General features: G+C 50.2%; 2 protein-coding genes and 1 long non-coding RNA gene across 4 annotated transcripts in view; all 3 read left to right on the forward strand.

The window, feature by feature from the left end:
* The first annotated feature begins 17,780 nt into the window (after positions 1-17,780).
* Positions 17,781-40,132, forward strand: LOC138837946 (uncharacterized). Its single transcript, XR_011375519.1, has 5 exons — positions 17,781-17,864; positions 22,518-22,612; positions 26,888-26,996; positions 33,915-34,134; positions 40,050-40,132. It is a non-coding gene; the product is annotated as an uncharacterized lncRNA (long non-coding RNA).
* Positions 40,133-83,829: 43,697 nt separating this feature from the next.
* Slc25a33 (solute carrier family 25 member 33) lies at positions 83,830-116,488 on the forward strand. The gene is made up of 7 exons (XM_070037295.1): positions 83,830-84,076; positions 97,230-97,409; positions 107,139-107,216; positions 107,782-107,882; positions 109,878-109,944; positions 115,216-115,496; positions 116,018-116,488. Exons 1-7 carry the CDS (start codon positions 84,021-84,023, stop codon positions 116,218-116,220), a joined length of 966 nt encoding a protein of 321 aa, XP_069893396.1. The 5' UTR covers positions 83,830-84,020; the 3' UTR covers positions 116,221-116,488.
* A 6,195-nt stretch (positions 116,489-122,683) lies between these two features.
* Tmem201 (transmembrane protein 201) overlaps positions 122,684-141,480 on the forward strand; it is a 21,918-nt gene continuing 3,121 nt past the window's right edge. For both annotated transcript variants that reach the window (XM_070037297.1, XM_070037298.1), the window contains exons 1-9: positions 122,684-122,878; positions 128,898-129,018; positions 129,652-129,846; positions 130,796-130,972; positions 132,570-132,922; positions 133,412-133,615; positions 138,604-138,836; positions 139,739-139,810; positions 140,233-140,529. In XM_070037297.1, the coding sequence (XP_069893398.1) occupies positions 122,766-122,878; positions 128,898-129,018; positions 129,652-129,846; positions 130,796-130,972; positions 132,570-132,922; positions 133,412-133,615; positions 138,604-138,836; positions 139,739-139,810; positions 140,233-140,529 (1,765 nt within the window). In that variant the 5' untranslated portion in view covers positions 122,684-122,765. The remainder of the gene's footprint in view (positions 122,879-128,897; positions 129,019-129,651; positions 129,847-130,795; positions 130,973-132,569; positions 132,923-133,411; positions 133,616-138,603; positions 138,837-139,738; positions 139,811-140,232; positions 140,530-141,480) is intronic.

Consider the following 141,480-nt stretch of genomic DNA (forward strand, 5'->3'; position numbering starts at 1 on the left):
ACCTTAGGGAAAAAAGCTCATAGATGGTGCCCAGGCCCTGAGTTCAAGAGCCATGACTGATGGGGGGAGGGGGGAAGAGGAGGGCTAGTGGCATTCTCCCTGTGACCTCAAATGACACCACCTCCATGACACAAAGATACTTCAACCATCAGGGCCGAGTGGCCCCTCGCTTGCCTAGGGCGGCCCTAGCTAGACTGTGGTCCAGCATTACCCCAGGTGCTTCCCCTGGAGCCACAGCAGCCTGGGAAGCTCGTGAGGCATGGAGCAAAGGAGACCTGAAAACACGCAGGGAAGATCCCTCGTGGTTTTTGCTCACACACCAGACTTGCTGACGGCAGCAGGGAGTCAGGAAGAGACGGTAGGGTGGAGATGGGGCCAGTCAGGGACAAACCGGAGCCACTTACTATGGTAGATGTCATCTTGAGGGGCCCAAGGGACAAGGATGCGCTGGCCGCAGGGGTCAGTGCCCCCCAGATGCAGGGGATCATGGGAAAGGTGGAGGAGATTGCCACTAAGAAGGGACTTTAGATGGGCCCTCTTGTGACAGGTGATTTGTCACGCCCCTGTCCCTCCCAAACACATCAAAGGGACCAAGCAGACACAGAAGAGAAGGGTAAGAAGATGCCAGAAAATTTAAACGCACATTTGTGTTTTTAACACAGGAAATCATCAATGCCTGTGCGTTCAGAGTCAGGAAAGGCTGGTTTGAGCAGCAGCGCTGAGGGTAGGGACTAAGGCAAAAGTTCACTCCAGCTGCGCCCAAGCCTCTATGAGGCAGGGAAATCTCCCTTCCCAGGAAGTCAGAGTCCTGTCTTCACAGAGAGGGAAACTGAGGCACAGAGGAACAAGGCTGGTGATCTACAGCTGGCAGGGGCAGGATAGACTCGCGGACAGAGACGGCTCTGATTCCCAGCCGAGCTCTGTCCCTGCAGCCGCTCCGTGTCCTGCAGCTCCTGGCACTGTTGTCGGGAGGACAGAGCCCTCCCCGCCTCTCCCATGTCCGCTCTAGAACAATCCTCTGTTGAGGAAGCCGAGCAGAACCAGGGCAGCCTCAGAGCAGCTGCCCGGCTGTGGTGGCTTCCACCCTGGCAGGACACAGTGGACCAGCCAGGAGACAGCAGAGGCGTCCAAGGACAGATCCTGCCTCCAGAGCCCCACGGCCATCTTGGAGCTAGGACTCAACAGCCAGGATCGCAAATCCACGGCGAAGGGGCCTTTGCTGGCTGCCTACGGACCCTGGAGAGTTCTCTCGCTTCTGATCCCATCAGAGCTTCCCCTGGAGAGGCCCCTTCTTCCCAGCCGAGGAAGCGGCCCCGAGTGGGGGAAAGAATGTGCTAGAATGGTCTCCACTGCCCTGGCCATCCTGCCAATGACCAGGACCCTTGTCACTTGGTCTCATTTCCTCCAGCCACTTGTGTACATTCACAAGAGTCCTCCAGGCCCGACCCTTGCTGCCTCCCCCTGCCACCTGCCGCCTCCTCTATCATGAAAGAAAACGGCAGAAAAGAGTTCCCCGGCCTCCGGAGGCCGAGCGCCCAGCGCCAAGGGCAAAGCTAAGAAGATGGTTGCGAGATTTCTCTTCCATCCTTTGCCAGCTCCTCCATCAAGTATGAAACACAAAGACGTCCACCCTCCTCCCCTGTCCCGGGAGACCAGGGATAGACTTCATGGCTGCCCACTGTCAGAACTCCAGAATTTTCCAGGCAGTCACATTATAAATAGAAGACATACACAGAGAGAGAGAGAGAGAGAGAGAGAGAGAGAGAGAGAGAGAGAGAGAGAGAGAGAGAGAGAGCAAGAGCGCTAAGATTTTCATGAAAATTCCCAATTAAAACTGTTTAGGGAGCCCTATAATACTTAATAGTCACCCCCAACACACACTGTCATGGCTGTGGTCCAAAGCAGGCCTGGTAATCTGCTTCCTTGATTTTTTGTTCTTTTTAGCTCCAAGAATCCTCCTGTATCCCTGTGCTCGTGGCCTCTTCCTCCATCCTCCAAGCCAGAAGAATGTGACATCTTTAGTCTTTTACAATAAAATAAATGCTCATATCTTTCTCCCCTTCAAATGTCTCTCAGTAAGAAAAGAGAAACATTCTGAAAGTCTATAAGAACCATGCAAACAAAGTAATTATTACTGATTAGTAACAAAGCTAGTGTTGGCTAGGGAGAGGGGACGAATTCATTGCTTTACAAACTAGTAATAGTCTCATCATTTCCAGGGCCAGGAAGGATGTGTTTAAGGATGGAAGCGCCTATGGGCTATGAGCTCTGCTCTCCTTCATGGTAAAGTTAGAACACAGTAGGTTCGCTGAGTATTTTAGATTTGATTAGAATTGGATCATCTGTTTCAAAGACAGAAACATCTTCAAATCTTACTTTCTCTCTCTCCTCTCTCTCCCTTCACCCCTCTCTCTTCTCTCTGCATGTACATTAGCCTGTTCCTCTTTTCTTTCTGTATCTTTCTGACTCCCTATCTTTCTCTGTCTCTCTCTGTCTCTGTGTCCATTGCTAGCATCTTCTGTGTCTCTATCTCTGGCCATCCCTCTCAGGGTCACAGTGAGGGTACAGGGAAAGCCAGGCCTGTCCTTTGTAAAGGTCCTGGATAATTCTACCCATGGTCTCTACTTAATCAAACCTTCAAAACCCCTGTACCATGTAAAGATCCCCCTGTCTCAGAGTCTGTAAATGAAGGGCATGACATTTTGGGTCCCCTATAATTAGTGTCCTTTCCAGCAAACGTGCTTAAGATCCAGCCCTCATGCTTATTGATGACCGACTGCTGCCCTGCCTTGGAGACCCTGGCAAGCTGACAGTGCTTCTTCTGACCTTCGACCTGTGCATGTGGGACCCAGCACCCAATCCAGAGACACACAGAGAACTCTCTCCAAAGGACCACAGAGATCCAGGGGCCAGACAAAGGGACACAATGTCCTTGCAGGTCTCCATCCCAGATCTCCAGGAAGCCAGGGGATGATGCAACCAGGGGAAGAATGGCTGGGAGGGAGGGAGAAGGCCCCCACAGACAAGGGAAGAGTGGCAGATGCTGGACCCCAGGTCACGAGGCTCCTGGCGTCTTTCCTGGGAGGGTGTGGATGCTGACAAGCAGGGGTGAATGTAGACAAAGCGAGCCTTGCCCTGCCCATCCCCTGATGGTCTCACGATGGCTTGAAAAAGACGAGAAAAAAAGAGAAAGCTGTCCCAACAGGCCAGCTGCTGTGTGCCCCCCTCCCAGTACCCCGTAAAAGCCCAGGGCAGATGTCTGCCCTCCTAAGATCCCCCAATCCTGGGAGGATCTCTGAGCCCTGTGGAACTGGACTGCAGTGGACAGAGCCCTCCCCTAAGTTTAGTTAGACCCTGCTGTCCCTTTTGTCCTGGAGGAATCTGGATCTCATGGGCTATGAACTGTACACTGGACCCAGGGATAGATTCCAGAGCCTAGTCGTCCGTCCAGGCCTAGGTGACCCAGGGACAGGAGCGATTTAAAAATACATCTCCGTGAGGCCAGTAAGGGCTCAGAGCGCTGTGTGCGAGTCAGGGCACTGCAGCCACCGCTCAGTGGGAACGGGGCCTGGGCCAAGGCTGCTAGCCACGCCCCTGACAAAGCTAGGGCTTTCCTGAGTGGAATCTACCAGGTTTTTCCTGAATGGAAGCGAGGGGCAGACCCGTGTGCCCTGCAGGCCTGAGGAGGCTGCCAGGCCATCCGGGTCCCATAGAAAAGGTGGGGGAATCTGGCCAGCAGCCAAGGAGGGGACAACAGAGGATGCTGAGAAGCTTCCAGAATGCCTCTCCACCCTCCTGAGTCACATAGGAATGTTGGAGGCTAGGAGGCAGGTGGGGAGAGGGTGTGTGTGGGGGGGAGGGTAGAGACAGGGGCTTTTGCAGAGCCCCTGCCAAGAATCATGGGAAAAGCTGGGCTTGGGAGGGTGAGGGAGGGCAGGGGAGGAGTCCCAGCCCAGACTCTACGTCATCTCCTCAGCCCTCCCTCCTTTACGCGGGGGAGGGAGGTGGAGAGGGGGGTGCAGCTCACCAAAGACCTCATTCTCTGCAAACCCTGGTTGGCCTTACCCACAATGGCAGATTGCCGGCATACAGCTGGGGCTTACTAAAAAGTTTCTTCCTCGCCATGCAGAACACAATGTGGGCCCTCACTTTGCCCAGCCGGCTGCACACAGGACAGCTTGCAAATTAGAATCTAGATCATAGGCAGGCAACCAAAGCACAGCCGCCGTCACATTGTACGGGGGCCCTGTTTAGCTCTGCCCTGGGGAGCCCCTGATAGATTCTGCCTATGCCTGCCTACCTGAGCCCACCCCCACCCCCCAATCCTGGGAGGATCCCAGCTGTTGCTCCCACTGGATCTGTGAGCTGCCTCGGCTTGCAAATCACCCTTGTTTGTTATTTGATGCTTGGAGCAAGCACAGCCCTGTTTTGTCAGCTGCCCACTGGCAGTTGGAGGCCTGAGCAGGGGGGTCCAGGGAGCCCTTTGAAGTCCCTATCTCAGTGGACAGCCCTTGCCTCTGCTTCCCACCAGGGTGTCCCATCCCCTTGGGTGTGGACAATGCCCCAAAGGTCAGTAAAGAAGAACCACCCCTCTCCTGAAAGCACAGAGCCAGGCTGGTCCTGCTGGATGCTGCCACACACTATTTTGGGGATAGCGTCGTGGCTTCCTGCACACTAGTGTGACCTTTAGGATGGAGGAGGGGGACAAGGAGGCATCCAGGTGCCTAGGCCAGAGCTCAGGTCCACCCAGGACCTGAGAAGACACTGGGGCAGGAAGAGCATACCATCTGCTCCTTTCCACCCTGGGTCCTGGAGGTCAATCAGCTGAGAGTCCTCAAAGATTCCATGTGAGTGCTTGACCAGCCCAGCCACGGATACCTTCTCCGGGTAGAAACCCCGCCAGGGCCTGGCCAGAAGTTGGCATGGACCTTGGAACCAGTCTAGGCCACCTAGCCAGAGACCAGAGACGTCACTGGCCCAGACCACACCAGCTTCTGGGGATCCTCAGAGAGGAATTTGAGACCTCAAACCCCCAGAGGCAGAGGGGCTGGTTCCCTCCTACTAATGCCAGATGATGCGAGAGGAGTTTGAGCAAAATAATAAGATACGCGAGCTGCTGCAGCAGGAGCGCAGTGGAGCAGCCCAGGGCCCCCTGGGGATGGCTCCCTGGGGCCAAGCAGGGCAGACTGACTGCAGGAAGTGATGGAGGACTCTGGAGAGTCGGGACAGTGGCCAGATCTCCCGCCCTGGGTTTCCTTCATTCAGCAGTACCCAGGAGAGCCAGCCCTGCAGCAGGGGCCTCGGGCCCTGGCCCCTCATCCCCCTGAAGGCTGCAGCATCACCTGCCCAGCATTGGCTAGGAGAAGTGACTCACCTCTGAGGCTCCTGCAAGGTGCAGCCCTCAGCACTGCCCAGGAAAGACCTTGCAAGTTTTATGGCAGCCAAAACCGGTCTGGGCCAGGGGAAGGAGACTGTGGGCCAGGCCTGATGGGGTTCCTCACAGAGCCAATGGGGCTGGGGGCCAATGGTAGGTTTGCAGAGCAGCCCGCACTGCTTTGTATAGGGCCTGACAGCAACAGAGGCCCCTGAGATGGAGACAGGGGTATTCTGGGACACACACACACACGCACACACACACACACACACGCGCGCGCACACACACACGCGCGCGCACACACACACACACACACACACACACACACACACCCTGCCCTGGGCAGTAGCTAGTCTTGTTGCAAAGCCTAGGCATCCATCCTGGCCTGAAAACTAGGGGCACTCAACCTTGCTGACCCATTCAACGCTGCCTCACTGCCAGGCTGATTTTGGAAGAATGGAACCCTATTGGAGTCTGAGGGCAGACTACTCTCCCTAAACTCCAAGAGAACTGGCTGCAAACCTTACCTTACTGCCTTGGGTACCCAAGAGCGACCATCCCAAAGTCAAAGGACAGAGAGGTCAGGCTGCCATGTAGACAAGGCCTGAGCCTTCGTGCTCAAACAGTGGCAATCCGTGCAGGGTCTGCATATCACACAGAAGCTTGGGCTGCTGTGTCCAGAACACCAGACAGTAAGTGATCGCAGGCACACAGCTTGTCCTGCTCACCTACATGTGTATATGCGTTAATCCACACCCAGTGGCGGGGGGCAGCTACCAGGGGCCAGGGAGGGGCCTCAGGCCTAGGTCAGACAGTGTGCATCTGTCTGGCCTTTGAATGCTTTTCCCGACAGTTCCTCTGATTCACAGCTGTCCCAGGAACAGTCATGGCTGTGTCAATAAATATCAGTGACACCGAGTGACCTCTCCGTCTCGCAGGGCTGTTTGGGCCTTCCTGCCCCTCCAAAACCCTGTCCGGACAGTTGTTATTCCAGCCAGAGTGTCCTTCCCCCACGCCAGGAGAAGGCCTGGGGGAGGGGATGACCCCAGCAAGCCGATAACCCAGAAAGCTGCACTCTGTCCTAGATTTCAGTCCCATTTTAACCAGAGTTCCCCAGCCCTAGGAGAGTCCATGGTGACCAGCACAGAGGGATGGGCCACAAAGGTGTCCAACATTAACCCTGACCTTCCCCCACAGCCCAGGCTGGTGTCTGTCCCGTGTCCCTCCATGTAAGGAAAGTCCAGCGCCTGGCACACGGACGCACAGGACAGGTGAAGACCAGCATTCTTTTCTCCTTCCCTGCTTCATACTTTCCATGACTGGGTATTAAAGTGAGAAGCATTTTCTCAAGCCAGAGATTCACGCCTGTAATTCTAACTGCTCAGAAGGCAGAGATCCGAGGCTCAAAGTACTAAGCCAGCCTGGGCGAAAGGCTGTTAGACTCTTCTCTCCAATTCACCACCAAAAAGTTCACATCTACTCCTAGCTACTCTGGAGGCTGAGATTGGAGGATCATGGTTTGAAGCCAGCCTAAACAGACACATCCATGAAACTCTTATTTCCAATGGACAAGCAAAAAAAACTCAAGTGGAGGTGCAGTTCAAGTGGTAGAGTGTCAGCCAAAAAAAAAAAAGCCAAGCAAGAGTATGAGGTATTGAGTTCAAGTACCAGTACTCGCACAAAACCAAACCAAACCATGATCATCCTTCTGGGCTGTCTCCATGCAGAGTGTCTAGCCTCCAAATGCTACAAAATGCCTCCTGTGTGCTGGGCCTCGTGATGGGCAGACTCAATGGCTGTCCCTCGATGGCCCCATCGATGCCCTCCTGGCCTGGTCCTGAGCCCTGTCCTCCCACTGACCCAGCAAGGAGGTCCTGGCCAGCCCGACCTGTTCTTTACAGAGGAACATCAGCTCCAGGCAGACACGGGTGACTCCTGACTCATGGTCACCTCTGACCAAGGAAGAAACAGCTGTGGTTATCAGTGAGCTGGAGGAGGGTGGGAGAGCCAGTGAGGCTGGATGCTAGGGAACCGGGAGGTTCTGAATCACACTGCGTTGATTGGGGCAGATGCGCCTTGGGGAGGAACTGGTAGGAAGAGACTCAGACTGACAGTCACCAGATACAGAGGCCCCTGGGTCACCTCCCCGACCTGAGGACAAGGCATTTCCTAGGAAAAGCCAAGGCAGACATTCTAAGGCCTGGGGCTAAGCTGACAGACCTACCCAGGGCAAATCAGCCCTGCACGAGTCACTCCAGTTGTACCTGAAGATTCTGGAGAGCAGGGGCAGCACTGCCTTGGCGGAAGCCAACAGCCCTGACTCCACCAGAGCAGGGCAAGGCAGAGCAGTGCCCAGTAGGCTTCAAGGCCCCGCCTGATACTGACTGGCCAATCCAATGGTCCTTGATAGAAAATCCCCTACTAGGACCAACGAGGAGCAAAGCCATTGAATGGGACAGTCTCCTAACAGTCAGACACTCAGGAGTAACCAGCAAATCACTCGCTTGAGGTTGCAGGAGGTGACAGCCTATTCCCAGGCAGCGAGGGTGGGTCTTTTTATTTTTAATTTTGAAAATACTGTACAGAGAGGTTACAATTACATGAGCAAGATAATGAGTACATTTCTTATCAAGCATTGTAGCCTCCTCCTTTGTTTCCCCTTCCCATCCCATCCTACCCCCCCCCAGCCCCTCTCCAACCTTCCTCCCCCGCCCCACCAAAGTTGTAAAGTTCATTTTCGACATAATGACTTGTACGTCTCATTGTTGCAATGGGTCCACCTGTATCCCTATTTAAACGATTTGTTTTTTCCCAACCCCTGCTTTCACTGTATTTGAGGGTGGGTCTTATAATGGCCAACAGCCTTTGTAAGTCTCAGCTCTTGTCCTACGTACGTGGGCGAGAGCCTTGACTCTTCTCAGAGCTGTAGCAGCTTCCCAAGGGCCAGAGTGTCTGAGTCAGGGAGAATACCTCCCAAATTCCTTGGGATTTTTCTTCCCTAGTCAAAACGAGTGTCTATTTATAAATATAGAAATATGCGTGGAGAAAGGACTGGAAGGAAATACATAAAATGTTAACATGTTTATTTTCTTATTCATATTGTTTTACCCAAAACTATGACCTTCAAGATAAGAAAAAAAGAAGATATTTTTAAAACATAATTAATCTTGATATGAATTATTTGTGCTTACTACAGAAAAGTGGAAAGGAAACACGGAACGCATCCACGAACCTGTTAACCATGACCTCGTTGCCCGGTTTTCTTCAGAGTTTCTCGTGGGCCGGCTTCAGAGTGGAGGATTGTTATTTTTAAATACATGATCATCACTTTTTTTAATTTTTTGGTTGATGGAGCTTGAATTCAGGACCTAAGCACCATCTCTGAGCTCTTTTGCTCAAGGCTAGCACTCTACCACATTGAACCTCAGCCCCGCTTCCACTTTCCTGGTGGTTAATTGGAGGTAAGAGTCTCATGGACTTTATTGCCTGGACTGGCTTCAAACCACAATCCTCAGATCTCAGCCTCCTGAATAGCTAGGATTACAAGCCTAAGCGAGGGCTGGGAAGGTGGCTCAGTGGCAGAGCGCTTGCCTTGCATGCATGAGGCCCTGGGTTTGATTCCTCAGCACCACATAAGCAAAAAGAAAAAAGCCAGAAGTGGCGCTGTGGCTCAAGTGGTAGAGCGCTAGCCTTGAGCTGAAGAGCTGAGGGACAGCGCCCAGGCCCAGAGTTTAGGCCCCATGACTGAACCCCCCCCCCAAAAAAAAAAACAAGCCTAAGCGACCAGTGCTCAGCTCATTGTGTTATTTTATATCATTACAAAACTTTTTACATTACAAAAAGTCCTCATACCTGGTTTTGTGTGTGTGTGTATGTGTGTGTGTGTGTGTGTGTGTGTGTGTGTGGTGTGTGTGTGTGTGTGTGTGTGCTGCCAGTCCTGTGGATTGAACTCAGGGCCTGAGCACTGTCCCTGAACTTCTTTTGCTCAAGGCTAGTGCTCTACCACTTGATCCATGCTCTACTTCTGGATTCTGTTTTTGTTGTTGTTTGTCAGCCTTGGGGCCTGAACTCTGGGCCTGGGTGCTGTCCCTCAGCTCTTCAGCTCAGGGCTAGCACTCTACCATTTGAGCAACATCACCACTTCCAGATTTTTCTGCTTGTGTGGTGTGAGGAATCGAACCCAGGGCCTCATGTATGCAAGGCAAGCACTCTACCACTGAGCCACCATCCCATCCCCACTTCTGGATTTTGGAGATAAAGAATCTCATGGACTTTTCTACCCAAGCTAGCTTTAAACAAAGATCCTCAGATCTCAGCTTCCTGAGTAGCTAGGATTACAGGGGTGAGCCATCAGTACCTGGCAAAATTATTCTTCTTTTAATTCAAATTCTCCCTATTTCAATTAAGGGATCACAGCATACAATGATAGGTGAATATCCCTGCAGAACTCTTGACTATTTGTCATTATGACATGAACAAGAGGTGGAGATTTCAACAGGGTGATTTGATCATGACAATAGATCTCTCTTGAATATTTTAAGGGTGAATTCATTACCTCAGAAAGGGCTCTTCGGAAAGGATAAGATCATCCTCTTTGCGAACTTGCTTGCCCCTCGGCCAACTGTCATGGGACACTCAGCGCCCTCTGTAGAATCTCAAAACAAGCCCTTGAGCTCCCTGGCCTCCAGAGCCAGGAGCCAATTAACCTTCTATTTGTTTAGACTCTACCCAGTCTGTGGTATTTGATCACAGCAGCAGAAAACAGACTAAGACATTGAATTAGTCTAAGTCCAAAGTCTTCATCAAGTGTTTTTAAAAAGAAAAATAGAGCTGGGGTAATCCTAGCTACTCAGGAGGTTGAGATCTGAGGATTGTGGTTCAAAGCCAGCTTGGGCAGGAAAGTCTATGAGACTCTTATCTCTAATAAACCACTCCAAAAACCGGAAGTGGTGCTGTGGCTCAAGTGGTAGAGCGCTTGCCTTGAGCTGAAGAGCTGAAGGACAGCGCCCAGGCCCAGAGTTCAAGCCCCACAGCTGACCAAAAAAGAAAAAAAAGTGGAAATAAGGCTTCTTTAGAGAAAGGAAAGTGGGGAGGAGGGGCATCTCCCACCTCTAAGCTGCTGTGCGCACAGAGCACACACACCAGAGGCAGTTTTACCATGCGCTCAGCCCTGGCCACATCAGAGAGGAGAGGGAGAATTCAAAGACATCCCCCAGACAGTTGGGAGCAGGGATGCGCACAAAGGAAGGAGCAACTTGGAAGGATGAGGGAGAAGCCTTCAGGAGCCTACTTTGGGCTACCAATCTCTGGGCCCCACTTCTCACTTTCAAGAAGTCAGTAACCCCCCATTTGTCCTCTTCCTCCTCCTCCTCTTCCTCCTCCTCCACCTCCCCTTCTTCCTCCTCCTCCTCCCTTGGTCAGCTGGTCGACAACATGTCACATGGTATAAGGTGGTCCTTTCAGTCCAGTGTCTGAGTTAGGGGCTTCTAGCAACCTTGCCAACAGCTAAGAGGCTTTCCTCAGTTTCCTCTGGCATCTTACTCTTTATTTCAAATAAATTTTGAGTCTACTCCCACTTCTCCTGCCTCATAATTCTTTATTAGGTGTAGAAAAAGAACTAGACAGTGTAAGCTCCAGTTGGCTTCCAGCAATGCCTGCTTACCGCCTCCCTACGCCCCTCCTGACGTCCTGGAACTACAAGCTAAGTGCTTCTTATTCTTTTTTTTTGTTTTCTTTTCTTTTTTTTTTTTTTTTTCCAGTCTTGGAGCTTGAACTCAGGGCCTGAACACTCTCCCTAAGCTTATTTTTGCTCAAGGCTAGCACTCTACCACTTTAGCCACAGTGCCACTTCTGGCTTTTTCTGTTTATGTAGAGCTGAGGAATCAAACCCAGGGCTTCAAGCATGCAAGGCAAGCACTCTACCACTAAGCCACACTCCCAGCATTGGCTCATTTCTGACAACCCACCTCCCTCCATCCCACTGCCCCCAGCCCAGCCCCAGCCAGACGCCTTCAATGGAAAATGAAAGAACTTCCTGAGCAAGCTTTGCTTGCTGAAAACCCTTTCCAACAACTAAACCAAAGCCTTTTGGCTTATTCAGCTGTTTTTTTTGTTTGTTTGTTTTTTTAACAACTCTTTCCAAACAGCCCTGAAATGGGGGCTGTGGCTTGATTTGAGGTTAAACAAATAAGGGCCTTTTTTTTTTTTTTTCCACCAACACTCTAGGAATGAAAGATTTCTGAAGGCAAAATTCTCAAGCTGCGTGCTCCAGAAAACAATGCTGCTCCCAATGACCAGGTTCCGGTCCAGCCTTCTCCATTTTTGAAGGTATTTGCACAATGTCAGAGGGTGGTGCATTGGCCGCTGTGCAGCCCAACCTGGCCTGTCTTGGCTGTGACACCCTTTTGTCTTGGCCACATGGGTTTTCGGAGCGATGGAGCCCTTCATGGCCTAATGGGAAATGCATCCGCCATCTTGGGGCAGAGAAGGGAGGGAGGCAGGACCAGACAGCTGGCTGTTTGAGACAGATTGCTTTTCTCTCCATGCTTTGAGGGTAACACACACACACACACACACACACACACACACACACACACACACACACACACACACACACACACACACGCACATACACTCAGAAAAATACAATGCCCCTCCACTAGAGACAGGAAAGCTGAGCATCCCAGGATGTAGGATGTAAGAACTCAAGCCAAGAGTTTTTCTTCCTTCTCTTGTGAAATGCCATCAGTCTTTGTGCCCAAGATGGCAATCTAGACCAAGAATTTTCAATTGGATGCTGTACAAGTCAGTAATTCTAGTACTTGGAAGGCAGAGGCAAGAGGGGCATGAGTTCTAGGCCAGTCTGAGCTACAACTAGAACTCTGTCTCAAAAGAAACAAAGTATAAAGAGTTCACAGTCCTCTGCATTTCCCAGCTGTGTCGATGAAAGCCAGCAGAAGGGATGTGGGCTATACAAAGCCCCTAGCCTTCCCCTTTTCCACCCATGGCACCTGCAGAAGTGTGTGTTCTCCAACAAGATGGGGCTCTCTCACAGCCTGGCTTCCTGAGTCTGTGGCAGAGAACTGCCTATAACCCGCTAAGATATCCAATGGGAGCTTTTTGTGTGTGTCCAGCTATCGGAGCTATTTGTTACTGCAGCATTACCTGGTATATCGTGATTGATTCAACTCACGGAAACCTTTGACATGTCATTCACTGGGAGACCAGCAGCCAAGATGACACAGTTAACGAGCATCAAAGCCAGCATTTGAACCTAGTGGTTCATGGGCAAGGACCCCCATGACTAATCTCAGATGTCAAAGGTTCATCTCAGAACGAGGATTGAGACTGGAGGAAGCTGGAGTGGAGCCTCCTGGGAGATGGGACTGTAGGCAGGGGGTCTCTTTTTGCCTAGATCTTAATATAGACTCAACAGTAACCATAATCATTATGATGATCATTAATGGTCATTAAGATCGAAAAGCCACAATCATCACTCTGATGGAGGGAGGGAGTCACCTACCTGTTCTCACCCCCAGTCCCAAACAACTTACTCCACGCACAGGAAAATCCACATTGCTTCCTTCCAGAACCTAGAGAGCAATCTTTTCTCCCAATATCCTCCTAGAACAGACACTACCACCAGTACTAGTATTCTTCCTGGAACTGCTCCACCAGGCACTTACCCAAGGATGGATGTTTTGGTGGTTGTATTTATATTTTGTTTGCTGTTTGCTTGTTTGTGTGCTGTACTAGAGCTTGAATTCAAGGCCTAGGCACTGTCCCTTAGCATTTTCACTCGAGGCTAGTGCTCTACCACTTGAGCTATAGCTCCACTTTCAGTTTTTAGGTGGCTAACTGGAGATAGTCTCAAAGACACCAAGTGCTGGTGGCTTACTCTGTAATCCTGGCTACTCAGGTGGCTGAGATCTGAGGATCATGGTTTGAAGCCAGCCCAGGCAGGAAAGTCTGTGAGAAAAGATTCTTTTCTTTTCTTTTCTTTTTTCCATTCCTGGGGCTTGAACTCAAGGCCTGGGCATTGTCCCTTGGCATTTTCATTCAAGGCTAGTGCTCTACCACTTAATCTGTAGCTCCACTTCAGTCTTTTTCTGTTCATGTACTACTGAGGAATCAAACCTAGGTCTTCATGCATGCTAGGTAAGCACTCTACCACTAAGCCACATTCCCAGCCTTCCATGAGACTCTTATCTCCAATTAATCACCTGAAAATCAGAAGCAGAGCTGTGGCTCAAAGTGGCAGAGTGCTAGCCTTGAGCAAAAAGGCTCAGGGATCAGCACCCAGGCTCTGAATTCAAGGCTCACTACTAACAACAGCAACAAGAGTCTCAACGCCAGGCACCAGTGGCTCACGCCTGTAATCCTAGATACTCAGGAGGCTAAGCTCTGAGGACTGCAGTTCAAAGCCAGCCTGGGCAGGAACATCCATGAGACTCTTATCTCCAATAAACCACCAGAAAACCGGAAGTGGTGCGGTGGCTCAAGTGGTAGAGCACTCACCTTGAGCTGAAGCGCTGAGGGACAGTGCCCAGGCCCAGAGTTCCAGCCCCACAACCAAAAAAAAAAGAGTTTTAAAAACTTTTCTGCCCAGGCTGACTTCAAATCTTGATCCTCAGATGTCAGCCTCCTAAGTAAGTAGAACTACAGATATGAGCCACCAGCTCCCAGCTTATTTTGCTAGCTTATAATGCATCTCCTTAAATAAGCTACGATATTGCAAGAAAGGGAACCAGCATTGGTTGCGCAGTTACTAGGGGCAAGACTCCACTATGTACATCCATGTTTGGGATCCCATCTTGGAGCTGTGGCAACTTTGTAAATGAAGTGGGTATTAACATGTGTTTTACAGACAGAGATACTAGACCCAGGCACCTAGAAACCAGCAGCACAGAATTGCTTCAAAGCCTTCTCTGTTGGAATCCAAAGCCTCCTGTGGAAAGAGAGGCTAAGCTGGAGCTTTGAGACCCAAACCACAGAGACACAGTTTCCCCTTCCTCATCCATTCCTTTATTATGTTGAGTTTATTTTGGAGATTGGGGTGTAAGAAGGGGGTTGGGAGGGTACTCACTATGTTGCCCAGGCTAGCATTAAACTCCTAGGCTCAAGTGATTCATCTGCCTGAGCATCCCAAATGCAGGGACCACAGGTGTGAACCACCACTCCTGGACTCACTGTTTTTGTGTGAGAGCCTGAATATCCAAACTGTGAGATTCTAGAAGGTTTGGAAATTGGAATGCCTTCTCCCAACACACTCTCAGAATGCTGAGAGTTTTCCTGGAAAGGTCGATCAGGTTTGGGCTTAACAGGAACTCAGATTCCACCGTAAACCAAGTGGGAGCCTAAGGATAGATTTAGGTTGATGCATATGAAGGCTGTTTACCATTTAGCAGTCCTTCACAGAATGAGGACACCTACCACTTGTATACAAAATATTGTCACGTGTTGAAGTTTGTACCGTACTTCCAATAAAAACCTTGGTGAATAGAACCTTGGGATCTGTTGCTAGCAGAAGGCTACAGGTCCCCTGGTACCCAAATCTCAGTTGCATGAGTTGCTTCCAGTCGCAGCGGATTAAGGAGCATGGGGCGGGTTGCAACAATTGCTACTGCATCCCAAGCTGTGCATTAAAGTCTGGCTTCTATTTCCTTTGATTCCGAATAGATGAACAGCATATTTGGAGATGTGTCCCTTGTCCCCAGATTCTGTGAGGTCCCTCCACCTGTGGGCTGCTTCTCAGAGATGGGGATTTGTCTCTTCCTAGGAAAATCTAGCTCTGAATGTTTCAGGAAATTTCTGACCTGCCAGATTTCTGTGTAACTGATCTGTCAGAGCTGTGGGGAGGGAGAGGAGGGCGGTGGGGGAGGGGGCAGAGAAGAGGCTTCCCGTCAGCCCAGCTTTTGTCTTTCACATGAGCTTGAGACAGACAAACCACAGCCACAGACTCGACCAGCTGTGGAAGCATCGAACAGGAAACCCAGAACATCTGGTGCTCTACTTCCTGTGAAGGCCTTGCAAGTCTGGGGGCCTGTGTGTGGCTCCCTGGGTTCATGTCTGTTTTCTCTCCTGCTGATGGTTACGGGGACTCAGATTGCAGACAGGGTTGGAAACCACAGACCTCATAGTGACAAGGAAGCCAGACACTGGCTTCCCAATGCTTACGGTGCATGGACGCTGCGTAGACATAACTCAGGCACGGTCTGACCCAGGCTCCAGGCCGCCCTCCCACACCCAACCCATCGCTAGCTGCAAGTCACCATGCAATCGAAGGAAGAGCGTTCTTCTCCTTTTGCACTTAGATGGTTTTGGAGCAGTTGTCTGGGGCTGAGGCGGGAGGACTTGGTTTAAATAGAACTTGGCCGCGGTGTGCAGATGCACAAGACATAGCCGTCTGAGATGAAGCTGCTGTCACATAAATGTGAAGAGAATCTGTGGGTGAGTGCTGAGGCCATGTGTTGGTCAAATGGGGCTGTTTTCCCCCCAGGTCACAGAGGCCTGTATGTAAGGGCTGAGATATATGCCTTGCTGGCGACAAACATCCCCTTCCCTAGGCTTCTGAAGGGAAGAAATACCAGGAAGTGGGAAGAAAAGACGCCTCACACTGCAACATGATGTCGCACTTTCGTGTCACCTTTAGGAGGTAACATTAAGTCCATTTAAACAATTTTTGTGAGCTGGGCACAGGTGGTTCACACTGTAATTCTACTCAGGAGGCTGAGATCTGATCTGAGGATCACAGTTCAAAGCCAGCCTAGGCAAAAAAGTCCCTGTCTCCAATAAATTACTCAAAAAAAGCTGGAAGTGGCACTGTGGCCACTGTGGTAGAGCACTACCCTTGAGTATACAAAAGGCCAGCACCCCCGGGCCCTGCGTTCAAGCCCCAGGACCAGCAAAAAAAAAAAAATGTGTTTTTTATTAAAGCAATGTACAGAAGGGTTAGTATTTCCTAAGTCACGTAATAAGTACATTTCTTTTGGGGCAATGTTACTATTAAGTCTTTTTATTGTTTTTTTGTCAGTCCTCCTGGGGCTCGAACTCAAGGCCTGCGTGCTGTCTCTGGGTTTTTTGTGCTCAAGGCTACTGCTTCACCACAGGATGACTGTTTATTGGAGATGAGAGTCTCACAGGGACTTTTCTGCCTGGGCTGGCTTTGAGCTATTATCCACAGATCTGAGCCTCCTGGATAGCTAGGATTACATGTGTGAGCCACTGGCACCTGGCTAAATCCATTTTTTAAGAATCATGAAATGAATGCAAAACGTTTGTACCTCACTTACTCAGCAAGTAAGTAGTAGGGCTAATAGCACACTGATAGAAGGTAGATTACACTTTACTCTTTTAATGAACTGTAACAGACTGCTATTAAACAGTTTCTTGAATTAGTCCATGCAATGTGACATTATTTATACCAGAATCTATGCCATCCTTCTTGGAGAAACCCCAGGAAGATAGTGTCCAGCACAGAAAGAAAAAAAAAAAGTTGAGTAAAGGAATTCTGAGCATTAGAACAGTGATAATTCGTTTTTCTGGAGGTCATTTACCTAGCAAGATCCTGGCTAAGCATCTAGAAGAAGGTAGAAAGCACCGGTCAGCAGACATTGCAGGTCCTAGCAGGTAAAAGCTCAATTCTTAGCTGTGTTGCTGAAGGCTCACACCTGTATCCTAGCTACTGGGGCTGAGATCTGAGGATCATGGTTTGAAGACAAAAACCCGGTAGTGACATTAGCCTTGAGCAAAAACCTCAGGGAGAGCTCCGGGGCCCTGAGTTCAAGCCTCAGGACCACACGCAGCCCAAGTCCTGCACGCCCAGCTGTGCTCTCTCAGGTCCCGGGTGGGAGTAACCCTTACCCGACAGAGCTAGCAAGCCGGGCTGCGGCTTTCCTCCATGCTCAGCACTGAGGGGTGCCAGCTGAGGAAGGGGGAGACCTGGCAAAGGAAGCTCGTTGGCAACAGCAATTTGTGAGCTCAGCCAACTTGTTCAAACCGGCCGGCTGGCCGCATTAGGGGTGCAGGCCCAGGAGATGGAGGAGACACCGGCATTGTCTGCACGGATATCCGCCTGCGAGGCGGCTCAGAGAAAGCCAGACAGAACCTGCCACAGCTCCGGGGATTCTCTGGCTAAGATTAAAGGCTCAACAGCGAGGGCGGGCCCGACCTGAAACCCAGCTCGGGGGAGCCAGCGCGGCTGCGCCCCAGGAGGAAAAAAAAAAACCCACATGTGCGCAGACTTGGCTGGCGCATGCGCAGTGCCAAAGGCCGCGCTCCAAGTCGTACCTGCCGGGCTGCGGATGGGGGGGGGGCGGCTACTGAGGTAGTTCCTACGTACGTCAGCGCCGCGAGACTGTGACGTCATCCGAGCGCGCCTCCCGCGGTGCCCAGCCCTGAACCCCGGGCTGGCGAACTGTTGCCGTGGAGACGACGCGTCGAGTCCAGCCTCGAGACGTGATTGGAGGAAATTCCTGGTCAGCTGACACTGGTGAGGTTTTTTTCGAAAGCGCGCGGGAGAGCTTGCGACGCCCCTTTCTCCGCTGGTGCCCCGGGCTTCCCGGGCCTCCCGCACCCCCTCAGGCTACCGGTGAGCCCCACGAGCCCCAGAGCCCTCGAAATCAGTGTGACCCTAAGTCTTTTTGGGTCTTCAGATGATTGCATTAAAGTAAAATTCCAGACGTTCCTAGGTGCGAACCACGAAGCACTGGTGGGCCCTGCGAGACTTAGTTTATCACTTAAGCACCTTTGGGGCGGGAAGAGCGGTGGAGGGGTGACTTTACTTTTTTTTGAGCGATAATGTCTTCATCATGATTTTTCCCATCAGCATTGAAGTATATGATTTCTCCCCCAAAATCCTTTTCTTGACTTGACCTCCCCTTTTGTGACTCTCATAACTCCTTCAAAGACGTTTGACTCTCTTCTGGGTTCTTTGCACTCTCAAAGTCTCAGTCTCTCCCCTGCCCTCCTCTTACGTGGGCTACCAGAGACCTCACTCCCAAGAAACTTACTTGGCTTTTGAGGGCCCACACATTTGTCTTCCCCCATCCCTGGCCCCTCTTTCTCCATCTTACTTGTTGGCTCCACCAAGTTCCTCTGCCCTCTAAAGTCCTGGATTCTTGACCTCTCTCTTTTCTCTAATGTCTGGATGACCTTAATCTCCTCTCTAGACTTTGAAGATCCCCTCAGGACTCCATCTGTTTGCCTCCAGTTCTAGAGCCATTCCTCATCTCACAGCAGGGCCTCCAGCCTTCCAGCTTCTCCAAGCCCCAAACCTTGACTACACTTTTATCTCATATCTCATCTGGAAGCAAATCCTATTGGCCTTTTCTTCAAATATATATAGCCACAATTAGGGGTTGAGGTATAGCTCAGTAGTAGAGCAATAGTCACAGACTGATCTCTGTTAGGTTTTAAAAAAGAGGTAGGCCGAGTAAGAACAGTACCACACATGTGGTATTCAGGTAAGGGGTAGGTTTATTCATCGTTCCAGCTGGCACCAGGCCATGTTGGCCCTCCACATGGCTGGGAAAGGCCTGGGAATGAGAGCTGGGAAAGAGAGAGAGCTGAGAAAGAGAAAGAGCTGAGAAAAGAGCTAGAAAAGAGCAGAGAGAGAGCTAGAAAAGAGAAGGGAGCTGGGAAAGAGAAGAGAAGGAAATTGCTGAGAAAGAGCTAGAAAAGAGCAGAGAGAGAGTGTCTGGGAAAGGTGGGAAAGAGAGAGCTAGGAAAGAGAAGAGAGCTGGGAAAGAGAAGAGAAAGAGTGGAGAAAGAGCTAGGAAAGAGCAGAGAGAGAGGGCGTCTGGGCCTGTGCTAGGCCTTATCTAGGGTATGGGCGGAGAAAGGTGTGGCCACATCAAATTCAGATGTGACCTCAGTGGATGCAGATGTGACCTCTTCCAGGTGTGCCAGTTGCCTAGGTAACACAGGTACTGGGTGGAGACTTTGCTGCGAGGAGGGTGGAGTCTGCTAGCCATCCAGGACGTGGACTTTACAATCTCCAGCATATATAATCCAGCCTCTCCTGACAACATCTTACATCAGCCTCTCTCAGCATCTCTTTCCCTTCCTAGGTAATTGTAATTGCTTCCTAACTAGTCCTATCAGCCCATGTTTATAGACCCTAAGTAATTCTGTTAAGATTTATGTCATGGCTGAGTGGGGAGGGGGTACACATCTTTATTTTTTATTTTTTGGTCGGTTGTGGGGCCTGAACTCAGGGCCTGGGTGCTGTCCCTCAGCTCTTCAGCTCAAGGCTAGCACTCTACCACTTGAGCCAAAACATCACTTCCGGCTTTTTCTGTTTATGTGGTGCTGAGGAATCGAACCTAGGGCCTCATGCATGCAAAGCAAGCACTCTACCACTGAGCCACCTTCCCAGCCCCAAAGGGGTACACATCTTTAATACCAGCTACTTGGGATGCATTGATAGGAGGATCACATTTTGAGGCCCTTGTGGACAAAAACAAAAAGACTAGAGAGTGTTTCAAGTGATAGAGCACTTGACCAGCAAGCAGGGTACCCTGAGTTCAATCCCTAGTGTATCCCTAGTATATCATGGTGGGGGGGGGGGAGAAGGGGAAGAAGTCCTGTGTTTCCTCTGTGCAACCTTCTAAAGGCTTCCATCTCAAATGGAATGTTAATGTGACTCTGAGAACCTCATTGAGTCTTTCATTCTCCATTTCCTTGTTCATCTAACTCCTGCCACACTGGCCATTTGCCAGACTGCTTCTGCCCCCTGGGACACTGAACTTACACGTCCTCTGGAAATGATCCTCTGGAATTCCTGAGGCTCCTTCCCTCTCCTCCTTCAAGGCTTGGCTCCAATAGTCCCTATTCAAAAAGGCCTTCTGATTTCAAACTGCAAAGCCGGCTTCCTGAAGTGCACCTTCTCCTTGCCTTCTGCTTCTTTGCGTTTATCACTTTTGTGAGCATGTAATACATACAATACATAGACACAATAATGTCTCACTGGATGAAGCAGATAAATGAATGCATCATTAGGCAATTTTGTCATTACTCGAATCTTAACAAGTCTGTGTATACAACCCAAAAATGGCTGTGACATCACTGGGCACTCTTCTGGAGCCACTGTCATATACACAAAGTTCACTATGCTAGACTTAACTGTAAATTACGTATGTGAAATATGTTACTTTTTTTGGAAACAGCATCTCCCCATATAGCCCAGGTTGGCCTAGAACTCATTACATAGCCCAGGCTGATCTAGAACTTAATATATAGCACAGGGCAGCCTCAAATTCAAGATCCTCCTGCCAGGACTACAGAAGTGAGTCACCATGCCCACCTTTATACTTCTATATCCTGTTTGATACTGCTCTCCACACTAAGGCAAGGTTTGTCTGTCATAGCTATATCCCCAGTTCCTACACATCACCAAGCACAGAGTAAGCACTCTCTCTTGCTCGTGCTCCCATTCTCTCTCTCTTGTTCTCTCTCTTTTGTTCTCTCTCTCTTGTTCTCTCTCTTTTGTTCTCTCTCTCTTTCTCCCTCTCCCTCTCTTCTTCCCTCTCCCCCTCCCTCCACCCTCCCTCTCTCCCTTCCTGTCCCTTTCCCTTCTCCATAAGCTTTTTCGCTCAAGGCTGGCACTCCACCACTTGAGCCACAGCCCCACTTGTGGCTTTTTGTCACAGTTAATTGGATTGGAGATAAGAGTCTATGGACTTTCCTTCTAGGCCTGGCTTGGAACTTTGATCCGCAGATCTCAGCCTCCTGAGTAGTTAGGATTACAAGCATGAGGCACCATCACCTAGCTGGTGGCCTCTCTTGTGAGAACACATTGGTATTTCCTCTTGCTGTTTCCTGGGCTGATTTTGAACTCCTGGGTCCAAGTGATCCTCCTGCCTCAGCCTCCTGAATAGTTGGGACTATGGAACATTGTGCCTAGTTTAATGACCTCATTTTTAACACAATTACCTTGCTAAAGGCCCTGTCCTCAAATTGATAACTTCCATTTTACTGAGGAGTAGGGCTTTAATCTATGAATTTGGTGTAAAGAGAGACCAAAATTGGGTTCATAACAATTTAGATCCAAAGGATGTACAGGAAGGAGAGGAGAGAATAGGCACAGAAACTCCAGGGCTGAAAGGAGTGAGCCAACTTAGAAGAAATAAGTCCCAGTGAGGGGCGTGGCTATGAGATACACTGGGGATTGGGTAGGGAGAAGATAATGTTGAGCTTTAGAAGTTACTCTGGGCTAACATGGGATTTGTTGTGGTTGTTTGGTTTTGCTTTGGAGTTTTTTTTTTTCTTTTTAGGGGAAAGGGGGCACACAGAAAGGGATGGAGGAAGAGTGAAGAAATGCAGTTATGGTATTCAGTCTACACTGGAAAATTATGCAACTTGTAGACAGGGACAGGAGGGTAAAACGGTGGGGGAGAGCCAGGCACTGGTAGCTCACACCTGTAATCCCAGCTATAGGAGGCTGAGATCTGAGGATCTCGATTTGAAGCCAGCCCAGGCAGGAGTCTGTGAGAGTCTTATCTCCAATAAATCACCAAAAAAAAGCCAGAAGTGGACTGTGGCTCAAGTGGTAGAGCACTAGCCTTGAGCAGAAAAAGGTTCAGGGACAGCGTGAGTTCAAGCCCCAGGACTGGCAAGAAAAATAAAACAAACGGGGAAAGTGAAAGAAGGGGTAACCTTGTCCAAAAAGAATTGTACTCATTAGCTGACTTATGGAAAAGTTACTCAGGGCTGTTATTTAGATCAATGTGGCAAGCCTACCTCATGAAAAAATTACTCTGTCCAGAAATGGGTTAGAGCAAGGCTACTCCAGGCCCCAGAGTTCTGCAGTTATGTCAGGACTGTCTAGCCACGGACAGTGTCTCTCTTGCAGTAAGAGCTCTTTAAAGGATTGCCAACATAACTGGGTGCTGGTGGCTCACGTCTATAATTCTAACTACCCAGGAAGCTGAGATCTGAGGCTCATAGTTTGAAGTCAGCCTTATATCAATGAATCACCAAAAAGCTAGAAGTGGAGCTGTGGCTCAAGTGGTAAAACTCCAGCCTTGAGCAAAAAAGAAAAGCAAGAGTTTGAGACCCTGAATTCTTGTCTGAGTATCAGCATAAAATAATAAGTATTTCAGCCCAATGGTTAGTGACCCCTCTAACTTTGTTTCCCCAACAGTGTTGACATAGAGATGTCCCTGGCAGCCACTCCTGATTTCAGACAGAATGAACTCGTAGAATCTGCTTTGTATTATTAAGTCAAGTCTTTCTCTGGTAAGTCCCAATGTTTTGTTTTTGCTTTTTTTAATTAACTAATTTTGTATTTATTTTTATTGAAGCAGTTGTACAAAGAGAGTACAACTACAAAGTCGTTGTTCAAAGAGGTTTTGATTCAGTGTGTCAGTTTATGAGTACAGTGCGTCTTGATTAATGTCACCCCTTTCATCATTCTCCCCTGCTGATTTCAAGCCCCTGGTACTGGCACCAGAAAAAAAAAAAAGACCTTGTAAGTTCTTTTCTTACAACACAAGACTGCTCTTGTAAATGTAGCCTTCCGGAGCCAGGCTGATCCTGGTTTGTTTCTGGTGTCAAATATTTGACAGTAGCTACCTGGTGCTTTTTCATGACTCTTGGTCTAGATTGAATGCTTCCTTTCCCCTCCCCCCCCAAAAAAAAGACTATTTTTCTTTTTCTAGTGGTGCTTTTTATGAATATCCTCATGCATAAATCTCATACTTGTCTTTGGATGCCTTTCTAGAAATGAAACTGCTGGGATAAATGGTGTGTTTGATAGCGATTGCTATACATTTCTCAATTACCCTCCAAGAAAGATATTCTTGTTTATACGCCCACAATTTCTAAGAGAGCTTAAGCCACCAGTCTTGGGGGATTTTTATTCTTTTAATCATTGCCAATCTGATAGGGGGAAATGATTATCTCATGGTTGCTTTCATTTGCATTTCTTTGATTACGGATAAGATTGGGCCTGTTTCTCTGCCCCATCCTACACTTTTGCAGGATCTTGCCTGGATTCCTGTTAAATTTTATCCTGTTGGATCCAGCCAATCATTCCTTCCTGTTGAGATAATTTTGGATCCTGATTCTGCAATTTCTAACATATTAGCCATGCAACCCAGTCTGGTGTTATTTGCAGAGTTGATAAGCAGTTATCTTTGGCCTTATCCAAGTTGTTGATAGAATGTTAAAGAATTTAAGGCCAAGAACAGAGTTTCTTGGCATGCCAGTAAAGAGTGCCTTGCGATGACACTGGCCTGACTGCTGTTAAAATCCAGCCCTCAGCCTGCTTGGGAGTCCCCATGAGGGAGTCCAGCCCTATCCCTAATTAGCTGTATAGTTTGGGACACATGGTGTCACCTTCCACAGATGTGTACTTTCGGTTTTAGTAGCCTTCTGAGAAATGGTCATGTTATTGTCAGAAGTCATGGCACTATGGCATGAAACCATCAAAGATATCCTTCAGGAGTTATTAATCTTTTGGTCACCTGTTCTTTCAGTTTTTCTGGGGAGGAGGGGTGGTACTAGGCCTTGAACTCAGGGTCTTGGTGCTGTCCTTAGCTTTTTCATCAAGATTGACATTCTACCACTTGAGCTACAGCTCTACTTCCAGCTTTTTGCCAGTTAATTGAAGACAAGACTGTCAGGGGACTTTCCAGCCTGGACTGGCTTTGAACTGTGATCCTCAGATCTCAGCATCCCGAGCAGCTAAGATTATAGGCGTGAGCCAGCCGGTCACCCTTTCTTCTTCATGCCAACAAGCCAGGCAAGCTTGATTAACTGCTCCAGAATTTTGCTCAGGATCAACACTAAGCTCATTGGTCTTCATTTTGTCCAATTCATGAATAAATTGTTTTTAGCATTGACCTTGGTTCTTCAAGATCCCTCAGTGCACTCTGGGACATCAGAGATGCTCAGCACTCCCTACTGGGGCTCCTGAGTCCTGTTGGCTCAGCTCTGTTTCAGATCCAAGTCCCCAGAATGCCTCCTCATCTCCAAGCCAGGACGAGGGGCCAAGTTGGTGGAGGAGAGTTGGTGGCTAGCTGGGTCAGTCTGGAAAGCAAATGAGGGAAGGAAAGGTCTTTGAGTCTACGAATGCCAACTGCTCAAGTCGTGAGCTCACAAAACCGTTTCAGTGGTCTACAGTGGGACCTCTGGAGCCCTCCTCTCCCACACTAAGCTACCTCAACACCAAGCAGAAGGACCCATCCAGAGAAGGAACAGGAAACATTAAGTTCACGTAGCAGATGGGGTACTGAAAGAGGAAGCAGGTCCCTGGCTTAGAGACATAATGACACGGGGTTAACTCTGGGTTCTTGTCTCAGTGCCTAGAAGGCAGTTATTGATTCACACCTTCTAAGTTTAGCAGTAAATAATGTACAAATGGTCTTTCCATCTGTCTGGTTCTTGCTTGTGCAGGTTAAAGGTGATAGTAGCAGATAAGAAAGGCTGGCAAGGTTTGCATAAATGCTATTTCCTCTAAATCTCCTGCTGCGCTTAATCCCTACTGAGAGGTGGAACCTTTGGGAAGTTATTAAATCTTCAGATATCCATACTCAGGGATTATATAAAGGCTGGAGGGTGTGAATTGCTCTTCTTTCAGACCTTCTGTCAATCCAGGATGCCACAATCCAGGTAAAATGGCTCTGACCTGGAATCCCTGCTATTCAGGGAGACTGAGATCAGGAGGGTTAAGGTTTGGAACCACTTTAAGATATACTATTTCAAATCAGTTAGCCAGGGGTGATAGTGCATTAGTGTCATCCCAGCTATTCAAGAGGCCCCTAAATAGGTGGATCTCAGTCCAGGCCGACCCAGGGGAAAAAGTTGAGACTATCTGGAAAAATAACCCTGCTGGGTACTAATGGCTTATGCCTGTAATCCTAGCTTCTCAAGAGGCTGAGATTTGAAGATCACAGTTCAAAGCTGGCCCAGGCAGGAAAGTCCGTGACTCTTATCTCCAATTAACCACCAGAAAACCAGAAGTGGTGCTGTGGCTCAAGTGGTAGAACACTAGCCTTGAGCTGAAGAGCTCAGGGACAGCACCCAGGCCCAGAGTTCAAGACCCATTACCAACCAAAAAAAAAAAAAAAGCAAAAAAGGATAGAGACAAGGCTTAACTGAGAGAGTGATAAAAACAAAAAGGGTAGAGACAAGGCTTAACTGGCAGAGTGGTTGCCTAGCAAACGCAAAAGGCTTGAGTTCAAATCCCAGCAGCTCCACAAAAGGGAGGGAGGAAGGGAGGAAGGAAGGAAGGATGGATGTAAGGAAGGAAGGAAGGAAGGAGCCCTCACTAGACCCTGGTACCTTGATGTGAGAAGTCAGTTCTATAGTTTAGACATTTCCCAGCCTCTGGTATTTTGTGATAGGAGTATCAACAGAGGATAACAAAGGTTAAGACTCCTGTGTGCTTGTACAGCTTCAAGTGCACCTATAAATTAACCCTTCAGTTCTCACAGCACTTCATAACGTAGGTGCTCTTTTCATTCTACTTTTTTTCCTAGATGAGCATATTGATGCACATTGGAGAGAGGAGGTGACCTGCTGAAAGTTAGAACTCAGTCAGTCTGGCTTCCAGGCTCAGGCTCTGAGCGGGCATCATCTGCTAGGCCTAATGTAAATGAGGATAAAGGAACATGTGGAAACGTTCACCCCAAACAGTGAACAGCACCACAAACAGTGGCCTCCATTACCAGCAGTACCAACCAGGCCTTTCATGTCCTGAGCAAGCCACGTGGGGAGGAGAGGGGGAAAGGACACCAGGGTGCCACGGCCTGTGTGGTGGGAGGAACGCTCTGAGTAAGCCTGAGTGGGAGTCTGTGACATTTGATCCCTGGGACCCAAGATCCCAGCTGGGATTGTGTCATGAGACCACCCTGTCCGCGGCCACAGCCTCAAAGCCGAGTGCAGTGACCACGGACCCCTGGGACCAGCCACAGAGGCCACCAGGCTGGGGGACCCACCCACGGGTGCCCAGCATGGCCTTCCAGACTGCCCCGCTCTGCAGCCCAGGAGTTTGCATCTATAGCCTAAAACGTGAGTCGCGTGTTCTGATAGGAGCCATTGCCACGCAGCGAGATGTGTGGCCTCTGAGGCGGTTGGCAGGGGCGCGTGAACTCCTTCCCGAGTGGCATCTTCAGCCCATTCTCACCAAGGCCCCGTCCCTACCGAAAGGCCGGGGTGATCTGATTCCGTGTTTACTTCAGGAATGAGCTCAGCTGCCTGGCACACAGTGCTCTCCTTACAGCCCAGTCCTTGGGGTCGGCCTTGAGGGCACCCGGTTTTGTTAGCCACCCGCCCCCTCCCTGAGGTGTTTTGTGGGGGGGCCCTCTCCCTGTTCCCTGTAAGTACAGAGCTAGCCACGCTGCGTCTTTGGCACGATGACATCATGTCCACATTTCCCACAGCACAGCAGTTTCCCCGTCAAGCTGACCCACCTCGATCCTGGGCTGCCCTCCCCCCTCCCCTGCTCCAGCTCTGCACAACTGCCAGGAAACAGGGTAGGCTTGTTTTCCTCTGAATTATTTATTCCAGGATGGCTCCGCTTGGGTGGTATGAGAATGACTCAGAGTGTCCTGGACGCCACCTCCAAAGGTAAAGATGCCCCACCGGCCAGAGTGCCCTGGGCCAGCCCGCCCCATCGGTGAGCATGAAAACAAAAACCCACAAGGGCTCACAACACCCCTTTCCAAGGGTAAACATGTGTGGGGCGATGTCTGTGAGTTCACTGGGAAAAGGAGGGGCAGAGGCAATGGCGGGGGGGGGGGGGTGGGGGGGGGGGGAGTGGGGGTGGGGGTTGTGAGGCTTTGTGACAGTGACTCTGAGACCCGAGCAGGGCACAGGGCCCTGGGCAGGGGTGAGGGGGGCCTGCAGTGGCTCTCTGTAGTCTGGAAACTGATCTTTTTGGTATGTGTGCCAGTCCTGGGGCTGAACTCAGGGCCGAGGCCCCTTCCCTTAGCTTCTTTGCCCAAAGCGGACTCTGCCCCTTGAGTCACAGCGCCACTTCTGGCTTTTTGGTAATTTAGTTGGAAGTAATCTCATGGACTCTCTTCCCCCTCAGACTAGCTTCCAACCACGATCCTCAAATTTTAGCCTCCTGAGTAGCTAGGATTACAGACATGAGCCATGGCGCCTGGCCTAGGCAATGTGTCTTTTTTGTGTGTGTGCCAGTCCCGGGGCTTGAACTCAGGGCCTAGGCACTGTCCCTGGGCTTTTTTTTATTTTTTATTTTTTCCCTCAGGGCTAGCACTCTACCACTTGAACCACAGCGCCACTTCTGGCTTTTTCTGTGTATGTGGTACTGAGGAATCGAACCCAGGGCTTCATGCATACTAGGCAAGCAGTCTATCGCTAAGTCACATTCCCAGCCCAGCAATGTGTCTTTATGTTAATATGATGTGTTAGGAGGAACCTAAATATGAGCCACCTAGTTTGGAGTCCAACAGAAAAGTGCCAGGGGTTAATGTCTGAAGTCGTTGAGGAATTAGGAACAAGAGGTAAAGATCCAAATAGAGGATCTTTCAATGAGCCACAAAAGGCTTCAAGGCTCTCCTCTTTTCACATGGACAAATCAGCACGGCACCAGGTCCACGTGTGGTCCTGCGGCCAGTGAGACTCGCCGCCATTGATGGAACACAAGAAGGGCCTCTTCAGATGCAGACACTCAGATCTTGGACTGCCCAGCCTCCAGAACTATGAGATCAATTTCTGCTCATTTCAATTATCCAGGCTCGAGTATTTTGTTATAGCAGCTCCAAGCACACACAGATGGAGGCCCATCTTCAAATACATCCAGTAGTATCTTCAAGGACAAAAGACTGAAATAATAAGTTGACTGGCTGTGACGGTGCTGCCCAATGCAGGCTACAGAGTTGATGGCAGGCAGCAAGTGGCTCAGTGTCAGAAAGGACAAGTGGAGCATTTGGGGTTCTTCCTAGAGAGAGGGCATTGGGAGCCTGAGGAAAGCGGTTTGGTGTTGAACTGCTCACTGGCAGGTTCTTTGGTCCTGAGGGATGCTAACCTTTGTTCCAAAATCTACCGCAGCTAGACCACTAGCTTTATTTTTATTTCTGGCCGTACTAGGGTTTGAACTCAGGGCTTTGCACTTGCTAAGCAGGTTGGGCGGGGAAGGGGTGGGCAGAGAGGCTGGGCACTATTCCTGAGCTCTTCTGGGCTAGCGCTCTACCATTTTGAGCCATAGCACCACTTCTGGTTTTCACGTGATTAATTGGAGATAAGATTCTCACAGGGGCTAGGAATGTGGCTTAGTGGTAGAGTGCTTGCCTAGTATGCATGAAGCCCTGGGTTCAATTCCTCAGTACCACATATACAGAAAAGGCCGGAAGGGGTGCTGTGTCTCAAGTGGTAGAAGTTAGCCTCGAGCAAAAAGAAGCTCAGGTACAGTAGTGCCTAGGCCCTGACTTCAAGCCTCAGGACTGGCAGAAAGAGGGGGAGAGGGAGGGAGAGAGGGAGGGAGGGAGAGAGAGAGAAAGAGAGAGAGAGAGAGGGAGGAAGGGAGAGAAAGAAGGACAGAGGGAGGGAGGGAGAGGGAGAGAGAGGGAGAGAGAGAGGGAGAGGGAGAGAGAGAGAAAGAGAGAGAGAGAGAGGGAGGAAGGGAGAGAAAGAAGGACAGAGGGAGGGAGGGAGAGGGAGAGAGAGGGAGAGAGAGAGGGAGAGGGAGAGGGAGAGAGAGGGAGAGAGATTCTCACAGACTTTCCTGCCGTGGCTGGCTTTGAACCATGATCCTCAACTCTTACCTTCCTAAGCAGATAGGATTACAGACATGAGTCACCAGCGACCAGCAAGGTGTTTGATTTTTAAGCCATGCTCTGGTTTTTGAGATAGGGTCTCAATTTTTGTCTAGACCAGCCTAAGCTGTGATCCTCCTATTTATAAGTCTCATCATAGCTGGGACAAAAATGTGTGAGTCTACCCAGCTATTAGTTGAAGTAGGGTCTCATGAAAAAGTTGTTTTTGTGGGCTGGGTGAGTGACCCCAAAGGTGTCTTTCCCCATCTGAAGGGAAAATATTTCCACATCAGAAAGGCAGCAGGCCAGCCTGTGGCTTGGTTGAATTCTCGATTATGCCTGGTAAGCTTTCTCCCCTGAGCTTGGGCCCAGCCCAGTTCCAGCATCCAGCTATAAGCAAAGGCATTGTAAATCAACCAGTTTATTATTTGCCCATCCAGCCTTTTGAAGCCAGAGTTCCCACATTTTTAAGAGCTTGATGTCATAAAATTCCCGTGTGTGTGTGTGTGTGTGTGTGTGTGTGTGTGTGTGTGTGTGTGTGTGTGTGTGTGTGTGTGTGTGTGTGTGTGTGTGTGTGTGTGTGTGTGTGTGTGTGTGTGTGTGTGTGTGTGTGTGTGTGTGTGTCTACATTGGAACTGTGAGCTGCGTGGATGGCCCGGGCACAGGGCTGCTGCGTGAGCTCCCGGGAACTCGTGGGATGGATACTCAGACATCCTGGGGTTGTCTGGAAGTTAAATGTTAGTCTTCTGAAAAGAACCAGGCCCTCAAAGTGGCAGCTGCTGTGACTGTAAGTGCAGTGCAAGCAGCTTTCTATTTAAAGCCCTCACACCTGGTGCTTGAAGACTTGGTGTTTTCCAGTGGGCGCCTCTAGCCCTGGGGTCGGGTCCCCGTCTAACTTTCCTTGCTCAGCTGGTAGAACCCAGCCTGCCGGCAGGAAGAGAAAGGCGTTGACAGAAGTTGCTGGCAGTTGGTTGTCTAGTGCATTCTGGGCTTGAGGGACTAACAATGGCCCTGGAAATGCTGCTCGGATGAGGGCAGAGCTGAGTGCTTCCCTTCCCCTCGGGTGGAGGGGGCCACCTACCTTCGAGTGCCCCCCGGGTCCCAGGGTGCCTACTCAAAATAAACTCAGATCTGTCCCTCCTTGGTGGCCTCTGGGAGAAGGCAGGAAGTGGGGAATGTGTAGCCACAGCTACCTGCGGAAGAGACCCAAGTCACCTGCAGGTAGGTCTGCTGGCCACATAGGTAGCATGACTCACGCCTATAAGCCTAGCTACTCAGGAAGTTGAGATCTGGGGATCTCAGTTCAAAGCCAGCCTGAGCAGACAAATCCAAGAGGTTTTTTTTGGGGGGGGGTCGGTTGTGGGGCTTGTTCTTTGGGCCTGGGTGCTGTGCCTCAGCTCTCCAGCTCAAGGTGACTGCTCTACCACTTGAGCCACAGCGCCACTTTGGTTTTCTGAGTGGTTTACTGGAGATGAGTCTCACTGAGTTTCCTGCCCGGGCTAGCTTTGAACTGTGATCCTCAGATCTCCTGAGTAGCTAGGTATGAGCCACCAATGCCCAGCTTCCAAGAGATTCTTAACTCCAATAATCCAGTAAAAAAAAAAAAAAAAAAAAAAAAATGTGGAGATGTAGCTCAAGCACCAGCCTTGAATTTTTGCTTTAAAAAAAAAGCTAAGTGAGAGGCCCTGAGTTCAAGTCCCAGTACCTGCACCAAATAAAATGGTGCATATTGCCAGATATACAGAGTGCTGAACACTCACTCCAAGATTGGTTGAGGCGGGGGCTGGAGGACTGGCCTTTCCTCCCTTCTGTGCCCAGGTATGGGGCACGTCATCAGGTTTCTACCGCAGGGGGACAGGGACAGGGCGCCCAGCCTGGCCAAGGTGATCAGCCCAAACAAGGCCCCATTGTTCACAGGAGCTTTTCACGGTGGTCTCGCAGAGACAGGGACATTGGACAGAGAGGAACAGAGACATTCCAGAGGTTTTTCACATGTAAGTGGATATTTCCTCTGTGAGTTTCTAGACTAAATAACACTCCCCATGTCTAAGGTTCAGTGTGTAGCCACCTCACCTCGCCAGCCGCCGGGGAGGATCAGGTCGGCTGAGAGACACCTGTCCTCTGCCCCCCTGCCTACCCAGCACCCACACTGACGAAGATTGTTGGTATAACTTGGGAACAAAAAAGCAAACTTTTAAGAATAAATAAATGCGCCCTGGCTGCCCTGTATCTTCATTCACTTATGTGTTAGGAATTTAAGCACATCTTACCTTGTAGGGCTGTTTGGGGTCACAGCTATAACTGAGATAATAATGAATTTTCATGTGACCCCCACCCCGCACACACACGACCAGCCCCCCTCCCATGGGGACGGAGTCTACATGAGGGCTCCCGCTCTGTTCTCCACACTGGCTGGTTCTTGACAGATTAAATAATGATGTGAATCTTCCATTAAAACTTCAGTACCCCCAAGAATTCATCACTCGAGACCCCAGCTACCGGTGGTCTTTTTGCATTTCCAGAATGTGATAGAATTATGGTCACATGGCATAGTTGCTATATGCTTTGGTAAATTGGCTTTTCACTCCTGATAGATTCATTTCTTTCTTTCTTTTTTTTTTTTAGCACTGGATAATAGTCCATTCTTTAGATGTAGCCCTATATTTTCAAGAAGCTAGACATTTAATGGGGTACATAATTTATTAATAACTAGTATTATAATAAAATCTGTAATAAAGAGGCCAAATATTGTGGCTCACACTTATAATCCCTGCTATGCAGAAGGCAGAGGTGGTGAAGGTCAAGGTTCAAAGCCAATCCCAGACAAAAAGTAAGCAAGATGTCACCTCTTCCCCCCTCCCCCCAGTCTCAACATGAAAGCCAAGTATGGTGGCAGGTACTGCAACTCCACCTGAAAGGGTGATACAGACAGGAGGATCCCAGGCAAAAGGCATGAGACCCTATCTAAATAACCAAAGCAAAAGGGAGGGTTGGGTATGGTTCAAACAGTAGAGCACCTACCTGGCAAGTGTGAGGCTCTGAATTCAAACCCTAGTACTGCCAACAAAAGTAATAACATTTAGTGTAAATGGAACAGTTTCTATATAGGCCCTACTGATAGGAAAGCTGTTGAAGCCTCTTTGATGGTGGTAAGTAAACTGAGGCACAGAGACAACCTGACTTATCCAAGTCAGTGACCTGAGATTCATAGAAGAGTCTAGATTCCTGGCCAATGACTCAGCCACAGATCAGAGCATAATATAGGTTTCTGTGCACATGTCAGGAGGGGCAGATGCTGCCCTATGCCACAGCCTGCCAAGTGTGAGGTCTCCTCTCCCACCCCCTTCAACTCCACCTCCTTTCACTCATTGCTCTAGCCAAGGAAAAAGAGCTGCTTACCTACTGGGCATACTCAGAACATCCTCTCTCCTCTTCCGCAAAGATGGGGTCAACTGGTCAACCCCAGGGTTTGGTAAAACAGCAAGTCCCATTGGGAGTGTGACCTCAGCAAGCCCATTTGCCTGTAGACCTGTTGTGTCCAATTTATCTTTATTTGTTTTATTCTTTATCTTTTCAACTTGTCTAAAATAGTCGCACACACTCATCGATCAGTATTACCTCTTCCATCACTCTCCCTCCCACAACGAGTAGCTTTATAAAAGCAATGGTGGGCCAGGTATCAGTGGCTTACACCTGTAATCCTAGCTATTCAGGAAGCTGAGATCTGAGGATCAATTTGAAGCCAGTCCAGGCAGGAAAGTCTCATCTCTAGTTAACCACCAAAAAGCTAGATATGGAGCTATGGCTCAAGTGGTAGAGCACCAGCTGTGAGCAAAAACTTTAGGAATCATGCTCAGGCCCTGAGTTCAGGCTCCAGGACACACATACACACACACACACACACACACACACACACAGCAGTGGTGCTGCCATCCATTCAACTGTCCAGCTCTGATTCCTGCCTCTGATTGGTTAGAGTTTAAGTGGTTTATCTTGGTTTACCATTGGGTCACATCCTCATAAGCCCACTGTGGTGAATATAAATAGACTTTTTTTTTTTTTGTCGGTCGTGGGGCTTGACTCCTGGGCCTGGGCACTTTCCCTCAGCTCTTCAGCTCAAGGCGAGTGCTCTACCACTTGAGCCACAGCACCACCTCTGGTTTTCTGGTGGTTTATTGGAGATAAGAGTCTCACAGACTTTCCTGCCCAGGTTGGCTTTGAACTGTGATCCTCAGATTTCCGCCTCCTGAGTAGCTAAGATTATAGGCATGAGCCCCTGGTGCCTGGCAACAAATCTTCTTTAAAAACAAAACAAAACAAAACATCTATTTGAATTCTGGCAAAGGAGCGGAGGCAGGAAAGAAGGCAGTAGTTGCTGATGATGCTAAGCTAGGCGCTAGGTCAGCTCAGCAGGCTGCAAAGAGCCGTCTGAGGATTTGTGGCCACTTGCAGGGCGGAGGGAGCCAGGTTGAGAAGGAGGCATGGAAATTCACAGCTGGTTTCTTTAAAGAGTGGTGGCACTTCCCATCACCCCACGCCTACCCCACCCCCTAAGGATGACTGGGAGGACACTACTGAGAAAAATGACAGGCATGCTCAAGAGCCTCAGGACAGAAAAGTCCATGGTACTGTGGCTCAACTGGTAGGCTAGCACTGAGCGTAAAGAGGCTCAGGGACAGCACCCAGGCCCTGAGTTCAAGCCCCAGGACTGGCAAAAAAAAAATTACCTGATTTATGTAGCTGTTATCCCGCTATGTATCACCTTTATAATAACAAAAGAAATCTTTTTAAAATCTAATTTTTTTTTCTGGCAGTACTGGACCTTGAACCCAGAACCTCAAATGCTAAGTAGTCGTGCTCCCACTTGAGACACAACCGTAAGTTCCAAGAAGAAAAAGGTTCTGGGCCCAAAGCTGCAGGAATGACCAGATATGGCCCACAAGAACAAACATGTGCTATGCTGGCACATGGGGCCGAGCAAGGAAGTCAGGCGCCAGGCGAGGATGGAGCGGTCCCCGGCCCCCAGGGCTGCAGGTGAGCGCCCCCCCGCCCCCTGCCCCGGGACAGCACCAGCTTGGAGTGTGTGTGGATCCAAGGGAAGCACTGGCAGGTGGCAATGCCACGGCCTCCTCCCTCTGCATTCTTGAGAGGCAGAAAGCTGGGGGAAGCAGGGGGGCACTTTGAGTAGCAACCCCCCCTACACACACAAGACTCCCACAAGTTTCTGCCTAGGAGCATCCTGAGCTCACCAGAAAGCATTTAACTTTGGGGAATTCTGTCATGGTGGTCTCCCAAAGTGCTTTGAGGGCTTCTTGTCATCCAAGAACTGCTGGAAAGTCACAGGCTGTCGGACAAGACCACTAGATGCTGGAGGAAAGAAGTACCCCAAAGAATGCAGACCAGGCCCTGGAGAAGGAAGACAGTTTACTTGGGCACAGTGGTACACTTGTGGTTCCTGCTACTGGGAGACAGACAATATATAGATAGAATTAGAGATAGAGATAGAGAAGGCCTCTGAATAGGCTAGGTTGGCCTTTAACTGCTTCCTTGACTTTTAAAATGCTGGGGTTACAAGCGTGTACTACCATGGCCAACCTAGGATTGCTTGAGCCAAGGAGGTTGACACCACCTTGGGCAAGTGAGACTTGATCTCAAAAACAAGCAAGAACCAAAGAAAGGGCTTCCCTTCCATCCATGCATGCCACATCCTAGGTTTGTGATTTTGACTAGACCTTGAATCTCTCCCAAGGCAGGAAAGCCATGTGAATTCATTAAAAAAAAAAAAAAAAAAAAAGCTATTGATACTGGAGATTTAGACTCCAGGCCCAAAATTCTGGAGTTCCACATTGAGTTCTGTCCACTCACACTTACATGACAAATAAAGAAACATGGAGAAGGGAGGGAAGGGAAATGTATTCCATGGCACCGCGGCTGCACGAGGCAGCAGTTCAGCCCTTCTTCAGCCATCCTCCAGGTGCAGATCCAAGCTTAGGGGTTTTTTAATTCTTGAATGCTGTCCTTAAGATTTCTAGCTTTTTGATAGGTAAAGATAAGAGTCTTAGGCTGGGAAGGTGGCTCAGTGGTAGAGCACTTGCCTTGCATGCCTGAGGCCCTGGGTTCGATTCTTTAGCACCAGATAAGCAGAAAAAGCCGGAAGTGGTGCTGTGGCTCAAGTGGTAGAGTGCTAGCCTGGAGCTGAAAAGCTGAGGACCAGAATTCAGGCCCCACCACTGACAAAAAAAGATAAGAGTCTCCTGGACTTTTCTGTCTGAGCTGGCATTGAACCTCAATCCTGAGATCTTAGCCTCCTGAGTAGCTAGGATTACAAGCATGAGCCATTGCTACCTGGCTTTTAGTTTTTAGACAAAGAAATGGAGCAGGAGAGAGAAGAGCATAAGTATTAAGCAGCCCTGCTCTAAATATGGCCTGGCTGATCATGATTTCAGTCTTTATTTTGGAAGGGGTAAGTAAAATTGTTTATTTTGTCAGTTGTGGGACTTAAACTCAGGGCCTAGGCACTGTCCCTTAGCTTCATAGAAAAAAAGAGAAGAAAAGGACTTTTAAAAGACACAAAAAGGAAAAGAAACAAAACTAAATAAAACAACTAAAAAGAAACCCAACTTTAGCTGTGTACCAGTGGCTCAAGCCTGTAAACCTAGCTGCTCAGGAGACTGAGATCTAAGGATTGCTGTTTGAAGACAGCCAGGACAGGAAAGCCCATGAGACTCACATCCAATTAACTACCAGAAAACCAAAAGTGGCACTGTGACTCAAAATGGTAGAGTGCTAACCTCGAGTGAAAAAACTTAGGGACAGCACTCAGGCCCTGAGTTCAAGTCCCATTATAGACCAAAGGGAAAAAAAAGTTATTGCTGTCATCATTGACTGGAATAAAAAGTCATCTTTACCTGGCTTGTGGTCAGTGTGATGAGACTGTTCCTTAGGGGCAGTTCATGTCCTTGTCAGAAAGATGTTATCATCAGTGCTATCCTAGAACGCAAGGTGACTGCAGAGCGACTGTGGAGAGAATGGCTGACAGCAGAGACATTGCACAATGCAGGCAGCCACGGCGTGCTTCCCTCCTGCTTTTAGTGAAGTCATGGACCCAGCAAAAACAGCTTTTTTATTTTTTAGTAATTAGTATACACCCAGGATTTATTTGAATTAGTAAAAACAATAAACATAATGGAAGCATAACCATTTCATAGCAAAGAACAAAAAATGACTGGGGCTGAGAAGGTGGCTCAGTGGTAGAGCGCTTGCCTTGCATGCGTGAGGCCCTGGGTTCGATTCCTCAGCACCACATAAGCAGAAAAAGCTGGAAGTGGTGCTGTGGCTCAAGTGGTAGAGCACTAGCCTTGAACTGAAGAGCTGAGGGACAGTGCCCAGGCCCAGAGTTCAGGTCTCATGACCGGACCCCCCCCCCCCCAAAAAAAAGACTAATACACATATGAAAAATTCCTTAAGTTCATTTTTTGTTTTATTTTCAAGTTATTTTATTATCAAGTACTTGTGCACAGGGGCCGTCATTCCACAATCGGGTTATGAGGACGACGCATCTTGAGCAACGTCACTCCTCCCATCATCCCACCGTACCCTCCTTCCATAGTTCTCTCAACTTCTCACACTATTTGGAATTTAGGCCTTGGGTTTATTAAATATGCAAAGCAGCTTCAAGGACGACGTCACATATTTTTTTTTCTTTTTCTGCTGGTACTCAGGGCCTGGGTGCTAGCCCTTGACTTCTTTCCCACTCAAGGCTGGCACTTTACCACTTGAGTCACAGCTCTACTTTCTAGCTTTTTGGTGGTTAATTGAAGATAAGAGTCTCATGGACTTTCCTGCCTGGGCTGGCTTTGAACTGCAATCCGCAGCTCTCAGCCTCCTGAGTAGCTAGGGTGGCAGGCGCGAGCCACTGATGCTGGCTCATGATTCTTTTATTGAAGTGTGCAAAAGCCATTCCTTTCTGTCTTGTTCACCGTCCCCCTTCCCATCCCACAGGAACCTGGAGACTTGGGCTCTAACTAAGCTCAGGCACTGGCTGAGCTGGTCTGCCCTGGATGGTGTGTAGAAAACCACAAGAACCAGAGGGGCTGATGGTTGTCTGTCTCTGCCAATTTCCCAAGGAATACTGCAGGGGGTTTCCTAGGCCAGTGGAGAGCAGAGCCAGCCAGCCTGTGCCTGCAGCCTCCAGAGAGAAGTTGGGTAACTCTGCTCCCTCCCTCCTCCCTTCCCTGCCCACATGGATGGCTCTGGGCTCTCTTTCCAAGTTCCCCAGGCCCCTGAGCCAAGGAGCAGGCAAGATAGTTAATTTTAGTGCTGATGTGTGGCTGGGAAGCCAGTGCGAGCAGCTGCTTTCTGATACGGGCAAAGGGAGCTGTTTGTGTTGGAGCATTGGGGAAATTAGCCGGAAGGGAGGCTATAGACATGGTTGATGCCCCTGGCCTTCCAACACTAGGGAGAGGATCCCATACCCTTCAGTGACAATACTGACTAGACAGTTCCGTTTAGTAGATGCCAGTGGAGTGCTGTGTACTGCATGGACCCTGAGACCAACAAGACAAGGCTCTGTGCCTTGTGATGACCAGGGAGGAGCCACATCATGGAAACATCCATCGACCCATCCATCTACCCATCCACCCATCATTCTATCACCCATCCACCCATCCATCTACCCATCCATCCACCCACTCACCTATCCATCTGCCCATCCATCTACCCATCCATCTACTCATCCACCTACCTATCCACCCACACACCCATCCATCCATTCATCCATCCATCCATCCATCTGCCCATACATCCACTCATCCATTCATCTACCCATCCATCCATCTGCCCATACATCCAACACCCATCCATCTACCCACCCATCCATCCATCTACCCACCCATCCATCCATCTGTCTGCCCATCCACCCAACCACCCATCTATCCGTCCACCTGCCCATCCATCCATCCATCTACCCACCCATCCATCTATACCCATCTATCCACACATCCATCCACTCATCCATCATCCATCCACCCATCCATCCATCTACCCATCTATCCACTCATCCATCCATCATCCACACATCCATCTATTCATCTACCCACTCACCCAGCCATCTATTCATCACTGAAGGTTGAGTGAAGGGAAAAGGAACATGGGAAACACCCAGCGTGACATAAAGTGGGGTCTGGGACCATGGAGAGGTATCAAGACAGAAGGACTGACAAGGTACTGGTGGCTCATGCCTGTAATCCTAGCTATGCAAGAGATTGAGATCTGAGCATTGCAGTTCAAAGCCAGCCCAATCAGGAAAGTCTGAGAGACACTTATCTTCAATTAACCAGGAGAAAGTGATAAGGAGGCAGGGCTGTGGCTCAAGTGGTAGAGCACTAGCCTAGAGTGAAAAAGCTAAGGGACAGCACCCAGGTCCTGAGTTCAAGCTCCAATACCCTGTTCTCTTCCCCCCCCCCCAAAAAAAGAAAAGGAGTGGTCAGGGTGAGACACAAGACTGCAGCTCACCTGGCACTAAGAGGAGGCTGGGAGGAATCTGGGAGGGAGGCAGAGGGGATGGAGAAGGGGGATGGATGTTTGGCAGGCTGGCTGGTGCATTCTGGGAACATGGAGGAATCCATCATGGCTGGGGAAGGGGTATGTTGCTGAGGATCATCAGAGGAGGAAGCTGAAGAAGTGCACAGAGGCCAGGCCGCCAAGGTCACCCTCCATACTCAGGAAGATGGACTTGTGTGTATACACACACACACACACACACACACACACACACACACACACACACACACACACACACGTGGTCAAATCTGAAGGTAATGCACAGCTTGTGTAGGCCTCTGTCCCTGATGAACTGACTCCACTAGCCAAACTTGGACTCTTCAAAAAGGATTGGAAAAGCAGGGCAGTGGTCAGCATAGCCTTCTGAGAGCAAGGCTGGCCTCCTTGCTGTCTTGGCCTCCAACTCTGCCTCCCTTTCATTGCCCCATCCCAACACCATATGAAGTTCCTGCTGTGGAAATGTCTTTGGTGACAAAACTTGTATAAAGAAGGCCAAGGGACTCAAGAGCCCAGAGGCCAGTGCCATGGGGGGCAGTGGTGGCTGCAGGACGGAGGGCTAAGCTCAACTCAGAGACCTGCAGTGGACCGGAGCGGCTTCTGAGCAGCTGGGGACTCCTGGGAACGGACTTTCTAAGGTCGTAAGGCCTCAATGGTGTCCCCAACCCCTACTGGGGGTGACAGTGGCCAGGTATCTCCGTGCCATCCACAGGTGTGGCAAGGCTTAGGAACAAACACCTGGCTCCTTCTTATCCAGATGGCCCCCTGGCTGTCCTTGCGAAGACCCAGTTGTGCCAGCACTGAGACCTGAACTCAGGACTTGTGTTCTTACTTGGGTTTTTGCTTGAGACCAGCTCTCTACCACTTGAGCCACAACTTTACTTCCAGTTTTTTGTTTGTTTTTTTTTGTCGGTCGTGGGGCTTGAACTCTGGGCCTGGGCGCTGTCTCTCAGCTCTTCAGCTCAAGGCGAGCTACAGCGCCACTTCCGGTTTTCTGGTGGTTTTTATTGGAGATAGGAGTCTCACGGTCTTTCCTGCCCTGCCAGGGCTGGCTTTGAACCGCGATCCTCAGATCTCAGCCTCCTGAGTAGCTAGGATTACAGGCGTGAGCCACCAGCGCCTGGCCTACTTCCAGTTTTTTGATGGCCAATTAGAGAGAAGAGTCTCAGAAACGTTACTGCCCAGGGTTGGTTTAGAATCATGATCTTCAGCCTCCTGAGTAGCTAGGATGACAAGTGTAAGGCACCAGTGCCCAGGGGCAAATTGATTGCAAAGAGCAGCCATTTTTCCCTCATAAATTCATATGGCTGCCAGCAGGGAACTGTGATGGGGGAAGCAGTTTGCCTCGAGGTGAGATGGTGAGGGAGAATCATGGCTGCATCTTACCCCAGCCAGGACAGCAATAAAGGAGGTATGTGGCGCCCTCTGGTGAGAACAGAACCAACTTCACCCACAGCACCTGTCCGCAGACGACCCAACCTAGTTATTGCCCACCACAATCCAAGGTGCATATCTTCCTTTTCTTTCCTCTCTTCTACTTTTCTTCTTTTCTTTCTTTTTCCTTCCTTCCTTCCTTCCTTCCTTCCTTCCTTCCTTCCTTCCTTCCTTCCTTCCTTCCTTCCTTCCTTCCTTCCTTTCTGTCTTTCTGTGTGCTGTATCTTTCTTTCTGTCCTTCTGTCGGTCATGGAGCCTGAACTCTGGGCCTGGACGCTGTCCCTCAGCTCTTCAGTTCAAGGCTAGCGCTCTATTACTTGAGCCACAGCACCATTCCCAGCTTTTTCTGCTTATGTGGTGCTGAGGAATCAAACCCAGAGCCTCATGCATGCGAGGCAAGCACTCTACCACTAAGCCACCTTCCCAAGCTCTTCCTTCCTTCTTTCCTTCCTCCCTTCCTTCCTTCCTTTCTCCCTTTCTCTCTTCAACCCTTCCTCCCTCCCTTTCTCCCATCCCTCCTTCCTTTCTTTTGTGCAGGTACTGGGGTTGAATTCAAGGCCTGAGCACTGACCCTTAGCTTTTTTCATTCTAGGATGGTAGCATTTGAGCCACAGCTCCACTTCCAGCTTTTTGCTGGTTAATTGGAGATAAGAGTCTCACAGACTTTTCTGCCTGGACTGGCTTCAAACTGCCATCTTAAGATCTCAGCCTCCTGCACTCTTAGAATTATAGTCATAAGAACCAGCACCCAGCTCTATTGATAACTTTTGACATACATATATATACACCTGGTCAAACAGCTCCACAGACAGGACAAGGAACTTCTGAGTCATTCCCAAAAGTGTCCTCAACTCCCTGAGATCCCCTCCCCCACCTGTCTGCTCCCCCAGCCCAGGCAACCAAAATCTATTTCCTGTTACTCTTGACTAGGGGTTTCTCTGGGGGGGTTTGTTTTGTTCCTTGCATTTTCTAAAATTTTATGCCAACTTGACCATACAGATCGTTGTGGCTGACAAGATCATCTGTAGAATTCCTAAGTACAGGAAGACCTCAGAATATGACTGCATTTGAAATTGAAGGAAATTAAAATGATTCAACTTGATTAAATTGATTCAAAATGATTAAAATTATTCATCCCTAACCATATATTGGTGTCGTTGATTGGGATGCAGATAGAATAGAGCAGACTGCATGAAGACACCGGAAGAAAACCCACTTACAAGTTGAGGGAAAAGTTCTCAGAAGACATTGGACCTGCAATAGCCTTAACCTAGGACTTCAGTAACCAGAACCAACAAGGGCCAGCTGCCGGGGCTCACACCTGCAATCCCAGCTGCTCAACAGGCTTAACTCTGATGGCCACAGTTCAAAACCAGCCTAGGCAGACAAACCCAAGAAACTCTTATCTCTAATTAACCAACAAAAAGCCAGAAGTCAGGACTGGGAATGTGGCTTAGTGGCATGCATGAGGCCCAGGGTTCGATTCCTTGGTACCACATAAAGTAACAAAAAAAATTAAGCCAGAGTGGAGGTGTGGCTCAAATGGTAGAGTGCCAGCCTTGAGCAGAAAAGGTAAGCAAGAATAAGAGGCCTTGAATTCAATCCTATCACTGGAGCTCAGAAAAGAAACCCCATTAATGTTCACACTCCCCACCTCTCCCTTACCTGGTCCCTGGTAGCCACTAATCTGCTTTCTGTCTCTGTGAATTTGCCTAGGCTGGACATTTCATGCATATAGAGTCAGCCAACACGTGGCCTTTGCATCTGGAGTCTTTCACTGAGCACCATGTTTTCAGAGCTCTATCAGGTTGTAGCTGACATCCTAGCAATATTGTGTCTACCACCCCTAAATAAATGGACAAATAAACCAACTTGGAATGCACTTTGAAGCTGCGTTTCAGAATGGAATTCTGCAATTGTCTTCAAAAACATGCATCTGCGGGCTGGGAAAGTGGCTCAATGATAGAGCGCTTGCCTTGCATGCATGAGGCCCTGGGTTTGATTCCTCAGCACCACATAAGCAAAAAGAAAAAAAAAAGCCGAAGTGGCGCTGTGGCTCAAGTGGTAGAGTGCTAGCCTTGAGCTGAAGAGCTGAGGGGCAGCGCCCAGGCCCAGAGTTCAGGCCCCACGACCGGACCCCCCCCAAAAAAAAACATGCATCTGCTTATTCTCCGTCGAAGTGAACCATGGGACTCATTCCTCCAGAGCCGGGACTATAGCGGGCTGGAGGGTGTGTGCTCTTCCAACCGTAGACAGCGGCCACGGAAATGGCCATGTGAGGACATGGACACAGGTTGCCAGAATCTGACTTGGCAGGCAGATGTGTTTGTGTGCCCTACACTGGCTATCCTTTGTATGTTAAGCCCATGTTTTAGAATTGGGGAGTTTTTTACAAAGAATTCCTTTAAAAATCAGCTCATTGGGCCTGGGAATGTGTCCTAGTGGTAGAGTGCTTGCCTAGCATGAATGAAGCCCTGGATTCGATTACTCAGTACTATATACAGAGCTGGAAGTCGTGCTGTGGCTCAAATGGTAGAGTGTTATCCTCAAGCAAAAGAAGCTCAGGGACAGCACCCAGGTCCTGAGTTCAAGCCCCAGGACTGGCAAAAAAATAATCAGCCAACTGGTATTGCTCCTCTCCTGCCTGGTTGGCGGGGGGGGGGGGGGGGAGGGGGAGGGCTGCAGGAGTCTTCTCAGGTCCCCTGGGCACCATGACCCACACAGGGCCCCTGGGTTCTACTCCTGCCCACTTCCCTGGCAGCCTCCAGGCCGCCAAATCCACCCCTTGCCCAAATAAACTCCAGCTGGGTGCCTGCCTTTCCTTAGGCTGAACCATGAGGACCATGAGTCGGTTGGTTGGTCTGAGCTTTTGTTTTTTCGTTTATATCTGTGCCAGTACTGGGGCTTGAACTCAGGGCCTGGGCGCTGTCCATTAGCTTTTTCACTCAAGGCTGACACTCTCCCATTTGCGCCACATCTTCACTTCCAGCTATTTGCAGCTTCGTGGGAGATAAGAGTCACAGACTTACCTGCCCCAGCTGGCTTTGAACCAAGATCCTCAGATCTCAGCCTCTTGAAGTAGCTTAGGATGACAGGCGTGAGCCACTGGCACCCAGCCAGACCATGAGTTGTTGACTGAGTTTGGGGATTTTTCTCATTCTGTGAACATCCCCACCCACTAGAACAACCAGCTCACTCTACTTTGCTTGGGGATTTGGGGGGCTAGCACAGAACACCCTATAGCCTGGAACCCCCTCAGTTTCACACAAACCAGTATAACGGAGCACATCACCTCCCGCTTCCTGCCCTTCCCCTTCCCCCCAAATTAAATAGAATCAAAATACAAAACCAAAGGCAAAGTTCAATTGAACTCTCTGGCCTGCCTGATGCGTGACTCACAAGTCACCGGCAACACAACCTCCAATTTCCTTCTGGTGCAAGAGGTGAGCTTTGCCTCCTGCCCACCAGTGACTGTCCGGGGGCCCAGCGTGGACACTCGGCCTGGGGTACGGAGGACGCTCGGATCACATTCACCGCTGCGAACAGCTCGCTGCCAGATGGCCCTGCGGCCCTCTGAGGATGATGAGATGACAGACACCATTCGGAACTGAGCAGGCCGATGATCAAGACTGTGAAAAGAACACTATGATGTGACTTTTCATAGTTTCCCGAGTAAATATTATACTCACTGCTGCTTGGATTACTAAGACTTTGGAAATGGATGAGGAAATCTGTTCCCAAACAGACTCCTCATTTTTTTTTTTCTCTGTCACCTAGGCACTCGGCATTGTTGTGAGATTGTTTTCCTGGGCTCGCCCCGGCCTCTCTGCTCAGCGCATTCCCTCAGAGTGAGCTCCTGGCACCTCTCAAGCTTCATTCTGAAGCCATCTCTCATTTCCCAGCTCTTCCACGCCAGCTCCTGATCCAACAGGCACCATGCCACGAGCAGGTGACTCAAAGCCGCGCTCCCCCCCCACCACCCCATGCTGCTGTGGGAAAGAGAGTGATGGAAAGGCAGCGCTGCAGCCCCCTAAGCCTCTCCACAGGGGGCCAAGTTCCGATTGACCAGGACCTGCTCCATAGGCCTCCTCTTGGTCCCATGCAGTGGCAGTCGAGACGACAACGATCCTGTGACCCAGTGGCCTTCGGGTCTTCGCTGTCTTTATGACTGCTTATAAAAGCTAGTAAACAGATGGTTTGGTTTAGAGGAAATATGCAGTGAGGCTTATTAGAAAGGGGAGGGGGGAGAAGAGGAAAGGGGAAAGAAAGTGAGAAGGCTCCTATAACAGCAGATCCAGTGACTGCTCGTAGATCCCGGTGCCCACGGTTCTCTCTGGCATCTGCATGTGACTGGGTCATTGGCACCACGCCCGGAGCGATACCATCCCAGGGAGACGTCACACCTCAGCCTCCTTGGATCTGCCATTCACATCCGGACCACAGGCTGGCCTCCTCAGAGATGTCTCTGGACTAAGAGACACCAAGGTCATGACTGTCCCGCGGGAAGGGGTGGTGGGGCTGGTTTGTGAACCTGAAGCGACCTCGGTGGGCCAAGTAAAGCTGGCTCACCTGGGTCCTGAGAGGGGTTCCCTGGGGAGAAGGCCAAAGGCCGGGGAGCACAGGCCTGAGACACCGAAGCAGGGAGAGGGCCAAGAGCTGATGGAAGTGGTCAGGTGAGGACTGAGGTGTGGAATCCATCCTGCTGGCGCTTGTATTCTTCTCCAAACCAACTGCTCCAGGAGCCCGCTCTACATCCAAGAAGGAAAAGCCGAGCTTCTGCATAGGGCAAGATATTGTCATGAAGCTAAAAAAGCAGCCTACAGGATGCAGGATCTTTGCTAGTATATCTCTGACAAGGACCTAATAATCAGAATTGACAAGGAGCTCAAAAACAAAACAAACAAACAAACAAACAAACAAAAACCTAAGTCCTCAAAGATTCAATAGCCTAATTAATAAATGGAAGGGGCTGGGAAGGTGGCTCAGTGGTAGAGCACTTGCCTTGCATGCATGAGGCCTTGGGTTCGATTCCTCAGCACCACATAAGCAAATAGAAAAAAAAAAGCTGGAAGTGGTGCTATGGCTCAAGTGGTAGAGCGCTAGCCTTGAGCTGAAGAGCTGAGGGACAGCACCCAAGCCCAGAGTTCAGGCCCCACGACCGGACCCAAAAAAAAAATGGACAAAGGAGCTAAATATATCCATCTCAGCAGAGGTAGTAAAAATGGCCAATAAACGCATGAAGAAATACTTAACGTCTTTGGCCATAAAGGAAATGCAAAACAGCGCTGTGATTCCCGCCCACCCAGTGAGAGTGTCCATCATCAAGAGTACAAACAACATAGCTGGGCACTGGTGGCTCATACCGGGAATCCTAGCTACTCAGGAGGCTAAAATCTGAGGGTTAAAGTTTAAAACCAGCCCAGTCAGGAGAGTCCAAAGTCTGTAAGACTCTTGATCTCCAATTAACCCCCCAAAGCTGGATATGGAGCTGTGGCTCAAGTGGTAGAGCACTACCTTGAGCAAAAAATCTCAGGGAGGGCTGGGATGTAGCTCAGTGGCAAAGCGCTTGCCTAGCAAGTGCAACGTCCTGCGTTCCATCCCCAGTACCAAAAAAGAAAAGACAAAAAAAATTCTCAGAGACAGTACCCAGGCCCTGAGTTCATGCACACACAAAAGATAAGAAAATAATTGGCTAATTTAAAAAAAGAAAAAAGCAGCCAAAAGAAGCCAAGTGTTTCTCTTAGGGATTTAGAAAAACCTTCCAAGATCAAGGACTAGGTGTTTGGAGCCCTGTACAAAGGCTTTGCAATAATGGATAGAGATTTCTGCTTTTTTCACTTGGGCTAAAGCAACACAGACAGAATCAGAACAAAGTCCCAGGAGATGGGAAGTTCATGGCCAGCAGAAGTTCAGAGTCCTCCAAGATGAGCCCATGGCAGAGCAGAAAGATTGAGGAAGGCAGTGGTCTGTAATAACTGTTCACTATGAACCTTCCGCAAAGTATGTTCAGAAATAAGTCAACACAGAGCCAGGCGCCAGTGGCTCACATCTGTCATTCTAGCTACTCAAAAGGCTGAGATCTGAGCATCGCAGTTTGAAACCAATACAGGCAGAAAAGTCAGTGAGACTCATCTCCAATTAACCAGCAAAAAGCTGGAAGTGGAGCTGTGGCTCCAGTGGTAGAGTGCCAGGCTTTAGGAAAAAAGCTAAGAGTGCCCAGGTCTTAAGTTCAAGCCTCACAACCAACACACACACACTTACAAAAAAGAAGAGTGAACACATAAACTTTCACATAACCATTCCTCTTGTTAGATTTGCCCTGCTTACACTTTTTGAAAAGTAATATGTACCCGCCAAATCTAAGAATGATAATAATAAATCTAGCTACTCAAGAGGATGAGACTGAGCTGGGAAGGTGGCTCAGTGGTAGAGTGCTTGCCTTGTATGCACGAGGCCTCCGGTTCCATTCCTCAGCAGGTAAGCAGAAAAAGCCGGGAGTGGCACTGTGGCTCAAGTGGTAGAGTGCTCACCTTGAGCTGAAGAGCTCAGGGACAGCGCCCAGGCCCAGAGTTCAGGCCCCATGACTGACAAAAACAAAAAACAAACAAAAAAATCAAGAGGCTGAGACCTGGAAGATACAGAAAAGTTTATGAGTCTCTATATCCAATGAACCAGCAAAATGCTGGACTAGAGGCATGTCTCAAGTGGTAGAGCACCAGCCCTAAGCAAGAAAGCCAAACAAGAGCCAATGAGCAGAGGTTCTGAGTTCAAGCCCCAATAACAGCATATGATAATTATAATAATGCTCATCATAGAAACTTACGTATTTTATGGCTGTCATGTCTTCCATCTTGTTCTATCAGGTAGATGGTTTATCTTACAAAAGCAGCAGCCTGTGATGGACTGGAGATGCTAAAAGCTGATTTTCACAATGAGAGTCACGAGCCCCAAGACCCACATCCCATCCCCCACTCAGAGACAGGAAGAATGCAATCTGCAGGGCAGCAGATGCCACATTAGCCTGGCCACCACAAAGGGGCCGACTGGGCAGCAAGAGCCAGGCCCTGCCAGGGACACAGGAACGCTCTGTGCCACACAGCTGCCGGAGCCCCTGCCCTGAGCTAGTGAATCGTAAATACAAGAACAAGTTAGCCGGGTGCCGGTGGCTCACACCTGTAATCCTAGCTACTCCGGAGGCTGAGATCTGAGAATCACGGTTCAAAGCCAGCCTGGGCAGGAAAGGCCATGAGACTCTTATCTCCAATAAACCACTAGAAAACCAGAAGTGGTGCTATAGCTCAAGCAGTAAAACGCTAGCCTTGAGCTGAAGAGCTTAGGGACAGTGCCCATGCCCAGAGTTCTAGCCCCACGACCAACCCAAAAAAAAAAGAACAAGTTGAGTCGGACGCCAGTGGCTCATGCCTGTAAACCTAGCTATTCAGAAGGCTGAGATCTGAGGATTGCGGTTCAAAGCCAGCCTGGGCAGGAAAGTCAGTGAGACTCATCTCCAATAAACCACCAGAAAACCAGAAGTGGTGCTGTGGCTCAAGTGGTAGAACACTTGCCTTGAGCTGAAGAGCTGAGGGACAGCACCCATGCCCAGAGTTCAAGCCTTATGACTGACATAGGAGGGAGAGACAGACAGAGAGAGAGAGAGAGAGAGAGAATGAGAATGTGCGGTGCCCCCAGCATCTCGCCAGGAGAAGCAGGAGCTCCTGAGGACCTCAGGTTCCGAGGACACCCCCACAGCCCCATTTGGGTTTGTGGCTGAGTCCGCATTATTCCTTCCTTTCCGTCCCCAACACAGGTGAATGGAGAGGGAAGAAGCCTGAGCTACAAGCCCAAGTGACGTTTTCTTTTGAAAACACCACCTCCCTCCATTCCATGTATCAGCTGAAGTTGTGGCCCCCATCTGGCCTATGGGCTCCAACCAGGAAGTGCCTTCTTCCTCATGTCCCCTCGTCCCTCAGCTTGAGGGCTTGAGATGAGGGGCTTGAGCTAGAAATACCATTGTTTCCAACTCACGTAGGACAGAGTACCTGCTTCAGTTCCATGAAGCGTGAAACCAGCCTGCTATGGGGTGCTATGGTAAGGCTGGCAAAGGAGGCTGGTCATGCGCTGGCCCTTCTGCTGACAGGGCTGTGTCTGTTGGGCAAATTCATAGTTTGGGACTTGTACCCTTAATACTTCCTACATTTCCTTTGTGTGTATTAAACTTCAATTTAAAAGAAAAGGTAAGAAAAGCTACGGGTCTAATCACCACAACAAAAATTAAATATTAAGCTGAGTGCTGGTGGCTCACGCCTGTCATCCTAGCTACTCAGGAGACTGAGATCTAAGTATCATGGTTCAAAGTGAGCTGGGGCAGAAAAGTCTGTGAGATGCTATCTCCAATGAACCATCAGAAAACCGGAAGTGGCGCTGTCACTTAAAGTGGTAGAGCGCTCCCCTTGAGCTGAAGAGCTAAGGAAACAGCACCTAGGCCCTGGGTTCAAGCCCCATGACTGACAAATAAGTAAATAAATAAATAGAAATAAAATATTAGCACAGAGACCATGCACGACTCGGTTCTACTAGCATTCAGAGCCCTCCATCTTAACAGCCCAAGAACGATTTGCCTGTAAGCGAAGCTGGGGTTTGTTTTCCCAGGTGGTGGGGGTGGGGGGAATGGTTGACTCATTTTCCTTGCGCCCCCCCCCCCCCGTCCTGCCCTCATCCCAACCATGTGAGGCTGGCTGGGATCCAAGGGCTGGGAGATTTGGGCTGTTGCCTTGGTGATGTTTAAATATTGGTCTCCAGTTATGATGGTAAAATAAATAATCAAGAGCCTTAGGGAGCTCCAACAAGCCCTGCCCACATTCCAGATCGTGATCGAGGTCTGTGGACTGGGTTGACTCAACTATACTGAAGACTCTTCTAGCGATATAAAGATCAAGCGAGGGGACCGGAGGTGCCCTGGGGGCCCAGGGGTCCCGGCTGTTCTAAATGTCCCATCCTCAAGCCCCAGCTTACTTTCACCAGACAAATAGCTCCATGCGTTGCCAGGGGAAGGTTTTCTCCAGCTCTGAAGGTTGGGTGGGCACGGAGGGAGGCTACAGAGCGAAACTGCTCTCCGCTTTCTGAAGGTAAAAGCAAAGAAACCTGGATCTTCGGGGGCTGGGAGCGTAGCTCAACCATAGAGCACTTGTCTAGCAAGTGCAAGGCCCTGGGTTCAAGCCCTAGCACCGAAGGAAACCAGAAAAGCTAATAAGTGACTTGTATTAGCCCGGAGCCTGGGGACGGGGTGGTCACAGGAGTTGAGCTTTTCACCAGTAATGAGAATCCTGGCCCGAAGAAGTAGAGCAGAACTTGGCCTAAGACGAAACCTCAGCTCCTGTCCAGACTCTTAAACCAAGGTGCACTTTGACTCCAAGGCGTATAGCAAGATTTCAGTGACCGTGGCCTCAGTTTCCCCATCTGTAAGCCATTATTTTTACAGGCAGAGGCAGGAGGGGATGGAACTACTTCCGAAGCTTTCCTCAGTGCGATCTCTCCATGCAGCTGCCCCAGATGTGCAGTAAGTATTCATTCTAGGGTTTCCGACTGCACGGCCCTGGGAGAAGTGGAAACTGTTGGCCTCGTCCTAAAAGCATCCAAATAATAAACCATCCCTAGTCTTGGCGCCCAGGTCTGCTCCTCCCGCTGTGTGTGTGGGGGGGCTCCAGAAGCTGGGCAGGGGTGGGGTGGGGACAGCTCCCTCTGGGCAGAGCTGAAGCCCTGGGTGGAGCTGGGAGGGGTCCCTGACAGGCAGCATGAGGTCACCGCGGTCCTCCCTCTGGGGTGTGGGGTGTCAGCACACAGTGATTGGCCTGCGCGCCATGACTCACAGGGTGGACATTTCTCTTGAAGGCCTCAACCTTGGCCAGGCGGCCATCGCCCTCTCCAGCTGCAGCCCCGCTTCTCTGCCTCTGGCTCTGTCCTCCGGGGCTCCATCCAAAAGGACAGGAGGAGACACAGAACCAGCAGGCGCAGCTGCCCTGGAGAACTGGGGTGCTCCTTGGGATGCCTGGGTCCTGTGCAGGACCATCTCCCCCCTCAGATAAAAAAACCTGATAGAGCACAGATCATGGTGCTTCTAGCTGGTGACTCACGATCGCAGCTCAGGAGCCTGAGATCTAAGAAGTCACAGTTTGAAGCCAGCCTGTGCAGAAAAGTTCCTGAGACTCTTAGCTGCAATGAACTAGCAAAAAGCTGGAAGGAGAGCTGTGGCTCCAGTGGTAGAGTGGTAGAGTGCCCTGATTTTGCCCCTAGTATCAGCGCATGCATTTGCATGTGTGCATAAGCCTGTACAAGCACGCACGCGTGTGCACGCGCACACACACACACAATTAAATAAATAAATGCATATAAATAAGTTCCTGAACCCCATGTGACTTGGTACAGGTGCATCCCAGGCCCTGTCCTGAGAATCTTGAAGTATCTGTTGAGACAAACCCTAGGCCAGTCTCTAGATCAAAGTAAAAACAATGAGCCTGCCTCAGCCAAAGTTACAATTCTGGCCATAGGGGACCAGAAAAGCCCAGTCCTGCCATAGCCAGGACATGCTGAGCAGCTCCCCCACCCCCGCCCCTGGGGGGAGCAGGTGGCTCTGAACCCCATGCCCAGAAGAGCCAGTGCAGGCTCATTCTGGCCACTCTGGCCCCAGGCTCTACTCAGACAAGGTTCCAAGAGCAAGACAAAGTCCCCTTCACCATCTCTGCATGGACAGCTCTTGCCCAGGCTAGCACCTGGGGACCTCACAGGGAAGGTAACCTCAGCAGTCCAACTCATCTCAGCCAGCTTGGACCCCCAGTAGTGGCCACCCCTCCACACTGCCCAGAGCCAGAAGGAAACAGGGGCTACATCCTGCACACCCAAGTCCTCCCAGAAACCCCACACAGCCACGCCCCTGAATGCCACATCCCTGAAGGAAACCATGTTGTTGGCAACAGACGCAAGCCAACAGTTGCAAATACGCAACTCTAACTGGACACCTGTGGCTCATGCCTGTAATCCTAGCTACTCAGGAAGCTGAGATCTGAGGATCACAGTTCAAAGCCAGCCCGGGCAGGAAAGGCTGTTAGATTCTTATCTCCAATGTGGCTCAAGTGGTAGAGCATTCGCCTTGAGCTGAAGAGCTGAGGGACAGCATCCAGGCCCAGAGTTCAAGCCCCTCGACTGACAGAAAAAGAAAGAAAGAAAGAAAGGAAGGAAGGAAGGAAGGAAGAGAGAGAGAGGGAGAGAGAGAGAGAGAGAGGGGAGGGGGAGAGAGAGAGAGAGAGAGAGAGAGAGAGAGAGAGAGAGAGAGAGAAGAAAATAGAAAGCCTGGGGACAGGGCTTCTGTAACCTGGAGCTTCGTTTATTTGGTTGGTTGGTTGTTTGGTTGTTTGGTTGGTTGATTGGCTGGTTTTAGGGCTTGAACTCAGGGCCCCATGCTCTGGTTGAGGCTTTTTCTGGACTTAGCTCTACTTCTAGCTTCTCATTGGTTATTTGAAGACGTGTCTGTCCAGACTGGCTCTGAACCTCCATCTTCAGATGTCAGCCTCCTGAGTAGCTAGGGTTATAGTCGTGAGCCACTGACACCCAGCTCATTTTTTAATTTTTGATCAAGGTGAGATTCACTAATTTAAATTCACCATTTTATGTATGTATGTATGTATGTATGTATGTATGTATGTATGTATGTATGTATGTATGTATGTATTTTTATTGTTGTCAGTCCTGGGGTTTGAACTCAGGGCCTGAGCACTGTTCTGAGCTTCTTTTGCTCAAGGCTAGCGCTCTACCACTTGAGCCACAGCACCACTTCCAGCTTTTTCTGTGTATGTGGTACTGAGGAGTTGAACCAGGGCTGCATGCATGCTAGGCGAGCACTCTACCACTAGGCCACCTTCCCAGCCCCTAAGTTCACCATTTTAAATTGAACAATTCGGAGCTAAGGGATTTGGCAGAGTGCTTGCCTGTTCTGCCTGGGGCCTGCAAAACAGCCCAGCAAAGTAATAGTAATAATATTAATATAAACAACTCAGTGATGGGTACAACTTCCACCTCCATCTATTGTGTGTGAGAGAGAGAGAGACAGAGACGGTACTGGGCTTGAACTCAGGGCTGCACACTCTCATTTGGTTTCACTCCAAGGCTGTCACGCAATCACTGGAGCCACACATCCATTCCTACTTTTGTAAGAGTCACATGGATCTAAGTCAGGGCCTTCCATTGGCGGGGCCAAACCTCTGCGGCTGTGTTACCCCCCAGCCACACATGGCCTTCCTAATCTAGCCCAGCCCCCCCCTCCCCAGACCTTGTACTCACTGTCTCCCACATCATACATCAGCCTCATTATTCTGCACACACACACACACACACACACACACACACACACACACACACACACACACACACACACACACACACACACACACACACACCTCTTTCATCTGCCTTGCCGGTCATGGGGCTTGAACTCTGGCCTGGGCGCTGTCCCTCAGCTCTTCAGCTCAAGGCTTGAGCCACAGCGCCACTTGCAGCTTTTTCTGCTTATGTGGTGCCGAGGAATCAAACCCAGGGCCTCCTGCATGCAAGGCAAGCGCTCTACCACTGAGCCACCTTCCCAGCCCTTCCATCAGCCTTTGACTCTTCGCTGGTGTCTCCTCTATCCAGAATGCTCTCTTCACCCCCCACCAGACCCCCACATGCTTACTCAGCCCCTAGCACCAGATCCAGGCCCTCCTCTCCCATCAGGTTGTCTCTGGGTCCCGCCTCTCTCCAGCGGAAGCTGTGGTTTGCAGCTCTCTGTAGCCCCGTGTGTGGTTGGGCTCAGCGTTCGCCTGCCGGGTGCTTGTAATTATCTGTCTGCCTCCTGTCTGCCCGCACGCGCATGCGGGCACCTTCAGGGGAAAATCTGTCTGGCACTTTTTTGACTTAATACAATGCTTGGGCTTCAACACATTTGTTCAATGAATGAATGAATGAACGAATGAAATGCCTTGGGATACAGCTTTAAAAGAGCTTACTTCCCAAGTTTTCCCCAAAGTTACAGAATTTTCTTTTTTTTTCTTTTTTTTTCTTTTTTTGCGGGTCATGGGGCCTAAACTCTGGGCCTGGGCTCTATCCCTCAGCTCTTCAGCTCAAGGCTAGTGCTCCACCACTTGAGCCACAGCGCCACTTCTGGCTTTTTCTGATTATGTGGTGCTGAGGAATCGAACCCAGGGCCTCATGCATGCAAGGCAAGCACTCTACCACTGAGCTACCGTCGCAGCCCCTACAGAATTTTCATGTGGACCAATAGCCTTTATCTGGGAAAGTAGCTAGCCTTTCCCGTAATTGGGGATGCTGGTGTTGTGTGCATGCGTGTGAGTGTGTTGGTAGTGGGGCTTGAACTTAGGGCCTCACACTCTTGCTTAGTCTTTTCACTCAAGGCTGGTGCTCTACCACTGGAGCCACTGTTCCATGTCTAGCTTCTTGGTGATTCATTGGAGGTGAGCCTCACAAACTTTTCTTCCTGATCTGTCTTTGAACCCAGAGCCTTGGATCTCAGCTTCCCAAGTAGCGAGGGTTTACAAGCCTGAGCCACCAGCACCCGCCTTGCAGTTTCTACTATTTCAGCCATCAGTCTTTGCCTGGACTGAGGTAGGGTCCAGAGCCTCCCTTCCTTGGGGCTCACCAGAGGAGACAGTGATGGATGGGGCTGCTTGTCAGCCACAGCCCACAGGAAGGCTCCAATATCAAGTGTGGAGGGGGTGAGAGACTTTTCTCCCCTTTCCCCCTCCCCACCAGCATGATCTGGCTAGCCCACCCAAAGCTGGCTGACGCTGGCCATGGTGCCATGGTCAGGTCTTTAAACATAAGAACGCAGGAGCTGAGCCAGGCGCTGGTGGCTCACTCCTGTCATCCTAGCTACTTAGGAGGCTGAGATCTGAGCATCGCGGTTCAAAGCCCGCCCAGGCAGGAAAGTCCATGAGACTCTTATCTCCAATAAACCACCAGAAAACTGGAAGTGACGCTGTGGCTCAAGTGGTAGAGCGCTCGCCTTGAGCTGAAGAGCTGAGGGACAGCGCCCAGGCCCAGAGTTCAAGCCCCATGACCGACAAAAAAAAAAAAAAAAAAAAAAAAAAAAAAAAGAACCCGGAGCTGTTAGCCAGGGCTGTCCAGCATCCCTCATAACTGACCTAGAGACCAACCACAGTGGTGCAGCCTGCCTACCATCCGCCATCCCCTCTGAGTGCCAGTGGAGGTGGGGGTGGGGCTGAACTGGCTCCCCCAAGCCTGCTGAGGAGCCAGCTACTAAATGACAGCCTCAGCCGGGCACCCGTGGCTCACGCCTGCAATCCTAGCTGCTCCGGAGGCTGAGATCTGAGGATCGCAGGTCAAAGCCAGCCTGGGCAGGAAAGTCTGTGAGACTTTTGTCTCCAACAAAACACCAAAAAAGCCAGAAGTGGAGCTGTGGCTTAAATGGTAAAGCGCTAGCTAAAGGGACAGCACCCAGACCCCGAGTTCAAGCCCCAGGACCGGCAACAATAACAACAAAAATAAAAACAAGGAAAGCAGACAAGATTCACGATCACTTCCAAGGGTCCCCACCCACCTGTCAGGGAGCTAAGGTGGTCTCTTTGGAGCACCCAGAAACCTGTGGGCTCCTTCTCCCCCTGCGCCCTGTAACCTCCCAGGATCTACTCTGCACCCGGTCTGCGCTAAGACTTCAGCCACAAGAACTGACCTCCCTTTCCCAGGATGCCCTTCGGACCCACCATGGACTGAATGGCTTAGATCTGGCTTGGATGTGGGGAAACCTGGTGCTCTGAAGATGCCCTCCCTCCACCTCCCTGTAGTACCAGCCCCAGTCCCTTCCCTCCCACCCCAGGCCCTCACGGGCCCCAGCCCAAGCAACAGCCTCCTGGGACCAGCAGCAGAAGCGCCTCTGGCTTTGAGAACCCTGGGGAATTCCCAGCCAAGATTGCTTCTCTGACATTAGTTTTTCTAGGAACAGGCTTTTCATTAGAGGAGCTGGGAAATGTTTTATTCATCGGCTCATTGATCTAACACTTGTTGCTTTTGGTTTTTATTGTTGTTTTGGGTGCCAATACTGGGATTTGAACTCAGAGCCTGGATGCTGTGCCTCAGCTTTTTCTACTCAAAGTTGGCCACTCTACCATTTGAACCACAGCTCCACTTGCAGCTTTTTGGTGGTTCATTGGAGATAAGCTTCTCACAGACTTTACTGCCCTGGCTGGCTTCGCATCATGATCCTCAGATCTCAGCCTAGGATTCTAGGTGTGAGCTACCAGTGTCTAGCCACTTGCACATTTCGTGTGACTTCAGGTCTGTGAGCCTTCTCTCCACACCCAGGAGTCTGGGGTCCTCCTCCCTTTCCTGCCTGAGCCCCTATAACTCAGCCTCCAATGTGTTTGCTTTCTAGTCAAAAGGTGTTTTGCGATTTTTCTCTCCCTCATCAGTCCAGAAGCTTCCTGAGAGCAGTCACAGGTCTTCTGGCCCTGGGGAATCATGTATCCCTCCTCTGCCATCTCCTTGCCCCTCTCCTCCCCCTCCTCTTCTGGGTCTCCCACATTCAAACCGGGGCCTTTGAGTCTTCATGTCCCATGACTCCCCTCCCCCCCCCCACCGTCTGCGTCTCTGACTCCCCTCCCCCCATCCTCATGGTAACAGCTCTCAAACTTACATCTCCAGGCCTAGTGCCAGTGGCTTCCGCTTGTCATCCTAGCTACTCAGGAGGCTGAGCTCTGAGGATCACAGTTCCAAGCCACCCCGGGCAGAAAAGCCCATGAGATTATGTCCAATTTAATTAATTAGCAAAAAAGTACAGGTATGACTCAAGTCATACCTGCCAGCCTTGAGGAAGAAAAAAAAAAAAGCCAAGTAAGAGTGTGAGGTTCTGAGTTCAAGCCTCAGTACCAGCACCTCCCACCCCCAGGAAAGACAATTCTATCTCTAGTCCAAACTTGAACCCCAGGTCTTAATTAAGTACTCCTGCTCTTCAAGTCAGTTTCAACTAGAAACAATCACTAGGTGAAGGTGGCAATCGGCACGAAGCCATCTTGCAAACATGTAGGCATCGTTAGGAAAGCAGAGGCTGCGTGGTCCTGTGCGACAGGAGGGCTCTGGACATGGAAGAAAATGCCCAGAAGGAACGGGTCAAATCGAGGCTCAGCGTGGGCCAGAGGCCGGCAGCTCATTGGCTGGCTGTTCCTAGGGTTCTGCAAGCCGCCCTCCTCCAGCCCCGCCTGCACCCTCTCAGCTCCCTGAGGGATCCGGATACTCCAGCAATGCTGTCCATCTACTCTGGACTGACTCCGCGGGCAGGGGAGAGCTGGCTTGCCGGCTTTGCTGAGCCGCATTTCCTCCTGTGTTCATGGGCCAGAGCCCGTCCACAGCCCGGAAGGCCCGGGCTGTGAATCCACACCAGCGTTTCCAAATAAACTGTGGAAGAGGCTAAGAGCCTGTGGATGGAAATGTACAAGTCAGGCGCTGGTGGCTCATGCCTGAAATCCTAACTGCTTAAGAGGCTGAGATCTGAGGATCACAATTGGAAGCCAGCCAGGGCAGGAAAGTCCATGAGAACTTTACATGTCATTAACCACTAAAAAGCTAAAGTGGGGCTGTGGCTCAAGTGGTAGAAAGCCAACCTCGAGCACAAAAAGCTAAGGGACAGTGCCCAGGCCCTGAGTTCAAGCCACAGTACTGGAGAAAGGCAGGCAGGCAGGTGGGAGGGAGGGAGGGAGAGAGAGAGGGAGGAAGGAAGGAAGGAAGGAAGGAAGGAAGGAAGGAAGGAAGGAAGGAAGGAAGGAAGGAAGGAAAGGAGGGAGGGAGGAAGGAAGAAAAAGAGAGAGAAAAGAAAGAAAAAAGGGCCAGGAGCCGGTGGCTCCCACCTGTAATCCTAGCTACTCAGGAGGCTGAGATCTGAGAATCTCCGTTCAAGGCCAGCCCATTCAGGAAAGTCTGTAAGACTCTTTTTTTTTGTGTTCAGTCATGGGGCCTGAACTCTGGGCCTGGGCATGGTCCCTGAGCTCTTCAGCTCAAGGCAAGCACTCTATCACTTGAGCCACAGCGCCACTTCCATCTGTGAGACACTTATCTCCAATAAACCACCAGAAAATAGGAAGTGGCTCAAGTGGTAGAGCGCTGGCCTTGAGCTGAAGAGCTGAGGGACAGCGCCCAGGCCCAGAGTTCAGGCCCCACGACCCACGAAAGAAAGAAAGAAAGAAAGAAAGAAAGAAAGAAAGAAAGAAAGAAAGAAAGAAAGAAAGAAAGAAAGAAAGAAAGAAAGAAAGAAAGAAGAAAAGAAAGAAGGAAGGAAGGAAAAAAGAAAAAGAAAGAGGAAGAGAGCCCTGGCGCTGTCCCAGCTGGGCAGAGGTGCCCCCCGAGCAGCTCCTGAGCCCTTGATCCCGCACCACAAGGCACCGCAGGAGCTGCAGGAGCTGTGCCAGGCAGCGGCGCGATTTGCCGCCCGCGGGAGCCAGTGTTCCCCGAAGCAGGCTTTTTGTCCATCTCGAATCCCGCCAAGTACTTCCTTTTTGCAGTATTACTTCTGTGCTCCCTCTCTCTGTGTGTCTGTCTGTGTCTGTCTGTCTCTCCCTGTCTCTGTCTCTGTCTCTGTCTGTCTGTCTGTCTCTGTCTCTGTCTCTGTCTCTCTCTCTCTCCTCCAGTACTCCCTCCTTCTGGGACCCTTAACAGCTGCCAACTCTAGGCTTCCACCCTCCTAAATCTGCCCCTCTCCCCCCAGGCTGAGCTGTCAGTTCATCTAGAATCATCCTCGGGCCCTCCGGCCCCTCCATCACTTTTATTGCTCCCCTTCAGCAGAATCCCCTCCAAAGTTATCAGCGAACTCCCCCCAGGAGGCCAAAAAAGAAAGAATCGTCTGCCTCCCTGACAAGAAGCTGTGGGTTTCCCAGAGTGCTTTCCTCAGCAAGGACTTCTCACGGCCGGCTGACAGCCAGGCCCGATGGGGGCCAGCTGGGAATCTTCGCGATTTTCAGCTCTGTTTTGTCTAAGCCTGAATCCAGCATGCGCTCTGCTCCCCTGCTCCCGGCCTGCCTTTCCGCTCCCTTTGGAGCCTCTTCATCAGACGTGAAAGGAAACAGCTTGTTTTACTCTCTCCCTGATTCTGCCTCCAGCGTATTTGATCTGAGGAGCCAAGCTGGAGGTTGGCCCGGGGATCGGGGAGCCCGGAGTCCGTTCTCAGCACCTGCTCAGGTCGCTGCCGCTTCCTAAGGCTTGCGGAAATGTCAGCAAAGCATCTCACACGTGGCCGATGAGCTTCGCCACATGATTTTATTTCATCAGAAAAACCATTCTGGGAGTGATGATTTCCACCGCGGGGAAGTGGATGCAGGCTCTGGTGGGTTAAATAACTAACCACAGGCCATCTGGTCCGGAAGTAGCAAGGCTGAGATCTAAACCTCAGGTCTCACCTTTCCCAGGAAGTCTGCAGATCAGCCCCTCACGGCTGGGGCTGGTCCACACAGGAGGAGCTGATCTTCCTGGGACAGGAGAATTACCCCTCCCCCCCCTCCCAGTTCCTAAAGTTTCCAGAATCTCTCAAAATAGTGCCAGGGACCAGCATTCCACACATGTACCTGGGATGACATTTCATGTTCACACTACGACATCTGATACTACAGGTAATAGAATCAGTTCATCTGTGTTGTTGTTATTGGGGTGTGTGTGTGTGTGTGTGTGTGTGTGTGTGTGTGTGTGTGTGTGTGGTGTGTGTGTGTGTGTGTTAATGCTGGTACTGGGGCTTGAACTCAGGGCCTGGGCACTGTCCCTGAGCTTCTTTTGCTCAAGGCTAGCACTCTACCACTTGAGCCATAGAGGTACTTCTGGTTTTTTCTGTTCATGTGGTACTGAAGAATTGAACCCAGGGCTTCATGAATGCTAGGCAAATATTCTACCATTAAGCCACATTCCCAGCCCAGCCTTGTTTTTGTTGTTGTGGGTTTTTGTTGTTGTTGTTGTTGGTTTTCTTTGCCAGTCCTGGGGCTTGAACTCTGGGGCTGGGTGCTATACCTGAGCTCTTGCTCAGGGCTACCACTCTACCACTTGAGCCACAGAGCCATTTCCCGATTTTTTCTGTGATTAATTGGAGATGAGAGTCTCACGGATTTTCCTGCCTGGGCTGGCTTTGAACCTCGATCCTCAGACCTCAGCCTCCTGAGTTGCTCAGATTGCAGTCTTTCAACTTTTTTCTGGTTGATTGAAGATAAACGTCTCCTAGACTTCTCTGGCCAGGCTAGATTTCAACTGTGATTCTCAGATCTCAGCATCTTGAATAGCTAGGATTACAGGCATGAGGCACTGGTATCCAGCTAGAACTGCCTTTCTTTCTGAAATGCTCTGACAACAGAGTAATTTCACACATCTGTGACTATGACAAGCACTGTCATAGGCTGCAAACAGGTGAATTATATAATACATGAGATAAAACTCAATAACACATACACACATATGCATACATACACAAGGAAGACTGAAGAAACCACAGAGGCATCTAGAAAGTGATTCACTAATAAGGAAAAGTTTTTTTAAAAAGTAACAGAAAAAGGCTGCTTCTATTGTCTGCAAATTTTCAGCAACATTCCTGCAATATTGGCCTCACCTTGACACTGAAGAGCTCAGGAGGGCAGGGCCAGCCCGGGGTCCTGGGTTAATGTGGTGTTGAGCGCCCTCTAGTGGGATCTGAAAAATGTTGGTCATAGGCCAGTCTGCCCTGTTCCAAAGCTCTCTTCCAGCCGACAGAGGTGCCTTTCAGCGACCTGTCTCTCTGCACTCTGAGGTTAGCCAAAGCCCTGGCATAACCCCTTTTTAATGTTTAAAAGCTATATTTTAGTCCAGGCACAGTGGTTTGAGGCTCATAATCCAGCTATTAGTGAGACAGCAATGGGAGGATCACAGTTCCAGGCTAGCCCAAGTCACAAAGTTCAGAAGAGTTCATCTCAACTAATAAATCCAGGTATAATGGTGCACACCCGTCGTCCCAACTACACAAGAAGCCTAAGTAGGAGGATTGGAGTCCACACTGGCCCAAGCAAAAATGTGAGACTCTATTTGAAAAATAACTAACTCAAAATGGAGTGGGTATGTAGCTCAAGTGGTAGAGCTCTTGCCTAGCAAGTGTAAAGTTGAGCTAAAAACTTCAGTAATTTGTTAAGCCCAGTCTTTATTTTATGGAGATTTTCAAGCATATAAAAAAAGACTGAGGGGCTGGGAAGGTGGCTCAGTGGTAGAGCGCTTGCCTTGCATGCATGAGGCCCTCGGTTTGATTCTTCAGTACCACATAAGCAGAAAAAGCTGAAAGTAGGGCTGAGGCTCAAGTGGTAGAGTGCTAGTCTACAGCTGAAGAGCTGAGGGACAGCACCCAGGCCCAGAGTTCAGGCCCCACAACCGACAAAAAAAAAAAAAGACTGATCTAAGCCAGGTGCCAGTGGCTCATGCCTATAATCCTAGCTACTTAGGAGGCTGAGATCTGAGGATCTCGGTTCAAAGCCAGCCCGGGCAGGAAAGTCCCTGAGACTCTGATCTCCAGCTAACCAACAGAAAACCAGAAGTGGTGCTGTGGCTCAAGTGGTAGAGTGCTTGCCTTGAGTGAAGAACACAGGGGCAGCATCCAGGCCCAGAGTTCAAGGCCTGCTACTAACCAAAAAAGCAGACTGATCTAATGAACATTTTACCAACATGTGGCTGATCTCATTCACATCTCGTTGCCCTCCCCCAAGAGCCCACACTGTATTAAGGTAAGTCAGGTGGAAGCACTATTTTAACCTGTCTGTGAAATAGACTCCTTAACATGATCAAAACACTATTACTACATCTGAAAACCTACTTTATTATATGTTGTTATTATTATTACTATTATGTATTAGAAGACAATCAATGACAAAGATGGCTTGGACCAAAGCTTGGACTCAAAGCTCACACTCACTTAGCTTTCTTGCTCATGACTGGCACTCTACCACTCAAGCCACACCTCCAGTCTGGCTTTTTGCTGGTTACTTGGAGATAGAGTCTCACAAACTTTTCTGCCCATGCTGGCCTCAAACTTACACATCCTTAGATCTCCTGAGTATCTAGGATTACAAACATGAACCATCAGTGCTAGGCCAAATGTTCTTTTTTTAAGTCTGTTTGCGTTAAGATCCACTCAAATTGGCCTACCATTTAAACTTTATTATCTTCAAGTTATCTGCCCATCTTTTGTCTTTTAAAAGAATTGCAATTTATTGTTGAGGAAATCTTCCTATTTTAACACATAATTTAGCCTTACAAGTGTTCTGGGATTGTAGCCATTTAATAAATTGGGTCATGTGCTTTGTGATCAGAGTCCCAGGGGGCTGATATGTCTTTTTGTCCCAGTTTTCCCAGCTCTCTGTGGTTCTTTTGCTTGTATTATAGAAAAAATATTAGACAAAAACATGTATCTGAGGCCAGGCCCCCAGTGGCTCATACCTATATTCCTAGCTATTCTGAAGGCTAAGCTCTAGAAGATTGTTTCAATGCTAGCCTGGACAGAAAAGTTTGCTAGACTCTATCTCTAAAAATAACCAGCAAAAAGCCAGGCTGGGGGTATGGCTCAAGTGGTAGAGTACCTGCTTAGCAAGTATGAGGCCCTGAGTTCAAACACTACTAACACCAAAAAAAAAAAAGGAAAAAAAGATAAGGAAGAAAAGAAAAAAGAAAATGCACTGAGCAAACACTACAAGAGAAAAATGATGGAATATTTCATTCCTCTTTCAAATGACCCAGAAGACTGAATTGCACTGCATGCTTCTAGGACTTCGGTGTCTGAGAAAGACTTGTCTGTAAACAAATGTTCTAAGGCTCTGAGTACAAACCCAGGTATCAGAAAAATGGGGCTAGAGGTGTGGCTGGAGAGGGAGAGCCTGTCTTAGACTATGTCCTGGAATTACCCAAAGAACACAGAGGGGAGGCCAGGAGTTGACCTCTGCGGTTCCCAAGCGGACACCAGTCTGGTCCTGGGATATGCGATAGGGTGGGGCAAAAACTCAGGTAAGATGTGGGGTAGGGGGGCTCTTGCCCCAGGGTCTGTGCTGACCAGTGTGGCCCAACCCCAGCACCTCTGGAGCAGGCTCTCCTGCAGCCACCAGGGGGCGCAGCGGCACCAGCAGGAGCCAAGGGTGAGGCCTCTCCAGGGACCTGCCCGTGTCACTCTGTGCCGCCCACCAGCAGGGTGGGAGAGGAAGGATCCTATTGCACACTCAGAACCAGACATGCCCCCACCACACACCCAGGGACCCGTCAGCCTGCAGCCCCCGCCAGAGCTTCAGGGGCTGGGACGGAGGGACCCCTTCCTTCCTGGGAGGCCAGGTGTAAAGATGGGGTGGCACCCAGCTGTCCCCCATCGCCTCCATCTCCCCAAGGAAGGACAGAAAAGAGGCAGCCAAGCAGGCGCGTCATGGTGCCAAACATATGGCGATGCAAATTCTTTTTTTGGGGGGGGAGGGGGGGGTCTGGTCGTGGGGCCTGAACTCTGGGCCTGGGCGCTGTCCCTCAGCTCTTCAGCTCAAGGCTAGTGCTCTACCACTTGAGCCACAGCGCCACTTCCAGCTTTTTTCTTTTTGCTTATGTGGTGCTGAGGAATCGAACCCAGGGCCTGAGGCATGCAAGGCAAGCGCTCTACCACTGAGCCACCTTCCCAGCCCCAATGGCAATGCAAATTCTTTAATTCAGGACAGTAAGAAATTAAACATGCCAAGGACTAGTGGCTTACACCTGTCATCCTAGCTACTTGTGAGACTGAGATCTGAGGATCTTGGTTCAAAGTCAGTCCAGGCAGAAAAATCTGGGAGACTCTTAACTCCAATTAAACAGCAAAAAGCCAGAAATGGAGGAGGTGTGGCTCAAGTAGTAGAGCTCCACTCTTGAGTGAAAAAGCTAAGAGACAGTTGTGGTCAGGCCCTGAGTCCAAGCCCCAGTACTGGCACACAAGAAGAAAAAGAAAGAGGAGGAAGAGGATAAAGAAGGAAGAGGAAGAAGGAGAGGGACAAAGAAAGAAGAAAGAAGAGGAAGAGGAGAAGGAAAAAGGAAGAGGAAGAAAGAGAAAGAGGAGAAGGAACAAAAAGGAGAAGGATGAAGAAGGAAGAAATGGAGGGGAAAGAGGAGGTGGAGGAGAAGAAGAGAAGGAGGAGGAGGAGGAAGAAGGAAGGGGAGGAGGAAGAAGGAAGAGGAGGAGGAGGAGGAAGGAGAAAAAAGAGGAAAAGGAGGAGGAGGAGGAGGAAGAGATGGAAAAGGAGGAGGAAGAGAAGGTGAGGAAGAGGAGGAGGAAATGGAAAAGGTGAAGGAGGAGGAGGAGGAACGATCATGTTCTAACGGCGCATCCCCATTTCTGATCATGTTCTAACGGCGCATCCCCATTTCTGATCATGTTCTAACGGCGCATCCCCATTTCTGATCATGTTCTAACGGCGCATCCCCATTTCTGAGCAGAGACTTAATCCCAACCCCTTCTTCCTCTTTCCTGTGCTGCTCCAGAGCCCTGACTTCAAGTCTCTGCCTACAAGAACTGGGGGCCAGCAGACCGTCCATCGACAGCTGGCAGGGGCTGCGCAGGTCTGGACAATGCTGCCCGATCCACCTCCGCTTCCTGCTACCACTCGGGTGCTGTGGCAGGAACCCCAGCTAACCACCGCCTCCAGCTGGCCTCCGCCACTCCAGCCTCCACCACTGCCTCCAGCCGGCCTCCACCACTCCAGCCTCCACCAACCGCCTCCAGCCGGCCTCTGCCACTCCAGCCTCCACCACCGCCTCCAGCCAGCCTCCACCACTCCAGCCTCTACCACCGCCTCCAGCCAGCCTCCACCACTCCAGCCTCCACCACTGCCTCCAGCGGGCCTCTGCCACTCCAGCCTCCACCACTGCCTCCAGCCAGCCTCCACCACTACAGCCTCCACCACTACCTCCAGCCGGCCTCCACCACTCCGGCCTCCACCACCGCCTCCAGCCGGCCTCTGCCACTCCAGCCTCCACCACTGCCTCCAGCTGGCCTCCACCACTCCAGCCTCCACCACTGCCTCCAGCCAGCCTCTGCTACTCCGGCCTCCACCACTGCCTCCAGCCAGCCTCCACCACTCCAGCCTCCACCACTGCCTCCAGCCAGCCTCCACCACTACAGCCTCCACCACCGCCTCCAGCCGGCCTCCACCACTCCGGCCTCCACCACCGCCTCCAGCCGGCCTCTGCCACTCCGGCCTCCACCACTGCCTCCAGCTGGCCTCCACCACTCCGGCCTCCACCACTGCCTCCAGCTGGCCTCCGCTACTCCGGCCTCTGCCACTCCAGCCTCCACCACTGCCTCCAGCCAGCCTCTGCTACTCCGGCCTCCGCCACTCCGGCCTCCACCACTGCCTCCAGCTGGCCTCCACCACTCCGGCCTCCACCATTGCCTCCAGCTGGCCTCTGCTACTCTGGCCTCCGCCACTCCGGCCTCCACCACTGCCTCCAGCCAGCCTCTGCTACTCCGGCCTCCGCCACTCCGGCCTGCACCACTGCCTCCAGCCAGCTCTTTCGCCACCTCTTCTCACCCCTCCAGCCCCTGGCTCCTTTGGCTCTGGCTTCTGTCCTCTCCTCCCCCCTTTCCCCTTCCTTCTTCCTTCGTGTTTCTCCCCCTCTCCCCACCCCGACGCAATGCATTCATACCGCAAATATTTACTCAGAGTTTCTTTGTGCCAGCCTCTGGGAATACCAGATAAAGGAGATCCAGTGCGGCCTGCAGGAGCTGGTGGATGGTAGGAAAGAGATGTAACTGAACCACGGAGAGGGATGAAGAGGCGCTGTGCAGTCTCGGAATTTTTATCTTTCTATTCTGTATTCCTTTATACAAGGTTCTTCCTGAATTTCTTGGCACAGCAAACTCCTATTCACCCTGAAAAGCCCTGCTTTAATTTCTCTCTGTTGATAGACTTTTTCTTGGTTGTCTCTTCCACACAGGCCAAATTCATTGCTCATTCGTCATCATTTCTGGAACAAGTGAGTCTAAGGCTCACCCTCTATGCACTCCGTCCCTGACCCCGAGTGCTCCCCCTAGGGCAGCACCGTACCCCTCTCCCGTGGTCCTTTTCTGGACACCACATTTCCAGTCCCACCAGGCAGCTTGGAATTGTTTTCAGCCACAGCTGCATCACCCTGGCCCTCCTCCTGGAACCAGCCTGAGAATTTCCCATGGTCCTTTCCTGCCTGCCACAAACATTTCAATCCGCAGTCTTCTCCTGGGACCGGCCTAGGACTGTCAAGATGGCAAACTCCTTGAGAGCCGGCAGCAGGGCTGGACACTGCAGGACGGGGCAGGGCTGCCGTGGACAGCTGGGTAGGATGTGCGCACGGACGCTGAAGGAGAGCCATCACAGCTGGGACATCACAGACCGGGGACTACCTCAGGTAGTAGATAATACTGGAGATGCTGATCTCCGGGGAAACAGGGAGGCAAGCGCCCAGAGCCCAGGGCTGAGGGCACCCTGGGCCCTCTAGGGAATTGTCTGCTCCTGGCCCTGCCCACTGGACTAGCCGCACTGGTTACTCATTAACCAAGGCCTCGAGACCACTGTGGGTAGCTTGTAGAGCAAGCTGCAGACAGCAAGTGTCGCCAGGGTGGGAAAAGGGGCATCAGGCACAGAGGTCAGGACAAGTCTCATGGAGTGTGGCCAGTCCTGGGTTCAAATCCAGCTGTCCATGACTTTGGACATAACTTTGGGTACAACCTTGGACTAACTCCCTAGCAATGTATACCTCCAAAACTATTAAAGAGGCCTGGGCATGTGGTTTAGTGGTGGAGTGCTTGCCTAGCATGCATGAAGCCTTGGGTTCGATTCCTCAGTACCACATACACAGAAAAAAAGCCTGAAGTGGCGCTGTGGCTCAAGTAGTAGAGAGCTAGTGTTAGCAAACGGAGTCCCTTCCTATAGCCTAGTCCACTCCTTCCCTTCTCCACAACCTAGCATGCTCCCTTCCTAGGCAGAAGGAAGGAAGGAAGGAAGAAAGGAAGGAAGGAAGGAAGGAAGGAAGGAAGGAAGGAAGGAAGGAAAGAAAGAAAGAAAGAATAGTCCCTCGGTACAATGCCTTAATAATAATAGTAAAGTAACCCTTTTTTTTTTTGGTCAGCTGTGGGGTTTGAACCCTGGGCCTGGGCGCTGTCCCTCAGCTCTTCAGCTCAAAGCTAGCGCTCTACCACTTGAGCCACAGCGCCACTTCTGGTTTTCTGGGGTTGCCTTGGCTATATTTGAATGGTATTTCCCAGGGAGAAAAAGGAAGGGCAATAAAGAAGGAAAAACCTTGGCATGGGACAAACAGACCAATCTGAACCAGGAGCCAGGAACAACTGGGCTTGTAAATAACCTCTCCCGCAGGGCAGGCTGGGAGCTGCCCCCCCCCAGTCCCTCCCCCTCCCTCCCCCGGGGCCGGTGACTTGTGCCTGTTTCACCCTGTGGCATCAGCCAGGCTGCCATTTGCTGGAGCCCAGGGAGGCGGCTCAGATGACATTCTGGAGCCTGTTTGTTTGTCCTGGCGGGACAGAGGGACTGCGAGGCTGGCGTGGAGCAGGTGTCCCTGAGAGGCCTCACTCGGCCGCACCTGTTTGTTTTATTATTAAATGTGTTCTTCTGTAACCCGCATGCTTCCTTCCCGGGTGAAGGGTTAGGGTGGCACGGGACCATCTGAGGAGGGGCACTGTCTGCAGAAATGGGCCATGCGCCAGCTGGATGCCCGCAGAGGAGACCCGGTCCCGGGGGGGGCCTGCCTGCGCCCCACCGCGGCCTTCCTGGGTATTCTCTATTCTTCTTTTTCTTTCTTTCTTCCTCCCTTCCTTCCTCCCTTCCTTCCTCCCTTCCTTTCTTCCTTCCTTCCTTCCTTCCTTTCTCCCTCCCTTCCTTCCTTTCTTCCTTCCTTCCTTCCTTCCTTCCTCCTTCCTTCCTTCCTTCCTTCCTTCCTTCCTTCCTTCCTTCCTTCCTTCCTTCCTTCCTTTCTTTCTTTCTTTCTTTCTTTCTTTCTTTCTTTCTTTCTTTCTTTCTTTCTTTCTTTCTTTCTTTCTTTCTTTCTTTTCTTTCTTTTGCCAGTCCTGGGACTTGAACTCAGGGCCTGGGCACTATCCCTGAGCTTCTTTTTGCCCAAGGCTAGTGCTCTACCACTCGAGCCACAGCGCCACTTCCAGCTTTGGTTGTGTATGTGGTACTGAGGAATTGAATTCAGGGCTTCCTGCATGAGAGGCAAGCACTCTACCCCTGAGCCACCTTCCCAGCCCCCCTGGGCCTTTCTGCTGTGGCCTGTCTGTGCCCTACCAAGACCTGACCACTTTGCCATTGTGCCAACTTAAAAGTAAACAATGGAACTTATTGGTGGTGGCTCACACCTGTAATCCTAGCTACTCAGGAGGCTGAGAACTGAAGAGTGTAGTTTGAAGCCAGCCCAGGCAGGAAAATCCATGAGATACTGGTCACCAGCTAACCAACAAAAATCTGGAAATGGAGCTGTGGCTCAAGTGGTAGAGCACTAGCCTTGAGGGAAAAAGCTAAGGGGCAGGGCTGGGAAGGTGGCTCAGTGGTAGAGTGCTTGCCTCTCATGCAGGAAGCCTTGGGTTCGATTCCTTAGCACCACATATGCAGAAAAAGCCAGAAGTGGCGCTGTGGCTCAAGTGGTAGGGTGCTAACCTTAAGCTGAAGAACTGAGGGACAGCGCCCAGGCCCAGAGTTCAGCCCCCACAACTGACAAAATAAAGAAAAAAGCTAAGGAGCAGTGTCCAGGTTGTGAGTGTAAGCCCCAGAACCAACATTATAAGGAAAATAAAAGCTGGGCACTGGTGGCTCACACCTGTAATCCTAGTTTCCCAGGAGGCTGAGATCTGAGAATCGCAGTCTGAAGCCTCCTGGGGCAGGAAAGTCCGTGTCCAATTAGCAAAGTCAAATTAGCCAACAGAAAACCAGAAGTGGGGCTGTGGCTCAAAGTGGTAGAGTGCCAGCCTTGACTGAAAAAGGGACAGCGCCCAGGCCCCGAGTTCAAGTCTCACAACCAACCAACAAAGGAGAGAAAGAAAGAGGAATGAAGCAGGAGGCTAATGTGCAGACAAGGCAATTTGGGGCTCACATCTGGCTCTGGCCCCACTCAGGCCTGTGTTCTGCCCCTGTCCAGGATACCAGGGCCAGCAAGGGCAGGAAGAGGAAACTACCGGAGGAGTCCCTCTTTAGTCTCTACACACACACACTCACACACTCACACACACACACTCACACTCACACACACACTCATACACACACTCACACACACACACACTCACTCACACACTCACACACACTCACACACACATACACACTCACACACACATACACACACTCTCACACACACTCACACACACACACACACACTCACACACACACTCACACATACACACTCACACACACACTCACACACACACTCACACATACACACACACTCACACACACACTCACACATACACACACACTCACACACACACACTCACATACACTCACAAATACACACACACATACACACACATACACACACTCACACACACACTCACACACACACTCACACATACACACACATACACACACACTCACACACATACACACACTCACTCACACACACACTCACACACTCTCACACACACACACACACATACACACTCACACACACTCACACACTCACACACTCACTCACACTCACACACTCACACACACTCACTCACACTCACACACTCACACACAAACACTCACACACTCACACACACACTCACTCACACACTTACACATACACACACTCACACACATACACACACTCACACACATACACACACTCACACACATACACACACTCACACACACACACTCACACACACACACTCACACACACACTCACACACACACACACATACACACACTCACACACACTCACACACACATACACACACACATACACACACACACTCACACATACACACATACACACACTCACACACACACTCACACACTCACACATACACACACACTCACACACTCACACACTCACACACATTCACACACTCACACACTCACACACACTCACTCACACTCACACACTCACACACTCACACACACATACTCACACACACTCACACACATACTCACACACACACTCACACACACACTCACACACACTCACACACATACACACACTCACACACACTCTCACACATACACACTCACACACACTCACACACACACTCACACACACATACACACTCACACGTACACACTCACACGTACACACTCACACACATACACACATGCTCACACACACACTCACACACACTCACACACTCACACACATACACACACTCACACACATACACACTCACACACATACACATACACTCACACACACTCACACACACTTACACACACTCACACACTCACACTCACACACACTCACACATACACACATACACACACTCACATACACACACACGCACACACACACGCACACACATACACAACAGGGCCTCCCTCCCCCGTCGGCAAGATAGGACTCCACAAACACCCACCATGTAAGAAGATAATGCCTAACCACTGTAGTATCTGCCATATAGGAAGCATTGTGTTCCTTGGAAATGTGCCACTGATGAGGTTCTGAGCCCGGGGACTGTATTCATTGGTCCTCTCTCCATCTGGAAGCCCCAAGTTCAAAACCAGGGTGTTTGCAGGGCTCCCAGCCCATTCTGCATGGTCCTCTCCCCGAGGCTGTCTCTAGGGAAGGAAGCATCTGGAGTATGGAAAGCCGTTTGGCAACGAAAGGCACAGGTGTCGGTCTCTAGTGCAGGGCTGGGAGGGACACCCATCCTGGAAAGGCGACAGTACTCACATGATGTCTCCCAGGACCGCCAGCTTGTCTCTGCGTCTAGCCAGAACAAACTATTCCTCTCACAGAGAGAAACTTTAATCTTTTACAGTCTGGTAGCCCAGAATTTGAAATCAAGGTGCTGGCAGGGCTGAGGGCTTTCCAAAGGCTCTGGGTGGAGCCTCCTGGCTCCTCTCAGCCTCTGGCGGCTGCCGATGTTCCGTCCCTTGTAGCTGCATCCCTCCAATCTACCTTGCTCTTCACAGGTTTTCTCCTCTTGTTTCTCCTGTCCTGTCTTTCAGATGGACAGCAATGCAATGACTGGATTTAGGATCCACTGTGGAATTCTTACCTCGATGCCATCTGCAAAGACCTTTTTTCCTAATAAGGTCACAGGCATAGTTTGTAGGTGGCATATCTTGGGAGAAGGTGGTATTAGTCCCCCTGTCACACAGACATTTTGTTACTGTAATAAAATACCTAAGGCTGGATACTTAAAAAGAAAAAAGGTGCCGGGCACTGGTGGCTCACACCTGGAATCCTAGCTACTCAGGAGGCTGAGATCTGAGGATCATGGTTCAAAGGCAGTCTGGACAGGAAAGTCCATGAGACTCTTATCTCCAACTAACCACCAGAAAACTGGAAATGGTGCTGTGGCTCAAGTGGTAGAGTGCTCGCCTTGAGCTGAAGAGGTCAGGGACAGCACCCAGGCCCAGAGTTCAAGCCCCACGATCGACAACAAAAAAGAAAAAAGAAAAAAGGTTTACTTCAGTATTCAGGCTGCGAGTTCAGAGAACAGTCTAGGCACAGATGGAGAAGCTCCCTGGCTGTGTCATGGTGGTCGGAGCAAACGGGAGATAGAGAGATCAGATCCCCAGAGAAGAGGCCGAGGCCCGGGGAGGGGTCACTTTTCATGAGGTCCCACATCATTTTTTTTTTTTTTCAGCTCAAGGCTAGCACTCTACCACTTGAGCCACAGCACCACTTCCAGTTTTCTAGTGGTTAATTGGAAATAAGTCTCATGGACTTTCCTGCCCGGGCTGACTTTGAACCATGATCCTCAGATCTCAGCCTCCTGAGTAGCTAGGATGACAGGCGTGAGCCACTGATGCCCGCTCCCACATACTTTTTCTGTGTGCCAACAATGGGGCTTGAACTCAGACCCTGGGAGCTGTGCTTTAGCCTTTTGCTCAAGGCTAGTGCTCTATCACTTGAGCCACACCTCTACTTCCACCTTTTTGGTGGCTAATTGGTTAATGTGGGTCTTTTCTGCCCATATTGGCTTTGAACCACAATCCTCAGATCTCAGCCTCCTGAGTCACAGGGAGTAGGCATGAGCCACCTGCACCCAACTCACAGGAGATAATTTAAGGTGTGTCCTTATTCACAGCCAGGTGCTCTGTGGCCAGGCCCACATCTAGAAGAGGATTTCAAGTAGAAGGTGAGCAAACACAGATAGTTAAAAACAACCATTTCAAGACACTGCTAACCTCCTTGCTGATTTCAGGCCCCCAAAACCAACTATGGAGACAATGGAGTGATGGGAGAGGAGGTATTCTTTGTTGGTTGGTCATGGGTCTTGAACTCAGGACCTGGGTGCTGTTCCTGAGCAATTTTGCTCAAGGCTAGCGCTCTACCACTTTGAAACACAGCTCCACTTCCAGCTTGCTGGTGGGGCATTGGAGAGAAGAGTCTCAGGGACTTTCCTTCCCAGGCTGGCTTTGAACTAACTGGCAGATCTCAGCCTCCTGAGAGCTGGGATTACAGGCATGAGACACCAGTGCCTGGCGTGTGTGTGTGTGTGTGTGTGTGTGTGTGTGTGTGTGTATGTGTATGTGTGTGTGTGTGTGTCTGAGAGAGAGAGAGAGAGAGAGAGAGAGAGAGAGAGAGAGAGAGAGAGAGAGAGAGAGAGAGTGTCCCTGGAATTCTTACAGACCTACCAGGCCATGGGGCTGGGGAGAGGGAGGGGTGGTTTTCTGATCACTCTGCTTCACTGTGGGATGCCAGGTCTGCGGCTGGAGCCAGCTCCGGGGAGGGCAGCGAGCGTGGATGGCTGCCAGGAGCTAATGAATTCTTCAGGCCCCAGCACTTGCTGGCCCTTGGCAGTGAGTCCTGATTCTGCCTCCTGGGCTCAGTGAAAGCCACCGGGGAAAGAAAGGTGACTCCACGGCCCAAGGCCACTGCAGGGCGGGGACTTCCGCCTCCTGCGTCAGAGCTGTTGACATCAGCCAGGCCGGTACCTTTCCACCTTTCCACCTTGCGCTCAGAGAGGCGCATGCGCACCTCATGTGTCCCCCCGGGGACACCAGGCACAACTGAGCAGAAACTGCCCGAGAAAAGGCGCCCCTCTCTGCTCAGCTTTCCTGACCCAGTCCTCCCTCCTCCCTCTCCTGCTTTGCTCACTGACAGACGCAGGAATAGCCGAAGGGGGCTGGGAGGGAGGGATGCTCTGGGCATGGGAGGACTCGGAAATCAACACTCATTCTGCAGTTCTGGTACTGGGACAAGCACCTGGGTTCTCGGTCACCTCTGTGGGCTTCATGCTTGGAAGTTGTAACTGGTGCAGCCTCGGCTGCCAGCCCAGCACCATCACGGTCAGGACTAGAGTCAGGGGTGAGGGGGCGTGGCTTGGCTAGCCTGGACTCCAGGACAAGGTCATGTTCACAGCCAAGGCCCAGGTGAGTCCTCTAGCCCCTCCCTCCTGACTGTGGAAACCCCTGCCCCACCCCATCCCCTCTTCCATGTGGGCTTTGAAAAGAGTCACAAAAGGCCATGCGGGGGCATCCCACAACCCTTCCAGAACCTTCCCACGGCTTGCCATTGCCCTTGGGATAAAGTGCCAATCCTCAGCCTTTCGGGTCCAACCAGGCCTTCCTCTTCCCCTTCCACTGGGCCACACTGCAACCCCAGCGGACATGGCTCCTGCCAGCCTTCCTCTCCTGCTCCAGGCCTGGGCTCTTGTGTTCTCCTCCCTTGCCCACCCCCCTCACCTGTCTTTAGCTTGGTTCATTCCTCATCGATCTTCAGGCTCCATCTTCCCTTGCACAGAGGAGCTCTGTCAGGGCCTCCCCTAGACAGCTGCAGGGGCTCCCCGGCTCCCTAGCCTGTGAGGGCTTTCCTGTGTTCTTCTTCACAAGACAAAAGACCCCTGGGGGACTGGGAAGGTGGCTCAGTGGTAGAGTGCTTGCCTAGCATGCATGAAGCCCTGGGTTCCATTCCTCAGTACCACACACACAGAAAAAGCCGGAAGTGGTGCTGTGGTTCAAGTGGTAGAGTGATAGCCTTGAGCAAAAGAAGCTCAGGGACAGCGCCCAGGCCCTGAGTTCAAGCCCCAGGACTGGCCCCCCAAAAAAGATACCTTAGACGCTGCAATGAAGTCTGCAGCAGACTTCAGGGGCAAAAGAGCGTTTGCTGCAGGAATGAGTGGATGAATGGGTGACGGATGAAGAAATAAATGAATGCTGAGTGCCACCTGTCTGCTTTTCTCTCCTAGTGGTTCAAAATTGCCATGGAACCAGATACCCTTGGTTCCTGTTTGTAAACCTAGCTACTCAAGGAGGCGGAGATTTGAGGATTGTAGTTCAAAGCCAGCCCAGGCAGGAAAGTCCGTAGACTTATGTAAGGGGGTGCTTCCTCTGGCTCAGGCACAATTAGTTCACATACCCCTGCCCTCCCCCCAGGAAGGCAATGGTGTTACCTGCCTCACCCCTGCACTGCTGGGGCCAGGGATGCTGAGAGCTTCCATGCCTGGCCTGGGCATGGAACCCACCCTCCAGTAGGTTGTCTACCTTCTGCCCTAGCACCCACATTCTGCAGGCAGGAGGGAGCTGGGTTCACGTCATGACTTGGAGCACATAACTGAACCTCTCTTCAGATCAGTTTGCTCATCTGTGAAATGGGAAGACACCAGACTGTTCAGGAAGCTCACAGGAGACAGTCTCTGCAAAGTGCTGCTGTGTTGTCTGGGCTGCAAGAGCTCCAGCTAGTACGGTGACCATTGGTGAGGTGCGGGGCCAGGCCATCCTTGACAAGATCTACTTCCAGGGGGAGGGAAATCCACAACCTTTCCTCTACAACTGAACTCCAAGTCCTGGAAACTGAAGGTCAACTCTGCTGGCAGCAGGACCTGACCTGGTTTGACCTCATTTGCCAGCAAACCCTGACCTTACCCGCCCATGAGGCTGTTTACAGGCTGTTTACCGTCCCCTGCATGAGACTATTTAAAACCATTTGGTGCTCAATCATGGAGGGACACGCAGGCCCTGGATGTCATCTCTGGACTTGTGAAACACATCCTGGGGTTTGAATAAGGGATTGTCATTGCTCAATGCACGGTATGCAGCAGGTACTTGGTTGTATTATTGCATGTGGCTGCCATACAGCAGATGTTGGATAATTGTTTGATAATTGAGTGGTCTCTTCTTCTTCTTTTTTTTTGGCCGGTTGTGGGGCCTAAACTCTGGGCCTGGGCACTGTCCCTCAGCTCTTCATCTGAAGGTGAGTGCTCTAGCACTTAAGCCACAGCTCCACTTCCAGTTTTCTGGTGGTTAACTGAAGATAAGAGTCTCATGGAGGGGCTGGGAAAGTAGCTCAGTGGTAGAGTGCTTGCCTTGCATGCATGAGGCCCTGGGTTCAATTCCTCAGCACCATATAAGCAAAAAAGAAAAAAAGCTGGAAGTGGCGCTGTGGCTCAAGTGGTAGAGCGCTAGCCTTGAGCTGAAGAGCTGAGGGACAGTGCCCAGGCCCAGAGTTCAGGCCCCACGACCGGACCCCCCCACCAAAAAAAAAAGAGTCTCATGGAGTTTACTGCTTGGGCTGGCTTTGAACTATGATCCTCAGATACTAGCCTCCTGACTAGCTAGAATTACAAGTATGAGCCACCAGCTCATATAACTTTAAGAGACCAAGCTGGCTGCCAGGATGCCTGTAATCCTAGCTACTCAGGAGGCTGAGATCTGAGGATCACGGTTCAAAGCTAGTGACTCAAGAACCAGAAGTGGCACTGTGGCTCAACATGGTAGAGCACTAGTTTTGGGCAAAAGAGCTCAAGGACAGTGCTGTGAGTTCAAGCCCATGACTGACAAAAAAGAGAAAGATTACACATGCCCTTAATTTTGTGTTCTCCAATCCAACCCACTCCTTTGTGTTAGAAACAAGAGTTCTTGTGCCTGTCAATGGATGTGAGCACATGCTGGTGAAAATCCTGGCACAATACTGTGTGTTCAGAACTTGCCATAGGTAAGACTCAAAGCCCTGGATATGGCCTACTTTGTCTACTGCCTGAGACACTAACCAGATAGTCAACTGTACGTACTCCACAGAGGCAGCCTGTAATGCAAATCCCAGCTCTGCCATTTACTAGCTTCTTCTGTTTGACCTCTTTTTTTAATTTTTAATTTTTATTTTTTGTGAACATACTGTACAGAGGGGTTACAATTACATGGGCATGACCTCTCTTGCAATAGTAAATGGGACACAATCATAGTTCTAACTTAAACTCTCCAAGGAGACTACGCCTGGTGGCACATGCCTGTAATCCCACCACTTGGGAAACAGAGACAAGAGGATCAAAAGTTTGAGGCCAACCTGGACTATATGGCAAGACATGACTTTTTTTTTTTAACTGTGTGGTTCATGCCTATAATCCTATAATTCTAGCTATTCAGATGGTTGAGATCTAAGGATTGAGGTACAAAGTCAACCTGGGCTGACTTTGATAAAAGTCCATGAGACTCTTTTTTTTTTTTTGGCCGGTCATGGGACTTGAACTCTGAGCCTGGGGGCTGTCCCTCAGCTCTTCAGCTCAAGGCTAGTGCTCTACCACTTGAGCCACAGCGCCACTTCTATTCATGGGACTCTTATCTCCAACTAACCACCAAAGAGCCAGAAGTGGAGCTGAGGTTCAAGTGGTAGTGAGCCAGACTTGAGATGATGTTGGACAGCACCTAGGCCCTGAGTTCAAGCCCCAGTATTGACGGGTGTGTGCGTGCGCACACACACACACACACACACACACACAGACACACACACACACACACACACACACACAGAGAGCTGGGTGCTGGTGGCTCATGAGTATAATCCTATCTTCAGGAGGCTGAGATCTGAGGATTGTGGTTCAAAGCCAGCCCAGGCAGGAAAGTCCCTGAGACACTTATCTCCAATAAACTACTCAGAAAAAGCCAGAAGAGGTGCTGTGACTCAAGTGGTAAAGTGCTAGCCTTGAGCACAAAGAGGCTCAGGAACAGTGCCCAAGGCCCTGAGCTCAAAAACCCAGGACTGGCCAAAAAACAAAACAAAACAGAAAAACAGAACAGATAAATAAAAGACCTAAAAGGACTTTCAACAGTGTTTGGCATAACTTACTTCATATGTGGCCTGCCAGAAGCTGGGATGAAGAGAATAGTAGAAGGGAAAAGAAAGGACATTGTCTACCTAGCAGTCAGCAGCGACTCAACGGCCAGTCCACGAGAGGCGTCATTGGTGCATTCTCAGTGTCTACCAAGTCTCCAGCATTACAAGTTCATGGTTATATTAGACTTGACATGAATCCAAAGCTGACATCCTTCTAAAAAGGGATGAAGGACACCTGTGGGCCGGACAAAGACCCTCAGAGAGTCCAGGAAAACAGGCTCCGGGCTGGCAGACACAGAACTGGCACAGCATAGTTTTTCCTTGCAGGAGCATGAACAACACCGGCCTTTCATGAACAAGAAGGCTTGGCTCGCAAACCCAGCGCCAGGGGCTGGAAACTTGGCTCACTCTGGACCTGCTACGGGGAAAGCAAAAGAGGGCCTCTGTCCTCTTCCTTGACCCCACACCACCGGCTTGACACTGGACAGAGTCAAGTCCTATCTCTGCCTCTCATTCCATCCTAAAATCCACCCTGCCCCAGCCTTTGGTTCTCTGCCAAACTGAAATGTGCTGGACGCTAGAGTTCATACCTGTAATCTTGGCTATGCAGCAGGCTGAGATCTGAAGATTGAGATTCAAAGCCAGCCCAGGCAAGAAAATCTGCTGAGACTCTTATCTCTGATTAACCACCAAAAAGCTGGAAGTAGACCCAGGTCTCAAGCTATAGAGTGTTATTTATTTGTTTTTGTTGGTCATAGGGCTTTAACTCAGGGCTTGGGTACTGTCCCTGAGCTCTTTCACTCAAGGCTAGCACTCTACCACTTTGATCTGTTTTCTGGTGGTTAATTGGACATAAGAGTCTCACAGATTTTGCTGCTGGGCTGGCTTCAAACCATGATCCTCAGATCTCAGCCTCCTGAATAGCTAGTATTATAAGCATGAGCCACTGGCACCCAGCTGATAGAGTGTTATTCTTGAGCAAAAAGCTAAAGGACATCATCCAGGCCCTCAGCTCAAGCTCCAGTTCTGACACACACACACACACACACACACACACACACACACACACACACACACACACACACACACACATACACACACAAATAAAAACTAAAATGCTTATCATTTCCCACAGAGTAATGAAACCCCAAATCCTGAAAGCAAGAGAGATATTTCTGCCATAGTCAGCAGCTCTTGCAGGAAAACAAGGATTAAAGAAGCAATTAGAGGTTTGACAGCCCACAGACCAAGAAGAGAACAAGAACCAACCGGTAACAGGTCAGCAAGAAGTCACGGGCCTTCAGAACTGGAGCGGATGGGCCGAGGTGTGGATCAGCGACCCAGCACTCACCTAGCATGGACCAGGCCCTACTTCCAACCCCAGCACCCAGACAAGATTCCTCTCCACCGAACCAAGGTGGAGACTCAGGAGTACTTAACTGGGCCTCTACATAATCAGCTATGCATTTCTTCACCCCTGACATATGGCATATATATTTAGGTTTAAACCTTTTTTGGCAATGGTGGTTCATGCTTGTAATTCTGGCTACTCAGAAGGCTGACTTCTGAGAACCGCTGTTCAAAGCCAGCCTAGACAGGAAAGTCCATAAAAATGTTATTTCAATTAACCAGTAAAAAGCCACAAGTGGAGCTGTGGCTCAAGTGATAGGGCACCAGCCTTGAGCAAAAGAAGCTAAGGGACAGTGAGTGCCAAGCCCTGAATTCAAGCCCCAGGACCCACGCCCTGCCCCCACCCAACCCCACAGGAGTTTTTTGACATACAACAAAATGCACATAAATGGAACTATTAATGAGTTTCATCCTTCAGGCATTTACTCATTTGTTTTCAGTTTGGATTTTTCTAGAATTCCATATAAATGGAATTGTGTGCTCTTTTTCCTTCTTTTTTCCCCCTTTTTATTTCCCTTTTTAGATGCTATCGTATATAGCGTTTAAAGTATTTTCCTATTCAAACTATTTTCACTAAAAGAATTATTATTATTATTTTTTTTTGGTCAGTCGTGGCTTGAACTCTGGGCCTAAGTGCTGCCCCTCAGCTCCTCAGCACTGTACCGCTTGAGCCACAGCGCCACTTCCAGTTTTTCTGGTGGTTTATTGGAGATAAGAATCTCATAGACTTTCCTGCCCAGGCTGGCTTTGAACCACAATCCTCAAATCTCAGCTTCCTGAGTAGCTAGGATTATAGGCAAAAGCCACTAGTGCCAGCCAAAAGAATTATTTTTTAAGAAGCCACGTGTGGTGGCTCATGCCTGTAATCCTACCTCCCCAGGAGGCTGAGATTGAGAGGATCAATACAAGGCCAGCCGAGGCAAAAAGTCCTTACAACTTCATCTCAACCAATAAAAGGTAGGCATGCTTGTGTACTCCTGTCATCCCAGCTTTATAGGCATCATAAATAGAAAGACTGGAGTCCAGTATGGCAAGAAGTCAGTCAGACAAGAAGTCAGACACACACACACACACACACACACACACACACACACACACACACACACACACACACAAGAGTGGGAGTATTGCTGAAGTGGTAGAGTGCTTGCTTTACAAGTGCAAGGCCTTGAGTTCAAATCTCATACCATTAAAAAAAAATTGGTATGCTGAGTTTATTTCTTAGGGCATTGATAAATCCAGGTTAGGAGTTGTTTGCAGAAACCAACATTTCCCAGAAGCTTATGTCAAACAATCTGGTGTTTTGATGACAACCAGAGGTAATAATCCCCTAAACAAAGCCTGACTTCAACCAGACCTGGGGGACGCAGATTGAAGGGGATAGCCTAGGGGATGAGAAAGAAAACAGCTAGGGAGCAAGATAAAGACACCATTGACAACAGCCTTTATCACTTTTTTATATTTTATTTTCTTCTTCTTATTATTATTATTATTTGTCAGTCGTGGAGCTTGAACTCTGGGCTTGAGTGCTGTCCCTCGGCTCTTCAGCTCAAGGCTAGCGCTCTACCACTTGAGCTACGACGCCACTTCCGGTTTTCTGGGGGTTTATTGGAGATAAGAGTCTCATAGACTTTCCTGCTTGGGTTGGCTTTGAACTGCAATCCTCAGATCTCAGCCTTCTGAGTAGCTAGGATTACAGGTGTGAGCCACCAGCGCCCAGCTACTTCTTACATTTTGCTGGTTAATTGGAGATAGGAGTCTCTCCAACTTTCCTGCCCAGGCTGACTTCAAACTATGATCCTCAGATCTCAGCTTCTGCAGTAGCTAGGATTACAGGTGTGAGGCAGTTTAAATGAATTTATTTATTTGTTTGTTTGTTTGTTTTTGTCCATCATGGGGTTTGAATTCTGGGCCTGGGTGCTGTTCCTGAGCTTTTCTGCTCAAGGCCAGTGTTCTACCACTTGAGCCACAGCGCCACTTCCAGTTTTCTAGTGGTTTATTGGAGATAAGAGTCTCACAGACTTTCCTGCCCAGGCTGGCTTTGAACCACGATCCTCAGATCTCAGCCTCCTGAGTAGCTAGGATTACAGGCATGAGCCACCGGCGCCCAGCTCACTTTTTTATTTTCTTGTCTTATCACACTGACTAGCATCTCTAATGCCTGACAAGCAAGTTGTAATAGCAAACAGCTCTGCTGGTTACCTATCAGCCAGAATTTACCATTAAATACAATGTTAACACTAGCCTGTAGTAAATAGAATTCTCTTCTGTCTCCAATTTGCAGAGCACTTTATGACTGGTGCACAGATTGTTCAATGTTTTTCTGCCTCTATTAATGGAATTATGATGTTTTGTTAATATGTTACATTATATTGATTGGTTTTCCAATGTTACCTCAGCCTCTCCTTCCTGGGTTATAACTCATTTGTTCATGTTTGTTGTTGTTGTTGTTTAGTTTTTTTTGTTTTTGTTTTTTTTGCTGGTACTGGGGCTTGAACCCAGGGCCTGGGTCCTATTCTTAGCCATTTATGCTCAAAGCTGGTGTTCTGCCACTTGAGCCACAGCTTTAATTCCAGAATTTTGCTCATTAATTTGACATAAAACTTGTGTCTTATGTCTTAGGACACAAGCTAGGCTCTAGTGGCTCACACCTGTCATCCTAGTTACTCAGGAGGCTGAGATCTGAGGATCATAGTTCAAAAGAACCATGTGGAGGAACATCTGTGAGACTCTTATAATCAATTAGCTACCAAAAATCCAGAAGTAGAGCTGTGGGTCAAATGATAGACTACTAGCCTTAGGTACAAAAGCTCAGGGACAACATCCCAAGCCTGAGTACAAACCCCAAGACCAGTCCAACAATAAAGAGAATCTCATGGGCTGAGAATGTGGTTAGCATGCATGAAGCCCCAGATTTGATTCCTCAGTACCACATAAACAGAAAAAGCCAGAAGTGGTGCTGTGGCTCAAGTGGTAGAGTGCTAGCCTTGAGCAAAAGAAGCTCAGGGACAGTACCCAGGCTCTGAGTTCAAGCCCCAGGACTGGCAAAAAAAAAAAAAAATCCCATGGACTTTTCTGCCAGGACTCACTTTGAACTATAAACCTCAAATCTTAGCCTCTTGAGTAGCTAGGATTATAGGTCTGAAACATCAGTGCCTAGTTTGTATTTTTCCCTCTATTGCTGGATTTGATTGCTCATGTTTTATAAAGGACTTGTATCCATAAACCAAAAAAAATAAGGAACAAATGAATGAATCTAATAGCTTCTTTGATGTGGGATTGCTGGGCTCACGAGAATGGATCTCCATATTTTGCCCGACAGATCCAGACCTCACTATGAAGATGTTCTTCCAGCCTTCATTCCCATCAGCACGCCCTCCAGGGAGCACATGCTCGTACTGTTCATTCATTGCTGCACAGGGCAGGGATGTGGTACAGCAGCATAGCCATAGCTTTCACTCGGCATCGGGAGAACCGGAGACAGAGAAAAGCATTCCATTTTCCCAGGAAAGCACAGGGAGGATTTACAGAGAAGTCAATCCTGAGCTGGCTTGCTAGAATTATAGCACGCAGGAAGAAGGAGAAGTCTGTCTGTAGGTCCAGAATAAAACTGGCCAGTAGAGAAATGGCGGGGGGGGGGGGGGGGGAGGTCCTAGTAGACAGAAAACACACGTTCAAAGGCCCAGAGGCATGACATGTTCTCCTCCCAATTAACTGTGTGACCTTGGGAAGAGTCTGTTCTGCTTATCCACAGAAGGAGAATGAAAACAACAGCGCTGCCAAACTCTAATATAAAGTAGCGTTAGCATTGCTGGGGAAGTAATGAAGCTCATTTATGTGTCTGGCTCTGCACTTGACTGACAGACCTTTGAGGGAAACACGTAGGGAACCAGATATATCTTGGAGTTGGGAGCCTGGGTCCCAGCCTCGAGTAGCAGCTCTAACTACACAGGAACAGCCTCCTTCTGGGCAACAGCCTGCCAGTGCCCTCTCTGTGTCTTATCAGGCATCTGCAGCTAAGCCAACTTCCAAAGCAACTACAGCACAGGATGTGGTAGAGCCTCAAGCCTGAAGAGACCCACCTTTTCTTTTTCTTTCCTTCCTTTGTTCTTTTCTCTGGCGCAATGCTACCACTGAGTCACATCCTCAGACCTGAAGCAAGTGTGTACACCCCCTTTCTGCACTTGGGAGCTATGGCTTTACAACAGAGCAATGGCTGTATTTGTGTTTTGGATGACTGCGTCTAGGAGTTGTTTCTAAAGAGTCCTCGCAATCAAATACAGATTGGCTGGCTGGCACCTGTGTTTGTTCTCGCTTTCCCTCACACCCCAGCTCTCTGTGTTTACACACAGGACATCTAGCAGGTTGGTCTATCAAGGTGCAGCTTGTAGCAGGGCTGGGAGACAGGAGACAAATGGGTTCGTGTGTTCTAGACCTCAGTCCTCTAAAGTTGGATAGAAGTGACTGGGGGACACATGTAGGGGCAAAGGGGTGACTTGTGAGAAGAGGAAGATTCTTGCTATAATACAAGTGAGACACACAATATCTAACAGCAGTGAAGGGTGCACAGGGAAAAGGAGGAGTTGGAGAATTTCAAAGGGGACTGGCAGGAGGGTTAAGAATGAGAGGAGAGGGGGTAGGAAGGTGGCTCAGTGGTGAAGTGCTTACCTTGAATACATGAGGCCCTGGGTTCAATTCCTCAGCACCACATAAGCAGAAAAGGCTGGATGTGGCACAGTGGCTCAAGTGGTAGAGCGCTAGCCTTGAGCTGAAGAGCTGAGGGACAGTGCCCAGGCCCAGAGTTCAGGCCTCATGCCTGGCAAAACAAAAACAAAAATAAAAACAAAAAAAATGAATGAGAGGAGAGAGATGGGTGTCAGTGGCTGATGCTTGTCATCTTAGCTACTCAGGAGGCTGAGATCTGAGGATCGTGGTTCAAAGCCAGCTTGGGCAGGATGTCTGTGAGACTTATTTCCAATTAACCACTTGAAAACTGGAGGTGGCGTTGTGGCTCAAGTGATAGAGTGCTCGCCTTGAGCTGAAGAGCTGAGGAACAGCATCCAGGCCCACAGTTAAAGCCCCACAACAGACCAAAAAAAAAAAAAAAAGCAGTGGAAAAAGCTAAGGGACAGCTCTTAGGCTCTGAATCTAAGCTGTAGAACAAACACCAAATAAAAAGAAAGACAGAAAGAGAAAAAGAAGAAAGGAAGGACGGAAGGAAGGAAAGAAGGAAAGAAAGGAAGGAGGAAAGAAGGAAAAATGAGAGAAGAGAGAGTCCAAGGAAATAAGTTTTGGTGTCTATAGGAGAGGCTGAGCAGGTTTGGGGGAGAGGAGGATAAGTTTAATTTGAGACATTTATTCACTAGTTTCTTAGGCAATACTAGTGGGCAGGAACCGTGTCAGGAACAAACAACCCGTCAGGAACACCAGGAACTTAAAACACAAAGTCCCGGCTCTCCCAAAGCTCACATTCCAGAGTGGGAAGGACGAATTAAGTCAACAAAGTAACCTCAGAAGCCCAAGCGAGGAACTTCAATATAGACGTTAATGTCAGGGAACCTGGGAGGCTTCCCTCCACTCCCAAAGCCAGGCCTGGAGGTAAGAAGATGCTGACCTCCAGGCTGTGTTTGACAGTGACCCAGGACATGTAAGTAGAGCAGGGAGCTTGGATCACTCAATCCGGGCTAGAAATGATCAGAAAAGATAAATGGAAAGGAACATGGTAAAATATATAGTGAACCTCATACTACTTATATAAAGATTTAAAACGTACACAAAATGATACTAGGGGTGAGGCTGTTTATTAGGTTTTGAAGGTTGCTTTGCTTTAAATTGGCGGGGAGGCCGGCGGTGTGGTATAGAACATGTCATTTCCAGGCTTCCACCAGTTTTGACTCCAGCCACTCACCAGCTTAGACCGGCCCCGCCCAACCAACCGCTCCGGACTGACCCCGCCTCCGATCAAGATGTCGCCCCGCCTACATCCGCCTGCTGCCCAATAGGCGCACGGGATCTGGGCCCACACCCCCGCCGAGCCCCGCCTCCAGCTGGCGCCGGCGCGTGACGTCACGGCCCGGCCCCCGCCACGTGACTCCGGCGCGCTGGGCTCTCGCCGGCCGCGCGGAGCCGGGACCAGGGAGGTCTGAGGGCGGCGGGCGGCTCAGCCGGGCTCGGCGTCTCGGCCCGCGCGCGTGCATGGAGGCCTCGGCGGCCGCCTGAGGGCTGCGGGGCGAGCGGGCCCGACGACCTCGTGCGTCCCTCGAGCTGCGGCGGCGGTGGGCCGCGGAGCCGGCGCGGCCATGGCGACCGACACTCAGCAGAACAAGAACACCCTGCTTCACCTCTTCGCCGGCGGGTGAGTCTCGGGGCCGCGCCGCGCCCGCCCCGCAGCGGCCCCGGTCCCCGCCCGCCGGGTTCTCTCCCGGAGAGGCGCCGGTTACCCGCGGGGCTCGGGCTGGCCGGGGCCGGGGGTGGGGGGGCGAGGCCTCTTTTCCGCGGCGGCGGCGGTGGTTTCGCCCCGCGCCCGCCCCCCGCCGCGGCCTCCCCGGCCTTGTCTCCTTTTGAGCCTCCAGCGTCCGGGGTGACTGTCACCAGGACCGGCCTGCCCGGCCTCTGTGGCTCGAGCCGCGCTCGCCCTCCCTGGCCACACTGTCCACCGGGTTCCCCATGGTTGTGTCCCCGAGACCTGCGTCTCCAGAGTCCCGGGCACCCTGGCCGGTGGGCCGGACTGCGTCCTCCAGGGGTGGCCGGTGCTGATTCGGACGCCCGAGGGATGCCACCAGCGAGGCCCCGGACGGCGCTGGTGGGCCGCGGTGCCAGCCAGCCAGCCAGCCAGCCCGCAACGCGTGCGAGGGTTAAACGAGGGCCCCGGACGGCTGGGGGTGCTGTGTGCGGTGCATCCTTAAACACGCAGCGGAGGACGTGGGGGGCGGGGAACTGAGTGATGGGGGCGGAAACCCCCTCCCCCCAAAATGTGTCGGTACTGGGGCTTGAACTCAAGGCCTGACGCAGACCCGTAGCTTTTTTGCTCATGGCTCTTGCTCTACCACTTGAGCTCCATTTCCATCATCTTGGTTAATTGGAGATAACAGTCTCATGGACTTTTTCTGCTGGAGCTGTTTTCAAACCATGATCCTCAGATCTCAGCCTCCTAAGTAGCTAGGATCTCAGTGAGTCACTAACGCTCGGCTTGATTTTTTTGTTTGTTTTTGCCAGTCATGGGGCTTGAACTCAGGGCCTGGGCCCTGTCCCTGAGCTTCTTTTGTTCAAGGCTAGCACTTGAGCCACAGCGTATCTTCTGGCTTTTTTTTTTTCCAGTATTTTCTTTTGTCACAGTGGGTGGCATGGGTCTTTTTGGTCTTCCAGATGTTTGGAGGGTTATTTCTTGGGGAGAAGGTTTTTGAGCTTTTTTGAGAAGATTATTTTATTTTTAAGACCTCATGTGCCTTGCATTACAATTTTCAAATGTCAGATGTTTGCAGAAAATAGAATTTATTCTGGATTATTATCTTGAGTACTTCAGTTGCTTGTGTACTTTTGTTTATTTTAGGTGATTACTTTGTTTCTTCAAGTACATAGCTTTGGTGGCTCTAGTTAATTAGATGCTCATCTCTATTTCCTTCCCTTAGTGTCTCTGTCGTATATCCTTGGAGAATAACACTAAGGCAAAACACTCTTAAGACAATATATTTGTCATTCTTACGAATTTTAAGCAACGTACACATATTTTTTTAATGTCTCACATCTATAGAACTAAGAGGAAAATGTGTTTTTTTTTCAAATGAATTTGTGCTTGATAATTTTAGACTTAAACTATTTTGAGAAAAGTAAGTTTTTACATTCTCCCTGGTGTTCCTCTCACCTGCTCTGTCGCAGCCTGTGTTGAGGCTCTCTGTGTAATTAAGGCCCTGTCTTGAGAAGTCTTCCTGCTGGCCCTGAACAGCGCCCTCTGGCTCTTGGGTTCAGGCCTTTCACCTTGTGATGAAGGAAAACTGATGTGGGCAGCCTGCATGCAGCCCGACTGCCTGGACTGATTAAGACCTAGGTAGTTTATTAGGCAGTGCCTGAAGCTTTGGTGGAGTAAGTCTTAGGTAGTTCATTAGGGCAGTGCCTCAAGCTCTGGTGTTTAGCAAAAAGCTTTTTGCTGCTTTCGTTAGCAGCAGTTTGGGGTAACTATTTCATTTGCTATTTTCAGAAGAAAATAAACCATTTTCAAAAAGGATGGTTTCAGAGTTACTAATTGGATTATGACCCATTGATTGATTGATTGATTGATTATGACCCCTTTATAACATTTAGTTTCTCCTAGGGTGGAGCATGAAAGAATAGGAAGGGTATAGTAAACAGCTACCCAGCGTTCCACCTAGTCCTGTGAAAGATGTGTTGCTTTGCTCTCAGTAGTGTGTGAGAGTGTGTGTGCGCACATGTGTGCACATACCAATGTTGGGGCTTGAATCCAGAGCCTGGGCACTATCCCTTAGCTCTTTTCCCTCAGGGCTGGCATTCTACATCACTTGAGCCACAGCCTAACATCTGGCTTTTGATTATTAATTGGAGTTAAGAATCTCATGGACTTTCCTACCAAGGCAGACTTCCAACCTGGATCCTGAGATCTCAGCCTCCCCAAGTAGCTAGGCTTACAGGCGTGAGCAGTTCTCACGGTTGTTAAATGGATATCTTTCCAGAGAGCTAAGTTCAGTTCCTTTAAGAATCCTTTTTGAAAAGAAGTTAGAGCCTCATGTTTTTTAAAGTCTGTCCATTTCCCTTGTTTATTCAATATCCATGGGAAGCTACGGTATCAAAATTAACCTTAGGTCCTAGAAAAATAAAAAACTATACCCAAAGAATTTACAGTCTGTTTTTGTTTTCTTGTGGTGCTGGGAACCAAATCTAGGGGCTTGTACATGCTAGGCAAGCATTGTACCACTGAGCTACATCCCTACGTTTTCATAGTTTTTTTTTTTTTTTTATTGTTGTTGTCTGGTTTGGTTTTTTGGGTTTTTTTTTTGTTTTTTTTTTTTGGTCATTAATGGGGCTTGAAGTCAGGGCCTGAGCCCTGTCCTTGAGTTTTTGTGCTTAAGGCTCGTATTCTACACCTAACTCATAATTCTGTTACTGGCTTTTATGGTGTTTAATTAGAGATAAGACTCTCACTTGGACTTTCCTTCCTGGGCTGCCTTCAGCCTTCTATCCTTAGATCTCAGCCTCCTGAGTAGTTAAGATTATAGGCATGAACCACTGGCACCCAGCTGTTGTTGTGTTTTAAGCAGAGAACATGAAAGCTAGCTATGGTGGCGCAAGTCTGTAATCTTAGCTTCTTGGGAGGCAGAAATGGGATTCACAGTTCCAGGCTAGCCAAGGCATCAAAGTTCAAGAGACTCCCAACTCAACCAGTGACAGCCTGTCATCTCAGTAACAAAATGAATGGGAGGATCGCCATCCAGGTCTACCGAGGCATAAAGCATGAAGTGAGATCCTCTCTTCTCAAATAACTAACATAAAGAGAGTGGAATAGGGTACGTGCGAGGCCCTCAGTTTAAACTACAGCACTGCCATGAAAAAAACCTAACACCTAGAAATAGCACTTTAGAAAAGATTTTGTGCTTAGTTGGCTTTGTGTGCCAAATGTATTTTTTGTTTTTGTTTGTTTGTTTGTTTCTGCTGGTCATGGGGCCTGAATTCTGGGCCCTGGGTGCTGTCCCTCAGCTCTTCAGCTCAAGGCTAGTGCTCTAGCAATTGAGCCACAGCATCACTTCTGGCTTTTTCTGCTTACATGGTGCTGAGGAATTGAACCCAGAGCCTCATGCATGCAAGGCAAGCACTCTACCACTGAGCCACCTTCCTAGCCCCTGTGTGTCAAATGTAAATTGGACTCATGTTCTCTCAATTACTTTCTTCCTGAGGAGATATTAAGTTTTAGTGGCATTGGGGCAACGTATTTCTGAGCAGTTTGTTAGTCCATCTTTTGTGATCTACTTTTTGGTACCAGATTTTAGAGAGAGCAATAAGGCAGCAAATTGGTTTCTAAGCCCAGTGGCTGGAGTTTATTCCAGTAATTAATTAATTAATTAATTAGTTTTTATTAGTCATGGGGCTTGAACTCAGGGCCTAGGCACTGCCCATGAGCTTCTTTGTATTCAAGGCTAGCACTCTACCACTTGAGCCACAGCACCACTTCTGGCTTTTTCGGGGTAGTTTCTTGGAGAGTCTCAGGCTTTTCTGCCCAGGTTGGCTTCACACTGTGATCCTCAGATCTCAGCCTCTTGAGTAACTAGGTTGACTTTTATTGTCTGTCATTCCTACTTTTTGCCATCCTAAGTAACCAGACACCCTTATATGTACCCATGTTGATTGGTTTGTTTTTAATCTTTTTTTTTGGGGGGGGGTCCGGTAGTGGGCCTGATCTCTGGGTCTGGGCTCTGTCCCTCAGCTCTTCAGCTCAAGGATAGCGCTGTACCACCTGAGCCACAGCGCCACTTCTGGCTTTTTTCTTTTTGCTTATGTGGTGCTGAGGAATTGAACCCAGGGCCTCAAGCATGCAAGGCAAGCACTCTACCACTGAGCCACCTTCCCAGCCCGATTGGCTTGTTTTTGTTTATGTACTGGTACTGGGTCTTGAACTCAAGGCCTGGGTGCTATCCCTAGCTTTTTTGCTCAAGGCTGGCCTCTTCCTTTTGAGCCACAGCTCCACTTCCAGCTTTTTACTGGTTAGTTGGAGCTAAGTCTCTCCAAGGATTACAGGAGACTGCTGCCTGCTTTGTATTTGTTGTTTTCTTTGCATATATCTGCAGACTTACCTTGGTTGAGTCAAAATATTTTGAAGGCTTTTCACCTAGCACATTCATAAACTGCATGAGTGCACTGCATTGATATGAATGTTTAGTACCCTGAGGCTTTCTTCCATATCTGGGAAATAATAGTCTGTCAAAACAAGAATAAAGCCCATTTTATTATTTTTACGTAACTGATCAAACCAAGCATATTATTTTTGCACAACTAGTCACACTAACTATTCCTTTTCTGCTCTTTGACTCATCTAGGAAGAAACACTGGTACACTCAGAGGCTGCCTTGTGTGTGTGTGTCCCATTGCTTTTACAGGTCCTGGGATGGGGTCTGCTCCCTTGAGTGGTGTCCTTCACCTGCAGCAGGAGTGGGGATTGGGAGATCCCTTCAGGATCTAAAATAGCTGGACTAATCTGTCACAGATTCAGAGATCAACAATCAGAGCTAGATGCTTTGTTTGTTTTTGTCATACCTTTAGTCTTTTAAAAATTTTTTTTGTTGCCGGGCGCTCGTGGCTCATGCCTGTAATCCTAGCTACTCAGGAGGTTGAGATCTGAGGATCGCGGTTCAAAGCCAACCTGGGCAGGCGAGACCGTGAGACTCCTGTCTCCAACGACCAGAAAACTGGAAGTGGCGCTGAAGTGTCCCTCAGCTGAAGAGCTGAGGGACAGCGCCCAGGCCCAGAGTTCAAGCCCCACGACCGACCAAAAAAAAAAATTTTTTTTTTTGTTTCCTTCCTTCCTTGCTTCCTTGCTTCCTTGCTTCCTTCCTTCCTTGCTTCCTTGCTTCCTTCCCTCCTTCCCTCCCTCCCTCCCTCCCTCCCTCCCTCCCTCCCTCCCTCCCTCCCTCCCTACCTCTCTCTCTCCCTCCCCCACCCCCCCTCTTTTTGCTGGACCTGGGGCTTGAACTCAAAAGGCCTGGGCACTGTCCCTAAACTTTTTGTTCAAGTCTTGGCTTGAGTGTGTATGTGTGCGTGTACACACATACACACACACACACACACACACACACACACACACACACACACACACACACACACACACACACACACACACACACACACACACACACACACACAGAGAGAGGGACTTGAACTCAGGATTCCTGCTTCTCTCCCTTAGCTTTTTCTGTCCAAGGCTAATGTTCTAGCATTTAAACCATAGCTCCACTCTTGGCATTTTACTGGTTAATTTGGAGAGGAGAGTCTCATGGACTTTTCTTGCTCAGGCTGGCTTTGAACCCAATCCACAAATTTGAACCTTCTTAGGAGCTAGGATATAGGCATGAACCAGTCCTGGGACTGGGATGAACCGGGCCTGGGCGCTGTCCCTGAGCTCCTTTTGCTTAAGGCTGGCACTCTGCCACTTGAGCCACAGCACCATTTCTGGCCACTTCTGTTTATGTGGTACTGAGGAATCGAACTCAGGGTTTCATGCATGCTAGGCAAGCACTTTACCATTAAGACACCTTCCCAGCCCTGTAAATTGACTTTTATCTAATGTATTCATATATATGACAAATAGTTTTTTAAATTTTGTGATATTTAGATGGAAAATTCCCAATAGGATGGAAGTTTCTTGAGGTAGCTGCCAATGGTAGTGTTCCTTACTAGATCATCTTAAGCACCATGCCAGGCAGGGCACATGGGTTTAATCAGTATTTAAGTGATTGACTAAGTGAATCTTACCTAAGAGTGTGGATTTCTGTGGCCTATGTTGTCCCAAATAAAGAGAAGCAGTTCCAGATTTGGTTCCATGTTGAGGTTTGCTGAAACTATAGTGGCATGAGCTAATGTTAATTTGAGTTTGTCTATTTGTAAAAGATGATTCTCTTCCAGCTCAGAAAGTACTAGCATTTTTATTCATTTGGGGTGCTATTTTAAATTTTCTTTCCAAGTATGTATATAATGAAAGAATATATGAAAGAATCTCTACCCCAGTTGGGTAGAGATTCTTACAATAAATGACATACTGTCATTGGTGGCTAATGTGATAACTATATGCCCAGGAAACAGAGGTTCTTGTTGAAAACATCTGGTTTTTAAAAACTGACCTGGGGGGCTGGGAAGGTGGCTCAGTTGTACAGCGCTTGCCTTGCATGCCTCAGGCCCTGGGTTCGATTCCTCAGCACCACATAAGCAAAAAGAAAAAAGCCGGAAGTGGCGCTGTGGCTCAAGTGGTAGAGCGCTAGCCTTGAGCTGAAGAGCTGAGGGACAGCGCCCAGGCCCAGAGTTCAGGCCCCACGACTGGACCAAAAAAAAAAAAACAAAAAACAAAAAACAAAAACTGACCTGGTTATTTGAAATTCAGATATGAAATGTAAAAATCTATATGCATAATTAAAATTTTGCATAGCTTTGTGATCATATAAAAATGGTGGAAAAATCTAGGCTCTATTAGTAGTGTTGCTCTGTTATAAACTAGAGGAAAAGTGCCTCAGTCACCGGGGCAGGGGAGGGAGGGAAGGGAGGAGTATCAAGGAAGTGTCACATGGATATAAAAAGATAAAAGGTTATAACAATGTCTTTGTGTAATCACCACAAGACTTCAGTTCTGGAAAGGAAAAATGAGAGAAAGGAGAAAAGGGAGTGGCATATTTTTATTCAACAGAGAACTAATGAAAAGGGGAAACATCAGAGAACCTAAATTATAGATTCTTTAGAAAATTAGGTAAAGAGACTTCAAAGTGAAACTGTCCCCTGCTGTGCTCCTAGTTAATGTAATTTATCTGCTCTCATACTCATTCTGTTACTGTTGTCATCATCGTCAAGATGTTCACTCTGAGTAGAATGTCCCCAGACAAATTTCCCTGGACTTTGGCATCAATTATTAGAGCAATATCAGCCTGGGAGTGAAAGGAAGTTAATATCCAGAAGTTTCCTCATGGATGTTAGAAACAGCAAACGGTTAAACAGTTTGGAAGATCATAATAGTAAAACTGCCTAAGCACTTGCTTAAAGTTTAAATATAACTTTAAAACAACAACAACAAAGGTCACTTAAAACTTTCAGTTGTAAAGAGATTTGCTCAGCAATGGCTTAATTATTTGCACCTATACTTGGGCACTGTCATTGTGATTTTGTGCTCAAAGCTAGTGCTCTGCCACTGAGCCACAGCTCCGATTGTAGCTTTCTGGTGGTTAATTGGAGATAAGAATCTCAGAGATGGTTTCACCTGTGATTCTCAGAGCTCAACCTCCTGAGTAGCTAGGGTAGCTAGGATTACAGGCTTCTGGAGGGGCAGTTGGAACAGCTGGATAGTGTCTCTGTGGATTCCATCTGTGACTAATCTACCCCCCAGTACTGGTCCCTCCCTGATGTGGGCTGGCTTCCAGCGGCCATCATGTGTCATGACCCCTCACCTCCCCCACACACATTGAGTAGGCCTTGGGTGAGCCCATCAGTGGATGAATCTGGACACATACCAGTCTCTAATCATTGCTTCCAGGGAAAGTATGTTGTCTTTGCCAAATCACATGCCCTTTTTTGAAGAGATTGCATGGCAAAGTGGCTGGAATTGTGTGGATGGCATTAAGTGAGTCTGAGCTAAAAAAAAGCAATGGCTTGATCCATTTATGCTGTGTGGATTAAGGAGGGAGAAGAGATGCATGCTGGGAGGGGGCCAACAGGGGCCACCTCATTGATGCCTCCAGAGAGTTTGTTCGTTGGATTGGCTGGGAGCAGCTTCTTGACTGTGGACCTCTCCCCTCCCTGTCCTCAAGCCCAGGAACCCCAACATGGAAGGGTAGAGAAAAGGACGGGGCAGACCAAGTCTCCTCAAGTCACATATTTGGCTGGTGGTAGTAGAGGGGAATTTTGAAGCAGATTGGAGTTTGAATTGTCAATGGGTCTACACTCGAAAAACTGAAAGTTACTAGAAAGTTATAGAATCTGCCCATGATGTATTAAGAGGAAGGAGGGATTTAGAAGAGCAAAACTGGAAGACAGTGTCAGGTGAAATGCTGGCAACCGAACCAGTGTGTGTTCAGAAAAACTTAAATATTCACTATTGATTTTTGTTTTATTTATTTATTTTTGTCGGTCGTGGGGCTTGGCGCTGTCCCTGTGCTCTTCAGCTCAAGGCGAGCACTCTACCTCTTGAGGCACAGCACCACTTCCAGTTTTCTAGTGATTTATTTTTATTGTAGATAAGAGTCTCATGGACTTTCCTTCTGGGCTGGCTTTGAACTGCGAGATCCTCAGATCTCAGCCTCCTTAGGAGCTAGAATTACAGGCATGAGCCACCGGTGCCCGGCTTGATTTTTATTCTTATTTTTATTTTTTTGCCAGTCCTGGGGTTTGAACTCTGGGCCGGGGTGCTGTCTGTGAGCCCCTTTTGCTCACAGCTAGCACTCTACCACTTAAGCTACAGCACCACTTCCATTAATTGGAGATAAAAGTCTCACAGACTTTCCTGCCTGCGCTGGCTTCAAAGTGCTATCCTAGATGGTGCCGGTGGCCCAGGCCTGTAATCCTAGCTACTCAGGAGGCTGAAATCTGAGGATTGTGGTTCAAAGCAAGCCCTGGCAGGAAAGTCCGTGAGATTCTTATCTCCAATAAACCACTAGAAAACCGGAAGTGGCGCTGTGGCTCAAGCAGTAGAGCACTCCCCTTGAGCTGAAGAGTGCAGGGACAGCGCCCAAACCCAGAGTTCAAGCCCCAGGACTGACAAAAACAAACAAAGTGTGATTCTCAGATCTCAGCCTCCTGAGTAGCCAGGATTACAGGTGTGAGCCATCAGCGCCTGGTGATTGATTTTTTATTTTTAAATTTATTTATTTTATTTTGTTTTATTTTGGTGGTCGTGGGGCCTGAACTCTGGATCTGGGCACTGTCCCTCAGCTCTCCAGCTCAAGGCTAGTACTCTACCACTTGAGTCACAGCGCCACTTCTAACTTTTTCTGCTTATATGGTACTGAGGACTCGAACCCAGGGCCTCATGCATGCAAGGCAAGTACTCTACCACTGAGCCACCTTGCCAGCCCCTTAAATTTATTTATTTTTTATTTTTGCCAGTCCTGGGGCTTGAACTCAGGGCCTGGGTACTGTTCCTGAACTTCTTTTGCTCAAAACTGGCATTCTACCACTTCTGGCTTTTTCTCTTTATGAGGAATCAAACCCAGGACTTCATGCATGCTAGGCACTCTACCACTGAGCCACTTTCACAGGCCCAATTAATATATTATGTAGTAGGGTAGGAATCAAATTCCTGATGTCAAGCATGGTAAGCACGTGCCTCACCACGAACCCATACTGTCACCTTTAGTGATGAAATATGTTTAGAGGCCAATCTAGATAAGTATTTCATACTTGCATTACCTTCTCAACTGATGACATTCTTTTTTTTTTTTTTTTTTTTTGTCGGCTGTTGGGCTTGAACTCTGGGCCTGGGCGCTGTCCCTCAGCTCTTCAGCTCAAGGCGAGCACTCTACCACTTGAGCTACAGCGCCACTTCCAGTTTTCTGGTGGTTTATTGGAGATCGGAGTCTCACGGTCTCTCCTGCCCGGGCTGGCTTTGAACCACGATCCTCAGATCTCAGCCTCCTGAGTAGCTAGGATTACAGGCGTGAGCCACCAGCGCCCGGCTCTGATGACATTCTTGCCCATTTGGTTGGCTCATAAAGAAGGAAAATGGAGTTGAGTTGGAAGATACTTGAAAAATTCTCGGAATATTCTAAATTTCAGGACAGATCTCCTTTGGAAATTTTATATTGCAGCTTGTCTTTTGATGAATATTTTGGTGGATCTGTATCTGATGCAGCTGGATCTGGATCTGATGCAGCTTAAGTCTGAAAAACATCCTTTGAATAGTAATAGTTCTGTTTAGAGAAGGGGCTTGCCTAGTGACTAGTAATGCAGTTTTAATACTAATAGGCTGTAATATTCTGTTGCATTATTTCCCAGCATTTCAGAGGTTTGCTGTGACACTGTGATGTGAACAATTATCCTTACCTTGTTAATGACACACCCCTGTCTGGGAGACCCCAGCTCATGCACTGGGAAGGGGTGTGGAAATGCAGACCTTCACATGCCCTCCCCTCACGTCTCCCAGAAGTCACAGTGCAGAGCATGGAAAGGAGGCTGTGGTTCGGAGGGAGGGTGGCCACCGCCCGCAGTTCTCAAAGAGCTCTCTGCTGGTGGGGCAGCGTGATTGGACCAGTGTTCCTTCAATAGCATGGATTGCCTTGACAAGCTGCCAAGGTAATGAGTACACTTGACAGGGACAAATCAAAGATGGTTGACCTATGTCCCATTTGAACTGGGTGTTTCTGATGAAAGAATTTACCTAGAAACTGGGTTTGTGGTGATGTGGAGTTATTTTATTGACCACCAAAAGATTTCAGGTACTTTTTCTTTGTAGCAGGTACTGTTTCCAATATTTTTGAATGTTACACGTTTTTTAGAATGTGGCTACTAACTATAACAGTGTGCAGAGAAGCAGGTTAGGAAGCTAGTTAGCCTTTTTCTGTGTGTGTGAAGCATTCCTACCATATCCTATTCTTTATACATTCGGGTGCCTAAATGACTTTTTTTTTTCATGATAAAAAAATACATTGCCGGGCGCTGGGGGCTCACGCCTGTAATCCTAGCTACTCAGGAGGCTGAGATCTGAGGATCGCGGTTCAAAGCCAGCCCGGGCAAGAGAGACCGTGAGACTCCTATCTCCAATAAACCACCAGAAAACCAGAAGTGGCGCTGTAGCTCAAGTGGTAGAGCGCTCGCCTTGAGCTGAAGAGCTGAGGGACAGCGTCCAGGCCCAGAGTTCAAGCCCCACGACCAACAACAACAACAAAAAATACATTAAGCACAAAAGCTGTAGGGAGACACAGGTTGTAGAGACAAGGGCTCTACATTTGTGTCTTGGTTTAAATACATAGCCCTGAGATCTCTGAAAAAGTGTATAATAACCTTACTGAGAGTCAAGATCCACTGTATAAAACATGGCTTCCTTTCTGCCTTTTCGTCCTTCCAGTCTGCATCATAAACCATTGAATTGCTTTTGTGACTGATGATGCGATTGGGCCTGGAGGTGGGGAAAACACACAGTAAGGAGAGGCTAAGCTAGTGAGTAATCATTTCATTTTAATAACAAAATAAGCCGGGCACCAGTGGCTCACGCTTGTAATCCTAACTACTCAGGAGGCTGAGATCTGAGGATCGTCATGGTTCACAGCCAGCCTGGGCAGGAAAGTCCATGAGATTCTTATCTCGTTAACCACCGGAAAACTGGAAGTAGTGCTGTGACTCAAGTGTTAGAGCACTAGCCTTGAGCTGAAGAGCTGAGGGACAGCGCCCAGGCCCAGAGTTCAAGCCTCAAGATCAACCAAAAAATAAAAAATAATCCCAGCTACTCAGGAGGTGGAGGCAGAAAGATCATGAGTTTGAGCCCTGCCCACACAAGGTTAGTGAGACTCTCTTTCAAAAGACAAAATTAAAAAAGGCTAGGATCATGTATAGCTCAAGGAATAGAATGCTTGTCTAGCAGACACAAAGCGTGAAGTTCAGTCTCTGAAAGAAATATGTAACAGTTCAAGTAAAGAGTACTTACTAAGGCAAGTAATTTCTCCATGAGTATGTTGTGAAAGGCAGTACTGAAGTGAGTGAATTTGTGAGAGGAAGACAGTGTAACAAGGAGTGTAACATTTGATCATTTGGTCAGTTTTAAATGAGGGAAACACTTCGTCATGGAAAGGAAGCTTTGGTTTTCTCTTTCTGGTAGACAGGTATTGTAGTGGGATTTGAACTCAGGGCCTTGCACTTGCTAAGCAGGTGCACTGTACTTCTTGAGCCACTCTGCCAGCCATTTTTGCATTGGTTATTTTCAGGATTGGGTCTTGCTTTTTGCCCAGGACAGTCTGGACTTTGGTTCTCCTATTCGTGCTCTTTCCCCATAGCTCCCAGTGACACATGAGAATCACTGTCCTCAGCCACTGATTCCGATGGAGTCTCAAACTTTGTTACCTGGTCTGGCTTTGAACCACTGTCCCTTCCGGCATTTCCTCTCAAGTAGCCAAGATTATAGGCCTTCGCCACATACCTGCTGTAGGCTCTAATTTTCAGTGGAGTCTAAATTAGTTAGCTTTTCATATAAGGGTCTGTATCTGGTAAGTATAGATTTTTCAGAATAGTAGTATTACTTGAATACTTGGCTTGGACATGCAAAGATGGATTTTCTAGAACATTCAGTATAGCATGACAGATTAGATATGGCCAGTGTCCAGCTGTTAAGTACTGGTACAGAGGGATGGTACAAAGCCATCACGAGCAGTGAAGTGCTGTCCATGCTGACAGAGAGGGGCGAGGTGGTAGTTGTTATCTCTTTAGCTCAAGAATTTCAACTGATTTTTTTTTGGCGGGGAGGGGGGGGGGGAAGGGGGGGTCCAGTCATGGGGCCTGAACTCTGGGCCTGGGCGCTGTCCCTCAGCTCTTCAGCTCAAGGCTAGCGTTCTACCACTTGAACCACAGCGCCACATCTGGCTTTTTTCTTTTTGCTTATGTGGTGCTGAGGAATCGAACCCAGGGCCTCATGCATACAAGGCAAGCGCTCTACCACTGAGCCACCTTCCCAGCCCCAATTTCAACTGATTTTAACCTGTTTTGTGTTATAACTTTTTACTAAGTGGGCACATGTCTATTTTTGGAGAGAGAAAAACTTTTGGCTTCCCCTTGTACTGGTGTGGGGGGTCTCGTCACCCTTCTGAACGTGCTGTGATGTCTTCTTACAGGTGCGGTGGCACAGTTGGTGCTATTTTCACTTGTCCACTGGAAGTCATTAAGACCAGGTTGCAGTCTTCAAGACTAGCCCTCCGGACAGTCTATTATCCTCAGGTTCATCTGGGGACCATTAGTGGAGCTGGAATGGTGAGACCAACGTCGGTGACCCCAGGACTCTTGCAGGTTCTGAAGTAAGTCAGCCCCCCATTCACCCAGCCCCCTCTCCTCCTGCCACCACCTCCCCACTGCCAATCCAGAATGGCTGCCAACCCCACCAAGGCATGAGATTATTTACATAGTCTGGCTCTCAATTTGAGAAAGAGTTCTTTGAACCCTGACCTTGCATCCTGGGGGGAGGGGATCTGCTGGATCGGCAGGGCCAGTTGACTAGACAGTTTAACTGCAAAGCAGCTGAAACCTGTGTTTAAACCTGTATTGAATGAAATTGTTGCTGATGCTCAAATCTTCAAGAGTGAAAAAGAGGCTTAGGAGTAGCAGAGAAAAATTGTACAAGTCAGATGTGGGTTGTAAATACTTCAAAGATGAATATAGAAATGATTTTTTTTTTTTTACGTGTGTGTGCCACTCCTGGGGCTTGAACTTAGGGCCTGGGAGCTGTCCCCTGTGCTTTTGTGCTTAAGGCTATTGCTCTACCACCACTTGAACCACAGCTTTGCTTCCGGCTTTTTGGGGGTACTTAATTAGTGATAAGAATCTCATGGACTTTCCTGCCCTGGCTGGCTTTGAACCACAATCCTTAGCTCTCAGCCTACTGAGTAGCAAGGATTGTAAGTGTAAACCATTGGTGCCTAGCTTTTTGTTTTAACTTGGAAATAATAGAGAAGATTTTGTTTTGTTTTTCACCTAAGATACCTAGTCATTTTTACTGTAGAAAAATTTGGCTTCTCAGCCACTGAGCTTAAGACAAAATTAATTCAGAAGAACATTTGACATGATCTGATTTTTAGCTTATGAACTGTGCTTACACTTTTCTTTTTTTCTTCTTCTTTGCAGACAAGGCCTCACTATGTAGCCCAGGCTGGCCTCTTAATTGAATATTCTGCTTCTGCTTCCCAGGTGCTGGCATTATAGGCTGTGCCAGGATGCCTGGCTGGGCATATACTTTTTAAAGAAATAATAAATGACAGTTAAAATTCACTCATTGTGATACTTGGGCCTCTGAAAGTGATCCTTGGGAAAAGATGTGTTTAAGAAAGATAACACCAGCCAGCCACTGGTGGCCCATATCTGTAATCCTAGCTACTCAGGAGGCTGAAATCGGAGGATCACCGTTCAAAGCCAGCCTGGTCAGGAAAGTCAGTGAGACTCTTATCTCCAGTTAACCACCAGAAAACTGGAAGTGGAGCTGTGGCTGAAAGTGGTAGAGCACTAACCTTGAGCACAAGAGCTCAGGGACAGTGCCCAAGCTCTGAGTTCAAGCTCCATGACCAACAACAACAACAGCAAAAAATATATCACTGTTGATCTGCATAGACAATTTAGTTGGGAAAAGAGGAAATAAGTGGAGATTTTGAGTAATCAACACCCCCAGCACCTTGAGCGGAGCTCATGGGCCAAATGTGTCTGGAGAAGCATCTAGCTTTCTGAGCAGAACTGGATGCCACCACAGCTGCTGAGACCAGGCCCCAAATGAGAGTCAGAAAGTTACTAGGGACAGAGAAGCTTTCTCCAGAAGAGCCCAGCAGGATCAGTTTTGAAGCTGAGCTGAGAGAGTAGTGGGTGGGACTCCAAAAGGCTGTGGGAAAGTGAGGAGCTGGGCGATATGGAGACAGACAGATGGGATATTTAGTCTCTCTAGTTTCCTGTGTATGTGTGTATGTCCCCATGGCCACCAAGGGTAATTGTTTATTACAGTATAAACGAAAAGGCGGGGGAGGGCCAAAAAAACACCCCATCTTTTTGGGGTTTTTTGTTTTTTGTTTTTTTGGTCGGTCGTGAGGCCTGAACTCTGGGCCTGGGCACTGTCCCTCAGCTCTTCAGCTCAAGTCTAGCGCTCTACCACTTGAGCCACAGCACCACTTCCGACTTTTTTCTTTTTGCTTATGTGGTGCTAAGGAATCGAACCCAGGGCCTCAGGCATGCAAGGCAAGCGCTCAACCACTGAGCCACCTTCCCAGCCCCCACCCCATCTTTTTGAATGCGGGGGAAAAACCCCACACCACACCAAAGTACTTCCATTGTGGACTGCAGCATTCATTAGTTGGTACACACAGAGCTACAAAATAATGAGATTCACTTACATATGAACACTTTAAATCCACTTACATATGTTCATATCAAACTATAAACATAGGATTAGGGAAAATGTTGATTATAATGATGCTATATTAGAAAATACCTATGGCCAGGTGTAATACCTATGGTCCTATCTACTCGTAAGAGACTGGGATCTGAGGATTGAGATTCCAAGCCAACCCAAACAAGAAAGTTCAGGACATTCTTTAATTCCAGTTTACCACCAAAAAGAAGGGTTGTAGGGGATGAGGAGATGGAGTTTTAGCTCAGATAGTAGTGTAAAAAATCTAAAAGACGGCACCCAGGCCCTGAGTTCAAGCCCCAGTAAAGTGTGTGAAGTGACATTTTCACCTAAGAGCTTTCTTTTTTTTTTGGGGGGGGGGTCCAGTTGTGGGGCCTGAACTCTGGGCCTGGGCGCTGTCCCTCAGCTCTTCAGCTCAAGGCTAGCGCTCTACCACTTGAGCCACAGTGCCACTTCCGGCTTTTTTCTTTTTGCTTATGTGGTGCTGAGGAATGGAACCCAGGGCCTCAGGCATGCAAGGCAAGCATTCTACCAGCCCCCCTCATGCATGCAAGGCAAGCACTCTACCACTGAGCCACCTTCCCAGCCCCTCACCTAAGAGCTTAAGCTTTACTTCCTCAGCCTGGCTTACACAATTTTAGGGTTCTCCAGCTCATCTCAGCTGATGTTAGCAGTGTTCAAGTTAAATTTGAAAACAAAAAACAAGGAGTCCATTCATGGCCAGGCACCAGTAGCTCATGCCTGTAATCCTAGCTTCTCAGAAGGCTGAGATCTGAGGATCAACGTAGTTCAAAGCCAGCCTGGGCAGGAAAGTCCATAAGACTTATCTCCAGTTAACCACCAGAAAACCAGAAGTGGCACTGTGGCTCAAAGTGGTAGCACTCACCTTGAGCTGAAGAGCTGCAGGACAGCGCCTAGGCCCAGAGTTCAAGCCTCATGAGTGGCTGAGAGCCCTGCCCCACACCCCACACCCCCCAAAAAAAAAGTCCTTTCAAGTAGTAGTATTTCATTGATTTTTTCAAGCAACTTAAAGTGCTGGCTGGCATTTGGGCCTGCCATTCCCTCACTTTAGATCTGAGGACATACAGACAGCAGTTAAGTGACACACCCAGAGTCATGTTTATGCATAGCCACCTTACTTCTAAAAACAGTTTGGAGCAGCTAAAAGCAAGGTGAAAAAGTACGACAAAAACCCTGGTTGGAGAAAAACAAAACAAAAACCCTGGTGGAAGCTGAGCGACTTCATCTTTCAGTTTCTCCTCGAGACGCGGAGGCTCTTGGCTCTTGGCCTCAGCTGCTCCCTCTTCCTTGGCTGTGTCTGCAGTGGGAGGGTCCCAGGCTCTGCCTGGCTCGCTCCCTAGTGACAGCCACTCCCTCTGTGGTCATATTTAGTCTTCCTGGCTGCAAATAGCATCTGGGAGCCACAGGCTTAGGTTTCTCACACTCCAACACATAACAAACCCCAAACCCACACTTCCTGACCCCTGCTGCTCCAAATTTCTTTGTCTTGCAGGGAAGTAGCTTTGTCCTTGTGGCCTTGGAGTGTCAGCCCCACTGCAAATCCTATCAACTCTGCCTGCAACCTATATAAAGGACCCAGCCTCCTCTTGATCCCTTCCTGCAAGGCTGGCCTGCTCCGTGCCACCTTGTCTCGTGTGTGCGTGTGTGCATGCGTGCGTGCGTGCATGTGTGTGTGCGTGTGTGTGTGTGTGTGTAACTGCCCTGTCCTGTGTGTGTGTGTGTGTGTGTCCTACTAACTGCCCTGGTCCAGTACTCAGCCATCCACAACCCTCATCCTCAGCTGAGCAGCTGGGGAATCTTGTGCTGCCATTCCGAGGGGTCCCAGCTACCTCCAAACACCAGCCCCAGCCCGTGGCCGTCCCTGCGGCCATTGGCATGCCAGGCTCTGTCTTGCCTGTCCTTGCATGACTTCTCTGACTTCATTTCCTGTTGCCCTGGGAGCCTCCTTTTCCTCCTAAGAGGCACATTTTCTTTACCCCCAGGTCCTTGTGGGGGTGTTATCTTCAGGCTTTGTCACATTTGCTGGAAGGCCTTGCAGTAACCTGCTATTTAGAGCCACGCCAGCCCTCCCTTCAGCTGCCTCCACAGTCCCCATCCCCCAGCAGAGGTGTTTCTTACTTATATGTTCTTTTGGCTCCCACCCCTTGAACTGGTGTTTTGCTTACTGACAGGTCCTCAGATCCTAAAATGTTGCCTGTGGCCAAAGCAACATTCAGTACCCAAGGGGAGTGACCGTGGGCAGGTCAGCAGCTGTTACACAAAGCACTTAACACTTTCCTGCCATGGAAATATTCACCACTGTCATTATGTATAGTATTGCCAGTCCTGGGGCTCAAACTCACGGCCTGCCTGCTGTCCCTGAGCCTCTCAGTGCTCAAGGCCAGCACTTTGCCACTTGAGCCACAGCACCACTTCCTGCTTTTTCTGAGTAGTTTATTGGAGATAAGAGTCTTGAACTTTCCTGCCCTGCCTGGCCTTGAACTGCAATCTTCAGATCTCAGCCTCCTAAGTAACTAGGATTACAGGTGGGAGCCACCAGCACCCTGAGACGCATTTTTCTGTGCTTTTCAACCATAAGATTTCTTTTTTTTTGTTCTGGTCGTGGGGCCTGAACTCTGGGCCTGGGCGCTGTCCCTCAGCTCTTCAGCTCAAGGCTAGCGCTCTACCACTTGAGCCACAGCACCACTTCTGGCTTTTTTCTTTTTGCTTATGTAGTGCTGAGGAATTGAACCCAGGGCCTCATGCATGCAAGGCAAGCGCTCTACCACTGAGCCACCTTCCCAGCCCCTCAACCATAAGATTTCTAATTGCATTTATTAGTGGCCAAAGCAAAAAGAGGGGAGTATATATTGCCTAATTCTCTTCTGAAGAACACATGCTGGACCCTCGGGCAGTGTGTGCTCTCCATGTGGGCAGGGTCAGAGAATAGTCCACAGTCCACACAGGACAGTGTGCTCCTGTGGCAGCGTGGTCACAAAGCTTGACAGCTTTCTCCTCCTCACCCCCAGCCTAGTGGGAACCGGGCCTCTGAGCTGGGCAGCGTGGGGGGGGCGGGGGGGGCAGGCCTCATCTATCCTGCAAGACCCAACTCAGTGTTTTGTTCTCTTTCTAGAAGATACTATGTTTCTGGTTCCTTTAGCACTGAGCTGTTAGTTGCCTGCCTGTCTGCCCCTTCTGGAAGTGCTGCCTTCAGAGACCAGTGTTTGTCACCAGAAGTTTATTTTTCAAAATGCAAATCACTCACTGGTGTCTGGTGTTTAAGCTATTAGAGACATATTCTACAAGGAAGAAGAGACAGCTTTTATCTTTTGAATAGTTACATACAAAGAAAAACACAGCAACGGAAATTGTTAGCCAGTTCAGACTCACTATCACAGTTTCCAAAGTAATAGTGTTTATTTTAAATGCTGACTTTCTGACAAAATAAAAATCTGGCTTGATTTTTTTCTTGAACCAAACTGCTACTCTTTAAACTTGAGTTATCTTCTATTTATGAATTAACAGCCTTGCCAGGGAGCTAGAAGGTATCTTTTAAGAGCTGCCCTGTTTAAATGAGCTGCTTGTCTCCATTGTCTGTGATATGCATATTGTGATATAAAACAGGAAGAAGAGGGCATAACTGCCCCCAGCATGGCTCTGGCTTCTGTTCATTTCCCTTCCCAAAGCTAAGGTGACTGGGAAAGTAAGGGATCCCTCCATGCCTTCTTTCAAAGCCTCGTGTGCCATTTATAGTAAGAACTTGATTGTTCCAGAAGAGAGCTGTAAATATCCAGATAGGCTAGGAGTTCAGATTATATAACAGATCTGACTCCTTGCCAGTTGCTAATATGTGTAACTATGGAGACGATCTTTCTTCAGTTCTTAAATGGCCTGAGTCATTTGAGGACGTGCGCCCACTGCATTATGGATGAGCACTCCCAGCTTCCGGGAGCCCAGGATTCCCTGCACTGGGCCTAAATGGCTCCTGGGGTGGCACACAGAGGACCATAGCTGGAAACTTAACTGAGTAGTCTGTTCTAGAAGGTGCAGGGCACGTCAAGGTGGTGCCTAAGAGGAGTTCTTGTTCAGCAAGCTCAGCCTTTTGAGGAGGAGAGTTCCAGTTTGAAACCATGAAATTCTCAGGCCTCTGTTGAGAACCACCTGGCTTATTTTGACTGTGCGAATGTTCCCTGAAATTCCATGCTCATTGTGAAGTCCCCCAAGAATTATGTTTACCCTAACCTTTGTTTTCCATTAACTTTGGGTTTTAATCATGATCTGTGTTTTAATTTTTTTATTTCTATTTTTTGTCTGTGTTTTTATGAAGAAGTAATTCATATACCATACAATCCCCCCATTTAATAGTATACAGTTTAGTCAAGTACTGTAACACATACCTGTAGTCCCAGGTATATGGGGAAGATCACTTGAACCCAGGAGTTCAGAACCAATTTGCTCAACCTAGGGAAACTTGGTCTCAGTTAGTTGCCTTGGCCCCCTCCCTCCTTCCATCTCCTCCTCCCAGTACTAGGGTCTTGAATTCAGGGCCCCTTGCCTGCTAGGTAGGTGCTCCACCACTTGAGCCATGCCACTGTCCCTTTTTACTTGAGTTAATTTTCAGTAGACTCTTAGGTGTCTTTCTGGGCCTAGCCTGCACTGCAATCCTCTTAAGGATTTAGCTTAAGCTACTCACACAGCTAAGGTGACAGGTGAATGCCATGTACCCAGCTTTTTTTGTTGAGATGATGAGGTCTGACTTTTTGCCCAGACTGGCCTCAAATCACAACCCTCCCAATCTCCACCTCCCAACTAGATGGGATTATAAGTGTATGCCACTGTATTAGTCCTGTATTGCAGTTTTTAAACTCAGGGCCTTCGAAGAGACCCTGTCTAAAAAGACGAAATGGACTTAAATGCTTATACTGTATTTATATAATATTGTGCAACATTACTGTTCATGCCCACTAAAAGAGACTCTTTTTACCCATTGATTATTTTTATATTTTTTTGTGTTAGTATTGGAGCTTGAACTTAGGCCTTGGATTCGTTTATTCAACTTCCATTCAATGCTGGTGTTCTGCCACTTGATCCACAGCTCCACTTCCAGCTCACAGGTTACTTGGAGAGAAGAGTCTCTAGGATTTTGTCTACTGATTTGGTTTTGAGCCTTGATTCTCAGATCTCAGCCTCCTGAGAAGCTAGGATGACAGGCTTGAGCCCAGGTTCCCCGCTGGCCCCTTTCCCTGTTCACACTCACTCCCCACCTCAAACTCACTTCCAGCCCAAGGCAGCCAACCTCTTCTCACAAATGTGTCTTCTGGACACTTACTTGATACGACCTTTTGGGCCTGCTTCTTTCACTTGACCCAAGTTTTTTAAAGCCCATTCATTCTGTATCATTACTTCCTTCCTATTCTTAAATTATAGCATATTGTCTGGTTAGGTCAGACAATTTAAAATCTCATTTATTTGACCTTCCCTGACGTCATAGGAAGAATGACCTGTCGGCTGCACTTGTGTGGGACGTGTTCCCTAGCTGTCTAGGCATGGCAAAGCCAAGAGCCTTTGCTACTCAAGGCCATAAATGAATGTGTGTGGAAAGTCATTTACAGGTGGCTCAAGTTGTGGATTCCTGGCCTTGGGTAAAAAAAAAAAAAAAAACAGAACACAGTGCCCAGACCCTGACTTGAAGCCCCAGAACTGCACACAACAAATGAAAGTGACTTTATGCCTTCCAGGAAGGAAAAGATTTTGTGTTTAGAAAGTAGGATTGTTGCCAGGTGCCGGTGGCGCATGCCTGTCATCCTAGCTACTTAGGCTGAAATCTGAGGATCACGGTTCAAAGCCACCCTGGGGTGCTGGCAAAGGTGGCTCAGTGGTAGAGCGCTTGCCTTGCATGCCTGAGGCCCTGGGTTCGATTCCTCAGCACCACATAAGCAAAAAAAAAAAAAAAAAGCCAGAAGTGGTGCTGTGGCTCAAGTGGTAGAGTGCTAGCCTTGAGCTGAAGAGCTGAGGGACAGTGCCCAGGCCCAGAGTTCAGGCCCCACAACCGGACCCAAAACAAAAAAACAAACAAACAAAAAAAGCCACCCTAGGCAGAAAAGTCCAAGAGATTTTTATCTCCAATAAACCACCAGAGGACCGGAAGTGGTGCTGTGGCTCAAGGGGTAGAGCGCTCGCCTTGAGCTGAAGAGCTGAGGGACAGTGCCCAGGCCCAGAGTTCAAGCCCCACGACTGACCAAAAAAAAAAAAAAAAAAAAAAAAAGTAAGATTGTTATCTCTACCATTTTGAAGTAAATCAATTTTGTAAATAGAGCTGAACAAACTGACTGCTTATTAAAAGAAGAGTAGGTTCAGAGGTATATGACTGTGACCACTATTTTAATTCCATTTTTATCACTACAAAAGTAAGACCTAATCTGGCTCTGGCTCTTTGAGTAAGTATTTGATACTTTCTGATAAGATTGTAAACAGTTAGGTTTTTGTTTTGTTTTTGTCAGTTGTGGGGCCTGAACTCTGGGCTTGGGCACTGTCCCTTAGCTCTTCAGCTCAAGGCTAGCACTCTACCACTTGAGCCATAGCACCACTTCAGGCTTTTTCTGCTTATATGGTGCTGAGGAATCCCAGGGCCTCAGGCATGCAAGGCAAGCACTCTACCACTGAGCCATCTTCCCAGCCCTGGTTTTTATTTTTGAGCAGGGTCTCACTGTGTTACCTGTCCTGGCCTCATCTGGGACTACAGGCAACATGTCACCACACTCAGTGTGGAATTGTTGTGTTTGGTTTTTAATTCCATTTTCAGATTGGTCATTGCTGTTGTGTAGAAATACACAGTACGTAGGAGGGTAGTCCTGGGGCTTGAATCAGGCCCTCAGCTTTTTTGTGTGTTTATGGGTATGTTTGTATTAGGGCTTGAACTTGGGGCCTTGTACTTGCTAAACAGGTGCTCTACCGCCTGAGCCACATGCACCTCCATCATCCCCTTTTTGAATTGGTGATTTCATTTTCAAGGCAGAGTCTCACTTCATGTCCGGGCAGCCAGACTGTGGTCCTCCTGCTTGTACTTCCCAGGTCATACATTGGCATAGAGTCAGCTAGGAGTCTGGGGGGGTGGTCTCTAAAACAATTTATTCCTGCAAGGAGCCAGTGTGAAGCCTGGTCCTTATCATTTGGCCTAGGCTTAGCTTACAGGTGTATAACTATAAATATAATAAATATAATAATATAAATGCATTATATAATTATATATAGTATATAGTATAAATATAATGAAAATAAATATAATAAAATATAATACAAAATATAACTAAAAATAAATTTAACATAATAAAGTGTAAATAAGCTGGGTGCTTATTTACAGGCTCACGCCTGTAACCCTAGCTACTTAGGAGGCTGAGATCTGAGGATCACAGTTCAAAGCCAGTCCATGCAAGAAAGTCTATGAAACTCTCATTCCCAATTAACCACCAGGAAACCAGAAGTGGCATGTGGCTCAAGTAGTAGAGCGCTTGCCTTGAGCTGAAGAGCTGAGGGACAGCGCCCAGGCCCAGAGTTCAAGCCCTACAACTGAGCAAAAAAAAAAAAAAAAAGAAAATATAGAAAGGTATATAAATATAAATGTGTATCTTTTCTTATTGTTCAGGTCAATCTTGGAGAAGGAAGGACCAAAGTCACTTTTTAGAGGCTTGGGTCCAAATTTGGTTGGAGTTGCACCGTCAAGGTAAGCCTTGAATTGCTGAGCTAGCTCACTGGGTAGTGTGCACCCCGGAGTCCATCCTTGCCAAAGGGGGAGCTCGCTGCTCGGTGGCCAACTGCTTCTCCTGGTTGGCTTTGCCTAACTAGACGTGCTGTGGAGCAGTGGTGGTGCCTGTGGGTGGTGATTTCAATGTGGTCACTGAAGATGAAGAGCTGTCCTCACTGTGGTTCCTCTCCATTTCCTGCTGGAAGTGTGGCTGGTACGTGGTCAGCGCCTGGGTATTACTGAGCTAGCAATGCGCAGTCTCGGCAGCCTAGGCCACGTCCAGGTCCGCAATGTAGCAAGGACCCTGGTGATGCATGCTCTTGGGAACACTGGTGTGAGGAATTGCATGGGTTATTTTGGACCCTCTGTCACCACTAAGTCATTGCCAGGAGACAAGAAGTGCGGGCAGGTCTAGGTTTTCACACGGTGAGGTCACACTTCCAGTTCCCAGCTGACTTCTGCATTTGTATATGTTGCAGCAAGACATAGAGATTTTACAGTGCCATAATGGTTTCCTCATAGCGTTCTCTCTTTGTTCTAACAGGGCTGTGTACTTTGCATGTTACTCCAAAGCCAAAGAGCAATTTAATGACATTTTCGTGCCTAATAGCAATACTGTGCATATTTTCTCAGCTGGCTCTGCAGGTATGTTACCCTAGGGAGTGAGAAGAAAGGTTCTCCGTCCCAAAGCATGCATGTGGTCCCCGCCCCGAATCAGAGGTAGCTCACCGCTTCTCTTGCACCTAAAATCATTTTCCAAGAGCTTCCTTAGAGCTGATAGGACATGGGTGTTTGAGAGCAACTGACCACCCAAGTTTCTCAGTTCCCCCCCACAATGTGCATACCCCTGCATGCTACTGGTCAGTGTCATCTCTTTTGAAGGAATAGCAATGTGATTTCCATGTCCTCTTGCTTTCCCCATTGAGCTACTTTCTGAAGTCAGCTGCTTTCTCTGTGAGTCTCACAGGTGTCAGGGGCACAGCTGCCCTTAACGACTAGGTGGCATAGGAGGGTTCTGGCTAGGGGCCTGGGGAGGTGCTTAGGTGGAGTAGTTGCACAGGCTGGAAGAAATTATTCTACTCACTGCAGAGTTTGTGCAAGGGCCCCCTTCCCCAGTACTGGCAGAAACCATGGCTGCACATGGCTAAGTGAAGGCTCTGTCTTCTCGTAGAGACTATATATGTGCATTTAACTCAAAAGCTATTTTAGAGAATTTTATGAAAATGTCTATCTTGGGCTGGGAAGGTAGCTCAGTGGTAGAGAGCTTGCCTTGCATTCATGAGGTCCTGGGTTCGATTCCTCAGCACCACATAAACAAAAAAAAGCCAGAAGTGGCGCTGTGGCTCAAGTGGTAGAGCACTATCCTTGAGCTGAAGAGCTGAGGGACAGTGCCCAGGCCCAGAGTCCAGGCCCTACGACCGGGGGGCGGGGGGGGGGGGGAATACCTATCTTGTGGGTGCCGGTGGTTCACACCTATAATCCTAGCTAGATATGAGGATCTCTGTTCAAAGCCAGCCTGGCCAGAAAAGTCCCATGAGACTCTTAACTCTAATTAACTACCAAAAAGCCAGAAGTAGAGCTGTGGCTCAAATGGTAGAGACATAGCTTTGAGTGAAAAAGCTCAAGGACAGTGCAGTGCCTAAGCCATGAGTTCAAGTCCCAGGACTGGCACCAAAAAAAAAAAAAAATAATAATAATAATGTGCCATCTTCCAGCCTGTAATTTGTCCACACCAGCTTCCTCTGCCTTTGTTATTCCCAATAAAATTCCTGGCAGTCCTTTTGAATATTCCTAGATTATGTTTCTAGGCCCTGAAAAATAACTATTAAGCAAAGCTGTTTCACTCAGGAAAGGTGTTTCTACCTAACTTGAGGCTCAGTGGAATACAGATAGCATTCCAAAATACATTGTTCTCCACTTAGTAGGCCAATAGTGAGTTAGCCATCATGGAGAAGTTATTTATCAGTTATGCAGAATTAACTTAAGACCCTGGGTAAATAAAGCAGACCTTGAGGGAGCTTTTAAAATAAGTATCCTTGAGTAGGAATTTAATCTGCTTATTCTTCTCCGTACCTAGAGGGCATAAGATATTAGAAGGCTGTTGGGTAATACCATGCTGTTTCCTTTTTTGGCTGATCAGGGACTATTGCTAATGCTAAGATGCAAAAGGCTTACCAAAAAATGACTCCTGTAAGCAGATCTGGTTTTTAAAATCCAGTTTTCTGAAATAACTTGTCAAGTTTTTAAATTTCTAAGTTTGAACTCAGGTAAATGAAGATTTAGTTTCTTTATTTCATATTAGATAGAAAGTAACCTTTGGATTGAATCAGAAAGTTAAAATTTTTTCTCAATCGGATTTTTAGACAGTTTATACCCTAGGAATCCTATGAACAAAAACCGTAACAGCACCACCTAGTGGCTGGAAAGACCAACGGGCTGTAGAAAATTGAGATTTCCTTGGAGCTGCAGCGGCAATAGGCATTTTATTCTCAGAGACTGTAGCTTCCATCTGCAGGGTGGAAATGTTCCCTGTTATACAGCCTCATTAAGCCACTGACACCCAGATTTCCCAGTGTATTACATGGGGTGGACAGTTTTCATAAACAGTATTCAGCGATAACTTCTGTTTCTTCCTTCCAGCTTTTGTCACAAATTCCTTAATGAATCCTATATGGATGGTCAAAACCAGGATGCAGCTAGAACGGAAGTAAGTTATTAATTCTTTCCTTAGTAGAACAGCTCTTGGGGTTTTTTTTAGTGGTAGGATTCCTTAGCTGTCTGTCTCCTTCTGGGCTTTTCTCAGTCTACCTATGTGTTGAAATTCCTTTGTTCTGAGATTTATACTGTAATCATTGTTGAGAGAGAGAGAGAGCTGCAAAGATGAGCAGCTTGGGAATCCTCTCAGCAGTCCTGACTTCCTTCTCTGCAGTCCATGCAGGGGCTTTGTGGACCCACCGTGGGAAGTTCTGTGGACTCACAGGCCGGGCTTTCCAGGGAGGACAGAGCAGAAGGAGCCTTCAGGCCTCAGCAAATATGCTGAATGTGGCCCTCAGATACACGAGGCTTCTGCCCTGAAACTCTAGCCAGGAGGTGACTTTTGGAGGGCTATAGATTCCTTTGGCATTCAGGTGAAGCCTTCAGTCCTTTTTTTTTAGGCTAAAGGTTTGGGCTTGCATTTCATTTATTTATTTATTTACTTACTTACTTACTTATATGCCAGTACTTGGGCTTAAATTCAGAGCCTGAGTACTGCTCCTTAGTTATTTTGCTCAAGGCTAGCGTTCTACTGCTTGAGTCATAAGCTCCACTTCTGATCTTTTTAGTGGTGAACTAGAAATAAGAGTCTACTGGCTTTCCTACCTGTGCTGGCTTTGAACCATGATCCTCAGATCTCAGCCTCCTGAGTAGCTAGGATTACAGGTATGAGCCAATGGTGCCCAGCTGTTTTTGTTTTTAAAAAGAAATGGGGGGCTGGGAAGGTGACTCAGTGGTAGAGTGCTTGCCTTGCATGCCTTAGGCTTTGGGTTCAATTCCTCAGCACCACATACACAGAAAAAGCTGGAAGTGGCGCTGTGGCTCAAGTGGTAGAGCACTGTCCTTAAGCTGAAGAGCTGAGGGACAGCGCCCAGGCCCAGAGGTAAGCACCACAACTGACAAAAAAAAAAAAAAAAAAAAAAGAAAGAAAGAAATGGGAACTAGTTATTAAAATATAGTTACTAGCCGGGCGCTGGTGGCTCACGCCTGTAATCCTAGCTACTCAGGAGGCTGAGATCTGAGGATCACGGTTCAAAGCCAGCCCGGGCAGGAGAGACCGTGAGACTCCTATCTCCAATAAACCACCAGAAAACCGGAAGTGGCGCTGTAGCTCAAGTGGTAGAGTGCTTGCCTTGAGCTGAAGAGCTGAGGGACAGCGCCCAGGCCCAGAGTTAAAGCCCCATGACCGACAAAAAATAAATAAATAAATAAATAAATAAAATAAAATATAGTTACTAATTTTAAAACTACTTGGGATACAGTAGCAGTGCTTCTTTAATACATTAAATAACAAGATCTAGTGCCTGTCCAGCAGCTCATATAACCTCAAAGAATTGATGATGTAAACAATGTTTTTTGTTTGCTCCTGATGGGATAGGGCATATTTCTAGTATGCCGAAGCATGGGTATTGTTAGTACTTCTGCGGTGTGTTATCTGCATTCACGGTTGAGGAAGTGCTAAGTTCCAGTAGAGAATAGGACCGAAGATATTAATTTCCTCCCAGACAAAAATCAGGGAGCTGCCTAGAAATCCCCCACATTCCCTCCTCTACCCCTGGTTCTGGGGTTTGAACTCAGGGCCTGGGTGCTGTCCCTGAGTTTCTTTGTTCTCAAGGCTAGAGCTCTACCACTTGAGCCACAGCACCACTTCCAGCTTTTTCTGAGTAGTTTATTAGAGATAAGAGTCTCACCGATTTCCCTACCTGGGCTGGCTTTGACCCGCCATCCTCAGATCTCAGCCTCTTCAGTAGCTAGGATTACAGGCGTGAGCCACCAGTGCCCGGCCTGAATCTAAGAGTTTCTATGCAATAGATGCCTGGAAACTTCTAGCTAATATCAGCAGCCTTCTGGCTGCCTCTGAGGAAAGGAAAGGAGAAAGCAAAAGATGCTCGGAGGAGCTTGAGTCTGTAATCCTAGCTGCTCCGGCTGTCAAGGGTCACAGTTCAAAGCCAACTTGAACAGAAAAGTCCATGAGAGCCTCTCCAGTTAGCCAGCAAAAAGCCCGAAGGGAAAGTATGGCTCAGCCTTAAGTTAAAAAAGAGAAACAAAAAAACAAGGAAGAGTGTGAAGCCCTGAGTTCAAGTCTCAACACCAGCAGACAAAAAAAAAAACAAACAAACCAAGGTGCTTCTGGAAAGACTGAGAAAAGCCTGCCTGTGTGTGTTGTCTTTTAGTGACTCCAGCAGCCCTGGATTGCTCTGGGACCCCAGGTTCTCCCAGTCCATTCTGCCCCTTAAAGCGCATCAGGTCTGGCCCTTCGAACAGATCCCTTGTCCAGCACCTTTCGATGCATGTCAGTGGCTCCGTTGGTGAACACCTTCTGGCTGAGCAGGTGTTCGAGTGTGCTGCCCTGCACCAGGCATCTTCCTTCCCCTTCCTGGTTGTGCTGTGCCAATGTTTGCTCATCCTTCAGCTTCTGACCAGTCTCGGCTCCCGCCTGGCAGCCTTTGCTGTGCTTCCCAATGCCAAGTGTTCATACAGTGCCCTTAGTGTCACTTCTGTTTAGCAGCAGATAAATTCACCCAGTCAGCTGAGAGCCTTTCTGTGCATTCTTTGTTATTGTGCTAGTACTAGGGCTTGATAGGGCCTGGACCTTGTCCCTGAGCTGCTTTTGCTCAAGGCTAGCGTTCTACCACTTGAGCCACAGAGCTTCTTCCTGCTGTGTGTGTGTGTCTGTGTGTCTGTGTGTCTGTGTGTCTGTGTGTCTGTGTGTCTGTGTGTCTGTGTCTGTGTGTTTAGAGATAAGAGTCTCAGACCTGTCCAGGCTGGCTTTGAACTGTGGTCCTCAGATCTCAGCCTCCTGAGTAGTTAGGATTAGTGGCAGGAGCCACTAACACTGGCTCTCTGCATTCTCTCACTCCTTAGCAGCACGCCCAGGACTTTCAGAACCTTGTCTTAGTGGGCTCCATTAACTGTGGTCCTTTCACAATGAGGTTTTTTTTTTTTTTTTGGTCGGTCGTGGGGCCTCAACTCTGGGCCTGGGCGCTGTCCCTCAGCTCTTCAGCTCAAGGCAAGGGCTCTACCACTTGAGCCACAGCGCCACTTCTGACTTTTTCTGCCTATGTGCTGAGGAATCGAATCCAGGGCCTTATGTATGCAAGGCAAGCACTCTACCACTGAGCCACCTTCCCAGCCCCACAATGAACATTTCTTGCTGCCGGGGTCACTAGAGTACAGTGATATAGAACACAGCTCCTGCTTTCTAGCTTACAGTGTTATAGTCAGTGAACAAAAAGAATTGTAGTGTGGTGAGCCAAGAAGCCTGAGGTGCCCAAGACACTGGAGGGTCCCCTAGGCAGTTGCATAGGAGGGAGGACCTCCCGCCATCCTGCGAGTGGCCGGGTGAGGGCAGCAGGAGGCACATGCATCTAGACAGGTCCGAGCATGGTTGGCAGAAGGGAGAGTGGAGGTGATTATGGTCGAAGTTCTTTATATACATATATGTGAATAGAAGAAGGAGCTGGGCGTCTGTGACTCATGCCTGCAATCCTAGCTACTCAGGAGGCTGAGATCTGAGGAGGGTGGTTCAAAGCCACTCAGGGCAGGAGAGTCCATGAGTCTCTTAGCTCGTTAACCACCAGAAAACCGGAAGTGGCGCTGTGGCTCAAGTGGTAGAGAGCTAGCCTGGAGCTGAAGAGCTGAGGGACAGCGCCCAGGCCCGGAGTTCAGGCCCCACTCACCAAAAAAAAAGAAAGAAAGAACAATGAAACTAAGTGAAATAGGTTTAAAAGGTGGGAGATAAGAGAGTGGTAGAGGGGATGAGTTTGATGTGCCATTGTATTGTACAAGTGGGGAAATATCACAAGGAAACTCCTCTGGTACGATTACTGTACACTGGTAAAAAGTCTTTTAAAAGCATGGTTAACCAAAGGATTAATCAAAGGACAATTGTCATTTTGGCCAGTCCTAGGGCTTGAACTCAGGGCCTGGACACTGTCCCCTAGCTTCTTTTTTTATTTATTTTATTTTTTAATTAATTTTTTTTGGGGGCGGTCCGGTTGTGGGGCCTGAACTCTGGCCTGGGCGCTGTCCCTCAGCTCTTCAGCTCAAGGCTAGCGCTCTACCACTTGAGCCACAGCGCCACTTCCGGCTTTTTTTCTTTTTGCTTATGTGGTGCTGAGGAATCGAACCCAGGGCCTCAGGCATGCAAGGCAAGCGCTCTACCACTGAGCCACCTTCCCAGCCCCTAATTAATTTTTTTTTTTTTTTGGTCAGTCATGGGGCCTAAACTCTGGGCCTGGGCACTGTCCCTCAGCTCTTCAGCTCAAGGCTGGCGCCCTACCACTTGAGCCACAGTGCCATTTCTGGCTGTTTCTGCTTATGTGGTGTTCAGGAATTGAACCCAGGATCTTACGCACATGAGGCAAGCACTCTACCTCTGAGCCAACTTCCCAACCCCTCCCTGACCTTGTTTTGCTCAAGATGAACACTTTACCACTTGAGCTACAGTGCCACTTCTGGCTTTTTCTGTGTATGTGTGTGGTACTGAGGAACCCAGGGCTTCATGCGTGCTAGGCAAGCATTCTACCACTAAGCCACATTCCCAGCTCCTCATGGTTATTTTTATTCTGCAATTTGAGAATTAGCAACTTTCTATTCCATAAAGTAGAGTAAATGGGCCAGTGACTCAAGCAGAGGAAGCAGAAATGGACAGGGTATGTAAAACACAACAGATGGGCCACTACAAGTCACTTCCTTGTAAGGGGACTAGACGACAGAAGAGTAGTAAAATATCTGGTCAACCTCAGCTTACTCAGGGTACCTTTTTGTGAAAGGAACCAAGCTTAATTGTATTAGAATGAAAATACCTCATTTATGCATGAGGCTCAGGGTCCAGTCCCAGCCCACACACAGGTTCCTCTATGTGGAGAATGCAGTAAGAAAGAGTGTCAACAAGTCAGAATATCCGAAAACATTCTGGGGTCATGATTATTATTTAACTGTCCTGCCTTCTACTTGAAGCATCTTTTCATACCATACCGCTGTCATGACTGCTTGAACCTAGTATGTGTCCCTGTTCCTGGTTTTACGTACAGTACTCAGCTAGCTCTGACTGTATTTCTAGAAATGGGTCGTGAGCTGTCACCCTGTTTCTCTGACTGTTGGTGCAGATGCTGACCTGTCTGCGCTGCCCCGTGTCCCAGCTAAACAAGCTGGCCTCAAATGGGTCGGGGCGCATGGCAGCAGGGTGCCGGTCAGCAGCCTGTCGTTGCTTTCACTGCAGAGTGAGAGGCTACAAGCAGATGAACACACTCCAGTGCGCCCGGCACGTCTACCAGACGGAGGGCATCCGTGGCTTCTACAGAGGGTTGACAGCCTCCTATGCTGGAATCTCGGAAACTATCATCTGTTTTGCTATTTATGAAAGCTTAAAGAAGTGTCTGAATGAAGTTCCATTAGCCTCGTCCACGAACGGAACCAAGAAAAATTCCACAAGTTTCTTTGCACTCATGGCAGCTGCTGCGATTTCTAAAGGCTGTGCCTCCTGCATTGCTTATCCACACGGTACGTGCGCTGCTCTACCTAGACAAGTGCAGGCACGGTATTCTGTCCAAAGTGGTGGCGGCCAGAGCGATTGAGAGTGTAGAGATGCTTGATTTGGAATACATGCAAAGATTTTGGGGGTGAGCATGCCTGGTCCAGCCAGCGAGTATATGTACCAGTGGTTGCAGGTTCCGGATTTTCAGATGGGGGGGGGGGGAGATGCTCCCCTGGGACCTGCAGGTGAGGTGAACGTGGGTAACACAGGCATAGTTCCTACCCGGAGGACCAAACCTCAGGCCTTCATTATACTAAGCTCTATCACTGTGCTCCACCAGCCAAGCACTACTGTTCCTCTGAACCCCTGACACAACAACGTAAGCTTATTTTGCCAGGCAGAAACAGACTTTGTGTTTCCAAAGGCCACCTGCGCCGTGCACAGTGACGGAAGCATGCGGCTATCCCCTGCGTGGCGGGGATTGAGTCCCCTCGCCCGCTCAACTCCTGTGCTGGGTCGCCTAAAGCGAGTGTTTCTCTCCCTGCAGAGGTGATCAGGACGCGGCTCCGGGAGGAGGGCACCAAGTACAAGTCCTTCGTGCAGACGGCGCGCCTGGTGCTCCGGGAGGAAGGCTACCTGGCCTTCTACCGAGGGCTCTTTGCCCAGCTCATCCGACAGATCCCAAACACAGCCATTGTGCTGTCCACCTACGAGTTCATCGTGTACCTGCTGGGAGACCGCGCTCAGTAACGGCCGCACTGGTGTGCTCTAGGAGAATAAAACTGAGAAACTCTAGAGATTTTTTTTTTTCATTGACGTTTTTAGAGTGTTCGAAACGGAAACGGCAAAGGCCATAAAATAGATGGCTCATGTTGCCTGCTGGACATTTCCTTTTGGATCCATGCTTTCTGGAAGGTTTAAATTCATTAACGTTAATAGTTAATTATAACTTTTTTTTTTAACTTAAGAGAATTGAGGATTAAGCAGCACCTAAATTAAATCATGCTATTTAATTTAAGTATACATTTGCTTGTGTTCTTTTATGTCCACTGTACTAAAGATGGCAGCCAAGGGCCCACGTGCTGCGGTGCAGTACTGTCCAGAGGGATAGTGAAGTCAAAGCACCTCTTCTTGCCGGGCGCCGGTGGCTCACGCCTGTAATCCTAGCTACTCAGGAGGCTGAGATCTGAGGATCATGGTTCAAAGCCAGCCTGACCAGGAAAGTCCATGAGACTCTTATCTCCAATAAACCACCAGGAAACCGGAAGTGGCGCTGTTCAAGTGGTAGAGCACTCACCTTGAGCTGAAAAGCTGAGGGACAGTGCCCGGCCCAGAGTTCAAGCCCCACCACTGACAAAAAAAAAAAAAGGGAGTGGGAAGTGTCACATTTGGCAAAAATCCTTGCAGTTTTTCCCCTCGGTACATTTTCTGTTCATACAGATTGATCATCTAAGCTTCCAGGCCCAGAAATGATAGGGGGGGAAAAAAGCATAACTTTGACACTAATTTTATGTTTTCACAGGCTGATTCAGACTCAATTCTTGTGCTTCAGCTTCTCAAGTGCTGAGATTATAGCTGTGTGCCACCATGCTCAGCTGATATTTTAAGCTATGGCGTTACGCTTTGTTCCCCTTTCATATGGTCCCAAAGCAGGGAACTTTAAAGAAGTTCTCCTGGACCTCACTCTAGAAGTGAAGCCTTGTGACTCCGGGTGAGGGCGAGGTCTCAGGCCGTGGCACGGCCTCCAGATCAGCTGCGGGAACAGTACACTCCCTCTCTGCTCTCGCACCCTGTTCTTGGAGAAACGAAACACTACGCAGCAGTGGTGCCGTCCTGGGGACGTCTTATCACTTGTCAGCTGGTGCTCTTTTTGTTTACATACCCTTAAGTTCATGCCTGTAGTCCCAGCTACTGCGGACGCATAGTGAGAAGATTGAGATCTGAAGCTGCCCAGGACAAAAAACAGGAAATTTTATCTGAAAAATAACTTTGTTTTTTTTTGCCAGTCTTGGGGCTTGAACTCAGAGCCTGGGCACTGTCCCCTGAGCTGCTTTTTGCTCAAGGCTAGCATTCTACCACTTGAGCCAGCCACAGTGCCATTCTGTTTATGTGGTATTGAGGAATCAAACCCAGGACTTCATGCTAGGCAAACACTCTACTGCTAAACCACATTCCCAGCCCCCTGAAAAATAACTTTAAAAGGCATGTCTCCACTGATAGAATGCTTAGCAAACACAAGGGCCTGGAAAAATAAACTGTAAAAACAAACAAGTTTTAAAAATTTACCAAAACTTTACTCTGTGTGTGGAGAGAGAGAGAGAGAGAGAGAGAGGTGTGTGTGTGTGTGTGTGTGTGTGTGTGTGTGTGTGTGTGTGTGTGTGTGTGTGTGTGTGTGTGTGTGTGTGTGTGTGTGTGTGTGTGTGTGTGTGTGTGTGTGTGTGTGTGTGTGTGTGTGTGTGTGTGTGTGTGTGTGTGCCAGTAGTGGGGCTTGAACTTAGCATTGCTCTCACTTGGCTTTTTTTCCTCAGGGCTAGTGCTCTACCACTTGAGCTCCACTCCACTCCTAGCTTTTGGCTGGTTAATTGGCTTTGAGCCTGAATAACTAGGATTACAGGCATGAGCCACTGATGCCCAGCTTACGCCCTCGTTTTGTTTTTTTTTTCTGCTAGTCCTGGGCTTGCACTCAGGGCCTGGACACTGTCCCTGAGCTTCTTTTGCTCAAGGCTAGCACTACCACTTGAGCCACAGTGCCACTTCCAGCTTTTTCTGCTTATGTGGTACTGAGGAATCGAACCCAGAGCCTCATGCATGCAAGGTGAACGCTCTACCACTGAGCCACTTTCCCAGCCCTATGCCCTCATTTTTAAAGGAAAATCAAAGAGATCAAAGAGATGTTTGTAGTAAGATGGAAGGCAGTTACAATCAAAATAGCTTGCCTTTTGGTCTTTTTCTAGAATTTGAGTATATTTTGTACAAAGGTCATTTCTTCTTTCTTTCCTTCTTTCCTTCTTTCTTTCTTTCTCTCTCTCTCTTTCTTTCTTTCTTTCTCTTTCTTTCTCTCTCTCTCTCTCTTTCCCTCTTTCCCTCTTTCCCTCTTTCCCTCTTTCTTTCTTTCCCTCTTTCTTTCTTTCTTTCTTTCCCTCTTTCTTTCTTTCTTTCTTTCTTTCTTTCTTTCTTTCTTTCTTTCTTTCTTCTTGTTGTTGTTGGTTGTGGGGCTTGAACTCTGGGCCTGGGTGCTGTCCCTGAACTCTTCAGCTCAAGGCAAGAGCACTCTATCACTTGAGCCACAGCACCACTTCTGGTTTTCTGGTGATTTATTGGAGATAAGACTCTGACAGAATTTCCTGCCCAGGCTGGCTTTGAACTGCGATCCTCAGATCTCATCCTCCTGAGTAGCTAGGATTACAGGCATGAGCCACCAGCGCCTGGCTCACAAAGGTTATTTCTCAATCTGACCATGTAGAAATGGAGTACTTGATTTTATGAGTGGAAGTGTTGTATTACAGATCCAGTTAGAAATATTTTGGTAAGGATGAAAGGATGTTTTGAAATTGGCATTAAATTGTGTTTGACCTTCTGCTCCTTTATAGTCATGGAGGTCGTCGGTATTTTTCAGCCCAGTAATATAACTGCAATCACCATCAAGAAGTCAAAATGAAAGCCAGGTGCTGTTGGCTTACACCTGGAATCCTAGCTGCTCCAGAGGCTGAGATCTGAGGATTGCAGTTCAAAGCCAGCCAGAGCAGAAAAGTCCATGAGACTCCTATCTTCAAAAAACCAGAAGTGAAGCTGTTGCTCTAATGGTTGAACTCCAGCCTTGAGCAAAAATGCTAAGGGAAATTAGTCCAGGCACTGAGTTCAAGCCCCAGTACTGGCACAAAATGAGCAACTGTAGTCAAGTGTCTGCTTCTGACGTTGATGACAGGAATGTTATCTCCATTACAGAAGCTCATCCTTGATGTTTGGTACTCGCACTACGCAACACTTATTGAAATGAAATATTGAATATTTCAATATTCATACGAAGACCTGAACTTGGGCTTTGGGGCGTGGCTCAGTTGGTAGAGTGCCAGCCAGTGAGCCAAGTGTCAGGTACCAAGTTCACGTCCTGGTCTCCTAAAAGAAGAAAAGGCAAAAAACTCCAAGTTTTCCTCAAAATTTTTCTCTATCATGAAAATTAAAAATTAGATTGCTTCATTTGCACTTGCACAATTTTGTGTGAATAAATTTGATACTGAGCCTAGTATAGTTTTAATTACCTACTTCTGGGCCAAGACATTGAAATGAAAAACTTGAGCACCTGGAATGAGAAAGGAAGAGATGCAGCCTTCCTTATATACGCAGTGTATGCTAGGCTCTGTGGAAGGTATTATTTTTCCTTGTAAAAATTAATTTTAATAGGCTGGGAAGGTGGCTCAGTGGTAGAGTGCTTGCCTTACATGCATAATGCCCTGGGTTCAATTCCTCAGCACCACATAAGCAGAAAAAGCTGGAAGTGGCACTGTGGCTCAAGTGGTAGAGCTTTCAACTTGAGCTGAAGAGCTGAGGGACAGCACCCAGGCCCAGAGTTCAGGCCCACAACCAACAACAATAACAAAAATTAATTGTAAGGTGGGAGGGAAGGGATGGCAGGGGAAAAACAAAGGAGGAGGCAACAATGCTTGATAAGAAATGTACTCATTACCTTGCTTGTGTAACCCCTCTGTACAGTATTTTCACAATAAAAACTTATTTTAAAAAATTAATTGTAAGCGGGGCACCAGTGGCTCATGCCTGTAATCCTAGCTACTTAGGAGGCTGAGATCTAAGGATAACGGTTCAAAGCTATCCCGGGCAGGAAATCCATGAGACTCTTAGCTCCAATAAACCACCAGAAAGCTGGAAGTGGCGCTGTGGCTCAAATGGTTGAGTGCTCTCATCTTGAGCTGAAGACTGCAGGGACAGCACCCAGGCCCAGAGTTCAAACCCCACGACCAACCCCCCCCTTCCAAAAAAAGAAATTTAATTGTAGCATGATAATGATGAGCAGTAAAGCAGATGGGAGGTATGGAACTGATCCAGAGTGACTTGTCCTGCTTATTGAGTGAGTGAATGAATGAATGAATATGATCCTGCATGCCTTAGAGTCTGTGAAATGTCCTGATCCCAAGATACGTTAATTAGCTAATGCCTAAGATGACTGACTTCAAAACCAGGGAGGTTTATTTAGGCTCACAGGTTCTATCCAGGATCAGCTCCTTGTTTGGAGGCCCGAGGAAAGGCAGCACATCATGTCAGGAGCAAGTGATAGAGTAAAGCTGTTCCCTCTCCTATGTAGAAGAGCCTGTGTTCCCCAGTCCCAGTCAAAGACCTAGCTCTCCAAACTGGAAGACCCCATGAGGCCTTGTGGTTTAAAAGCGTTCACCACCTGCCAATAGCCCCACAGACTGGAGACCAAGACTCTGACAGTTGGGCCTTGGAGGACATGATGCTAGGTCCAAACTGAAGCAGGAATATTCTGGCTCCAAAGCCAAGGTCGGGCAAACCTTCACCTAAGTCCACGAGTCCACAGTGATGCCAGTGATCAAGATGCACCAGAACAAATGAGTGATGATGCACTGTTAGATGCATACGTTGTCCATGGATTAGACTCCTTCCTTTGGGACACAGGCAGATGATACTAAATCTTCCTGGCAAGAGAATAATGCTAAACAGTGGCACGAGTTTTAGTGGACACTGCACTTTAGGACATCACTCTTTTTGTATGGGTTTGGGTGTGTATGTGGGTGTGATACTGGGGCTTGAGCTCAGGGCCTGTGCTGTCCTTTAGCTGGTGGTGCTCTACCACTCCTTGAATTGCACCTCCACTTCTGGCCTTTTGGTGGTTAATTGTGGGTGAGAGTCTCACAGACTTCTGCCCAGGCTGGCTTTGAACTATAATCCTCATAGTCTGTTGAGTAGCTAGGATTACAAGTGTGAGCCCATGGTGTTCAGGCATTCACCCATCTTTATGCTTTGGGCTGGTGGAAGCTGCCAAATAAATAGGGAAAATCCTCTGCTCTGGCACGTAGGGCCAAGAGAGGTCCTCTCATTGGTTCCCATCACTCACCATGGTTCTCCCTTCCTGCTTAGTGAACACACCTCGCTGACGTAGACCAATTAACTGGCAACAGCAAACAAGATGGCCACCCAACATTGTCCAAAGAACTTAGTATTAATCTCAAACAATGGCAAAGTTCTGAGGTCATAGGAATATCATGTAGTTAGATATGAATATTTCCTATTAGCATTCTTTTTTGCCAGTCCAGGAGCTTGAGCTCAGGGCCTGGGCATTGTCCCTGAGGCTCTGTGCTCGAGTCTAGCACTCTACCACTTGAGCCACAGCACCATTTCTGCCTTTTTTCTGAGTAGTTTATTGGAGATAAGGGTTTCACAGACTTTTCTGCCCCAGCTGGCTTTGAACCATGATCCTCATAATCTCAGTCTCCTGAGTTAACTAGGATGACCAGCCCAGCTAGCATTTTTAAAGTAATTTAATTGAAATTAGTGCTAAAACATGTCCATAAAATGTATCTTCCAATCCCACCCTCACCCCTGGGTAATTAGCTTTCCCTTGCGTCAACCACCTTCTGTTTCCACAAACACCCATAAGCTCCATTCTAACTATTCAAATCATCAGCGTGTGGCTGTGTTACCCTACAGGTATTGTCTCCAGCTCTGCCATACTTTCTAAATGGCCTCTTCACTCTCCAAAACATGACTGTCCTGTGATTTATTAACCTCATCCCCATTGTTGGGCAATTGTGTTATTGTACAACCTAATTTTAAACCTGTGTGGCTCCAGGAGCTTCAGCTTGTAGTAAAATAGCAGAATAACTGAACTCACAGGCTAGTTTGGCTAGGTGCCAGGAAGATAATGCAAATGCAAGCAAAGGACAATGGCAAACAGGTGCGAACGTCCAGGTTGCTTTCCCTCGCGAGCTGACCCCATCAAGCTGGAGTCCAGGGCTCAGGCGGCAGACGCATGCGCGGGCAAGCAAGCGCGGGCGGGGCTTCTTCCCGGCTCGACGCACTGCCTTCCTCCGGCCGTCAGGGGGCGCTCCAGGGCAAGCGCCGTACGCTTCCGCCGGCGCCCCGCCCACCGGAGCTCGCCCTGCGCCGTGATTGGCTAGGTAGCGGGAGCGCGCCGAGTCAAGGGGCGGGCCCGCGCCTGCTACAAAGCAGCGAAGGTCAAGGCGCGAGCTGGCGCGCGCGGCCGCTCGTGTCGTGAGGCCGGCCTTCCCGGCCCGCCGCCGTCGCCCACCCGCGCGGGAGCCATGGAGGGAGTGAGCGCGCTGCTGGCGAGCTGCCCCACGGCCGGCCTGGCCGGCGGCCTGGGCGTCACGGCGTGCGCCGCGGCCGGCGTGCTGCTCTACCGGATCGCGCGGAGGTGAGTGCGCGGCCGAGGCCCCACGCGGCTCCCGCCGCCCCGCCCCCGCGTCGGCCCCGCGCCGCCCGGCCCCGAGGCCCGGGGCGGCCACCCGGGCCGCGAGCGAGCGGACGCGCGAGACCCGCTCTGCGGCCCCACCCCCACCCCGAAAAGGCCGAATTTGGAACCGAGTCCGGGAAGCGGCCGTGGAGCTTGGCTGGGGCCGGAGATCAGAATGCGGGGGGTGCGGCCTGCTCGGGGGCCGCCGCGGGCTGCGATCCCCCCCCCCACACACACACACACAGGGCTCGGTGGCGGACGCCGCTGCCCCCTGGCGGTCCTGCCTTGGGCCCCGAGCCCCGAGCCCGGGCAGCTCGTCCGATGGGTGATTACAGCTGACACTTGCTGCTCTGCACGCCACGCGCGCTCCTCACCGGGCGCGTTCCCGAAGCACCCTGTGCGCTCCCTTGCAACTAGGTAAATAGTAAATTGCTATTAGAATCACGTTTGAGCTACAGCACGCCTGCCTCCCCTCCCCCCCCGCCCTTCCCCCAGCTGGATGGCTTCCCGGAGGTAGGGAAAGCAGGTCCACTTCAAGGCGTCCAAGATGGGCTCAGGCTTCTGTGCTTCCGCTCTGCCAGGGCTCCGAGATAACCTGCAGCCCGGCTTTCAGAGCTGGCCTCGCCCACCGGCCTCCCTGGACAGGCCCACCTCTTGTTGAGCGGAGTGTAACGGACAGCTGAACCTCCCTCCTCGGAGGCAGAGAGAACGAGGAGTTTTCGAGAACATCCAGGGGACAACAAGGGACATGTGAAGTCCAGATCTCTTGGGTTAAGGAGTAAAGGCATCTGCTCACAGTCCCTTGGCAATAAGCAGTGGAGCTGCTGAACCTAAGCAACGTGGCTGACCAGTCTTTCTAAACCTGCCTCCTTAAGAGAGAAGCAGGCAAAAGGAATGGGGGTGGTTGAGTCACCCAAGCCTCCCCAGGAGGGAAGAATAGAAGGGATGTCAGCTGCATCTGGAGGAGGGGCCACCTCCCCCGTGGAAAGCAAAGGAGTCCCTGGCTCTAACGAGCCGCATATCCCATTCCCACCCAGTTTATGGAGCACGGGGGTCCTGCAAGACCAGCCGTCAAATTGATCGTTTTATCTCTGAAGGAGCTGTGACAGTGTGCTCAGATCCCCAGAGTCGTGAATAGCAGAGCTGGTCCAGAACCCTGCCTCCTCGTGGACTGGCAGTTCCTCTCAGCCAACCCCTGATGGGCTTTGATGGAGCAGAGACCTGTTCCTTGTGCCTGTCCTTGCTGTCTTGTGCCTTGTGCTACAACTCTGCCCAAGCATCTGGTTTATCTCTTCCCTTCCCCTTCCCTTCCCTTCCCTCCCCTCCCCTCCCCTCCCCTCCCCTCCCCTCCCCTTCCCTTCCCTTCCCTTCCCTTCTCTTTCCTTCTCTTTTTCTCTCCTCCCCCCCTCCACCTTTTCCCCTCTCTTTCTGCCAGTATTGGGGCTTGAACTCAGGGCCTGGGCTCTGTCCCTTAGCTTTTTTTTTTTTTTTTTTAACTCAAGGCTGGCACTCTACCACTTGAACTACAGGTCCACTTCCAGCTCTTTGGTGGTTAATTGGAGATAAGTGCCTCATGGACTTTTCTGCCTGGGCTGGCTTTGAACCTCAACCCTCAAATCTCAGCTCCCTGAATAGCTAGGATTACAGTTGTAACCTGGTGGTGTCTCTCCTGCCAGCCACAGAAATCTGGAACTTTGGTAAGGTGCTGGATGAACTGTTGCAGGAAAGCTACAAGGGTGCCCAAAAGACTTTTCATGGCCCTGGACAACACTAGTAGGTGGAGATGTACACTTGGGACTGCTGCCGTTGGTTGGGCAGAGAAGGATGTTCTCATGAGTACTGGATTTCATCTGGAGATGGTAACAGTTTACCACTGTCCTAGCTCTGAAGTAAGACCAGCCCAGTAAGAGGCATGCTCTTCTCCCACGCTCCTCCACGGGTATGTAAGTCATGGTGGAGGAGTTTGGGTCTGACCAGCTGTAGTGGGGGGTTTGAATGACCCTGGGGTGGGCGTGCAAGGAGATTTGGTTTGGGAAGAGGTCATCCTTAGCACACATCTGTGGTAGGGTTATTAGTACGCAGAGATGGCAGAGGGCAGAGTGGTGGCCTTGAGGAGGAATGCAGGAGCAGTGTCCCCCTTGACACTCAGGCCAGCCCATCTGTGCTTTCAGACTGGCCAAGGTGATCAGGAAGCAGTTGCTTCCAGACCTTCAGTTGGGCTAACCGGAACCTAGCTTTCCCACCCCTGGTGTCCTCTTGCCATGGTTTGTTGTTGTTGTTGTTGTTGTTTGGTTGCTTTGGTTTTTGGTGCATGCGTGTGTTAGTGTGTGTGTGCCACTCCTGGAACTTGAACTCAGGGCCTGGGCACTGTCCCTGAGCTTTTTCTTTTCCTCCTCAAGGCTAGGGCTCTACAACTTGAGCCACAGCTCCACTTCTGGCTTTTTGGTGGATAATTGGAGATAGGAGTATCATGGAGCCCAGTGCCAGTGGCTCACACCTATAATCCTAGCTACTTGCCGCCCTGTTTGGACAGGTGGTAGCTTCCAGTGGTGTTTGTAGGGATTGTCTGTCATTGCTTGTCCTGACAGAGTCCCAGCAGCAGGCCCTTTAAAAGCTGGGCTGTCCTGAGTGGGTGCTGCTTGCTCTGAGTGCACCCATCTTTCGTGCCCTGCATGTTGGCCGTCATTCTGTGGCATGTGACACCAGCTGCCCTGTCAGTTGCCTTGTCTTGCTGTCTGGCTCTGTTTTGCTCACCAGTCCATCTCTGCTAGCCTGGTGTGGTACTCAGTGAACGGAGGTGGAGGAGCAGATTTTAGGGTTTCGGTCTTAGTGTTGGTAGCGTGGCTGTAGACTTCAGTGTGTTGTGTTTTGAGACCAAGCAGGAGGCCCAGAGGTCCCTCAGATCCTAGCAGTGGTCAGTGTCCCTGCCCTGGAAGTGGGGGCGGGGCCTCCCTGGGCCCCTCCCAGGAGTCAGGCTCCCCTGTGAGGCTGAGCGCTCCCTGCCCCTGAAGGAACCCAGCCCATCTAATGTCTCTTATCTGGCAGGCCCCTGGGGAAGGCGAGGCACGTCTCCAGGACTGGTGAGCACTCAGTGGCCCCCAGACGTAGAGCCTCCCCAGGGCGGTGACCAAGCCCTGTGGGTATGCTTTCAGGATGGCACAGCACATTCCCTCAGTACTCTTTGGACTGAGGAACTCGAGTGATTGCCCACTCCAGAACATATCCCTGCCTGTGCCAACGACAAGCTGGTGTAGAATTAAATGCCTGGGTTTGGGGCTGGTGGGTCGCCAGAGGCACATGTGTGTGTGCGTGTCCTCAGCTCCGGGCTGGCGGAGGGCTGGACATGCGTTGCAGCTGCCCCTGGCCTTCTGTAAGGTGCCACCCACCCTGGCTTCCTCACTCCCGGAGGCCAGCAGCAGGCCCACAGGAGCTGGAAGAGTGGCTTCCACGCCCACCCAGGGGACCCCAGTCTACCTCGGAAGACAGCCAGCAGGGGGACACGGCCTGGGCCGGTGCCAGAGCAGGAGAGCACACGCATTCCCTTCTGTGTCACCATCTCAACCTTGTCCTCAGCCACGGCTCACCAGCCCGCCTTGGGGACTGTGTGGCCAGCTGTTAAGTGGGGCCTGTCCATCTACTAGTCTGATTTGTGGAAGGGGGCAGGCTGGTGTGGGGGACCCGAGATGCCAGTCATTTGCCTGTTGCAGGTGGCTCCTTTGGGGCCATGCTGAAGGACACGACTGCCTGGCCTGAGTGGGCTGCGGGTGCTCTGGCCCTGAGAGAACTCCCTACCCCCACCCCTGGCAGAAGGCCTGGGAGGGGGGACTCTCCCCCACCTTCCGCTTCCAGGCAAAGCGCTTCTAGAGGCCCAGAGCCATTATTTCCTTAGCAACGGAGCTGGAGAACGGAAATGTTAGCTGTCTAGCACAGGAGGGTCCGTGCGCACCTGACCATTGGTCCCTCAGGGCAGACAAGGGCCTTGCCTCTCACACAGACCAGGGCTGAGGGGACAGGTCCCACTGCCTGCCTGTTCCAGCCTTGAGGATTTCCCTCCCCCTTGCACAATTACTAAGAGGACTATAAAGAGATACAAATTAACAAAGAGTAGCTGCTTAATTGCTGCAGGAATGCCAACTGTGGGCCACACAGCAGAGCAGGTTTCTAAGCTGGAGCAGCCTAGCTGCTTCCATTGCTGGAGGCGTGAAGCTGCTGCTGGGTGCTGGCTGCACCAGGCTCAGTACCCCCCTGCATTCTTTTGTTGAGTCCCAACAAGAGACAGGGACAGGAGCTCTCCGGGCCCCACTTTGATAAGTGGGGTGATGAGATGGAAGCCCCAGAAATGGGGCAACCCTCTCTGGAGGCCACATCCATGAGCACAGGACCCCTCTGAGCCGTGTGCTGCCTTCAGGACGTGGTGGTTGCTTGTCAGTGTGAGGGCTTTGTCCTGCGCTGGGGTGGGAGGAGGTGTAGGGCCAAGGATGTGGGGTATCCTGGCCACCTCTGTCAGGATACACCTTTGGGGTCCTTCCCAACAGGGGCCTGGTCACATTTTCTCTCTGTCCTGACCCCACCCCACATGACTCCTTGGTGATGGTGGCTGACAGCTCTCTTCCTGAGCAGCCCCTGTGACGAGTGGCTCTGGCTGACAGGTGATGGGGCTCTGCTTGAGGCCAGAGTCCTGCTTCACTCCCCAGCACCCCCCACCCCCACCCCCCGGCCCCACGTGCCAGCCAGGGCAGCGCAGAGCTGGCCCTTTCCAGCTCTGTGTCTTGCATGCTTGCATCCTGCAGCATACAGAACCAGTGGGTACTGGGGTGCTCCCCTTACAGATGGGCACAGAGGCACCGAGGCTGAGCCCATGAGAGCGCCAGGGCACGTCTGCAAGTCAGCAGAGAGTCCGTGCCTCCTCCTCCCCTTTCAGGAGGAAAATGCCAAAGGGGCGGGACATTGATATGCCCGAAATCCTAGCTATTCAAGAGGCTGAGATCTGAAGATCTCAGTTCAGAACCAGTCCAGTAGACAAATCAAAAAAACCCACAAGTGGAGCTGTGGCTCAAGTGGTAGAGCACCAACCTTGAATTAAAAAAATCTTAGGAACAGTGCCCAGGCCCTGAGTTCAGGTTCTAGGATCAACACACATGCACCCACACGCACACACAGGCATGTGCCTAAGTGCATGCTGTCTGAGCCACAGGCCCATCTGTGTATGGTTGTCACTGTCCACGCTCCAGCCCTCCACAGCTGGAGGGGGCTTTGGGGAGTAGGTGCAGGAGTGGCAAGGTCAAGCCCCAGAGCTCTGCAGCTGCTGCTCTTCTGTCTGTATAGTTTCTAGGGACTGTATTGTGTAGGGACCGGTGCCTCCCTGCTCCCATACCCCACAGCCAATGGGGTAGATGGAGGAGACCCGGAGCACAGATCCCCCAGTATCTGGGTGAGGATTACCCAGAAGCCTCCACCTGCCACCACACGTGTGGCCAGCAAGCCCCATGTGTGCATGTCTTCATCCCCTCACCAGGAAGGCGTGGCGCTGGCCACCCAGCTGTCACTGGTCCCTGCCACTGGGCTTCTCTGGCTCTTTCACTCTGGAAACTCCCTAGAGAACGCCATTTCCACAGCCGGAGGGGGAGGGGGACCGTCCTGAGCTTGGGCCCTGTTCCCACCCCCCCCATGTCTGGCCCAGGACCTGAGGACCTGGGCGTGGGGGTGGGGGAGTCCCCCTACATGGACACCCTGGGGCTTCCAGAGCTGTGAACCTCCAGCCGCCCCCTGGGGCCTCCTGCGTGGTCCTGCTGGATGGACAGCAGCGCCCAGCCCAGCTTCCCCTCCTTGACCCACAGCTTCCTGCCTTTGTGGGCGTGCCCCAGGACATGGATCCTGCTTCTGGCACCCTTCCCCTGGGGCTAGGGCTGGCGCTGGGAGGGGGTTGAAGTCCTCAGGGGTTGAGCTCTTCCCTCCTGATTCCTCCTTCCTCCATCCACAGGGTGAAGCCCACGCACACGGTGGTCAACTGCTGGTTTTGCAACCAGGACACACTGGTGCCCTATGGCAACCGCAACTGCTGGGACTGCCCCCACTGCGAGCAGTACAACGGCTTCCAGGAGGTGCAGGGGGTGGGCAGGGCAGGCTGGGGCTCCAGGAGGTGTGGGTGGCCAGGGTGGGCCGTGGCTATGGAGCTACTACCTTGGGGTCATCCCTGGCCCACATCCCCTGTGTCCAGCCCTAAACAGACCACTTACATACACCCTATGGCTGGATTCCCACTGTGGGCTGCGGAGGAGGATTGGTGATGGGAGCTGTGGTCACTTGTCCCGGGTCTCCTCCCCACATGTGGCAGACAGTGGCACAAGCCCAGATCCGTGCAGCTCTGCAGCCTGCAGTGGTACGCATCGGCTTTTACTAGGCAGTGTGGTCTGTCCAGCCACCCACCTGCCCTGCCTTGAAAGACAGGTGCAGCGGAAGGCATGTGGCTGCTTGCCAATAAAAGGTTATAAGCCAGGCAACCCGCTCGCAAGCGCTGGCTCAGACAGTTATGAGAGAGCCTCAGGGTGCTGAGGGAGGAAGCCAGGCCCGGCCCTGCCCACCACAGATCAGGGGGCTTCATTCTCAGTGGGTTCCAAGTGAGGCTGCAGCGGAAAGGCCACTATCCCGTGTAAGGATAGCGGGGTGCTGTCCAGAAGGCCCCGAAAAGCCCCCTGGGAAGGAGCTGCCTGCCAACCAGTCCCCATTTCTCCTAGAACGGAGACTATAACAAGCCGATCCCCGCCCAGTACATGGAGCACTTAAACCACGGGGTGAGCAGTGTGCCCAGCCCCCGAGACCCTGCGCAGCCACAGCAGTGGGTGAGCAGCCAGGTTCTGCTGTGCCGAAGGTGTAGCCACCACCAGACTACCAAAATCAAGCAGCTGGCCGCCTTCTCACCAAGGGAGGAGGTAAGTGGACATGGCAGCTAGCCAGCAGTCTGATGCCATCACCCCGACCTCTAGCTGGCCCCACATTCCTGGATATGAGGCTTCTTCCTTCCCCGTTAGAGCTGAGGCTCCTGGTCTCCCTGGATCTTGGGTAGCCATCTGGGTTCTGGCCTAGGAACACCATGGAAACTCCAGGCTCATTGGGCCAGTAGGCTTGTCCCTGTGCCAAGGCTTCGTTGTGCACCTGTAGGGTCCATGCAGTTCTTACTGCGCTGAGCCAGGTCTGCTGAGAGTGAGTCCAGCTAGGAGCTGGGCTGAGCTGGAGCCCCTGCCCCCTCCAGGGGTCCAGGAGCCCTGTTACCTGCCTTCTCCCCTGCCTGCCTTACCCAGATGAGGCCCTGTGCTACTGCTCCAAACTGTAAGGACAGGAGGGATGGGTGAACTTAAGCCAAGAGGGAAAGGAGGTGGGATACACACCAGGCAGCTTTTCTAGTCCAGTTGGTCCATGAGATCACACGAAGCCATTGCTGTCACTAGAGACTGAAATACTGGAGGTGTGGTACTACCTCTTAAGTCGTTCCACAAGCCAAAGAATTCTTCAGCTCCCACTCAGGCTCAAACTCCCTTAGAGTTGTTTAGATCCTGGGACCCAAGGAGAAGGGCAGGCCATGGCCCTGCATTGTCTCTCTGCCTGGGTCCCGGCAGCATCAGCCAAGAGAACCTCATACAGTTTACCTGCCTGTCAGGAGCCCTGAACCAGAGCAATGGCCTTAGAGAACTGGGACTTGGTACGTGTCACCACCTGCAAGTCCCAGGCCTGTCCTGGCCTCCTCCTCAGGGCCTTCACCACCATTCACAGTGGCAAGGGGAAGTAGCTCAGTGGGGCCTTGTAAGTGGAGTGAATCCAGGTCCCCTGTAAAACAGGGAGCTTGGGTTCCCACTGACATGGAGCCCCTGTCCCCCACCACAGGGCAAGTACGACGAGGAGATCGAGGTGTACCGCCACCACCTGGAGCAGATGTACAAGCTGTGCCGGCCGTGCCAGGCCGCAGTGGAGTACTACCTCAAGCACCAGAACCGCCAGCTGCGTGCCCTGCTGCTCAGCCACCAGTTCAGGCGCCGGGAGGCTGACCAGGCCCACATGCAGGTCTGAGGCCAGCGTCCGTGCGTGCTTGGCCAGTGTACCCGTGGGAAACTCTTCCTAGAGGGCTAGGGCGCAGTGACTAGAGAGCAGCTCTTGAGAGCTGAGACCCCCTTCTTGAGGAAACAACCTCCCCCCTCTTCCCCCCCCCCCCCCCGCCCAGCCTCCACCAGCGAGGGCGAGTGGCCAGGACTGTGATACGTTTGCAGTGTATGTCTGAGCATAGGCTTAGGTGTCGCCCTGCTGCCCCTCAGTGGTGTTTGCCCTGTGACCGATTCATGGGTTACTGGCACTGTGACTCCTGTGTATAGCTGAGAAACTCACGTGGGACCACACTTGGGCCCTGCCGGTGCTGGGTTTAGATCCAGAAATGTCTGGCTAAAAGCATTTGTTTTTTAGCACAGTATTGAATGGAATATCTTGGGGTGGGGGAGGGGTGGTTGTTGTTTTATTTTTGGTCAGTCCTGTGGCTTAAACCAAGGGCCAGAGGTCTTTTGCTGAAGGCTAGTGCTCTACCACTTTGAGCCACAGTGCTACTTCCAGTTTCCTGGTCATTAATTGGAGATAAAAGTCTCAGGGACTTTTCTGGAGCTGGATTTGAACCACAATCTGCAGCGACCTCCGTTTCCTGAGTAGCTAGGATTACAGGCATGAGCCACCCACACTCAACTGGGTTTTTTTTTTTTTAATTCGTTTGTTTTTGCTTTTTAATAAAAGATCAGAGACCAGCAGTGTAGCTCAGAAGTAGAACATGTGCCTAGCATATGCAAAGCTCTGGGATAAATCCCCAGCACCACAAAAAGAAATAAAAATCAGACGTAATAGCAAATAGACTTAGGAGTAAACCATCCCCCAAGGGAACGCCTTACTCCTTATGTCCTAGGATGTACCCTAGACCCGCCACACACCACCCCTCTACTCCTGTATCCATGCTGCAGCCTCTGGGGACCTTGTCCTCACGCCCTTGCTTCTCATTCTAACCTCCTGGTTCCTAGATTTCATAACTTGCTACTGTTTTTTAACTTCTGCCAGAGTTATCTGCCTGGTTATTGCAATATTAGTTTAACACATAAAAAGGATTTTTTTTGAGTGAGAACATGACAAAAATGATACTCTTACTTGGAAGAATGATATCACTAATTTGGAAAAGATTTGTGTGTGTGTATGCTGAAGCTTGGCACTCTGCCACTTGAACCACATCTCTATTTCCAGCTTTTTGTTGGTTAGTTGGAGAAAGAGTGTCATAGACTTTTTCTGCCTGGGCCGGCTTTGTTTCTCAGTCCTTGGGTCTCAGCCCCCTGAGTAGCTGGGATCACAGGTGTGAGCCACTAGTGCCCTGCTGGAAAGATTTCTTTAAAAGGAGGTGAGCGTAGAGGAGTGGTATTCATCTCTACACAGAACTGTCTCGTGGGATGAATGGGGTGATGGTCTGGAAGTGAGACCAGCTGGTGGGGCAGTGGGGAGCCCGAGGCCAGAGCCAAGGGGCATGACACTGGGTGCGTGGGAGCATCTGGGCCCGGGTGGCAGGCACCCTCACATGGGGGTGCCGATGGCTGTGGGTTCTGGCGTCTCTGACTTGTGTTTTTCCCACCCTCTCTCTCAGAGCTTCTCTTCCTCCATGATGAAGGCCCCAATCCAGGTCATCCTGCTCCGGGCCTTGGCCTTCCTGACCTGCGCCTTCCTGCTGACCCTTGCACTGTATGGCTCCAGCGATCCCTTTACCCCAGGGGCTGCCCTGCCTCCGGCTCTGCCCCCTGGTGGCAATGGCTCAGCTGTGCCAGATAACAGCACTGCCACTGAGGCTGAGGGTTGGCGGCAGCTGCTGGGCCTGCTGCCGGAGCACATGGCCGACAAGCTACTCGAGGCCTGGGCCTTTGGGCAGAGCCACCAGGTGGGCATCGTGGTGCTGGGCCTGCTCACCTGCCTGCTGGCTATGCTGCTGGCCGGCCGGATCAGGTGCGTGTGGGGCTGTGGGCATGCGTGGCTAGGGGTCTGCATGCTGTGACCAAGGCCCAGAGGCCTGGCTGGTGTGGAGCCCTGGGCAAGACAAGTCCCTGTCCTCTACGGACCAGGAGTTTGCCTGAGAGAGGGCTGTGGCCCTTAGCCAGCCCACCCCTTGCCCTCTGCAGCTGGGTGGTTGTTCGCAGGGTCAGGGTGATGGGAGCCGCCTGCCCCTGGGCCATGGAGGCGAGGAAGGGCAGGCTCTGGACTTGCTTCCTTCTACGAGCAGCAGCAGGATCTCTAGGAGAGTTGTGCCCGTGTTCCACACCTCCTGAGGGAGCTATGCTTAGGAGAAGCACTGACAGGCTTAGAGTTGGGCAGAGTGAGTTGGAGAGATGTAGTCCCCGTCCCCTGAGCAGGTCCAGGTGTAGATGGACAAGACTGGAAGTAGGGGAGGGATCCCATATGCCTCCGGGCACTCACCCCTGCTCCTATCTCCACCAGGCTCAGAAGAATTGACGCTTTCGCCACCTGCCTGTGGGCCCTGCTGCTGGGGCTGCACCTGGCTGGGCAGTACCTGCAGGCGGCCGCCCCCAGCTGGCTGGACACGCTCAAGTTCAGCACCACGTCCCTGTGCTGCCTGGTGGGCTTCACCGCGGCTGTGGCTACAAAGAAGGCAGCAGGCCCCAGGAGGTTCCGGCCCCGAAGGTCAGAGAAGCAGCAGTGACTGCGGGGGGAGGACAGACAGATGGACAGACAGACGGACCGACAGGCCCAGGGCATGGCCCCCCCCCCCCCCCCCCCGCCTGGAACAGGCACTTACTGGTTTTGTCTCTTTAACCTGCCTCACACCCACCCCTCAGCCTCAAGCCCTGGGTTCTGGCCCAGCTCCTCCACTGCCCTCCTTGCCTTTCCCAGTACCCCCACACTGCTCCCCATGCGCCCCAGCCTGAGGTGCTCCCCTAGTGACCTGTGGCTGCTTGCCACTGCTGCCGCCTCTGGCCTGCGACAGCCCCCCTGGCAGGCCTGGGACTGTGGGGGCAGCACCCTGGCTCCCCACTGGCTCAAGGCTCCCTGTCTTGGCCACGGCTCTTGGCTGGCTCTGGGGCCACAGGGGGAGGGGGAGGGTCTGAGCCACTGTCACATGGCCTGACATTCGGGCTGCTTGGCATTGGCAGTCCACCCCAGCAGGGTGAGCAAGGGCCAGAATAGCACCATCCCTCACTTCCTCTCACCTGCTCTGCCCCTGCTTGGAGCCCAACAGCAGGTTCCTGGCCTACGATGGCCCCAAGGCTGCCTGATCCCTCAGTTCCAAACTGTGGAGGTGGCCCCGCTGGGGACATCTCTCCTCCAGCAAGCCAGATGGACTTCCAAGGGCTCCCCTTACCCCTTAACCCTGGCAGCTGGGCACTCCCTTATGCCCTCGGACCTGGGGTTTTTGAGCTTGGTCCCTAGCCACCTTTCCCTAGCCAGCAAGGGCAGGACTTGAGGGCTGTCCTGGCCCTGCCCCCGTGTGCCCGGGAATAGCTCAGATGACCCAGATTCTGCTCAGGTGAGGCACTCAGGCCTCGGTGATACCAGTTCATTGTCATTTGTCCCTCTCCATCTCATGGCCTCAGCTTGCCTCCCCTCTGACACAGGGGTGCCACCCCCGACAGGTCACTACCACTAGGGAAGAGCTGGCCCTCTCCGGCTGTGGCCCTGGTGAGACCCAGCTGTTCCAGCTCTGGTTAGCCGTGCGGAGGGACAGGCGGGCCCCTCCAGGCCCCAGGGTGCTCAGTGGTTGTGGGGATGAGCTGAGGATTAGGGGGATGTCGCATGTAGAGGACAGGCTCGCCTGGGAGCAGTTCAAGACCAGCTGGGGTGCACGATACCCTCTGAAGGTCCCTGTGTGAGTTGTGCCCTGCCTGCGGGTCATGTCCTTCCCGTGCCCCTCAGCATGGGCCAAGTGTGACCTGGTCTGGCCTTCGCCTTCGCCTCAGCATCCTCCCAAGGGGGGGAAAGCAGGTTATGCATGTGTGAGGTCATACCCAGCAAAGGAACACCAGCTGCCCAGGTATGACAGGTAGAGGGGCAGGTGTGAAGTGGCTGGTCACGCCCTGCCCTGCTGTGTTTGAGAGTCCAAAAGGTCAGCCGGCCTCCTGTGAGATAGCGGGGGGAGGGGGGGGAGTTAATTGTCGCACCAGCCTCTGCCCAGTGAGCTGTGTGACTTCTTTAGACAAGGCCCCAGCCTTGCGGGGCTCAGTGTGTTGTGGGGTACAGGCAGAACATGAAGTGGAGAGCCCCTCCAAAGATAGGCAGGTGAGGCCAAGGTCCTGCTGGCTCAGCAGTGAGGGGTGAATGAGCAAACTGCAACTGCCTGGGGGTCTAGGGGTGCCTCTGCCTGACCTTTTACCCCAAGAAATGGCCTAAGAGGGAAAAGGAGGTAGCAGGTGCCAGGTCTGCTGGTGGGCATGCTCTCACCTGAGTCGTGATGTCCTCTTCTCAAGGAGACTGACAGTGCAATGCTAATTGTTGTGTTCTTGGCATTTTTTAGGGTGTGTGTGTGTGTGTGTGTGTGTGTGTGTGTGTGTGTGTGTGTGTGTGTGTGTGTGTGTGTGTGTGTGTGTGTGTGTGTGTGTGTGTGTGTGTGTGTGTGTGTGTGTGTGTGTGTGTGTGAATTATTTATGCTAAGCAGAGCCAGCTCTGGCTGGCCAGGATCTCCTGCTCAGCATCACTCTGGCTCTGGTGGGTATGGAGAGATCTATAGGGTGGGGATTCCTGGCCTTTTTAGAGTTTTGTGTGACCTTATTTTTAAACATTAGTCTGCCCGTTAAGAGTTTTGTTCCTTTGAGGGCATCTAGCAACTATGGGTTGTGGCTCATGGACTGGGGACAGTCGTCAGCCCCTGGAGAGCACAGGTTCATCCCAGGTACAGGGTGGCCATCCTTGAGATAGGGAGTCAGCCCTGTTTCACCCTCTGGATATTTGGGGTCCTCATCCCAGACCCACCTCCAGGACCACCTCCATCCCCCAGCCAGCCATGCCTGTCCTGCGGGGAAGGGGCCTGCCCCGTGTCTGCAGCCGCCGAGTCTCGACTGTCTCTTGTAGTAGAACCGTGGATGACTGTGTAGACCCCTGATCGCTGTAACCACACTGGCCCTAGACATCATGTTTTGAATGCTGTGTTTTCAATAAATGCCTTCCGGGCTCTGCTTTTTCCGGGGGGCTTCAGGTATCACGTCTTTTTTCTCTTTTCTTCCACGTTTCTTGAGAAGGGCTTCTTGGTCAGGGCCAGGAGGGTGGGAGGGAGCTTTGTTTGGGGTGCTAGCATGTGCACCGAAGTCTGAGTGGGGTTGAGCACGCGTGGCTAGAGGTGGTCATCTCAGGGTCCCTCTCCTCATCTTTCCCACATCGCATCGCCCCCTTCCCACCTCGGTAAGGCGGCTGAGAACACTTGGCCCCCGCGGGGGGTGTCGGGCTCTCTCCGCTCTCTTACTGGCCAAGGCGGTTCTGAGGACGCAGACTTGGCCCCTGGGCCTCAACTAAAACCTTGGTACCTTGGCAGCTCTTGGCAGCGCTGGGGGTGCAGTAACAGCCAGAGCCAGGCTGAGCCCCCGCACAGCTCCCGCCTGGGGCGCTACGCATCACAGCCCAAGAAGGCAGGCCTCCAGGGACCTCACCTGCCAGCGTTTTTAGTGGCACCAAGATTGGGAACAGCCTCCCAGGCCAGACATATGGATTATCTCAGATTTGACCCCAGGGTGGCCTTGGGTCTGAGCAGAAGCTGGGGAAGTGGAGATGTGCTGCTTCCGGTTCTGCCTCTGAAATCCATGGCCCTGCCAGGACCCTCTCCTCGCGCTTCCAGAAATGCTCGCCTGTCCTTGGGGGCGCTGCCTGCTCTAGGGTGGCTATTGGCTGGCTCCTGGCCTGACCGGAGCCCAGCGCAGAGTCCTGCTGCCACCTGCTGGAAGGGCCTGAGCTTGCGCTGCTCCAAGGCCCACACCTGCCGCTTTCAGGCTGCTCCCCCTGGACCCACTTTCCTCCCATAGGGGCTCACCCGTGATCAAGCAAGAGGCTTCCTGGTTCCAGCTGCACCCTGCAGTGCCTGAAAGTCCTTCCCCTCCCGACCACGCTCCCCAGTGGTATTGCAATCCTAAAAGGAGAACATAAGCTCCACCCTTCCCCCCCCCCATGGATGTGTGTTTGCCAGTAGTGCGGCTTCTACTCAGGCCTCCCTCACTTGTCTTTTTCGCTCAGGGTTGGAGCTCTACCACTTAGGCCACACCTCTACTTCTGGTTTTTGCTGGTTAATTGGAGAGAAGAGGCTCACAGACTTTTCTGCCCAGGCTGGCTTTGAAACAAGATTCTCAGATCTCAGTCTCCTGAGGAGATAGGATTACAGGCATGAGCTCCCCACACCTGGCTGCTTTTTCCTTTAGACAGAGGGAGAGTCGTCCCCTGTCTGATGGGGGTGATGGGCATCAGACAGACTTGAAAGGCGGGTCAGAGTCAAAGCCAGTGTGCATCCAGGCCCCTCTTTGCTCTGCCTTGACTTCCATGTCGCCCAAACCCTGGGCCTGCCTTTGGTTCTGAAGTCCAGTTGAGCCGGCTCTTTGCAAGAAATGGGAATGACCCAGTGGTTCCCTTCGAAGTGAACAGTTGGCTCCACTCCTTCCTTATAAGACTGGGTGGGAGATGGCACTGGGTCGCTGTGGTGCATGGTAGGTTAGCGGTCCTCCCCTCCCAGCCCTTGGCCTTCACAGCAGGGGTGTCTTCCCCCCATCTCAAGCCACGGGGCCTGAGCCTGCCCGCCCATCTGTCTGCACTTTTGTCTGCTGGGCTCATGTGTCCCTTGGGACCGAGGTAAGGCTGGACGCCAGAAACTCCTTCCAGATGGCAGACTAATGCATTAACTGCCTCTGCCCCTCCGCCCCTCTGTAATCAGGTGCCTTAATTGGAAGCATGGTTGGTATTGTGGCCTGGGGTCATTGGGTCCTAGTTGTGTGATTTGTACCATTCTCAAGTTAAAGCGACACTGTCCCCTTCTGTCTTCGGGCATCCTTGCGGTCGTCGGGGTCCTATCTAAGTGAAGAGTTTGGTGTGTACCCGTGGTAGCCCTGCCGGCCACCTCCCATCTGTACACTGAAGGGGGCTTGAGATAAGTTATCCAAGATCAGAGAGCTGGTGACTGTGTTCCGAGACACAGCACTGGGGGAGCCTCAGAGCTCCGCTGCGGCCTCCTCAAGTCCCAGCTAGCCTGGGAGAGCCGGGGGGGGGGGGGGGGGGTTCTGAGCTCAGCAGCTTGGTTGGAAGATTCTGGACATGCAACAAGAAGTTTCCAGACAAAGCCTGAGTCCACTAAGCTTAGCGTGTACAGCATGGGACACTGGGTGTGCTGGCTTCGGGGTGAGGAGGGGTGGCAGAGGTGGCAGTGTCACTTTAATGCTGAGACACAGAGTGGAAGTGGTTTGCTGTGCGTGCGAGGGGCATGCAGGTGCGGTGGGCCGCGCCGCACCTCCCAGCCACCCGCTCCTAACGGGGAGAATGGATGACTGCTTTTCTGCTTCAACTAACGCACGCCCCTCCCCCCACCCCCCGGGACCCTGACTGAGGCTCACACCTCGGGAAGGAAGGGGCCCCACTGTGCAGAAACTGCTTCCAGAACCTTCCGCACTCACCCTCTTCCTCTCTCCATGCCCCATGGGCTCTTGCAGGTGCTTCCCAGGAGACTCCGCTGGCCTCTTCCCCTCCAGTCCCCGCCTGGCTGTGTCTTACTCAAGCACCACAGGTTCCTCGCCGTCCCTGTTCATCCCCACCCCGCCCGGCTTCCTGCCGCTGGCCGGCCAGCAGCTGTTCCGGTCTCCCCGCCGGGCCTCCCCCTCCTCACTGCCAGGCCGGCTCAGCCGCGCCCTCTCGCTGGGAACCATTCCCTCTCTGACCCGAACAGGTAGGAGCCGTCTGCTCGGGCCTTGGTAGCCTCTGGTGAGGAGGGGATGGGGAAGTTTCAATGAGTGGCTAGAGCGTCTCCTGTGCAGGCGGCCTCTGCTGGGCTGAGACCTACGCAAGCACACTCAGCAGCGGCCTTAACTGCGCTCAGCCTCGCTCTCGCTCTCTTTTTTAATTTTTTTTGCAAGTCCTGGGGCTGGAACTCAGGGCCTGGGCACTGTCCCTGAGCTGCTTTCGCTCAAGGCTAGCGCTCTACCACTTGAGCCACAGCTCCACTTCCAGCTTTCTCTGTGTATGGAATACTGAGGAATCAAGCTGAGAGCTTCATGCATGCTAGGCAAGCACTCTGCCACTAAGCTCTACTCTCAGCTCTTGGGACCAGAGCTGTTGATGGCCAGGGTGGAGGCTGGTGTGAAGAGAAAGACATTGAAGCCAGGCGCCGGTGGCTCACACCTGTGATCCTAGCTACTCATGAGGCTCAGATCTGAGGATTGCAGTTCAAAGCCAGCCTGGAGTGCAGAGTCTGAGATTCTCCAGTTATCCTCAATTAACCACCAGAAAACTGGAAGTAGAGTTGTGGCTTGAAGTGGTAGAGTCCTAGCTTTGCGCAAAACAGCTCAGGGACAGTGCCCAAGCCCTGAGTTCAAGCCTCATAACAAACAAAAAAATGCAGAACACCAGGTTTAGACCTGGACCGGCTGCTGACTTGCTATGATCCACTAGGGTTCTGGTTTCTTTACCAAATGGCCATGTGCTCCATGTACCTCGGGAACCAGTGTTGGTGAGAGCACACAGATTAGGTTTTGGCAGACGTGGGGCATGGGGCATGGGGGGGTTGGAGATTAGAGGCAGTGGTGGCTCACAGCCCTCAGGCCTAACCCGTGCTGTTTCCCTCTCTGCCAGACTCAGGGTACCTGTTCAGCGGCAGCCGCCCCCCATCTCAGGTGTCTCCACACGGAGAGGTTCCCCTTTCAGGTAAGGACAACAAAAGCTAGGAAGTGGGACCAGAAAGCTGCTTGGCCAGGGGGGCAAGGCCCAAAGTTTCTAGAATAGTGTTCAAGCGTGACTCTGTAGTCAAACCTCAGCCCTAGGCAAGAGATGAACATACCTATGCCTCAGTTTCCTCTGGTGTAAAGTGGGGACCCCAGACTCCCTCCCCTATGCTCAGCGAGAGAGCTGTGCAGCTTGTGTCTACATCTGTGTGACCTCTGTCCCCCTCCTTGGTGCCCGGTGGGGTGTCCCAGAGGCCTCCACTGCCCTGTCTGCCGCCTCCTTTCTTCCTGGGTCAGGAGTGAGAAGCCTCAGGACCAACTGGGCAGGAGGCAGGCATCACCATGACAACGGCACATCCCCCCAGGCACCGTGGCATGGCTGGTTCTGTTGTCCTCTCTCTGCAGATTACTTCTTGCTGTCTGGGAGCCTCCCCTCCTCCCCTCTCCCCTCCCCAGCACCTTCCGTGGCCAGCTCCGTGGACTCCAGCTCCGGCTCCCTGCGCCACCGCAGGCCTCTCATCAGCCCCGCCCGGCTCAACCTGAAGGGGCAGAAGCTGCTGCTGTTCCCGTCGCCCACGGGAGAGGCCCCCCACACCCCCAGCAGCTCGGAAGAACCCTCGCCACCCAGCGGCAGCCTCTTCACCATCGAGCCTCCCCAGGTGCCGCACGGGCCGCCCATGCGGGACGCCAAACACGCTGTGGGTATGTGTGGGGCCAAGTACGCTATGGGTGACCACCAGATCCCCTCCCCCCAGGGGCCAGGGGAGCGTCCGTACTCCCCCGGCTTGGACCTAGCCCTCCACTGGCTGCCTTTATATAGTCCTTTATTTAGCATTTGACTTTTGAGGCCCTTTATTCTCTGGGACTCAGCAAAAACCTATTGCAGCCGGATGCTGGTGGCTCACGCCTGTCACCTGAGGATCACGGTTCAAAGCCAGCCTGGGCAGGAAAGTCCTTGAGACTTACCTCCAATTAACCACCAGAAAACCAGAAGTGGCTCGAGTGGTACAGCACTAGCCTTGAGCTGAAGAGCTGAGGGACAGCACCCAGGCCCCAGAGTTCAAGCCCCACGACCAACCAAAACAAAACAAAGCAAAAAACCTATTGCACACTGCCAAGGCTGTGGTCTGCTTACAGATTTTTTTTCTTATATTCTTTCTCCAAAACATTAAAAAATTTTTTTAATTGTACTCTCGGCGCCATGGCTCACACAATCCTGGCTACTCAGGAGGCTGAGAGCGGAGGATCACGCTCGGAGCCAGCCTGGGCAAACATATCTGAGAAACCATTATCTTGAATTAACTAGCAAAAGGCTGGAAGTGGAGGTGTGGCTCAAGTGGTCGAGTGGAAAAAAAAAAAAACAGGTGGAAAATGCCAAGAAGAGTGGGCCCTGAGTTCAAGCCCCAGTATGAACACAAAAAAGTTAACAGTCTAAAGCCGGGCGCTGGTGGCTCATGCCTGTAATCCTAGCTACTCAGGGGGCTGAGATCTGAGGATCACGGTTCAAAGCCAGCCTGGGCAGGAAAGACTGTGAGACTCCTATCTCCAATAAAACCACCAGAAAACCGGAAGTGGCATTGTAGCTCAAGTGGTAGAGCGCTCGCCTTGAGCTGAAGATCTGAGGGGCAGCGCCTAGGCCCAGAGTTCAAGCCC

Source organism: Dipodomys merriami, unplaced genomic scaffold, assembly GCF_024711535.1.
Source record: "Dipodomys merriami isolate MVZ:Mamm:240054 unplaced genomic scaffold, mDipMer1.0.p SCAF_28, whole genome shotgun sequence".
Classification (NCBI taxonomy): domain Eukaryota; kingdom Metazoa; phylum Chordata; class Mammalia; order Rodentia; family Heteromyidae; genus Dipodomys; species Dipodomys merriami.

What these genes read in the sequence shown, in the direction of transcription:
- Slc25a33 (XM_070037295.1), top strand. Translation starts at nt 84,021, where the DNA reads ATGGCGACCGACACTCAGCAGAACAAGAACACCCTGCTTCACCTCTTC. An exon ending in GGACTCTTGCAGGTTCTGAA is followed by an intron (nt 97,410 to 107,138) that starts GTAAGTCAGCCC and finishes CTTATTGTTCAG; the next exon opens with GTCAATCTTGGAGAAGGAAG. An exon ending in AGGATGCAGCTAGAACGGAA is followed by an intron (nt 109,945 to 115,215) that starts GTAAGTTATTAA and finishes CTTTCACTGCAG; the next exon opens with AGTGAGAGGCTACAAGCAGA.